This window comes from Puntigrus tetrazona, chromosome 2 (genome assembly GCF_018831695.1).
Source record: "Puntigrus tetrazona isolate hp1 chromosome 2, ASM1883169v1, whole genome shotgun sequence".
NCBI lineage: Eukaryota > Metazoa > Chordata > Actinopteri > Cypriniformes > Cyprinidae > Puntigrus > Puntigrus tetrazona.
The window spans coordinates 13,926,360-14,034,796 of NC_056700.1; the positions used below are offsets into that span (position 1 = coordinate 13,926,360).

General features: G+C 37.4%; 4 protein-coding genes and 1 long non-coding RNA gene across 8 annotated transcripts in view; 2 read left to right on the forward strand and 3 right to left on the reverse strand.

Annotated features, from left to right (window-relative positions):
• Positions 1-2,011, reverse strand: part of c2h10orf67 (chromosome 2 C10orf67 homolog) — a 16,515-nt gene extending 14,504 nt beyond the window's left edge. For both annotated transcript variants that reach the window (XM_043256039.1, XM_043256031.1), the window contains exons 1-5: positions 1,870-2,011; positions 1,605-1,725; positions 784-927; positions 628-702; positions 393-515 (exon numbers count right to left, since the gene is read on the reverse strand). In XM_043256039.1, the coding sequence (XP_043111974.1) occupies positions 393-515; positions 628-702; positions 784-927; positions 1,605-1,725; positions 1,870-1,955 (549 nt within the window). In that variant the 5' untranslated portion in view covers positions 1,956-2,011. The remainder of the gene's footprint in view (positions 1-392; positions 516-627; positions 703-783; positions 928-1,604; positions 1,726-1,869) is intronic.
• A 10,899-nt stretch (positions 2,012-12,910) lies between these two features.
• Positions 12,911-65,965, forward strand: si:ch211-207d6.2 (sickle tail protein homolog). 3 transcript variants are annotated; one of them, XM_043216938.1, is made up of 21 exons: positions 24,974-25,096; positions 37,967-38,247; positions 43,393-43,588; positions 44,272-44,470; positions 45,178-45,271; positions 50,000-50,790; positions 51,256-51,357; positions 51,478-51,518; positions 51,983-52,149; positions 53,135-53,310; positions 55,235-55,371; positions 55,824-55,971; positions 56,053-56,485; positions 56,949-57,162; positions 57,988-58,235; positions 58,566-58,709; positions 59,664-59,834; positions 60,877-60,954; positions 61,072-62,799; positions 63,256-63,381; positions 64,896-65,965. In XM_043216938.1, exons 2-21 carry the CDS (start codon positions 38,134-38,136, stop codon positions 64,923-64,925), a joined length of 5,337 nt encoding a protein of 1,778 aa, XP_043072873.1. In that variant the 5' UTR covers positions 24,974-25,096; positions 37,967-38,133; the 3' UTR covers positions 64,926-65,965. The 3 variants fall into 3 exon arrangements, with proteins under 3 accessions (XP_043072867.1, XP_043072873.1, XP_043072880.1); XM_043216932.1 differs by lacking the exons at positions 24,974-25,096; positions 64,896-65,965 and adding an exon at positions 12,911-13,514 and having other exon boundaries at positions 63,256-64,142; XM_043216945.1 differs by lacking the exons at positions 24,974-25,096; positions 37,967-38,247 and adding an exon at positions 39,438-39,575.
• Positions 65,966-68,428: 2,463 nt separating this feature from the next.
• Positions 68,429-81,538, reverse strand: paxip1 (PAX interacting (with transcription-activation domain) protein 1). Its single transcript, XM_043220931.1, has 22 exons — positions 81,365-81,538; positions 80,605-80,739; positions 80,395-80,438; positions 80,176-80,239; positions 79,963-80,073; positions 77,695-78,327; positions 76,882-77,079; positions 76,178-76,799; positions 75,897-75,991; positions 74,012-74,104; positions 73,691-73,828; positions 73,167-73,288; positions 72,606-72,790; positions 72,449-72,492; positions 72,222-72,289; positions 71,684-71,786; positions 71,220-71,388; positions 70,401-70,501; positions 70,062-70,196; positions 69,122-69,197; positions 68,959-69,019; positions 68,429-68,730 (listed from the first exon to the last, which is right to left on the reverse strand). The coding sequence occupies exons 1-22, from the start codon at positions 81,443-81,445 to the stop codon at positions 68,715-68,717; spliced, it is 3,294 nt and encodes a 1,097-aa protein (XP_043076866.1). The 5' UTR covers positions 81,446-81,538; the 3' UTR covers positions 68,429-68,714.
• A 1,185-nt stretch (positions 81,539-82,723) lies between these two features.
• htr5aa (5-hydroxytryptamine (serotonin) receptor 5A, genome duplicate a) lies at positions 82,724-89,536 on the forward strand. The gene is made up of 3 exons (XM_043220658.1): positions 82,724-82,851; positions 86,532-87,304; positions 88,916-89,536. The coding sequence occupies exons 2-3, from the start codon at positions 86,606-86,608 to the stop codon at positions 89,249-89,251; spliced, it is 1,035 nt and encodes a 344-aa protein (XP_043076593.1). The 5' UTR covers positions 82,724-82,851; positions 86,532-86,605; the 3' UTR covers positions 89,252-89,536.
• Positions 89,537-89,985: 449 nt separating this feature from the next.
• Positions 89,986-103,906, reverse strand: LOC122357571. The gene is made up of 3 exons (XR_006252496.1): positions 103,719-103,906; positions 94,959-94,990; positions 89,986-93,621 (listed from the first exon to the last, which is right to left on the reverse strand). It is a non-coding gene; the product is annotated as an uncharacterized LOC122357571 (long non-coding RNA).
• Positions 103,907-108,437: the final 4,531 nt, after the last annotated feature.

Consider the following 108,437-nt stretch of genomic DNA (forward strand, 5'->3'; position numbering starts at 1 on the left):
TTTTAAATACCAAATTAGAATACTTTCCGAAGGATCATGTGACAGTGACCGGAGCATAATTTCGATATGCCAAAACAAGAATAAATAGTTTTTAAGTTATAAAACTGTTATTTTTATTAAAATTATATTCCACAGTGTTACTGTTTTACTGTATTTTTAATCAATGCTATGGTGAGCAGAAAAAAGGGATTATTACAGACCCAAGCTTTTGAACAGTAATGTATACATTACTTAGCAATTTTTTACTACTTTTGTTTTGTTTTGCTTTTTGGTTACTGATTCTTTCACATTGCCTCATTATGTGAAAACATACATACAGGGCAGTATTTAAAAAAAGTTCAACTGATTATTATACAATAATTCTTCTGTAATGAATGTCACTTTGTCTGTACCTCATATTTCTTTAGCTGTTCAACCATCTGCTCAATCTTCAAGTTCTTCTCCTGAAGCTCATTCAGAAGGTCCTTTACTCTTCCATCAGTAACATCACAAACCACATCCGTCTCTTCTTCATTCTTTTAAAATTTGGGTCATGCAAGATTTCTTTGTAAATATTTACTTTGTAAATAATATCAAATGAAACATACTTTTTGCTATATGTTATATACAAACTGATTAATGGTTTACCTTATAGCTGGCTTTGATCACCTGAATAGCGTCTGAGAGCTGCTGCTGATAGCTTCTCCGAAGAACAGATAATTTCTTAAAAAAAAAAAAACCCAGACATTAATAAAGCAGAAACATGATGTATTACTTATAATAGAAGCATCATTGTATACAAACCTCCTTTTGGCAGTTCTCCAAATTCTTGATTTTATCATTAATACTTGCATAAAGGGCGTCAGATTCGTCCTGCAGTTTGGTCTCATACTGCAAACGTATTACTTTCAATTTCTTCTCAATGTCTTCTTTTAACGTGTTCATTTCCTGAGATGCAGTCAAATCATTTTAAACACATAAAAATTATTAACACGGAATGACACTAGCAACACAAGGTTCTGCTTTATATGATATGGTTTGCAATATGACTGTAAGTTGCTTTGGACAAAAGCATCCGTCAAACAAATAAATTATAAATACAAAATAAACCACTAAGCACTTTTATTTTGTCTTTCTTGCTTTTCCGATTACATTTCCTTCCCAACTGCAAATAAATGACTTTTGTTTGTGAGTTATGGGACTAGAACATGTATTTAGTAGAGCGTGTATTGGCCTGCAAGCCTGCTAATCAATATGTTTAACTCTGCAGGCCGGAGGATTCCTTGTGAAGGCACTGTTCTTCACCACAAAGCCATCATATGCCCTCTCAGCAGGTGACCTAGGCGGCCTGCAGTGAGGCCACTCAAAGCTGAAGTTAGAAGAATCTTGAACTAATAAGATGAAAAGCCAGAAGCATGAATGAATTCACTGAGCATATCTGGTGGAATGCACTGAGTATAGTAGCTTTATGTAGGCCTTTTTAAGGCAAGGCAACCGTGCATTTATACAGATAGCTGCAGATTGATTGATAGCTGACAGACAGGCTGCTTCCTATTTTTGTAGTTAAAGAGATTTCTGTGACTGGGCTATAAAGAACTGTTTATCTAGTGGTAGCAGATACACACCTTCACAAGCTCTGCGGTGCTGGCAGAGAGTGTCTTTATTTTTGGCAGCTCTGACTCGTCAGTTTGGACACAGGCGTCTTGTCCGAAAAACCCTGCCCTCAGCTGGTTTGACAGAGCGTATCTGAAGAGGCAGAAAGGTCGTGTGGTGAAATTAAGCGCATAATCTGCGCTAGCATAGCATAGCAGCAATTAAATCAAGTTGGTCTTGGCTCCGGTGGTCTTCAGCAACTTTAAAGCATGTTTGCAAGAGAGTAAAACTTCTCACCGACGTATTTCCTTAATCTCTTCCGAAATGAGCTCCTCCTCGGTTTCATCCGCAATGCTGTCTATTCTCTTTTCGATAACGTCCATGAATCCGACCTATAGGACATAAACGCTTTCGCACAACGTTTGACTGCAGATTTCGGCTGAGTTAAATGGTTGCCGTAGCAACAGAAACTTAACAGGAAGCCGACGACTCTCGCTGTAACCAGAGTCGTTTTGTGCTGGACTCACGTGAAGGATACAGTCGTTTCACTTAATTAATATTATCAGTCAGATTAATTCAATGCGTTATTAATAATATATTAAAACAGTCGCGCTTAATTAAAATGCTAAAGCGCATACGCACACACAATCAAAAACTAAAAACTCTTAAAACCTATCAAAAACTTTCAAAAACTAGGCCTAAAGCTGAAGTTTCCGAATCATGCATGTATTTAATTTACTGCAACAATGTAAGCTTATTCACTTTTGAATCAGTTGAACATAATGAAATAAAATATTTACTGTCTCCAATCTTTGAATGTTAGTGTGGTCCTATAGCAATTGTTACAAAAAATTTCTATTTTAAATAAATGCTGTTCTTTTTATTATTATTTTTTATTCATCAGAGAGTCCTGAAATGAGTAAATAAATAATACCAAATAAAATAAATATTAAGCAACATAACATTTTCCAACATTGATAAACCAGCATGTTAGAATGATCAGATTTACATCACAGAAATTATATACATTGATATACAAATTAAAATATCAAACTGCTATAATGTAAATATATACTGTATATTTAACATATATTCCATATATTTTTTTTAAATCAAATAAATGCATCCTTGATTAGCATATGGAACAACATATATATATATATATATATATATATATATATATATATATATATATATATATATATATATATATATATATATATACTTACTTTTGTTTCAATTCTTTGGATCCACTTGTTAGCTGAACAAATATTGACAAATGAAATTACAAGTGAATTGGGAAGCTTATTACCCTTGATTAGCTCTAAACAGCTCTCCTAATTCACCATGACAGGGGACAACAAGGTCTCTGTGTTTATTAAGTAATTCTTGTCAATTCATATCTCAGACTGACAGACAACAGACTTCAAATTAACTGGGTTTACCTCCTTAATATATTTTAGGGGGCTTGTTGTGCACTTTCATGTGTCTAATCACAAAGCCCACTCTTCATTTTCAGACAAGGAAAAGTCCATTAAAATAGATTAGTCTGCCATAGTCTGTCTAGATGGCATAATCTCTTTGAGTCTGCTTAAACAACATAATCCCCAATACTGAAATATACTCCCCTGCATGTTGTAAGCCGTGGCCTGAGTGAAGCAGTCACAACAGCAGACTCTAGGTATGTCCCCTTCCCCTCCTAGACAGCGTTGCTTGTACTGTAAGAGTCTGCCCTGGGGCAAGCCAATATGGCCCTTTAATTAATCTGTGTATTCCTCCTTAGTAGAGTTAAGGGCTAATAGTGTTCATTTTTTTGGCTCTATTTTCACTGCATGGAAATTTCTGATTTTCATTTTGCATGTGGTCCAAAGCAGTTTGTTATTTAATGCTGCTCCAATTGAGAGCCCATATGATCAATAACGTATGCATCATTGAGTACCAGTCAGGCGTGAAGTGAGAGCAACCGTCTTGGACATGCTTGTTTAACACACCTCCTACTGAAGAGAAAAGAGACTCAATAAATGTTCCTGATTTTTTTTACATTGTTAAATTGTTATTGCAGTTTTGTCTGGTTGTAATTGTCACCTCAAGATTTAATCAAAATGCTTGTAGTTTGTACACAATTTTACATTTATATGTGCTATGTAAAAACAATGGAATATATGCAGGCAAATATATCATACATGTTGTTTGCCCACCTTGAGCATGATGAGATACTGAACATTCAACAACTTCTATGTAATAAAAATGAACATATGAAAAATGAAAAATAAATAAATAAAATACACCTTTACAACTTTATTTGAAGATTTATTTAAAATTCCAATATAATAAATGTTATAACGGCGACATTGCTTCAGTTCAATCTAATGTATAAAATAACTAAATTTAAGCTGAAATATAAATTCATAAAAATATATTGTTAAAAATACAAAACAAAGAAAAAATACTAAATTTTACCTTATAAATAATTTTTTTTATTATTATTAAACTTAATTAGTTAATTTAGAATATGGTCTAAATAGTTACATAACTTTACAGAAAATGGAGGGTATATTTATGAAGCCAAGTCAAGCAACAAATTCCCTAAGACATGAGCCACCAGCTGACAATGGAAATCAGCCCTAATTCATTTAGTCTGAACCAGCACTTCGCAGAAGCCTTGGGGCCCCAGTGTGAGCCTGAGCAGAGCTACATGCTGAAAGAGGAGCTGTCACACGATGGACTCCATTCATGGGGACCATTCTGAAGAAGAATCAAATCTAATCTAATAGAATGACTGGGAATGGATGCTCCTGGACAGGACAACAAGATCGTTATATCGGTCTATTGACATTAATTTATGCAAATTAATAAAATGCTTCAGGGATGTATTTATATATTGCGCATTTATAGATGTCAACATGACACACGACAACAAAAACACTTAAATGATACAGACTGTCATTAGTTTTCACGCAGGGGTTTCGTTTCACAGGGCTTAGCATTTGCCATGCCAACAATGTAAACAGTCAATTTTAGGTTGATTTCAGCTCATCATCAAGTCTGGAGGCTGATCTGATCATTATTCTGGATCACCCTTACTCAAAGAAGTCGATTTTTGCTGCCCTCCACTGGTTGAAATGCCTCAATCCCCAAATGAGTTATTCCTGCAAATAAGAGAAAGAGATAAGTAAACAATTGCGTGTGTATGTGTATATATGTATGTATGTATATATTTATATTTATTATGGACTCTTCATTTACATACATCAATATATGCACAGAAGTTATCACAGTAATCTCCATATTTACTAAAAACTGTGGAAAATAGGTCAGTGGGCAGTCAGTCCCCTTTTTTTTTTTGTTTGCCCCAGCAGTCAGAAATGGGCAGGCTGCCAATAAATCCCTAGTTATATTATACAATTTTTATTAATTATGGACTGTCATCATTAATTATTATACATAGGCTATTTTAAATCGCTAAATAAATACATTTACAATTATATTATTTAAACATGTCAAAAAGAACATGACAACAAGAACATTGCAAAACGAATGTATACGTATCAATAAATTGTATAGAACAATAAAATAACGTACTAAATGGAATGGAAGTTAAAAATGTTATATTTTTTTAATTCATGTTTAAAGTACATTCATTACTTATTATTATTAGTTAGTTATTATTATTTTTACTTTTTTTTTTTTTTTGCTTTCTTGTAGGACAATCTAATACTGCGTGATTGACCTATGTCATAATTATTGAAAGCCACAACACAGCAGACACACAGTGGAAAAGGGACACAGATTTTGGATGAACCCCATGGGATCTAATCAGGGCCAGATTGGTTAGCAAACCAAAACAAGAGATGCCAGCCCCCAGAGAACACACCGCTGGGAGGGGGAAAACACGATATTAACAAATGGCCTCTGGTGACATAAGCTAAAGCTCCCCTTCTGAATAAACAGAGAAATTAATTAGTTAGAGTTGGCAGCATATGACAGAGGTTCAAAATGGCATATGGCATAAGATTGCTAATGGCTGACGCAGTCTTGCCCTAGAGAAAGTGAGAACAACTAGGCTGACAAGCTGTATAACGAACGCCATGTATTTTTTTTTCTGTGTATGGACATGCTTTGCAGGATCTTAGGCTTCGCTATATCCGCCTGTTTTCTCTAGAGGGCAGTAGCTGACCAGGTGTGGCGTTTAAATCGAGAATAGCGTACGTTGAAATCTGCAAAAGTTATTATATCACGATACTTATATATTCTTTTTGGTTGCGAAAATCGTTATTTAAAAAAAAACAAAAACAAACAAAAACAAAGCATATTCAAGCATTTCTAAAAATATGCTGGGGGTCAAACGCAGGCATTTATACTTAGTAACTATCACTTAAACATCAAGAAACAGCGGTCCTAACCGAATGGAATCTAACGAGACTGAGAATAAATTACTTTGTTTGGTACTTTACAAAACGTCTCTTGATCTGTTAGTATTGGACTACAGTGCACATGTGCACATGTGCTAATACTGTTCTCATCAAATTTCCCCTATTTGAGTGTGATGCCATCAAAGAACAGTTTGTTGTTGTTGTTTTTTTTGGAAAGGCTATTAAAAAGGTTATTCCAATCAGCCCCTACTGGTAAATGCTAAAACTACACCATTCTGAGGAGCAAAATCATTTAAAAGTGTCTGTGTGCTATGCTGGAAGAGAGGTTTTAACTTTTTAGGTTGTAATATATAATTGTGTGTGTGTGTGTGTGTGTGTGTGTGTGTGTGTGTGTGTGTGTGTATATATATATATATATATATATATATATATATATATATATATATATATATAAGATTTTCACTTTTAAGTGGTAATATATATGTAATTATTCTATATATTTTTAATTAATTAAAAATATATATTATATTGATTATATTTTAGATTTAGATTATTAGACTCTTAAAATCTTGTAAAGATCGTCTAAAAGCTTGACGGCCCAGGATCTATAACAGTTTGGTAATCATGTTTTTTGTAGGTATTATTCTACTGTAGCTTTGTGTGTGTGTGTCCCTCTGTGTGTTCTATAAGGTTGCGGTTCTGATATTTGCCAATGAATGCCCGCTGTCCCTCTGGGATTTTTTAATCCTGGTAATGCTCTTAGATCAAACTGTGCCAAGAACCTGCTCAAAGAGCTGATATCTGCTAAAACTAATGGCTTCTGAACACAAAGGAGGTCCTTTGTTCTCTGCCAGTGTCTGATTATGAAAACAATGTGCCAAGAGGTACGTAATTGAAATGTTGCTCACTGATAGACACAAAGCTTGCTAGATGCAGACCATTTCTAAAAGTGGCACAAGAACATCTGTCAACAAACCACAGCTTTGACTTCAGCTGTGAAAGGCTGAAGTTCACTAATGATTCTAATTCATTCACATTAATGCCTAAGCACAATATGAATTAAACTTTTATCTCTAATTCCTACAATTTCAAACCCAATAAATTCCATGACTTTGGTGCAATTTCCAGCGATATACTGTATATAGTGCATATTCACGAAAAAAAAGAAGCGAATCTATTTCATTCTTGTGTCATTTTGCTCCCAGGTTCTAGCTTGAGTCTGACAGAATAGTGTGAGTCACTGTTTTTCTCTGCGTGAGACTGACAAGACATATAAGTCACTATCAGTGCTGGGAAGGTTACACTAGAAATGTAATACAGATTACAGATTTCAAATGAACCTATCTAAAATAAAATAAGTAGCCTAACTATTTTAATTACTTTATTAAAGTGATTACATTTCATTACTTTTCTAATTTTTTTCAAAATCTTTTCTAATAGATTTTACTTGTTTTGAAATCTGATATATAAGCATAACTGACAGAATACACTGGCATATAACAATGTCTTGGAATTATGTATGTGTGTGTGTGCGTGTGTGTGTGTGTGTGTGTGTGTGTGTGTGTGTGTGTGTGTGTGTGTGTGTGTGTGTGTGTGTGTGTGTGTGTGTGTGTAAAAAAAATGCAACTAGTTACTCCCTAACACTAGTCACCATACAACTCTATTCATATGGACTGATTATCTTTGTGCTCTGCACAGTTTTGTTCTCTTTTATAAATATATCCCAGTCTTTTCATGTTAATGATGGGCAGCCAGGTATGAGTCATTTTTGGTGATTAAATTAAAAAGTGTTTTCAACATGATAGAAATAGTTGTTTCTCCATCCCCCACAGTCTGCTCTTACCGTAGCTTGTCTGTGACCACAGGTCTGTGGGAGAGAACATCAGACGCATGGATATTAATGCGGGCTGAGTAGGAGTAGACTTCAAAGGAAGAAACGAGAGTGGGGGAGAATGACCTGGACTTGGTATTAGGGTCCAGTTAATTTAAAATGGACTTCTTCGGCTTCCAAGGCTCAACTCACTGACAGCCCACCTACAAACCAGCTCACTCGCCACTCTCAATATCAATGAGGCAATCATGTAGCTAAAAATCATTTTGGCAATACTTTCAAATTAAAAATATGGCACTACCCTGACTTAAATCTAACGACCAATCAGAGAGTAATAAATGCATATGAATTGCTTAACTGGAATCTTTTTTTCTAATGCTTAACTTAAATATTATACTGTGGAGGCTTTGCGAGTGAAGATTGGATTAGGAGTGACACAGCCCTGCCTACAGCTCGCGACACTTGGGTAAACTCCATTATCTCCACCATCCTACAGAAGTTTGGAAAATGAATGGATCAGTAAGCTTGTGGGATGGATCATTCCTAAAACAATTAACTTGAGCCCACCTTTCTCGATCTGAACTCTGGCTTTGTTAATGGCGCTCTTGGGAACGGAAAACAAGATGACATGATTGTTATTCCATTTGCTGGAAATGCTAAAAAGCGGAAGATATGCAACATTTGCGAGTTATACGTCTTGAACAGAATGCTACAGTCTTGTCTTATAACCTTTTTTCTCCTAACAAGCGGTGTCGCCATAAGCAGCTTGAGGAAAGAGACATCCAGTATATTCAGTGTACACTCTTCCAGTCTTACTCAGGGAAGTCAGGGTGGCCTATTTTTGACCATGACACAGCTACGGCATTTCATCCCCAGAGGAGATAATAAGGGCTCTATTTTATCTTGTCGGTGGGTAAGAAAGTGACATTTATATTACTGTGGCTAATGGAGAAGAAACACAGGAAGGACTGTAGTGACACCGACATCTCCTCCCTGATGAACTCTGCTTGCCACTCTGTTTTTTCTTCTCTCACAGAGATGGACACTAGCTGGACTTTACTCTCTAAGGCTGAGCTTTGTAAAAAAAAAAAAAAAAAGAAAAAATCAATAACCCATAAGCAGATCTGTAGCCCATAGTCACTTACTTTCTTTCACCAACAGTGTGCCCCCTTCCTCTGCACACACACACACACACATACACAATGGAAGTACAAAGATCAGTCAAGTGTGCATATGTGTGTACATACCCTTTGGCTCCTAACAAAGGCAAATGAAATTAAGAGAAGGAAAAATCATTTCCTGATAACTTACTTAGACAATCAGGGATGGAGAACTGCCCGTTCCCTTTGAACAGAGGACAGGGAATGAACTTAGAGTCATCATGGAGAATTGGTTCGGGTTTAAAGACAGGAAATAAGATGTTGTGTAGTTATGCATGTTTGTCTGACATTAAAAAGTTGTAAAATCTGTAATGTGCTTAATAATTGTGATGATACCATTGTGGCTATTTTGTGTTTCTTTTACCGACTCAGAGTTTAACCATCAGTAAACAAACTGCAACGCTGTGTCTTGACCCTTCAGAGCTCCTACTATAACGAAAGATTCTTCTTCTGCACCTGCATACTAATTCATAATAGTACTGACCAAAGATTATACAACCAGTAATGTATAATATAATTTAATGTGATCAGCTTCAACTCCTTCACCATGTGATGTATTCCTCTCTTCAAGCGGAAGGAATTCGATGGATGTTCAAAAGAAGTTCAGCCTGACTTGTGGTGCTGCCTGGAATTAAACCACATGTTGGTTCATTTTGGCAAAGGAGAACTGCATTGTTTCTTGCTTGTTTTTCATCCATTTCTGTCACTAATAAAGTTTGGGTCATATTTTGGTCACCTTTTGGCTTGCTCAGATGAGGATACTTACTATATAATAATATATATATATATATATATATATATATATATATATATATATATATATATATATATATTTGGCAATGTCATCAACTTCATCAACAATGTCAATCTACACAGATATTATTAGATGATGACATCACCGAATCATCAATGGGCTTTAACTCAATTATAATACAACGCAATGCAATGCAGTACAAAACAATACAACGTAATATTGCACAATATAATATAATATATTTTAGACATTAACATTTTATAATTGATTAAAATTATGAGATTACAAGATAAGAACAGGATACTTTACATTTGATGTTACAGCACAATGTATTACACAAAGCAGCATGCAGTAAAGCTTTTCAACAAATGGGTTGGGTGAGTAATTCAGTGACTCAATCATAAAAGTCTTGTGTGAATTAATCTTCTTCACCTATAAAGACTACCTGCTAGTATAACAATGTTACCCATAAAATAAAATAGCTTTCACAGAAAGGCATGTGAACCATAAGAGAAAAATGCAGTGTGGTCAGTGTCTCTCAGTGACCTCCTCCTATCCCACAATATAATAAAACCAGACACCGATTTCTGTTCTCATGTGACATCGCTGACAGTTGAGTTTGTCTGGCAGGACTGCTGAATGTGTGCTTTTGAATAAAATCAACTCCAGATGCCGTAGACAGGCTGACGATTCAAACTGTCATAAGACGAAGATACAGCTAAAGTCTAGGATCCTGTGTTCTTACACGTCTGTTAGCTTTCATTCTTCAGACCTCAGGCCTGCTCTCATGTGAACCGAGGGCGGGCTGAAAATAAACACCTATTAAAGCCATTTTATTGCTGTTCTTCAGAGAACCATGACAGCATGAACTCCCTGGACCATGTGCTTGGGAGATATTTTTGGCACAGATTAGAGCACAGTAACCCATGACAGACACAAAAAAATGCCGGAGGGGGCAGAGAGACATAGGCATCACTTAATTGTTGTGACCACAAGATTCTTCAGTGCATCTGTGAGTCTAGCTACACATGGATGTTTTATGGCTATAACAGATGAGGATGTGGGTTGTCTTGCTTTTAATCTGAGAAACAAGACATCGCGTGGCTGCAGGCCATGTTGGTTGTGAAATGTCCGTGATATGTTGTCATTGCATGTCATATTACTGTTTACTGGAAATGTTTGCTTTTGACCAAAAAGCTAATTTATAAGATGAACTGAATCTTTAAATGTTCATGTTGTTATTAGTTAGACTGAACTGAAAACCATAGTAGGCTATGATGTGTTTCTGTTAGATTCATTTATAATTTTTTTTTTTGTGCTAATACATCTTACTCGACATAAAAGAGGGATTTGTAGCCATTCTTTTTCAGCTGCCTACTGATGATCGTGAAGCCAAAGTTGGCACTAATGTGTGTGTGTATTATACATATAATTAGTGCTGTCAACAAGTTCTACATAGCTTTTCTCTTTCATTGATGTACTATACCCCACAATAGGAAAGAAGAAAACAATTGCAACTTCAATTTCATGCTATCATTAAAAATCACTAATTTGCAATGTTGAAGAAAGAACAGGCAAACAAAAACAATTAAAGAAATCTTTGTATGTGATTTTTTTATTCCTTCAGTGAACAGTGTGATCATTCAAACCACTACTCTGCAAATGAGGTGCACAGATCCCCACTGTTGGTAACTCTATATTTACACAAAGAAAAAAAAACTATTTCATTTTCTCACACTTAAAAATAGTGCTGTTAATGCTTACCCAGAAATATAATGGAAGGTAATGTGACACTGACTCTTTTTTACACCTCTAAATTTGAACTTGAATAGCATCACTCCCTGCATCCGAGATAGAAGGTTCATAATTGATTTTCTCACTCATTTTATATTGACGTAAGTCTGCCATCTGGACTATGTTACTATGAATCAAAAACTGGGGGGAAAATTATTTTAAATCTGCTGTAACGGAGTGACTGTAACACTTTTCAGTAATAATACAGTTATCAGGCTGGCCATTAAACACTTAAAAAAAACCAAAAAAATCTGTACCTACTGAGAAAAAAAGTCAATTACTCAAAACAATGAATGTTGAGGCAAAGAAAGCATTCCTCCTACTAAGGCTATTAGTCTGGCCCATTCCCCTCCGGAGTGACTCTAAACTAAACCAGAACAAGGGATGGAGAAGACTGATGAGATTGCTGATCATGCTGCAAAGCCTGTGAGGAAAGAAAGGATCTCTATCTGCTCTAATGGGAAGTTCAGAACCAATTAATATTCATGAATGATATGTTTAGAGTTATATTGCTTGAGATAGTGAATTAATTTGGGATTACTGCTCAACTGAGATCTGTTACAAGTCATAAATGTTCTGTGCGGTTGAGTATTTTAATTAAAAAAAAATAAAAATAATAATAATAATGCAACAGTTTCATAGTCAGTACTTTTATTCAGCCAAAATGAATGTTGATAATGCAGCACTAGAAGTTAACAGTTATTCAATAATTATTTATGATGAAAATTAATGTAAATTTAATCTGACCCGCAGCTCTTGACATAAGCAGAAAGATTAGTAATTACAGAAATCGTATGACATGAAACAAAAAAGACATATATAAGATAAATTGTGATGAAAGAAATATGTAAAACAGAAGGATTCCACAAAATTAATCAGATTTTTGAACAGCACAATAGGTAGGTAGGTAGGTAGGTAGGTAGATTAGATAGATAGACAGATAGATAGATAGATAGATAGATAGATAGATAGATAGATAGATAGATAGATAGATAGATAGATAGATAGATAGATAGATAGATAGATAGATAGATAGATAGATAGATAGATAGATAGATAGATAGATAGATAGATAGATAGATAGATAGATAGATACTGTGGTTTACCTGTGCTCTGATCATTACAGTGCAGTACAACATGCCTTCACTATATAAGGGATAAGGTGGGGAGGGAGGTTACAAGAGCTCTTAGCCTATCACAACCATGCACATGGGAGTAAATCTCTCTCCTCTCTATCCCTTCTCTCTCTCTCTCTCTCTTTCTCACTGCCCGAGTGTGACTTAGCTGTGGCTCTGGTCTGCATGCATAGCAGTAGGAAGCCAACTGACACACAGTGATCATCTCTGCTGCCTCCCTGGTTAAATCTGCATGGCGACTTAACACAGAGATTACATCTGCATTAAGAGCACTGTGTTTCACCAGCAATTACACAAGTAGATTAGACGCCTGATGCTTGCCTGGTGCTGGATTATTAGAAGGATCATTTCTCCAAAGCGGGAGAAGTGATTAGACATCAGCATGCTGTGCGTTTCTGCATAGCGAGAGTTTAACAACCTCAGCTCTTTCAATGATTCAGTTCTTCAAGCGTTCAGTTGTGTCTTCACTGTGGTGCCTCAAGCTGAGCAGATGGTTTTCTCCAAGGAATCAACTACTTCATGTGGTTTCACTCTCCATCTCACTCTCGTCATGAGCAAGAATGAATATTAACAGAGAAGGACAGCGAATCAATTAGGTGGATGTCAGGTTACCTGCAGAGTTTGGACAGGTGAAGGTGTGTGAAGCTTCAGAAAGAAGGAAGAACTTTGGAAATTAGATCTCTTACCAGCGTGCTTCTGGAGAATCTGGAGAGATGTCCAAACCTTCACGTCTGGTCAAACCTTCCAAGCAGTCCCGAAAGCAACCTCCAGGGAGTCGCTCGCACATGCTGGTCGTCGGGGAGAGGTTGATGAGGGCTGGCAGTGAGGGCAACCTGGTGAGAACCAGACCACCCCAGAAGCCTTCTGACACAAATCTAATGGGTTCCAATCCAGGTATTATGCTTCCTAAATCTGATTAGTGTTTTAGCATTATCTTGATTCTCTGATTAGATATTTGTGTTTCACACTACTACAAAATATTAGACATATGACCACGCACACACATACGGATATGCTCACGGTTCTGGCATGAGTTTAGATCCGCTCATCTGAGGAGCTATTGTACGGTATTCCTGACTGCAGCACATGAGTGCATGCGCTTCTATAGTTTGTTTGGCTGATGCCTTTTCTATATAAGGGGATTAAGACAGGGGCTTGACCCTCACTGTTCACTCTGCTGATTAGTTACATTCCCTCCTCATCGTCAAATTATCTCACATCACTTGATCTCATTGGTGTTAATCAAACCAGCAACTCTCAGCTAGATTCATTAAGAGTTACACATGTGTTTAAGCAGTGACTGGATAGGTAGCTAAACACATGGTTGTATTTGTAATACTGATTTAAGCATAAAATGATTAGAAAAAAATGTATGAGACTTTATCAAGCGATGCTCTTTCTGTTTAATTAACTTTATAATCTCTAAAATGTTATATTTTAAGAAATGATTCATGCCATACTTGTGTGCTTTGTGTAATAGTTAAGGATTTGAAAAGAGAAGAGCAGTGATGCAGCTCTCTCGATTGATGTCAGCCGTTGACTTATAAGTTTTGACAGTGCGGTTAGGCAAAAGTTTTGAAGAACTGTCACCGCTCTAATTAGGTCAGTTTAGAAACCACATGGTAGCTAATGGGTACAGGGACTGAGGCTTCTCAAATCAATTAATATTTTATCAGACACCTTCCACAAAAGACTTTCTTGTGGTTCATTGCTGTAAACACACACATACTCACTGGTATTCCTATCATTATGGGGACATTCGTAAGGGTTTTTATAATATACAAATGTATAATGTATAATGTATCATGCATTTCTATACCCTTGGCCTAACACTAAACTTACCCCTCACACAAAACCTACTGCATTTTTAGATTTTAAAAACATCTATCATACTGTATTATTTATAAGCTTGTTTCCTTATCAAAAATATTTAAAAGAACGTTATCAAGCACTATATTCTTTGTAATACAAGATCCATAATGGTAACACAAATAGCAAACATGCTATGTAAAATCCAGTTCTAGTAGTAATACAATTATAAGCCATTTTGCTCGTTTTTACAGATTAGTAATAATTTACACAAACACAAAGCAAGCTGGGTAATAGGTGGGGCTAATACCCTATAGAATTTTTTGACCCACCTGAACACACGTTTGCTATTATTTAAATAGCTATTGCTATATCAGTAGTGTTTACAATTTGGGGGTAAATAATATTTTAAAGTAATAATACTAATATTTTATTCAGCAAAGATGTATTAAATTAAGCGTTCTAGATTTAACGTGACAATTCTATTTGAAAGAAAAAATGTAATACTGTTCTTTTAAAATCAAAAAATGCTTTAAGATTTACACAAAAATAATAAGCAGCACAGCATTGACAATAATAAGAAATGTTTCTTGAGCACCAAACCACTGATGACTGAATGTCTTATTAAACCCCAATGTTCTGAACAGTAATATAATTTCTATTACTACATGCTTTCCAATGTGTTTTTGAGTATGTGTGATATATGTATGAGTATAGCACTTATTTATGTTATCGGTCTCCAGTGACTTTCAAATGCCAAAATAGTTTTCTTTCACTTCAATGATTTTTACTCACACTGCTTGGAGAGGTATGAGATTGAAGGCATAGCCTTAGAAGCACTGTCCCCTGCTGTCCCCCATTCCCTCGGTCAGGTCTATTAAAACCGAGATTTATCCCAGAGACAGCACCAATCTTGCCACGCCACTGCAGATCCAGTACATGACATTTCCACAGGCACAGAATCCAACACCGTGCGGACTCTTAGAGTTCTTTCTTCCCTCAGAGGCTCCAAATGTGCTGAAAGAGATTCCTCTGAAAAACCTGCAGCTCCAATTGCCTCCATGAACTGACACCTAATTGTAAAGCCTTTTTCTTGCGGCTATATGTGCGCTGAACTGCAGTTCTTGTTTATTAAGAATGCATTTTTTCCTATTCAGCTGAACTCCAAGATGCATTTTTAGCAAAAGGTGCACCTGAGATATCACACCTGTTTTTGCGAAAGCCTAAAGCTTTGTAATGAGCAAAAATAAATAAATAAATAAATAAATAAATAAAATAATAAATAAATAAATAAATAAATTGGGGTGTGGTCTATCCTTTTGTAACCAATCACTTTTACTGTAATAGTGCAACAGTTATTTTTTCCTTAAATAACTTTGTTTAACAATAGAGTTACCCAACAAAACATCAATATCCTTCAAAGACATTTGACTTTTTGACCAATTTTCAAATACTTTTTCAAAAACCTTCCTAATTTTTTCCCTAAATTCATTCTTTCATTCATTACTTCAAGCTTTTAATGGGATTCACCCTGTAGCTGTTTGGTTTGGTTATTGGCTTATAACTCTTAAAACTAATAGGTTTTAATATCCCGGGAAAAAATAATTGAAATTGAATTCTGGAACCAAGGCCACTGAGTGACTGCTTTTATACTCCGTTTGTGGTGGGATGTTGTTAACCTATAAAAAGTGAGACTTTTGTGACACTTTCATATTAGCATAGTTTTTCCAGTAAGTGGGTATTTTTATAGGTACGTATAGCTCAACCAGTTGTTACAGTTTGTAAAATAAGCAAATAATGTAAAATAAACACAATAACCAAACTGGTCCTCTCTCTTTCTCTTTTATCCTAGCAGATTGTTTCATTTAAAACAGTACTCTGTCTCAAATGTGTAGCATTTCATGTAAGGTCCATGTAAGTGTTCACAATTATGTTTTACCAATTCATCTTATATTTTTCACTTGCTTATATAAATTAGGGTGTCTTTGCTGTATTGTACATTTATCTTTTCAAATGACCTGAACTGAGATTTGTTTTATTCAAAACTGTTTTAATGGCAGCAGACTGCTCTGATTAAACAATTACCGTATTTGATTATAATATCCTTCTATATAAAATAGATAAAAACACTATTAAGTAATATCAGCGTAGTTAACTTGTTTGTAGCTGCTTCAAGCTTCAAGCTGCTGTAGCTTGAACTTGCGCTCGTGACCAAATAAGTAGTCTTTGAAATAGTGATTCTTTGATTTTATACTAGCTTAGCGAAAAGAATGAGAAATATGTTTGAAAAGGAAGTGACATTAATCATAATTAGGCTGCAGAGGTGCAGCGGGTGAGGAAATGCTTTGCTAGGTTGGCGATAATTTGGGCCTCTCTCTGCTAAATAGCGTGATTACATTCGCCTACTCTGCAGCTCTATGGGAAAAATCAAAAGTTCTCCAAAAAGCTTTTGGAACAGCAACTTGCTGTTTATGATACACTTAACACTTATCGCAAACCCTAAGAAAAACATGATGCTTTTTTAAAGCAACTCCCTCCCTTCACTTTTGCGACTTTTATCCTACATACAAAATGTGGTCAAGTTTAATCATCAAAGCTTAAAATTTCACTTGATCATCTTACTAAACTGCTTATTGTACACAGAAATTAAAGATGTCTTCATCTCGCTAGTGAACTTAACTTTAATGCTCTGCAGTTATATAACCTCCCTGCATCTGCCACTGAAGCACTAATGTAATGCAGGAATTAGCCAGATCTTCATGTGCCGTTACGTCAGCTTAATCAGCAGGAAGTGATATGGTTTGACATCAGTGTGATCTCACACAGGATGTGCGCCTGTCTCGTCCCATTCCTCTCTGCTGCCCTGTCCAACCTCGTTTTTGTCCCTGCCACCAGCTTAGCTCTATGGCAATCTCACAGCTTCGGACCAAACAGTTCGAAAAAAACATGCAGTACGCAGGGCGCAACAACCTAAAAAAAACAGTGTTGGAAATTACAGAGCTCATTTTTTTTTACCCAAGACTCAGTCCCATGTCCACATTAACATTCCTGTCATTCAGCGGCACGTTCTGCATGGAGGAACCGCAGAAAACTGGTTAATATACTGGCCACTTCTGTGCAATTTTCTGATAATGATTTGGAGTTTAAAGCTGCTGTGAGCATGCGTTCAGTCTAATCTCCAATCAAGTCCGGTTTGTCCGGTTATGTAGTAGCTTAGCCCAGGAATATCAGTGCTCACTGTTGTCAGAGCCACACTACTTCAAAACCAGAGCGGGCCAAGATATACACCACAGGCTGCTTAGCTTGGCCTCTTCAGACGGAGTTATTAAAGATACACATCCCTCCCCCCCACAACGAAAACTGCCTATAATGAGACTTAGAGGTGACTGGAGGGAGAAGACGGCAATAGCTCTTACTCAGGTTGTGCTATCCTTCTTCTTAGAGAATTTATTTCCTACTCATTATAGTCAGGAAAGTCTATTCATTAATGACCATTTGGCAGCTGGAGTTTATCTGTTTAAAATAATAATTCTGTTGAGCTGTTTGTGTTTTATTTTCAGTTAGTCAAGCCACTGAATTATCACATTTTATTAGGATTCTGTTTAAAGCCTGAGTAAAGTCAATCTGGGACATTCAGTCATTCACGATGTTAAAGGCTGAAGTGTTGTAACCGGCAGGAGTGGTGTGTAGTATTAAATGAGAGTGTGTCCTGAGGTTATCCAATACCATAGGTGGAGGTCATGCATTATTTAAAAAATAGCATGATTCGGTTTTTCTTTCTCCATAGCGTATGTTTTTTTTTTTTTTTTTTTTTTGCTCTGCGCACATATAGAGACACGAAAGGAGATACTTTCTCAAAGTATGATTTTGTGGTTTCCTGGCTAGCACCAGATAGCTGGTTTTACTATTTTTAGGGTATTTTCAGGGAGTTACAGTCATGCCAATTTAGCAAAAGTTACAGTGAAAGTACCTACAAAGTTTAAATATGTGACAGGGGACCCAGCATAAGCAGACATGACAAGCATACTAAATGCAAAATTAACATAGCATTTCAAAACTAGCTCTTTCCTGGAAGGTTAAAACTTATGAAAATATTTGAAAAATGTTGTTAAAAAAGGCCTTAATGATGACAAATTGTCACACTCTGGACTTTTGTTATTGTTTTTGTCTCGAGCCACGTGTTGTCTGTGCCCTGCCTTCCCATTGTGTTTAATTGTCTTCAGCCGTGTCTTGTTAATTTAGTTCATTTCCTTGTGTATATAAACCCTGTGTTCTGTGTTCACGGTTGTCGGATTATCAAAGTTACTAAGTTTCAACGTTACTATGTTTCTCTGTTTTGTTCCCGAGCTCTTTTTCGTGGTTTTTGTTTTGGCTTTTGTATATTTATTTTGCTAAAAAAAGAATTAAATCTGTTTAAGTTTTTTGTACTTTCGAGTCTCGAGTCTTTCCCGCGAAAACGTGACAGGATAATCCGACCATAAAAGTAAAGCGGCGTTTTTTCCCCTTTTTGTTTTTGGGTTTGTTTTTCATGGATTCCCCCTACAACGACCAAATTTCCTCATCCTCCTGCTGGAGCAGGAGGATCGCTCTCTCGAGGGCTATACTAAGGACTTCCTCGCCCTCGCGAACTACTCGCGCTTCCCGGACGGCTTTTTGTGCTCGATTCACTTCCGCGGACTGAACACCACCACACGAGCAAAGCTGTCCGGGGACGGCCCTCGAGAGAGCGTCGCCGCGTACATCGAGTGGGTGCTGGTGTCCTGCAACTCGCCGATAACGGTTGCGCTGGAGGACAACGACACCAGCCCCACTCCAGATCCAGAACCCAGCCCATCATCTCCCCGCGTCGCGGAGGCCAGGCCTGTGCCCACGGAGGGCGCAATCGCTGAGCCGGGGACGACCACGGAACCATCGCTGAGGAGAGCGACAGAGCCGTGGAGCGCCACCGGACCCGAGCCGATTGCGACAGACCAGGTGCGTGAGCGGGCATCAGAGCTTGCCGCGGTGGAGACGGCCGACAGCGAAAGCGCGGAGTGGAGCTCCGCCCACTGCACGTCGGCTGAGGATGAGCTGATCATCCACCTGGGGCTGCTGGATCTAAAAGAGGAACTGGATGATATGGACTTAGACTGGGCACCTCCCGTGTATCCTGAGTTGCTGGCCCCGCCCAGCCGTCCTGTTAGCCCGCTGGCCCCGCCCAGCCGTCCTGTTAGCCCGCTGGCCCCGCCCAGCCGTCCTGTTAGCCCGCTGGCCCCGCCCAGCCGTCCTGTTAGCCCGTTGGCCCCGCCCAGCCGTCCTGTTAGCCCGCTGGCCCCGCCCAGCCGTCCTGTTAGCATCCTAGAGACTGTTCCTGTGCGCTCCCCGAGTTCCAGTGCCCGCGCCCAGCGCTCCCGAGTTCCAGTGCCCGCGCCCGAGCGCTCCTCGAGTTCCAGTGCCGCGCGCCCAGCGCCTCCGAGTTCCAGTGCCCGCGCCCGAGCGCCCCGAGTTCCAGTGCCCGCGCCCCAGCGCTCCCCGAGTTCCAGTGCCCGCGCCCGAGCGCCCCGAGTTCCAGTGCCCGCGCCCAGCGCCCCGAGTTCCAGTGCCCGCGCTCGTGGCTTCCAGTTTTCCCACCCTCCCACCCTAGTCACACCATGACGATGGATCCCAGCAGCCCCTGCGCTCATCCTCAGCTCTCCATCACGAGCTCACCACGGGTCTGCCGGTCCCCATCGCCGCCGAGGGTGGACGATCCTCGCCTCACCGTCCCGCCTCCGAGTCCCGGACTCCTCCTCGCCTCGTGAGACCCGTCGGCTCCCCTGGGCTTCTAGCTCCCTCCTCTCCACCGTGGTCCGTCAGTCCACCAGCTCCACCAGGCTCCATCGTCCCTCCGGCTCCGCCTTGGTCTGTCGTCGACCATCCGCCGCCTCGGGATTCTCTCCTCCGGCCGCCTCGTCCCTCCATCCCACCGGCTCTGTCAGGCTCCTCCTTCCCTCGGCTCCACCTCAGTCCTCAGTCGCTCTGGCTCCGCAGCGCCCTTCCTGTCCCCGTCTCGTGTCAGTCGCCGGCCGGCGGCGTCGCTCGACCTCCAGCGCCTCGACGTCACCTTGGCTCTTCGGCTCTCCGCCCGGCCTCAGTCTTCTGCACCACCTGCTCCGCCGTCGGTCGGACCCATGGAGTCGATGGCCGCTCCTCCTCCATGGCTCCTCCTCCTTCGGCGCCACCATGGACCATCATGGCTGGGCTCTGGATCTCCTCCTGCCCGGACTCCTCCTGTGTCCTCCTGGCTCCTCCCTCCTTCTGTGCCCCCCTGGACTCCTGTCTGCTTGCCCCCTCCTGGGGGTCGTCCTCCACCGGAACCTCCTCCCAAGATCCGGTATTCCCAGTTCCGAGTTGTTGTTGTTTTTTGTTTGTTGTTACTTTGGGTGCGAGGACGCACCTTCCGGGAGGGGGGCATTATGTCACACTCTGGACTTTTGTTATTGTTTTTGTCTCGAGCCACGTGTTGTCTGTGCCCTGCCTTCCCATTGTGTTTAATTGTCTTCAGCCGTGTCTTGTTAATTTAGTTCATTTCCTTGTGTATATAAACCCTGTGTTCTGTGTTCACGGTTGTCGGATTATCAAAGTTACTAAGTTTCAACGTTACTATGTTTCAACGTTACTCTGTTTTGTTCCCGAGCTCTTTTCGTGGTTTTTGTTTTGGCTTTTGTATATTTATTTTGCTAAAAGATAATTAAATCTGTTTAAGTTTTTGTACTTTTGAGTCTCGAGTCTTTCCATGAAACGTGACAACAAATAAACTATGCATACTGCACACCAGGTTATGAAGTATATTCATGAATGAATGTATATTTGTAGAAGTAAAAGGCTAAATGTATAATGTACTATGATTTAGTATTTTATGCAATTTCCAATTTTTCATTTATTATTTATTGTCTGTTTTTTTTTTTTTTTTTTTTGCAAGAGGAGATCCTATATGATGTTTATGTGAAAATAATAACAATTTATTACAAAAATATATATATATATATTTGATGCAATTTTAATCCAACTACAGAACTGTGTTGAATTAGAATATGATGAACTGGAGTTTTGGCAGTGACAAATTTCTTAAAGGTGCATAATGAGCCAAGAACAGACTAATGCACATATATTTTTATTACTACTGAGTGCTATGTCATAGCACAGTTTACTATGTGCATTCTCGTTTGAAAATGTACATTTTTTTAATAGCTGTTACTGCGCAGCACTGAACACAGAATACGTCATCTTTATGCTTGACTGAAACTGTCCTTTTGGATAACTCTAACAGATGCAGTCAAATCACGAAAGCATCTTGTAGCTGTCATACAAGGACAACACTAAACTTTCCAATGCTTCAGCTGCTGCCAAACAAGCCAGATCTAACCGATCAAAAGCCCCTGTCTTGAACGCGCCGCACTGTTTCTCTTTGGCTCGACTTCCGCTAATGTTTTGAGTGCTTTTTTATTTTCTCATGTAATTCTCGGTATCTTTGTAACCAACTGAATCGTAGACGTGAATTCCTCCTGTTTTAAAACAGGCCTTAAGGTGAATCCGCTGTATCATAATATACTTTATAATGGGCATTTTCAGTCAGGGATAAATTATGGATTTAGATTAGATTTGTCACTGGTTAATTAATAGACTGCCCGGAACGGCTGGTAATTTGGTGCACTGCCTGGTCCACAAGCCGCTAGCGATGATGTCAAGTTTTGCAACAGCATAAAAAAATGAGATTAGCATCCCCATTCCTTCTCTCTGAACCACCCCACCATGGCTCCCCGTCTCTGTGCCTGTCTTTGCCCATTGAGAAGCTCTAAATAGGAGCAAACAGCGGAGAAGAGATCCTTCTCAGGACCATAATGAAATTCTCCACCTCTCATCTGTGCTGTTTGCGACGTGCGCTGCACATGCTCACTGAGAGTGTAGTGAACCATTGCAGCATGGCAGTCCAGAGGACCCTGCTTCAGGGCACAAGTGAACTAGATCAATCAGCTTGGCTTTGTCAACCTAGGAGCCCTCCACCGCCACCGTTACATCTGTGTCTCTCCATGCACTGAGCTGCTCTTAGGTGTCACATCCTTTTGGCAGCCTTTTTGTTTTAAATCAAAACACCGACGGAGACAGTTCAAATACATCCTTTACGTCTTCTGCAAATCAATGAATGCATAGTTCAAAATAATTGAGATTTTTAATTGTTACAGTAAACAGTGCATTACAGTAAAAACAACAATATTGCGAAATATTATTATGCTAATGCATTTTAAATGTAATTTATTCTTGATGGCAAAGCTGAATTTACAGCGGTTATTACTCCCAGTCGAATGAACTCATTTTAACATGCGCATTTGCCGCTCAAGAAACAATTCTTATAATTGTCCATCTTAAAAACAGTTGCCTAATACTTTTGTGGAAACTGTGATAGACTACCATTTAAAAGGTTAGGGCATAAAATGTTTTTTTTACATAAAAATAATAAATTAATACTTTTATAAAGGCATGTTAAATTGATCAAACGTAAGTGCAAAGACATTTATAACGTTTAAAAACATTTCTATTTTACATAAATGTTGTTCTTAAGAATTTTCTATTCACCACCCTAATGAAAATCACATCAATTGTTCCCACGCTGATTACAACACCCATTATTAATAACTGAGCGGAGAGGATCATGTGCCACTAAAGACGGGAGTAATGACAGTAATGAAAATTCAAGAATTCAATTCAATAATTGAATACATTTTAAAATACATAGAAAAGAGGTCGTAAGGTATAACAATAACAAAAATACAGTTGTTGTTTTTTATCTTACTGACCCCAATCTTTTAGGCGAAAATTTCATTGTATTGTTGATTTGTTATTACCTGCTTTACCTAAGATTGCTTGCAATTTATTTCGACTATTTCAATGTATATAAAACAAAAGCACGCACTGACATTGTACACTGAGTGATGCTGACTTGCAGTCAATTCTTCTTATCCTACTAAAACACAAAGTGAAAGAGTTTGAGGAGAGTGTCTTGTATCCTAGAGACCTGGTGTATTTATACCCTCCTCATGGGTTAGCTTGTAAACAGAATACCATTAGTGAAGAGCTTAGAGGTGTAAACTTGGCTGCAGCAGTGCTTAAGTCTCTCATTGGTTGAATAAAGCTGACCTGCTCAGGGACTTTTATCTGTGTTGTTGGTGTCTGTCTAATGGTGCTGAAAGAGGAATGACTAAAAATATGATGTCCTCTGGGCAGCCCTTCATATAAACGTCAGTTTTGTCCATTGGACTGTATAGTTGGTCGTCTGTTATCACTTTGTTTTCAGTCTTTCTTTTAAATGTTAAAAGTGTCTGGAGAGAGTGGATTTTGACGCGAGAGGAAAGGTATAGGAATGGATATGAAAAAAAGCAGGTTTGAAAAAACATGAGCATTTTGTACACTTGAAAAAAAAAAAAAAAACTGTCCCTGGGTACCTTTTATGTATGTACCACATAAAAGGTACAAATGTGTTCCTGGTGTGCTGTGATAATATTTTACATATTTTTTTCTCACCATCAATTTATTTTTATGGTGAACTTATGAGAAAAAAAAAATATAATAAATACTGACCCAACATAAACATAAAAAAAAAAATATATATATATATGGGCTAAATAAAATATATAATTTTAATTTTAAAAAGTAATTTGTATTTTTAAAGTATATACTGTATCTTTTTTAAATATTAATTTAGAAATTAATTAAATTGTATAATGCAGACCGTATCATCACAAAAATAAATGACTAATTATTAACATAAAAAACATTTATTTTTAACTGCAATATGTTTAAAAAAATTTGTTTGCTGGGTTTTTGATCAAATAAATGTATGGGAGATTGTTTAACAGTACTATACAATAAAATAATGTGTTTAATAAATTATTTCATTATATAGTTTAGCCACTGTTGTTCTGGCTCGATGCCTGGTTGATTATTTTTTTCTCACTCTATCTGCGTATGAACAGGAGGAGAGGGTGGAAATTAGTTATTAAATCTTTTCCAATTCCTGCAAACAATGGGCATGTGTTGGAAACATTACATGAAAAACGATGAGGATTGGAATTTTTTTACCATCTTCTGAGAAACATTTTGCTCTCAGTTCATTAAGGAGGACATAGAGAGAGATGTAACAGAATCTGCCCTACTCATCTGAGCTTTGTTAAAAATGCTGTTGAAACCTCTGTTGTTGTCTGTTCGGGGTCACAGGTAGGGTTTGTTGCTGAAAAACTAAGCCCTTGCTGACAGAATGAGAGCTGTGCTTTGAAACGTGAAGGAAAGCTCTTTGTCTTAAAACTCAGATGCCGCAACCAGTGTCCAAACGCTCTGGAAGCATAAACACAAACACTTCTTCACTAAATGTCTATGACTTTTCCAGGCAGTAATCACTCTGTCACCCCAGTGCTTGCTGAAAGTATGCAAAGGTGAGGTTTCAGGAACAGGAGTGCCATTAGTCTTACAATAGACCCTCCTTTTTGCTGCATTTCCGACTCGCGCACACACTCTAACTTACATAAACTTCAGCTCAGTAGTGCAGAGAGTAGAGCAGTGGGCGAGACACTCGTATATTTAATAGAGGGAGGCAGTGTGAGCCTCAGACCGAACAGGATACACATGCAAACTGACTCGGAGGGCATTTAGAGCTGGTGAGTTTTTTGTAGGACTGAATTACCCCTATAAATGTCAAATCATTTATGGGCACACATTTTATAAACAGTGGTTTGGGATGCTTATGTTTTATGTTTGTGTTGCTTTAGAACTCCTTGCAGATATTGAACTTTGTCATTGAGATTTACGTTGCTTGTTTTAATAACAACTAGAACCAGATTGGGGTGTGTGGAAAATTAAAGTTCTGCAATTATATGGATGTTTTTGCAAAGCGTTTTGTCATTGAACCAATGTAACAGAGATATTTAAGACGTTTTGCAATACATCATTTTTACATGAACAGCATTTTGATGGCGAGTGCATTAGACTTTGTATTATATTTAGCAATCTACCTGGCATATGTATTTAAGGGTAAATCCTTATTTATGCAGCACCAGTGATTAAGTATGAACACGTCATGTTCAGGTTATTAATGTTCAGAAATTGGGCAGTTGTATCAGTCCAGTAGATTAATTTAATAGTATGACCGTGGAATGAAAAATTGCTCTGCCGGTTTATTTCTGAAAAGGTGTCAGCATAAAGCCAAAATTATTGATACTATTTAATCCAGTGTGAAGCAACTATTCATTCCTTAAAATTCAAGAAATGTTTTCTTGTTTATCTCCTCAGGAAATGTTTTAGTCATGCTTTATTTTGGCAAATCACATGTGTGTTTGTACGATTTAATAAGAGGAACAATGTTTCAGCTCCATCTGCTATGCTTTGAGAAGACTGACACTGGTGGATAATGAAAGTGAGAAATGTACAAAGGGGAGTGCTGCTCACCTCATTTGCAGTAAAGATGTTATTTTTGTCATATACTCTCACACATGCAGTCCAATGATCATTTCTTGAATAACAAAGCAGTAGCATCTATTTAATAAAAGGTTTAGTCCTTTAGTAAGATATATAATGTCTGATAACTTTAAAGACTATAAAAAAGCAACGGAACTACCATGTTCAAGACTCAGAAAGGTAGTAAGGAAACAGATTACATAGTTCTCTCTTGAACACATATCAAAGCCTGAAACAGAAGAGAAGAAATTGTTTAAGCTGCTATTTAATTTTTTTTGTGTGTGCAAAAAAAAAATTCTTGCAGTTTGATAAAATTAACTTTCTGGGTAATAGCTTTATAAAATTTACTTTCGGGGTCTTTCTATAAAAAGCAACTTAATTTGTGTTTCAAAGATGAATAAAGATCTTAAATTTTAAAAAAGTAAATAATTAATGAGGGTGAATAATTAATGAATTTTTATTTTAAAATATTCATTTTTGAGTGAACTATACCATTACAAGAGAGTACAAGGGATGACAATACCCTTACAATTATGATAGTTCACACAAAATTTTATATTTGCTGGAAATGTACTCATCCAAGATGTAGATGAGTTTGTAGATTTGGAGAAATTTTGCATTTCTTGCTCACCAATGGATCCTCTGCAGTGAAAGTGTGCCGTCTTATGGAGAGTCTAAACAGCTGATAAACATGACAATAATTCAAAAGTAATGCACTTACTTCAGCTGAACAATTTTAACTTCAAACCATCATTTCCTAGTTAAAATACGAGACATCTATCTAAACACATGCATGTCAATAAATTAGAATGTCGTGGAAAAAGTTCATTTGCTTCAGTAATTTAACATCAAATTAAATAATTAAATAAATTCAATGTACACAGACTGAAGTAGTTTAAGTCTTTGGTTCTTTTAATTGCGATCATTTTTGGCTCACTTTTAACAAAAGCCCACCAATTCACTCTCAACTAATTAGAATTAGACCAATAAAAAATGTACTACCTCAATTCAGAGTAGCATTAAGATGATCAGTTTGTGGCACTGCTGAGGTCGTATGGAAGCCCAGGTTTCATTGACTGTGGCCAGCTCATCTGCATTTTTTTGGTCTCTTGTTTTCTCATTTTCCTCTTGACATTACCTCATAGATTCTCTATGGGGTTCAGGTCTGGTGAGTTTGCTGGGCAGTGAAGCACACCAACACCATGTTCATTTAACCAACTTTTGGCAGTGTGGGCAGGTGGCAGATCCTGCTGGAAAATTAAATCAGCACCTTAAACAAGCAGGTCAGCAGAAGGAAGCTTAAAATGGTCCAGAATTTCTTGGGTGCAGTGATGTTGGTTTTCAAAAAACACAATGGACCAACACCAGCAGATGACATTACACCCCAAATCATCACAGACTGTGAAAACACTGGACCTTAAGTAACTTTATGAGCTTCTCCACCCTTTCTCCAGACTCTAGAACCTTGGCCTCCAAATGAAATACAAAACTTGCTCTCACCTGAACAGAGGACTTTGAACCACTGGGCAACAGTCCAGTTCTTCTTCTCCTTAGCTCAGGTAAGACGCCGCTGACATTATCTGTGGTTCAGGAGTGGCTGAGCAAGAGGAATACGACAGCTGTAGACAAATTCCTGTGTGTGGTGGCTCCTGATGCTTTGACACCAACCTCAGTCCATTCCTTGTGAAGTTCACTCAAATTCTTGAATCGATTTTGCTTTACAGTCCTCATAAGGCTGCGGTTCTTTCAGTTGGTTGTGCATCTTTTTCTTTCACACTTTTTCCTACCACTCAACTTTCTGTTAACATGCTTGGATACAGCACTCTGTGAACAGCCAGCTTCTTTGGCAATGAATGTTTGTGGTTTACCCTCCTTGTGAAGGGTGTCAAGGATTGTCTTCTGGACAACTGAAGATCAGCAGTCTTCCCTTGATTGTGTAGCCTAGTAAAGCAAAGTGAGAGACCTTTTTGAAGGCTCAGGAAAACTAGGTGTTTTGAGTTGATTAGTTGATTGGCTTGTCACCATATTCAAATTTTTTGAGACCGTGAATTGGTGGGTTTTTGTTAAATGTGAGCCAAAATCATCACAATTAATTGATTACTTCAGTCTGTTTCACAATTTCAGTTAAATTACTGAAATAAATTACATTTTCCACAATATTCTAATTCACTGAGATGCACCTGTAGGTTTTGAGGTTTGTTCCTGTGTTGCCACTTTAGCTACTTGTCACTAGATTTAGCTACTTCCCCACCCCTTTTGAGAATTTTTTTAGAGACAAATATAGCAACCTCTTGGACAACCTTATCTATGCCCACTGAACTATTCATCTGTATATAGATCAGTGAATTTGCCATTATAATGCCATCTAGTGACATTTAGCTACCATTTTTAGCTACTCTCCAATGAAAGCAGTTGGCAACACTGATTTGTTCTATTCAACTGTAGTGTTTGAACAGACTGGGAATGGCTCAGAATACTGTAAAAATCACAAAGTATGCTCTTCTGTGTCAGCAGCACCATACGTGGATATGCTGTTTACATTGTTTACACTTAGATCTGAATGTAAACAACATATCCATGTACACAAATATATTGTTTACGTATGTGATGCTTTCCAACATGGCACTATAGTAAATAAAGTTATTTTGGTTTTGGTTTTTTTGCATAGAAAAAGTATTTTCGTAGCTTCGGAAAATTACAGTTGACCCATTGATATCAAATAGACTTCTTACTACGATCTCGTTACTGCGTTTCTGTGCCTTGATCATGTAAAGATCCTTGCTGAAGAGTCAGAGAGCTCTCGGGATTAATTGAAAATATCGTAATTTGTCTTCTGAAGATAAAACGAATGTCTTACGAGTTTGGAACAACAAGAGTGTGAGTAATTAATGACAGAATTTTCATTTTAGCGTGAACTATCCCTTTAACTTATGGCCCTCTTGGGGTTGAAGCATAATACTGCAAGTTACTTGCAGAACAACATTGTTTTAGTAATGTGAGTGGGGCTGTGTTTGTGCTCTTCTGCGTGGATATTTTGAGGTTTAACTGTGTTTTAAAGATGACAATATTATCAGATCGAATGTCATATGTTAGAAGTCTCTCCACGGCCCCTTTCAGTATATATGAACAAATCCAATGGTTATAACTGGAACGTGGGTATTGCTCTCAGAAATAAGCAGACTAAATGCATGTTTGACTGTTTGAGGTCAAAAGCATACATGGATGAATAGTTCACACTACAATCTATGACATGCATTTATAAAACAAATAGGTTAAATGTTCCTTGCAGAGTCTAAAGTCAAAATCTCTTGAGTTGAATCAAATGAGATTTCAATATAAAAACAAAGTATAATGTTTCAAAATAAAAAAGGATGCCATTCCAAATACTCTGCATAGTAGATAGAAAATGAACCAGCAGTTACAGGTACATAAAAAATGGTATTAGTAATGAGTTGGCTATGCCAGAGTAACCCGCAGACAGTATCACAGTACTGAAATCAGGGTTCAGATATTTGTGATACATCAACAGAGATTTGAGTCCTAATGGAGTAGAATGCAGGGCTCTACTGTGGGCCAGCTAAATGGTCTATGAAATAGCACTGGTTGATGAGGCTTAATTGTTGTTGAGGTCTGCTGAAATGCTGATGGCCATGCGTCAGCCCAAATCTTTTGAGCCGAGGCATTTGTGTGAGTGGGCGCTGGATGGGTTGCATTCCACTGCTTTGCTGACTTAGGGATTTGTATTTGACGTGATTGTGCCAGCCCTGAGTTAGAGAGCAGGGACGGCACATTCAGTATTTCCAACAACAGGTGTGGGGTTTATGCAGAGACTGTGGGTGGGTGAAAGCATCAAAATGTGTTTGTGAAAGGCAACTGAAGTCATTTGAATTAGCTGTGTTGCATATGTGTTTGCATAGGTAGTATTTATTTAAAAGTACATTTTTTGTTTCTTTACATACGTGATTATGAGAAAATACGTCACAGTTTAGATTTGTACATGCTGAGAGAAAAAAACAGAGATTGAATCCTGCGTACTATAAAATGGCCTATAATAAACTGTGTATAGAACAATATTAATTTGTTTACATAATTTATGATGTTTACATTGCAATGCCATTACAAACATATATTATTGATGTAGAATTGTAATTTTGTGCATTGCATTTTTTAATTTTACTTAATACATTTGATTGTGGAAAAGACAATTAAACCGTATGGAGTATTTTGGATTAGTTTTCATTTTTTCTTACAAAATGACTTAATAATTCCTGGACCCTCAAATCAAACTCATTTATGTCTAAGATGGCCTGAGGGTCAGTTTTTGCAAAATTTTCATTTTGGGGTAAACAATTTTTTAAAGATTTGCTACTGCAAAACATATGTGGAGGACATCAATAGTACATTCTTGGGTATAGCTTAGCATCCTTAAACAAACAAAAAAAAGAGTTTATGCGCCATTAACTTAATGTTATCGATGGCGAACTCTATCGGTTCAGATGTAAACCAGCTTCTGAATAAGCAATGAAGTAAGGATCACCGAAACCCATGGCATTTATGCAGTGCATCACATGTGTAGACATTGCACTGGCCTGCTCACATTGCTTACACAGTGTGTGATGTACTCTAATGAGCTCTCTCTCTCTGTGTACATGTCCATTTGTATTCTGTCCTGCTCTAGAACCCTGGTTTAACTCAGCTGAAGTTCACATACCATTATTTACACTCCTTTGACAATCTAATGCAAGCTTGGCTCATGAATCATGCATGTCGGAGAACAAGACTGCGATTTGTTCTGAGCCTGCAAGAAACAAGATATAATTTTTTAAACATCACCTTCACTGTCTCTTCAGCGCAGTAGAAGTGCCGGTTAAACGATGAGCTTGCTGGAACGGTCTGAAGTCATCCATGTTGAGTTGCTGAAAATAATCGAGCATTTTCGCCTGCTGTCACTTATCCTGCTTACAAAAATTGGGTTGAAAAACCTTTTAATAATTAAAATAGTTGGTTTGTTCATGCATAGACGATAACTACGACTAAAAAGTCCAAAAAATAGCTATAAAGATAACAATAAAGAGGAACAATATCTAGCAGCCAATCAGAATCCACCCAGAGTAAAATTCTGATTCTCTCAGGAATTGTGTACTAAGACAGACGCAAAATTTACAGTGGCTATTTTCTAGGCTGTTATAACTAGGAACTATGCTCTCTTTTTGGTGTAATAATCAAGGAACTTTGCAATGGTTGCAGCAGGTGGAATGATATTGCTCAGCGCCTGAAATTGCTGGGGACTATTTTCAGGCACTGCTTGATATCATTGAAAGAGTCAAGTTTTAAATAGGAAAAATATAATTCTTTGGTTATTTTTAAGCTTGACGCTAATCAGATTTGATGATCTATGCTAACCTACCCCTAAACCAGCTAAATGAAGTCAAAAATTGTAAAACTCAATGAACTCTAGGGGACTTAAAATGAGCCTATTTTCAAAAACTGCTGTGTTCCTTTAAATTTCCTTTCAAACTCGTAAAATCAACGATAATTTTACAAAGCTACAAGAATATGTTTTGTGTACAAAGAAAACAGTTTATTCCAAAGTGTATTATTTAATATTAATAGATTTTGTGTATTCATAGATTTTTGGATGGGATGCAGATGTTAGCTTTGGCAGTACAGCAAAGAGAAAAGTATAGTGTTGCAGTCATACATCATAGTGCTTTAGTTTTACATGAGGAGAGTTGGTCTGGGTTTATTGTTAGTCTGTGTGAATTACAAGGGGGCAGGAAAAACAGTCAAGGACAAATGAATGGAAAAGTCTATACAAGGGGGATCTGGGCTGGGTGATATTTCCTGCCTGTGTTGATGCTGGTGTCCTGCTAAGTGTAGTGCAGGTTAATGGAAGATTCCTATGCTCTCCACTCATACAATAGCAAAAGGGGGGACTTTATTTATTGATTGATTTATTTGAAGAGACTAGGGTAACTCAACTATATTTTTCTATATTTGAGTCTACTCATACTCCACACACTAAATTTCTAGGCTCATATAAACATCCTTTGGTCTTGTTATAGTCAACTCTTTAATGATATTTTCCAATTATTGATGGAAAGCAGAAGTGAGCAGCCTGAAGTTGAGGTTTTTTTTTTTTTTTGGCTTGCTAAAAAGTTCTGCCTGTTTGAACAGTTTGGTTTAAATATGCTGTTGCTACAGTGAGAGACTGATACTCTTGGCTAATAAAGCACTGCGCAGGTTTCTATGGACACTGCCTACTTTAGACTGTGAGAAGGGCTACCAAAATAATTGCAAGGTCATGGAATACGTTTTACAAAGGAGATGCATTCTTCTCAAAGCTTAAAGACGGCCAAGAAAAACACTCACATTATAGACTTGCCATATTAATACTGTTTTTTGAGTCTGTGGCTCAGCGATAATGAATATTTGTTTAGCTCTGAATACAAATTTTCATGCTACAAATACAAATAATTTTAGTTTCAAACTTTTTTCATATTTGATTTTTCCAGGTTTGACCAATCATATAGCATATCAGAATTGTCAGTTTTATTAAACACTAGATGGCACTCATACATTATATTAAAGACATTCGTAGTAAACCATTTAGTCATCCAATGCCTGATTCCAGGCATTATCTTCTCCATTTGAATATTGTATTGTTGTTTGGAACTTTGTATAACTGAGGATCTGTTCGGACAAGTCAGGAAATCATTCTCAGCAAGTCAGTTGACGGGAATGATGGATGTGATGGTTTTATTTCGTTTACACTGTGTCCCTTCAGTTACGTAACACTTCAGAGCATTTATTACTGGACTATAAATGAATGCCAAACACAGTTTAGGATTTGAAAGATAAAGCAATTCTCCCATAACAGGACAGAGAGGTAAGTATGCAAAGCTGCTTATCATGGTTAGCACAGGCGCCAACACCTATAATGCAAGCGCTGTAGTGAAAACTGATTGAAAGCAAGTCATTAAAAAGTCCCACATTTTATGACTATTCAGTTTTACATAATACTTCAGGATTCTCAACTGAAGACACCACACTGAATACTAATCACAATACACTGCAGTCTAAACAGTCAAGCCATGGCAGATGCTGGCAGACACAAAATACTCTAAGAATGCCAGTTATGTCAAATGCCATAATTAGGACATTCACAATGCCAGCTGATTTGCTGTGAGGAAAGTTTTCCTTGTCACATAAAAAAAAAAACTTTCAGAATCAGAATGGCAAGACAAATAATGGCCTTGCCTGTGTGTCTCATGACTAAGTCTGTTCTGTATTGAAGATGTCAGTTTCACTAACTATTTGTTTACCAACTGACAATTGATATTATTAAATCATATTAATTAATAATAGATACTGTATATAGTATTTTCCAAAAGTCTCTTATGCTCACCAAAGCTGCATTTACTTGATCAAACACTAAGAAAAAAAGTTTATTTATTTATAAGTGTAAGTGTTACATGGACCTTCAGGAATCTAATAAATTATCTAATGAATAAAAAAATGGAAAAAGAAAAAAAAATATTGACATAAATTGAATGCATATTGTAAATATATGAATGTATGCTATCACACTGATCACAGTATTAAGTAGGTGAAGTCTTTGGTAGTTTTGTATTGGTATGTACAGTGGGTACGGGGTAAGTATTCAGGCCCCCTTACATTTTTCACTCTTTGTTATACTGTATTGCAGCCATTTGCTAAATTCATTTAAGTAATTTTTTTTCTTCATTAATGTACACACAGCACCCCATATTGACAGAAAAACACAAAATTGTTGAAATTTTTTTCAGATTTATTAAAAAAGAAAAACTAAAATGTCCTGGATGAACACCTTCGTTCACCTTCCAACAAGACAATGACCCTAAGCACACCGCTAAAATAACGAAGGAGTGGCTTCACAACAAACCTGTGACTGTTCTTGAATGGCCCAGCCAGGGCCCTGACTTAAACCCAATTGAGCATATCTGGAGAGAACTGAAAATGGCTGTCCACCAACGTTTACCATCCAACCGGACAGAACTGGAGAGGATCCCCAAATCCAGGTGTGAAAAGCTTGTTGCATCTTTCCCAAAAAGACTCATGGCTATATTAGATCAAAAGGGTGCTTCTACTATATACTGAGCAAAGGGTCTGGATACTTGGGACCATGTGATTTTCAATTTTTCTTTTTTAATCTGCAAAAATGCCAATTCTGTGTTCTGTCAATATGGGGTGCTGTGTGTACATTGAGGGGAAAAATTAACTTAAATGATTTTAGCAAATGGCTGCAATATAACAAAGAGTGAATAATTAAAGGGGGTCTGAATACTTTCTGTACCCACTGTATGTTGGCCTTATTACACTGGTTATTTTTCATATATGAGAGGAATTTCCTATTTTAGCCGTTATAGCCGTTATGCAGCTATTGCACATTATTCTCTAAGGAAAAGACAATGACTCTTTAATGATCCCATAAATAGTAGATTTCGTGTCTACATTGCATGTGACTGCTATACCGAATTTTCAAGCACACAAATTTTCGCGAAAGAGTCCGTGGAATCAACATTTACCTCATTCTGTGAGGAAAGCAAATACTCATGATGCCAGGACCACAAATCCCAAAACCTCTTGAAATCATCCACGCTTATAGCTTAGTGTGGATGATGAGACATTAGTCAAACACAGTGTGACGTCCTGTGTGTAATGTGTTTAATGTGAAACTTCAGATTAAACGTCAGAGAGAGACTTTCAAATGTGTTTACAAATGGCTAATGCTGTATGGCTGTGCCTCAGCACGTCCAAACCGTAATGCTTAAGTCTTGGAGATACAGGTTTGTCATCCAGTCCCACGTGCATAAACAACATCTGTGAGTGGAGAGAGGATATCCTCTCCATAAAGTGACCTCACATGCTTGGAAAATGACAGACAATGCCTGGATTTTCTCCAGTGGTTGTCTGTTTTACTGAGAAGAGTTTTCCGAGGAAGTGAAAAGGATATAGGGGAAGGTTTTTAATAATCCATACACTTGGAACTGTATAACATTAAAAGACCATTAAGAGGGGAGTTTTACTGGGGGATAAATTGGATGCAAACATAGAAAGTTACCCAGAGGGCTTTGCAAGACCACTGGAGATAATGTTAGCTCATCTTTTGTTCATCTAAAGTAATTAAAAGACAATGAAAACATAATGTAGATGATGAATGGATGGATGAATGGATAGATGGATAGAACTGCTTTAACAATTCTAACAGATTTAATAAACAGCTCACTCTGATACAATTGCCTATAACACAAAATGTAATTTATCGATTGCCTTAGTCTATCTTCTCACAAAGAGCATCACACATTTTTGTTCAAAATATACAATATCATAACGCCCAATCAAAGAATCCTACAAAAAAAATCACAGCTTCCACAGAAAAACTAAGCAGTACAACTATTTTTAACATTTTCAATAACAAGAAATTAATCTTCAGCAACAAATCAGCATATTAAAATATTTTCTGAATGATCATCTGACATTGAAGACTTGCTGTTGAAAATAGTTGTGCCATCAGAGGCATGCATTGCTTTTTAAAATATCATACATTAAAAGAGTAAACTTTTTGTTTTTTATCAAATATTTCACCGTATTACTGTTTTTACTTTATCTTTGATAAAATGTGACTCTGGACCATAACAGAAGTCATAGGCAGCGTGGGGATATTTTTAGCTATAGCCAAAAAAACATTGTATGGGTCAAAATTATTATTATTATTATTATTATTATTTATGCCATGTAAATTAAGTAAAAGTCATGTTCCATGAAGATAATTTGTAAATTTCATATACAGTAAATATATTAAAACATTTTTGATTAGTAATATTCACTGCTAAAGATTTCACATGTACAACTGTAAAGGCGATTTTCTCAATATTTTGATTTATTTGTAATTTTTTAAACGCTCAGATTCCTCAGAATAACTGCAGTAGTATACTGTATCTATCTGTATGTATGATAGCTTTCAGAGGAGTGTGAATGTTTATTTAGTCCAACAAAAAGCAGGCATTCATGCATAATCACAACAGGAACAGCTGGCCATCATCAGTTATCTACAAGCATTCAGCAGCATTAACCGTGGCCTTCCTCTCGGGGGCCATCCAGATGCCTGATGTTGATCACACACACACCAAGCACGTTTTTTCTCAACTGGGTGGTAAAAATATAAGGAACATCGCTTTTCTGGTCAGAAATGAGAAGTGTCTTGCAAAAATGTTTCATTTTTCTTGTAGACTAGTACAGATATCGCTCCATCTCAACATACCTCATTCACAATGTGTGACACTTTCCGCACAAAAATGAGAAAAATGATTTATATTCCCTCATGCAATAGGCTATGTTTTATGGGGAATAAGTGCAAAGACATGCAAACTGGAAACATTTTCATCTTCATCAGTCTGACCCTCTTCAGTCATGCAGACAGTGTCATTTTTCTTTCACAGAGTCTCTGTGAGGAAACAACTCTTTCTGTGTCCATTTTTTTTTAATAAGTGAGCAATGGGAAGATATTTCAGGTCAGGAAAAGTTAAAGGGCTTCAGCAGAACGTTACTAAAGAAAGTTTCACTGAGATGACACCTTAACTGGCCGACAAAGACCAGGCCTGTAGAATAAACCAATATTAAGCACAAATCTCATGACAATTTTTCTGTCTCGGTGCCTGTATTCAGATTTGTACGCTGCAAACTACTGGTCAAAAGAAAGAGCATAAAGTTCCTCTTTTTTTCAGTGAATCTTATCCACAAAGGGAGGACAGCAGAGAATGAATGAGAACATTTCTCCACATACCACAGAATATCTCTTGATGAAAGTTTTCAGATGTCCATATTAAGCATTAAACTTTCCCTAACAAGAAGCCTGAGACTCCAAAATGGCTACCATGAGAAAGGAAATTAAGTGGGATTACTGCCTGTCTCTCATTAGCTTCCCATGATGGAATGTGTCTGTCGTAGCCAATAATGAGGCAATAATTCTTTAAAACTTGTTGGCACAACCCCCCGAACAAAACCTACAGGTTCCACAGATGGAAATTTATTTGCAGAAGTCTTTTTATCTATAGATTTGTTCAGCGGTTGCGATATATCAAGTAGCATGGTACCTTATATTTAACATTATTATAGCTTGTTATGCTGCTATTGTATAAGAATTGTGTTTTATCATATTCGTTTTACGTAGGTCTCTTGAAAAAAATCACTTAAATTTAAAATAATTTAAATATTTATATGTAATCTAATAGTGCCCGTGCAAGCAGTTTTATTTATATACTATTATGCATATTATTTATTAATATATGGAGCTAGAATTTTTTTTTTTACTTTATTTGAAATACCAACATTACTAAATGCATTACCTAACACGAACCATCAATGACCCTTTTAAAGATATATATATTTTTTTTAATATTTGTTCATTTTAGTTAGTAGAAATATAATTATGAACTTTCTTTCATGTTAGTTCACAGTCCGTTAATTAATGTTAACATACACAACTAACAAAAGGAATTCGTGTGTTGAAATGATCATTGACCAATATAAATAAATGAGCGATATTGCTCAATGGTATTAAACATCACTGCTAAGCCTTACCCTTATTTTTAAGTTTTAGTTTTCTCAGTTTGAGTGAACAATAACAACAATGCAAGTGAGTAATAATTCTAAAAGGACACTACAGTATATAAAACTGTGACTCATTGCTTTGTAGAAATGATCCGTGACGCTGTGCAGTGGTTTGACTCCCCACTGGAGGGCCTCAATGGCATGCAGTCAGCCCGGGCTAATAATGAGCCATCACACTGAGTGCCCTGAGACCTCTTTTGGCAAGGTGCAAGCTGTTTATGGGAAACAAATGGCCTGTTTGTAGCTTTGCTTAATAATTGCTCTCTTGGCCAGCAGCTGTCCAACTCTAAACCGGTCATTGCCTTGACTGTGTTGCTTATCACACTAATTAATTGCAGGTCTCAAGCCAAGTACAGCCGCCCACTGAGTGTCCCTATCTAATCTGTATTCCTTTGTATATTTTTTTATGCCTTTAATCAAAGAGCCAGCGAGAAGCAACCAGAGGCTGTGCTCCCATGAGGATGTGGATAGCCACAGCAGAAAACAAAGCAGTGCAGACGAGAGCGAGCAGTCAGACCCCTGGTCCCCTCGCACGGTCCCCAGGAGACACACGGTAGGAGGACCTCGCACTGCTGGGGACGTGATCATCATGCAGTCCTACAACATGGACCACAAGAAAGAGGCCTTTCTTGAGCACCTGAAACAGAAGTATCCCCACCATGCTTCTGTAATTATGGGGCACCAGGAAAGACTCAGAGACCAGGTAAGCTCCGAAATTTTCAAACCATTGTTTGTAAAGACGTTTTCCCCCCGCTTAGGCTAAATTGGGTTTTTAAATATAAGGTCAAATTAAAATTGCAACATCGAAAACAGATGGAAACATAGGCCTATATAACAGCACACAGAAATCGATTGTTTACTATGTAAATTATTATATTTTGTCGTCATAGTCAATTAAACTCCATAACATTTCAGAAAGCCATTGATCCAAACTTTGCAAGAACATCGTTACCTTATTCTGATCTACCCATGTACCAAGTGACTCTTGACAGATTAAGGGACACTGACATTTTTTTATTGCTGCTGGTTTCCGCTTGACATTTTCATTGTATCTTTGTCGGATGGATAAGTTTCAGTGGAGTTAGCTTAGACATAGTTTATTGTATGCTTGAATAAACAAGATGAATTAAAAGCGAAATAAATGTGAATAAATCATTTGACGTAGTCTACACCTAAAATAAATAGCCTAAGTAGGCTAAATTATAGGCTAGGCTATATGTCAGGTAAACATAAAATGTACAGAATGAATGTAATGCCATGCCTACTCCAGATGACTGTGCTCGCGTACGGACAGGCTATCCAAAACGCTAGTATTTCATATACCATAATTAATTACTTTCAAGGGAAGCAGGTGTCTATATAGAAGAACATTCAGCTTAAACGTGTGGCATGGGATGTGAAATAAAGCGCTTTACCTCTGAAGGTTGTTGCGGCGTTACTACCGACAGCGATCTAAAGATTTTAAATGACAGATACGATTATATGTATTTATCACCAATATCATCACCAACAATTGAATACATTCCGATTTCAGTTGAAATATTTTATTTGATCAGTGTACTAGTACTAAAGACAATACTGCAGTTATGAAATAAAGGTTTTCAAAAACTTTCCATTAACTATAGCCTACCTACTGACCAATCGGAGTTCTATATTCAAAAGAGTTGCGTAATATTTTTACATAGACCTGTAAAAATACAACTGTACCTCACCAACTCTTTCAACATTGAATGTCGCTAACTTGTTTTAAGTATTAGTAAACAAGAAGGTGATGGAAAGCCACATTTCGCAAGCACCTGAATTCAATGCGTTTTTGTAGTCCGACGAGTCTTTCAGGTAAGTTCATATAGGTGGGTGTGTCTGTACAGACGCTGATGTCACGGCTGTCGAATATCGCTTCAGTGCAGACAAACTTCTGCAGCGATCCGCATCTACTTTCAGAGACACGCTACGGGATTTGCTATCCACATTTACTGTTTATTTGGAATATGCCTTTAGTGTAAGCAATCAAGGTGGAGGTGTTGCATCAAGGTAGGCTATTGCAAATTCAAATTACAGTTGCTTCGCCAGTCGGTCTGTGTGATCGGTGAGTTTAATTCGTTGAGTAAAGAGAGTTATGTTAAACTAAACGATGAGCTTTTTGGCTAACGAATCAACAAATCCCGCAGTAGCCTAATGAATATGTAAACTGAGGATGTAAACGGAGAAGTCGTCATACTGGTTCTCTTGGATCAAAAAACTTAAAGTTATGCAAATCTGTTTGATATGAGAGTTAGCATATTATGAGATTCTGCTAGAAACAGATTATGAGAAGTTATTGCTTATGGATTTGGATTTCAGTGTTACCATAATACATTGGTTACACTCAAATACATCAATGTAACCAGACAAATACCATGGTATAAGGTACCATGTACCAGCGTCAGATTCTATTGTATGAGATCTGACAGTACTTTGTGTGTGTGTGTGTGCATTTTTCTTCTTCTTTTAACTCAGAATATCACTTGCGCTCCCAATAGCTGGTTTCTTTCAATGCAATGTGTCTGTCTCTTGATTTTTTTTCTTTTCTTCAGCATAGTTTTGGTATGTTTTTTGTGGCTGGGTACAGCCGTGAGTAATATCATATCATGCCCCTGGCACTGAAGAATACTGAAGCCCATCCAGCAGGAGGGAGTGTGTCTTTCATCCTCCTTTCGCCCTTTCGTTCTTTCTTTCTTCAATATTCTCCAGACCCAGAGAGAATGAGGTATGATTTATCTGACCCTGCCAGTGCGTTCAAAGACCTGGCATTAGACCAGCTCAGATGAAGCAAGGTCTGTGGCCATTCATCTGCCTGTGATTAGAGGAGAGTGCAGTGAACCGTGCAAGCTGCTCCCCTCAAGCCCACCCTCATGCTTTAAACTGCTGTTTTCAGGCATCTCTCGATGTCCTGGCTTTCTGCGGGTAACCCTTTCTGACAATGCCCGAGTGTGAGCGTATGTCGGCACTGCTTGCTCATGCATGTGGAATAGGTGTACAATTGATCCCTGGTCTGCAGGGTGCTGTTGGGGCATCTGGATCTAGATAATCAGTTACACTTACAAGTGTTAAGTGCAGCTGCTGTTGACTACTTTTTTTCAGGTTTATTCTTAAGCAATCTTAAAAAATACAATCATTTATTTTGTTTAATCCTCACAATGAAATGTTTAACTTACATTTGCATTATGCATGTCTACAGTGATCCCAGCTGTCATGCCCCATTAATCTGCGCACAGTTTGATGCACTTTTTTTCAAGTGAACATAAAAGCCTATTATTTGCTCTTCCCGCGTCTGTGCACACCGGAGTGATTGTTAGTCGACTCACAATGCAACACCTGTGCAAAGATAACATCTAACTCATATTCATCACCTTCAAGTCTCAGCCTGGACCTTCAGTATGAAAGCTTTTTGGATATGCCTCCTAGTGAATTCCCAGAGCACTGTTTTTTGTCAGTCAGCATAGTTTTTGAGGTTTCTGGTATTGCCTGCATTTTGGGCAAGTGGAGCCACCTCCATTAAAGCCATAGAAAACAATTTGTGCATTCCCTAGGAAGTAATTCAGTGTATGAACGTGAAGATCTGGTGCAAAAAGTGAACCTGAAATCGACCTCTTGTATTCTTAAGGGCCGTTCACACATAATGCATTTTTGCATTCCATTGTGCTGCTTTTCTATTGTTTTTGTATGTAAAGATATTTTAGATAGATGTCTTTGACCACTGGGTTTGTATCTTGTGCCTTTTGTAGTCTCGCTAATGACATGGTGTCCTAAAAGTGCAGTGCCCAAGTTTACAATTCAATTACGTTTCCCAGTGTCTCACATTTTGCATTCCTCAGCACTGCTTTTCATAGCTTTTCTATAAAAACATTCGTTGATGGATGTCTTTGACCGTTCTGTTAATTTTTTTTGCGATGTCTTGTGCATAAAACAGCATTCTAAAAACATGGCTCTCAAGTTGAAATGTCAACTTTTTTATTTTCAAAATTTCATTTTGCATTGTTTTTCTTCAAAAATATGTCAGACGAAAGTGTTTGACAGATTCAGGTACGGTTTACCTGGAACATACTTTTCCATTGTTTTGTATGTAAACATTTGCTAGACAGATGTCTTTGACCGATTCATTTACATATTGCATCTTCTTCTTGCAATTTACGATATCTCCCTCATGACTCAAGTTTTTAACTTTTAAAAAAGTAGTTCAATTTCTCTTTTTTAAGCTCAAAAAACACATTCTGTGTGATTCACCCCTTAGGCTGAACCGGTTATGACCTTCCTCTTTAGTATCAACTTGCATACAGCATGTCATGAAGATTTTTGCATTTTTGCACAGACTACTGTCAGCAAAGATCCTCCCAAAGGTACAACAGTATTTTTTTCAATTTGCATAACATAAGACCTCAGAATCGAAAGTGTCTCCGAGTGAGACTTTGGCTAGCACAATGGAGCATTGTTCGGTCAAAAACACGTTTAGAGCTCAAACTAATCTGTAGGGATACAAACTTTATAAAATGTACGAAATAATGGTTTGATTTAAATATAGTGCTGAAAAGGTGTTTACAGAAATGACTCGAGACGCTTTCGGAAATGCCTGCGTCAAATGTGGAGTCTAAGGTGTAATTGTGTGCTTCTGTCCTGACCTCATAATTGCATTGTCACCAAAACCACAGTGGAAAATGAAGCAGCGCGGTATTGAAGGATTAAGTTCCTTGGGGTCATGCAGGGTGGTAATCTGGCAGGCTAGCATGTCAGAGCAGGTCAGTGTGCGTGCTGCCGTTACAATGAGACGCAGTCTGACTCACTATCTGTGGCATTCTGCATGTCGCTTCTTTCTGTTGCTGAGAATGGAGAAATGACTTCGAGCCTCGGGTTAATGCCCGTCCTCTGAGAACATATACACCATGTATGTCTGCTGTCTGTATAGGCCCTAAAGGTGTTATTGAGAAGACAACCGCGTAGATGCAGTATGGTCTTTGAATATAAATAGGCTACAAAGGATAATGTCTGTGCCAGAGCACACTAATTGGTCTTTGTGCGTTTACTGCTTTTGCGTTACTGGAGATAAATCACTCCATTTTCTTTTTTAATGCGAGCTAAATTATAGGACTGAGCCGTAATTGACTTCAAGACGTGTTGACGATTTTATGTCCACGCGTCTTTAAACAGAAAAGGAGTAAGATGACTACCATACCTTCTTTTTATTTGGTAGTCACCCTTGTCATCAGTAGTTGTGTTTAGTTAATCTATTTTAGGCACATATAAATGAATAATAAATGAAAAAATTTAATGACACATTTTTTGTTTTGTTTTTTTGTTCTTTCGGGTATTGATTGTTTACTGGATAGAGCTGTGTCTGTCTATTTAGTATTTCTCCACAGTTCTTCTCCGACCTTTCTGTGGCCTTTTATTGAGCATTAAAGTTTATGAGGGTACAACACTGTTCGCATCTTGACATTCAGAATGCACCGTTAATAAACGTATAAATCTTTTCCAAATGTTCACCAGTTCAGATGCTCCCTTACTGTGTGTAAGCTAAAACTGAAATCATTAAGTGAAATAGAGATTAAATAAAATAAAATGTAAATATTAAATTAAAAAAAGCAAAAACATTATGAATGTTGACTTGGTGATGCTGCCTTGCCTGTGAAATAAAATAAACAAAAATTAAAATGTAAAATAAATCTTTCAAAATTAAATATTAAATAATAAATACAATAAATAATACTAAAATAGCATAGGGTTGAATTAGACAAAAATATTGTCTTTTGTAAAGTGCTTGACGTTAGATGTACCTCTGAATGATCTTCTTTGATAATTTTGTATTGTCTTGTAGATCAGGAGTTCTGGGCACAGTGTAACCCCTCAGTCTGCTCTAGGGGAGCCAGGGGAGCATCTCTCTTTGGCCTCTCTTGAGTCTTTGGAGGCCATGTCGGAGGGAGAAGCCCCCTCCGCCTTCACCCGAGGCAGCCGCTCCCGAGCGAGCCTCCCCGTGGTCAAGTCAAATAACCAAACCAAGGACAGGTCATTAGGTAAAGTGCCAACTCGCTGTTTTTGAGTGGGTGTGATACTGATTTATTTGTCCTTCCCACTTTATTGTCACTATGTATTTTGAAGTAATATTAATGAGGTTACAAATCAATTTCTTAAAATTAAGGCAAGGTTGATGTTAGTCAGATAAATAGGAGAATGTTTATTGCACATTTAAAGGGATCTATAAATTCTCGTCGATATTTTAAACGCAATATTCAAATATTATAATAGAATTCTAATTAAACAATTTATAGATTTCTTTCTTAGAGTGCTGGGCATTCTTTCACTTTTAATTGGTACGTTTATTAATGTATGTATGCTTAATTTTTAATAAAAGCTCTGTATCTGTTCATACATCTGGATCATGTTTTGCAGCTAGAGCGGAAAATGGTACATTTTGTTCCAAATATCTCAAGTTAAATGGCAAGAAAATGCTTACACTGCATTCCTCCCATGAAGACCCCATTTGGGCTGTCTCAAGAGAATCACTTAATGAAGGGTCTGGGACAGAATGCCGTTGTCACCATTTACCATTGGTACCCTTGTTAGCCTATATGCTGCACTACATGCATTTAAGATATATATTTACACAGCTTTTAGTCATTCCATACTTAATTCACCTCCAAAATACTGCAGAAATCCCTGTGCTAGTATTAATCTCTTTTATGTGCTTTATATTTAGGTGTCCTCTACCTGCAGTATGGAGAAGAGACTAAACAGATTCGAATGCCCAATGAGGTGACGGGTGCAGACACCATCAAGGCTCTGTTTGTCAGTGCCTTCCCTCAGCACCTCACTATGAAGACACTGGAGTCCCCCAGCGTGGCTATTTACATCAAAGATGACATGAGGAATATGTACTACGAGTTGACTGATGTCAGGTGTGTGTCTCCTGTTGTGAATTATATCATGAATTTAAAAATGTAACAAATTACAAAATATTAGATGCTAAATATCGCAAAAAATATCACAGCTTTCCCTTTTACAGTGTGCTTGGATTTAAGTACAGAAAATTGCAGTGATTTTTTTTAAGTGCATTCAAACTGTTGGGTGACTCCCTTTTCCACACCCTACTCTTCGCTGGCCTGCGGCTTCCTAACAAGTCAGCAGGAATAGAAAGAGAGCATGATCAATCTGTGTGTGTGTGTGTGTGTGTTATTCGGCACAGGATGGGTTTGGCTTTTTTAACAAGCGTTATAGTTATGAGGAAGGAGCTTGTGTTGACACGCTTCTAACCTTTGTGTCGCTATGAGCTGCAGCTTATTGTAGTAACGCTCTGTTCTGCCTCATTGAACCTGAATTTTCAAGTTTTATTTACACCACAACACTTTGGACTTCACATCCTGTTTACAAGCAATGTTTCTTGAGAATCAAATCAGCATATTAGAATGATTTCTAAAGGATCAAGTGATACTGAAGATTGGAGTTATGAGTAATGGAGTAATTAATAATATTTTACAATATTCCTCATTTTAGTGTATTTTTGATCAAATTAATGCAACCTTGGCAAATAAATGGGACTTCAAAACTGTTTTAAAAACGTACTTCCCAACAGCCTTTATAAATATAAAATATGTTTTCTTTGCAGGAACATTACGTCACAGTCTTGCCTGAAAGTGTATCACAAAGACCCAGCCCAGGCTTTTAATCACAATGCAAGAGCCAATAATGGAGAAATTAGGGTGAGTGACAAGAGTGTGCCTGCAACATCACTGAACTGTCCCATTATTATAAGCCATGTTCAACTCAAAATCCAACCTGGTCTCCTAAAAATAAGTACCACTGTGCACTCTATGTGCAACACTGTTTTGTATCTGCCTTACTGCATGTTTCACTGCAGTTTCAAAGAGAAATGTCTACTCAGTGCTGCTAAAACACAGGTTCAATATGTGAACCCTGGCACATTTTTATTACATTGATATATGAATGTATTATGGCGGTTGAGAATTGAAATGTCAGTGGATTGTTGCTAAAAGTTAATGCTCTATCATGCTATCTATTATTAATATTAATATTGTTTAGAAGTCATAACCATAAAAGGTACTGGAGTTTTACTGCCTCTAGTGTTCATTTCTTTTGGAAACTAATATATACTTCTTGGAGTCTCGCTAAAAAGTGCACCGAGGTACATTTATGCCATGAGACCAGGTAGCAAAAATCATTAACTGAAAAAGCTCTTTTGCTTTTCAACACTATTTGCAGCTGGTGTTGACAGGTGGCGAGACCCTGAAGCTCTGCGTCCGTCTTTTAAAGCTCAGAATTTGAAGTGAATTCTTGCCACACCTATTCATTTTCAGGCCCACTGATTGGTCTACCCACTGTTGCGCAATTATGCACAATCACCTTTAGCAAAACAGGTTAGCTCAGCTGAGATCTTTAACTGTATGTCTAAGACACAATAGTATTCGCCACTCTACGCTAAAGTAATTTGTCATCAGGAATGTATAATTCAGCATTATGGCAGCGTCTCTGGAGACCAATAAAGCTGAAAATAAATTTTAAAAGCCAAACAATGCCTGTTCCTTATCTCATTATGCAACAAATGGAATCTGATTTGATCAGCAGATTTAATTGGAGCTGAACATCTTGCTTTCTAATCAAACCCATCTGCTTTCCATGAAACCATGCATATGAATGGCTTATGATATTAACCTACAAATGTACAGTAGGATAATGTTATTAATGTTTAATACCACTTTAGCTGCTAGATGCAGTTTTGAAATGCAAAACAGTACATAAAAAAACATTTCAGGCCAGAAATTTACTGACAGCGTACTATCTCTAGCAGGATGAGTTACACATTTAGTAGCTGTTCTGCTGTGGTGTAATTTGCTTTATCTAATTATATAAGCACTTCTGGAGAAGACTGCACTGTCTCCAGCTATCTCATCCATATCTTGAGTTCATTGGGCCATGGAGGATTGGGAAAAGGATAATTCAAAGCCAGGGCTGAAATTCCTGGGCCGGGTGTGGAGATGAACTGAGGTCAAGCTCTCAGGAGAGCACAGCAGCGGATGCGTCTGACCTTGTAGTTCTCAGCTCTAATGAGAGTGCAGAAGGGACCAGCTCCTGTCTGCACCACCACACCACCCACAACGCAAGCCGCCCGCTGTTTAGCTAGGCTTATGTGTTCTTTAACACAACATCTAGAATGAAAAACAGTAACTAGATGATACACAGCACACAATAGAACACTCACGCTTTAAACACAGTGCAACTAACTGGATTTTGTTTTTTTTTAAATGTTTTCTTGAGCATAGTTTGTTCAGAGAAATGAATCTAGACTAGGGTGTGCGAAACTGCATGTTTGCAAAATTGACTAATCAGCTGTTGGTCTAAACAACCAGTCCACTTGTAAGCCATCTATAATTTGGCCGGCTCAAGGTTATGTCCACCTGACTCCATTCGAGTTTATTTTTTAAATATATATAGTTATTAATATCTGTATTGTTAGTGTTACAGAAAATGTCATTAATTAAAACAAAGCTGAAATGAAATATACACATCAGACAGATATCTTTGTAAATTTATAAACTTAAATGAAAATGAGAAATGTTGCCTAATTGCTATTCAAAGTGTGGAAACCCGAGGCATTGCTCGCAGTAGGCGAATTGAAGAAAGAAATTCATTACATTTCATTAATTTGTTTTATGAGTGATGCATTGTTGCCTGGAGCAACAATGGTTTAAAGGAGATGAATTTATAAATTGTTTAACAGAGTTTTAGCGTCATGTTACATTTTGCACATTAAAGCTAAAACAAAAAATTCCAAATTTAGTATATTATAGTATATTAAAACTAAAAAACTAGTCAAACTCACAAATCACTGACTAGTTCCTACACACCTGTTCCATTTTCCTGTTCTTCACAGCTGGAATAACCAACCTGCCACTCCCATTTTATCTCTACACAGTGTGTTTGCATGTCTCAGTTTGAGTTCATTGGACAATAAAATCTGTGCAAAAACACTGCACTCTGCCCACGTGTTGTGGTATTGGGAAACCCTCTTCCACCTAAACCAAATTTTAGATTAGTGGGATGATAGGAACTAGAAAAACAAATGGATGTGTAAAACAAATCCTCTGAGAGCGTGAGAAAGCAAACACGCATGCATAGACACGTTTGTTGATGCGATGCACTTATTTTGAAGGATTGCAAAAATAGACCCATTTTCTGTATTTTTTGGGCCTGATGATATACTGGCCTTTCATTTTAGCTGTTTATCAACGCCGCAAATCTCTTGAACGTTGAAGCTTGTCCTTCATACACGTAATTTACAGAGCCGTGTACAGCGGTGCTCTGCGAATTAGCTTTCTCAGGTGCTTTGGATCACTCCTGACATTTGGCAAACTAAGGTCCCACAGATTTTTTACGTTTAAACAAGCATGTCTGTAGTACATTTGGTTCCTGTGGTTGCATGAGAAATATTAAAACTAATTTAAGGGAGGTCTTTATGTCCCCATTGAAAGAAGACACCTATTTTGAGCTTAGATAATACAATAATGGAACGATGGCTGCACCTGTTTAAACATGTCTGACTCAGTTTGGGTTGTCATTCGTGAGAACCTGGTCTATTACTAAAAGCGAGCTTCTTTAAAGAAATGTTTAAGAAGCAATGACAGACAGACTTAACTCTTAGGTATTTTATTTGAAGCATCTTGCATTGTCTTGTCATTCATTTGATACAGTTTTCAGGATACGCATTCAGCCAAATCATCAACCAAATACATTAAGTGCAATTATAATTTTCTGGGTTTCTCTTATTAATGCGGTCTGAAACTAGACCTGACGATATAAGAACAGGTTTGGAGATTGTTGTTCATCTTTAGGCTAATTCAGAGGGTGTTGCCGTACACACACGCTCTGTCTTTGGGCTTTATTATTGTACACTTATGTATGACCACTGTACAAAGACAGGTTTGGGCAGGGCTGTTGTCTGTGCTTTAGCACTGGTTCCATCTTTTTGTTCATATCTGTGCACTTATCTAAACATAAATCATATCAACACAGCCGTACAATAAAATGTTGTTTTTAGGTTCCTGCTTCGAAAACTTTTCTGTGAAGATTAATCATTTTCCTGACAAATATACAATAAAAAGCTCCTTTTCATTAAATTCAAAGATCTTTTTCATATTCATTGACCTTCATTGAGGGTTGTTTACCGGCTGTTTTTAACTGGTGGGATGGTGTTTTGAATAACATGGTCACGAACAGCCAGAGGAAAGAAAAAATAATGCAATCTAAATAAGAAAATGCAACTGACCAAATAATCTTGCACAAAATGCATAGCTTATCAGCTTTCAAAAGGGAGCGGAAAATGTTTTCTATACGTTTTGTTACTGGCATCAAAGGTTGTGTGAACAGTTAAACTCTACACTATTTTGGTACAAATATATCTGTCGCTTTGTTGAAACAAAAACATGCAAAAAGCCAGTAGTACAAATCTAAAATAAAACAATTGTATAAATAATAAGATAAAAAGCACCAATCATGAATAAGTGCAATGAATAAATATATTAGTCATGCATAAAAATTTTAGAAACAAAAATGTTGGGACTTTCAGTTTCAGCCAAAATATAGTACTTTTAAATATAAGGGCCTTAAAATTTTCCGAGGGCATTTTGAGCATGTCGGTACCTATTTTGTGCTCAAAACATAGATATGCTACAACAAAAAAAACAGGTCATTTCATTTATAAACAGAGAATATGACACCCAGAACAATTAAATTATTTCAGTTTTCAGCTCAATGGAAGTTTGTAATTTGGGTTGTGGTTAAAAAGTTAAAAACAAAGAAATTATCATGAGCTGGGTTTGACTCCTTCCTTCCTTTCTAGCTCTTGTTCTGCTATCTTAGACTCTAGCTGTTCGCTATCACATTCGACTCTCACCGCAGACAATAAATCCTTTGATTGACTTGCCTTTGCCTTTGGGTCCCGTTACTTGTGACATAAGTAAATAGTAATGAAATTTATATTTACTTTTAATAATAGATAATAATGAGTTTTATTGTTTGATTTTTATGGACATTTTTATTGCTGCTTTGTCCGGATGCCACTTGATGTAGCAAAACGAGTTTATAACCATTACTTCACATTTTTTCCTTTTTATCCTCCAAAAACCTGTTTGGTAACATTTTAATTAAATCCTTTATGTATAATGCATTATTAAAATTCTTCTAATGCATTAATTATGAATTATACACTATGCATTTTAAATTTGGTTATAATTATTTGCCACAAGATATAATGTATTACAATGCACATTATAAATAATTACAACGCATTATATTCTTTAATAACCCTTTATAATGCACTATACACAAAGACTTTAAGTAAATTGTTACCACCTTGTTTTATAGCCTAAATTCTCTTTAAAATGCAAAATATGCTTTTTTCGTTCTATCCCTAGATCACAAGAGAGCGGCTCTACAGCGGCAGACAGCAGCCTGGAGGCCAAAGCCCAGTGCACACTCTGCCTCACAGTCCCATACATTCAGTCCAGGGCTCTATGTCTCCTCCTACACCTCGCTCCATGCCCTCATCTCCTTCCAGGATCCCTTTCGGTCACTCTGTTGCCATGCCCGGTGGCGCCACCTTACCCAGGGACCGCATGTCCAACGCGCCCCCAAGTCGTTCCATCACACCGTGCTCCAGTGCCATCCTGGAGCGACGAGACGTGAAACCAGATGAGGATCTGAGCAGCAAGAGCACTCCTTTGTATCCAGAAGCATACGGTTCACCTGAGGCCAGGCTCAGCGTTGCCTCATCGCAAGGCAGCCATACTGGAGACGTCCCGGATGGGGCAGCCTACATCCAGCACCGCTCCACTATCAAGTCTGTAGGTGCGTACACAGATGGCCAGGATCTGCAGCACTCTCTCTACAGACAGAAATCTCGCAAGTACAGTGAGAGTCAGCTCGCCTCCATGGGCTCCAAAACGCCGCCTGCCTCTCCTCACAGGGTCAATGAGGTCAGAATGATCGACATGCTCCCAGGCCAGAACTCCCACATGGCCTCACAAGGTGTGGCAGCGGAAAGAGCGTCACCTGTGAGAAGATCTTTCCGCAAGGACAGTAATGGGGCCGTGGAGGTGGCGACCAGGGTGAGAGGCAATGTGGCCTCCCCTGTTTTTGCCGACCTTCCACCCAGTCACGGAGAGAGGCCTTTTCAAGGACACGTGGCAGCTGGAGATCCTCAGAGGTGAGGCTTTTTAAATTCCCAGAAGCTTGCTTTGTTGTGATACAACACAAAATGTCTTTCAGGCACACGGTGCTAATGTATATATTGTTTTCTGTTATATTAAAACAAGAACACTGCGATAATACCTCATTTCCATTTCTTCTGAAGTTGTTTTTTGTTCAAATAGTGCATAAGTAATTAAGAGCTGATGGGGAAAACAACAAAATAGTCATGTTGTGTAATTGAGAAAAGGGCAAGTGTTCCTCTGGGCAAAGCCCAAAATTTATATGTATACACTGCCAGGCCTTGAATATCAAAGTTCATCACAGTTTTGCCCTCAGGAAAAGAGAAAGGCGATATAATTTGCTGGTTCGCCCTTTAGCATTGTTTAATTCTCCTTTGATTTGATTGAAGTTGAACAGTATGTGTATTAAATTATGAAATTATCTCTTTATTGAAGTGAGTCATGTGACCTTTGTTTTGCAGTGAAAGAATAAAGGCAATGGAGCAGCAGATAGCCAGTCTTACTGGACTCGTTCAACACGCTCTCATGAAAGGGCCAAATACAAGTGCCAAAGAGACTTCCAGGTGGATGTTCACACAAACATTTAATGAGTTTTAAAAATAGCATGAATCGCATTTGTATCAGTATAATGTGAAGATTAAAACAGCATAATGAAATGCAGAATGTTTTGTCTTTCTCTATAGTGAAAAACCAGTAAAGATGGCTTCTCCGTCACAGAATGGTGGTCAGTAAATTTTCAATTATTTATTATAGTCAGAGGTGGAAAGTAACTAATTACAAATACTTTCGTTACAGTACTTGAGTACATTTTACAATTTTTCTACTTTCTTGAGTATAATTAAATCGTGGTACTTTTACTTGAGTAAAACAACACTAAAGCATTCAAGGCTAAATTTATTTGTCACCAAAAGAAAAAAAAAAAGACAAAGGTGCCGATGGAGAACACAGCGAACTGGCGTTTGACAGGCACTGTTCAAACTGCTGGGATGGAGTTCTGTGCTTCAGCCAATAGCAGACAGGTCTGACTTGGATGCAAAACCAATCAAAACTCTTTCCACCACTGATTATAGTAACGCTTGCTTTACCGTAATTTTTTTTTGGTGAATCATGGATCTGAATTAAATCTTAATTTAACCATGTTTTGTTGTTATCAGTGTAATAACATCATAAATTGGTGTTTTTGTGCAGGCGTCTGTACTATAATATCATCTGAAGACCCAGTTGTGCAGACAGACATTATTTCAGCACAGGTTCAGCTTCCTGTCAGAGACCCTGCTATATGCTCAGTCCTCTCTACCTTCAGGAGAAACGTCTCTGACCTCAGACTGCAGCTCCATCAACTCAAACAGATGCAGGTACACATGAAATTCAAACTGAACTGAGGTTCTGTCCAGGACATCTACTCTTTTTAAATGCTTTTCCTAAAAGAAGTGCTGTCAAATGATTAATCGCGATTAATCACATCCAAAATAAATGTTTTGCTTACATAATATATGTATGTGTGCTGTGTATATTTATTATTTATATATAAGCACACACAGATGCATGCATATATTTCAGAAAAAAAATATGTTTATATATTTATTTGTAAAATAAATTTTAAGAATATAACTACAGACATGTAAATACATATAAATATTTTCAAAATATGTAATGCATGTGTGTGTATTTATATATACAATAAGTATACACAGAACACATACATATATTATGCAAACAAAAATTTTGAATGAGATTAATTGCAATTAATAGTTTGACAGCACTACTTAAAATATTATGTTTTATAATTATAGATGTTAGCGCTGTCAGTCAAATAAAAAAATATTTTGCAATAGTTATGCAAGAATTCTTCACATATTTCACTTCTGAATAATACAGTAATGTTCAGACATTTGGGACATTAAGATTTAAAAACAAGAAATTAATACTTTTATTCATAAACAATCCATTAAATTGATCAAAGTAAAGTCATTTATTATTATTGTTGTTGTTGTTAATATTACCAAAAATTCAGAATCCTGAAAAGAATCAGCACTGTTTTCAACATTAAAAAAAAATCTGCATATTAGAATGATTTCTGAAGAATCATGTGACAGTGAAGAAATAAATTGTGTTTAAAATGATTTTTTTTCATGATATTTTAATGAACAGGGTTACTCTTTATAGTATTTTAATAACATTTTCCAAAAAAAAAATTAATGGTAGTATGTAACATAAATTTCAATGGTAGTATATAACCACAAACACATAACATATTCTGATAGAAATGTGATTCAAATGTTATGATATACACATGAGTTGTAATACACATGCTGATAGAGCTTTGCCTTGCAAATACAGCTGGAAAACCAGGATGCCATGAGGCAGATGCTGCTGCAGGTAGAGCAGGAGATCTCAGACAGGCTTTCAGACTCTTTGCCGCACACCGAGGACCCTGTTCATAGACAACGAGTCCAGGTGGAAGAAGAAAGACACAGATATCTGGGCATGGAGGAGACGGTTCTTGTGCAGCTCGGGTAGGACAATAAGTCAGCGTGATTTGTATGTGACTACTGATCTTGTTAAGACCTTGACATTAATTACCCATGAAGAATTCATTACGGACTGGTCATCTGCAGAATGTGAGAGACAGCTGTAGACGAACAGAAACAAATGCTGCGATCTAGAGGGGAAAATCAGCGCCCTGATTAGCTGCTGTCGGCGAGCCAGATTTGATGCTGATTAACTGCTCACGTCTAATCAAAGCTGAATTCTCCCTGATCCCCCGTACTAATTAATTATAATACCACGTCTCCAGTCGATGCTGAACGCACAGTTTAACAAACAAAGATCAGTGTTGGTTTATAATACATGTGGACAGAGAGGGTGTTTACATTGTCAGTTCTGTATTGTATTTTTCTAAAATATATTTGCTGGTGCAAACCTTGATTAAGTAAAACTAGTCATACCTTTATTGGGTGGAGATGTGTGTGCGATTGCGTGAAACAACACAATGAATAATCCACTGTCCCAACCTGTCTCAGAAGAATAAGACTGGTGAAAGTTTCTGTTTCCTGTCACGATAAACATATTCTGAGAGTGAAATATAAGTTAGAGTGCTTCAGAAATTAATCTGTGTTTAGTAACAATGTGCAGGAAACCTGGTTGTTATTAGTGCGCACATACATGTATATATTTTGAAAAATCTATATTTATATAATTTATATTTTCAATAAATATATTTAATATTTAAACATATTTTGTCTGAAATATATACATGCATGTGTGTGTGTGTTTATATATACATAACAAATGTACAGAGCACACATACTTATATTATGTAAACAGAAACGTTTATTTTAGATGCGAGTAATCGTTTGGCAGCACTAGTTTATTCAGTTGTTAACTAAAAGTAAAAAAGCTGTAACATATCACTAAAAATGTATTCTATTAAAAATGTATATGTTAACTGAAAAATATTAGATAAAAAAGTGAACCTAAAAAACTTAAATAAAAATTAAGAATGTTGCTTTAACACCTAACTGAAATTAAATATATGACTAAAACTGAAATAAAGCTAAATAAATATTTAAATAATTGTAATAATGACAGACACAGCTAAAATTACTAAGACTTAATAAAAACAAAATGTCACTTCATTAAGTATACGAAGTATTTTTTTCCAGTGACCAACAGATATCTTTTCACAAAAATACTAAAAACCAAGAAATGTTGTTACTGCCTTATGTTAGATTGAGCTATGGTGAGAAAAATAACAAAAAGCAGGACTTGACATTGTGCATGGGAAAACCCTTAAGACACCCCTCAGGTAAATTACACAAAACACACACCATTTCCCACAGGGATGATGTTAAACTATGATCTCAGAGCATGTGTACTGGCTTGCAGATTCCTGCATGGCTGGCCCTGCTAAAGGCTTTTATGTGCAGGTACAACTCACAGTGACCAGCTTCAACAATTCACACTTCATAGCCACTTTAATACGAATGAAGTCCAAAAATCCGAGAAAGACATGGGTTATGATGATCCTCTGAAAGTATTTGGCTGAGGGCAGGCTTCTATTGCCAAATTTGCTTACGCAGCTAGACTTCTCTGTATGTGAACTGTCAGTCAACAAACAAGACTAAATCACGTTAAACAGGTTTCAGCCTTTAGCCGTCAAGACTGGCAGTCAAGACTTGTTTATTGCACAGTATTAAGTGTCGCTAAATGCTGGATTAAATACGATCGAAATGTATATAAACAGTGGCGTCCAAATGTCTGAGACTGCATCAAAAATATGGGGTTAGTTTTTCAACTAAAAACAAGAAATTGATAGAAAGTTCTTTTTTCTTTCAGTTCAGGTTTTACATTGTAGAGTACATGCAGCTTGAGCAATATTAAAGTGTTAAAAGTGACAGCTGTGCTAATAAACGACACATCCTTGTAACACTGTCACAGAGAGCTGGAGAACTATGTGGAGATGCTCAAGAAAGAATCCACCTGTGCCGTGAGCAACCGACCGGTCACTCTGAAGGATGTGGAGGAAGGGGCGGTCAATTTAAGAAAAGTAGGAGAAGCTTTGGCCACACTCAAAGGTGATTGCATTTGGACTTATATAATCATTTATTAATTATTATACACTACCGTTTAAAAGTTTAGGGTCAGTGATTAAAAGTTACACTAAAGACATCTACAGTGTTTCAAAAAATGATATTTAAAATAAATTCAAGTTTTTTTGAGCTTCTTAATAATAATAAAAAATTGCATCACAGTTTCCACAAAGACATTAAGCAACACAGCCACTTTTAATGTTGATTTAAAGGATTTTTTTCTTGTGCACCATATCAGCATATTAAAATGATTTCTGGGGTATCATGGAACACTGAAAACTGGAGTAATGACTATTTCACAATATGGGCATGTATTTCACAATATACTGTATTTTTTAACAAATAAACCAAGAGGGTTTTTTTTTTTTTTTTTATGTAATCAAAAAAATGGCAGTGTAGACCTTTCTCTTGTATAATAATGAATTGCATCTTTTCAGGAGAGTTCCCAGCCCTGCAGATGAAAATGCGTGCTGTGTTGAGGGTGGAGGTCGAGGCGGTGCGCTTCCTTAAGGAGGAGCCGCACAAAATGGACAGCATGTTAAAAAGAGTCAAAGCCCTGACTGACGCTCTCAGTGGACTGAGAAGGTAAAGCTCATGTACCACCTGAAATATTCAATTCCTTTAGAGCTTTGGCAAATTCATGGTTAGGGTTTCTGTTTGTTGTAGATACACCACTGAAAGCCACAACCATACTCCTGACACAGTCCAAGGCAAGGCGTCACCAGCTGATTCAGTTTCCTATGTGGAAGAGTACAGATCTCCAAAACCGGTTTGTGAGTCCCCCACCCCACAGCCAAGATCACCTGCCAAAGTCAGCTGTTCAGAGCCTGTGCCATCTTCTCCAGTCAATGTGCACCGCATTCAGACGGCTCCCATCAGCACACACCACCCCAGTCCCCCGCTCACACCCACCCATGGCAGGGACTCCCCCACTGTGGCCAAGGTCAGTCCCAGGAGCAGAGAAAACAGCCCTGCCTTGCAAAAGAGAGCAGGTCCGCAGGGACAGGAAGCTGTGCCAGCAACCGAGGCCATCAGCACGACTGGATCCTCCTCAGCAGAGGAGATCTCTGTCAACACGAGCAGGCCCGTGCCTGAAGAGGTGTGCTTCAACTGTGACTTTAAGTTTTGATTGATTACGATTCATGGATTGGCATCAACACAGGAATGTCTTATTTCTGTAACTATTTGCACACTCTTAAAAATAAGTGTTCTTTCTTGGCATTGATGATTTCGTGAAGAACCTTTAATCCATCCATGCAAGCTTTTCATTGCACAAAAGGTTCTTTTTTGTGGAAAAAAGTTTGAAAAATGGTTCTTCTATGGCATCGCTGCAAAAATACTCTTTTTGGAATCTTATATATATATGTGTACACTTTTAAGCATTGTAGCTTTCTGTTTGTTAGCATCAAGTGACAATGTTGACATTTTTTACCCCTACGCGAAACTTCCTTCTGAAATTGCTATTTTAGCAATAACTAATTGAAATTAAGAACATTAGAACACTGGTAAATGTGGCCCAGTAATTGATTCCAGCAAACTAAGCTCTGTCGGCTTTTTCACAGATTTCAAAACAGGCAGCAGTGGAAGACAAGACTCACTCTACTGGGCTAGGAGCAGAAAAGGAAATGGAAAGGATCCTTCAGCAGACCCAGGCCAGCCTTATGAAGGCCATACCTGACCTGGAAGTGAGCAAACAGGTGGACAGCACCCCCTCCCAACCTCCTAGCATCTTGCCGGATGAGGTGGACTCTCCACATCCTGTGTCTCCACTCCCTGGTATGCCTGTCCACATATATCAACCTGCATAGAAACAATTCATTCAGACTGTAGGGATCTGGGTGAATGACATTTTTCAGTGTCCATGACAAAAAGCACACGTTAAAGATGTTTTCTTTGTACTCAAGTTAGTTTCATGTTTTTGCCCACTTGTTTTTGTTTAATTTGTTTTTGTTTTTTTACCAAATCATGCACAAGAAAAGGTGTAATGAATTTGAACAATATATATTTTGTGTGGTTAGTATAGTTTCTCTGCAAAATAATATCTCTATGGTTTAACATTTGAGAGTTAAAGCAGCCATTATTATAATTATTAGCATAATAAATTAATATTATTATTTTTATTAGTACTGGATTTTTATATGCTATAATAATATATTTCCTTATTGGCTTTTTGGCTATACGTTTTGTAATGCAATATGATTGTATAGTCACAATCATGGGTACCCAAAAAAGTTGCAAAGCTTATTATTTTTATTTTTTTTTTTTTGGGTTTAGTGTGTGTTGGGGCCACACTACATCCTACAAGCTGAACTATTATATGATATTGGTATTATAAGAAATTATTGTATTAATATTTCAGCTTTTGACACAGTCATTAAAGGCTGCATGGGTTCTTTCTATCCTTTCTTGTTTTATGTTTTTTTTCTGCATGCTGGTTTGATAACGTTTTGTTTTTTGTCTGACGGAATATATATATATAATTACAGCACCCCTTGTTTTATTAGTAATCCCAGTTCAGCAGGTTCCGATGCGTTTGATTAAAGTTGGACCTAACCTCTGGAGTAATTATTATCGATGCACTCTTTATCTAACTTCAAACAGAAGCCTCACCACGGGATGGACCGAAAGCAGATAAACCAGTCCAGACCAGTTTGGAGAGGCCACAGAAGCCGACCATAGAGAAGCCCCACAGGGCCAGTGTTGACAGAGTACAACCCAGCCCTGAAACGGCCAGCAAATCACCTCCCCCTCCCCCTCCACGCAGATTCTACGCCTCTGGAAGCGGACTCACCACTGGACGTTCAGGAGAGGTGATCTACACCACCCGGAAAGAGTCCACGAGCGCACAGGTGCTTGAGTTACGCTTTTTTAGCTTCCTCTAATTAAGATCACACGCCATCATTCATGCGACTTAGGCCTCGCTGAGCCGCATTCCCAGACAACATGACAAGTTGCCATTACTATTATTTGAAAACAACACATCTTTCTTACCTACTACATCTAGAAATTTCATTGTGCTATTTTTTGCCTGGGTGTGCCGCGCGCTTCATATTGTGTCCTTGTTTTTGAGAATAATAATGACGGGAAGTCACGGTAGAGATTCCAGCTGCTTTTGTTGATTTGAAAGACATAATGGAGGGTGAGGGTCGGTCACACTCGGCTGGTTGTTTTGGCTTTAGGAGGGTGAAGAGGAGGCCCCGAAGCCCAAACCCTTGCGTGTGCCCCCAGAGGTCAAGCCCAAGCCTCGCACCCCTCCTCCTGTCAACACCTCCACCTTACAAGATGAAGAGGATGAAGGAGATAAGATCATGGCTGAGCTACAGGTGAGCAAACCACAATCGTCCTCGCAGGAGACACTCACACAAAGACACGAACGCACACTTATTCTTTTACAAGCACACAGGAAGAGGTGTTAAGGGACAAATATTGAGCCCATACAAACTTCAAAGGGCCACACCAGTGTCAACATTTACACAAAAGCATCTATATGAGGGCGCTATGGCTCTTTCAGAAGTTTGGCTTGTGCTGCCCTCTATTGATGAGAATGGGTAGGATTTACTATAAATCTGAGTCATCATTATTTGATTTTATTTGATTAGGAATAAAATGTAATAAATCAACAACATAAAGTGGCCTCAGAAAGCGTTTGTAAACATCACCCTGAAAAATGTATGAATATCCTTGTATTAGCTAACAAATATTAAAGGAAAACAAGTTCAATTTATTTTAAAGAAAAAACGCACAAAAATCACAGGTCCTTCGAGAAACAATAAAATAAAAATAAAATGCCCTACAAAAATATAATCGGTGCGATCTATTATAATGTTTGCAATAAATTACATTAAAAAGTAAAATATGAATAATATAACATAGAGTATATGTTTTGCAAAAGTACTGAATAGTGATTATATATGAATAAATAATTATACGTTTATATAACATTAAGTTAATATAACTTAATGAACATATGTATATAGGCTTATATTTAAATAAAGTATATATGTTGTTAATGATATTATTACTATTACTATTATTAAGATAAATAAATGTTTTACTGTATTAGATTGTTAAAATGAAAAATTAAGTCCTGAGGAAAGAAACTGCAGGTGCCACTTGTTTCTAATGCAGTGACATATATATTTAAGTATTTTACTTCATATATATTTGCTACTAAGTGTTTAAATAAACTGTAAAAATCTATAATATTATATTGAAGAAATATTTGTACCTTGTCTGGATCAAGGTGTCCACTTATGTTTGATATCTCATAATTGCAGGACAGAAAGCTCACCCGTACACAGCCTAATGACCGTACCCTTACCCATCCTCAGGTGTTTCAGAAGTGCACAAAAAAAGATTTACAGCCCAGATATATTGTTGATCTCACAACCCGTGAGCCCTCAGACAGTGCGATGGAGCCAGGGCTTTCCCTGTCTTACCACACAAAGGTAACGGACGTGATGTGTGCTAACTCCCCATCGCAGTTTAACAACAGTGCTCACAAGAGCAGTCAAGTCCCTTAACCTCCCGCTCAACTGACACTAATACGCAACACCCGTACTGATGTACTGACATACTGATGCACGTCAAAGCCTGGCCGTAGCCCCTCATCAAGAGAGGGCGTAATACGTTTGAATGTGTCTAACACTGGTCTGTCACTCACACTCTCCTGCTGAATGCTAATAGATACAGCTGTAGAAGATGGGGTGGGTCAGAGTGACTGGAGCGTTGGAAAGGCCATTCAGCGATCTGACTTCTGACCTTTTGCTTTTTTAGCATTCAGAGTTCACTTTGAAAAAGCAACAGAATGTCCACCATGAAGACATGTAAAGATATAATATTACTGCTTTGTAAATATAACTAAAATATGCATGTAGATACCAAACATTACATATTTGTTTATGTTTTATAAAAATAAACATTTGTAATATTTAAATAATAATATTTAATACTTTTTTGTTAAACGTTATTTAAAATATGTGATGTTTTGGGCTCTACAAACATGTAAGGTATATATTATATTTTCATCTCTATGCATGTTTTAAGGCAAGTGCAATATATGTGTTTAACTTCAGTGTTTATAATGTTTTTAGTCCTACCTATCAACAGTGTCAGGGTTTTCAAAACAGAAATATTATTTCTAATATTTGTTTTCTGGGTCATTGAGTGTCTGTACAAAAATAGATACAAGTCACTTTCTCCATTAAAATATTTTGTTAAAAAAAACAAAGGAAGCATGTGTTTTCCAGAAACCTCTGCCACTATCAAACATCTTTGCATGGAAAATGCTATGCATATAATTTCACAGCTCCCTCACCATAAATACATTATTTTGACAACATACAGCAGTCTTTTAGTAAACTGTGTAAGCAAAAACTCTAGATGGCGCCATTGATCTCTTTGGTAATGTTTCTCTCTGCATTGTACTCACTAGTTGATTATTAATTTGAGAATGTAAATAAAGGTCTCTGTGCTAACAAACTGTTCTAGCAGACCACCTCTCATCTATCTGAAGAAGGAACACTATCTGAAAGTAAGGAAGATAGTGCAACACCTGGTTCACCTGAGGTAAATATAATTTATTTTACTGTTTCCATTAGTTTTAATGCGTGATATAAAAGCATGTATACATGTTGTATTTGCTTTGTTGTTTGAAGTCCAAAGAATTCTTGATTTCTTTGTCAGGTCATGTATTATATCACTGGAGCAACAAAAACATCAAGGCAGAGCACCTCTAGGCCAGAGGACCTAAAGGAGCCCAAGGAAGCAACTTTTTCTCCTTCAAAGGTTGCACCTGAGAATGCTTCTGACCTTTCCCAGCAGCAAATTTTTTTTAAATCAAATGACTTATCTGTAATTTCACTTCAGCCAAGCCAATCAGTCAAGGAGGCCCAAAGCAAGCTAAATAATATACATAAGGTGCCATCTGGCCCATTTAGCTCTTTAAAGAATGGCACTGAAGCTGAAAAAGGGTCATCACTCATTAATCCCAAAGAGTTCAAGACTGAATCAGTGCTGAAGTCCCTAAAGCAGGTTGTTCCTACACCTTCTGAGAAAGTTTCACCTGTTGAGGAGAAGTTAGAGCCGCAGATACTGCATACATCTCCTGAGCAAGCCGCACCTGTTATGGATAAGTCAATAAAGCATGGACATCGCACAACCACTGTTCAAGTTACACTTGTTAGCAAGATTCCACAAAGTGCTGAACTTCAAGTTCACTCACCAGTCTTTCAGCCAAACACTGATGCCTTATTTTCAACACAACCAAATGACTATAGGAGTGAGCAGGATGTAACAAAGAGATCATCTGAAAATCAGGCCAGATACACTGAGGGGGCCAGTTTAAGTCCAGACCTCCCAGGAGAAGAAGGTCCTCCTCCACCAAATAACATTGCCTTTAGGATCACTAAAACAAAGGTACAGGCTCTATCAACTGGAGAGTACCAACAACTAGTAAACAGTAAAGGCACAGATGTCCAAACTGTTAAAGTGGGCTCAGAACCAACTCTGTCTGCCCCTGAGGACTCTGGAATTGACAAGAAGCCAGTTATCATAATTTTTGACGAGCCTATGGACATCTGCCAGGCCTATAAGCGACTGTCCACCATTTTTGAGTGTGAAGAAGAGCTGGAGAGGGTGCTTTCAGAAGAAAGGATAGAGGAAGAAAACGAGGAGGAAGTGGAAGCCAACTCAGTTCAGGTCGGTCAGATAATGCTTAGAAATAATCTAGATCAGTGCAGAGGTGAGAATAGGGTAAACAATGAGAGAAGTAGTAGCGTTCCAGTGCCTCTACAACAGCAGAGTTCCTTTGAGAGTCCTGCTCCTACTGTTGAGGAAGGAGGCAAAACAGAATCTCCTAAAGATGCGAAAAAGAAATTCAAGTTTAAGTTCCCCAAGAAACAGCTTGTAGCTATTGGCCAGGCTCTTCGTACGGGAACAAAAACTGGCAAAAAGACACTGCAGGTAGTTGTCTACGAAGACGAAGAGGAACCAGATGGAACCGTGACGGAGCTCAAAGAAGCTAAAAGGTTTGAGATCAAGTCCCACACAGACTCTGATTCTACCACCCCTAGGTCTTTATCGCAAAACCAGACTACAACATCCCAGAGCACTAAAGACAGAACTGAGGAACTCCGTAAGACTACTTATCAAACATTAGACAGCCTTGAGCAGACCATTAAACAGTTAGAAAGCACCATAAGTGATATTAGGCCTACATTGGTTTCTGAAGTTTCCCGCAAAGAGGAATCTAAAGCAAAGAGAATGGCCAGTGATGCAGAACCAGAGGAGGGCAGTCCCACAAAAAAGCCAGCACCTCTGCCCAAACCCCACAAGTCATCTCTGCAAAAGAGATCCAAAACACAGTCTCGGTCCTCTTCAAGCACGTCCTCCAGTTCCTCCAGCAGTAAACAGGTCTTTGTCAACTCCTTTGCACCCTTCTGCTGGTGGCTTGGGTTTGCTTTAAAAGCCTGACTTTCTAATCAATGACTTTAATCAACTTTGAATGTGTTTCATAGGTATCTTTGGGTGAACACACCTAGGAAATCACTGTGATTTCAGTGGACATGATTATGGACTTGGTGTTCTTCTCTTTTAAACCACTTTGTCTTCATTCACTTTTCAGACTTTCAGGACTATTCAGAGTCCACAAGCCATTTATTTTCTCTGAGCATCTAGTTCCAATCTATTTTGGGATTAATAAAGTGCATGTACTGTGGTTGGGAAATTGGTGGTACACTTGAGCATGCTGCCTGTATCTTTCTCTCCTCAATCATGTCTACAAATGAGAAAGCTTTGTCCTCATTCTGTCGTGTACTTGTCAATCGCCTCAATCCATCGCTGACATTGTTTCCTTATTGATCTTTTCAGAACTCTGGTGACTCTCTAGCTTCGAGTCGGATTTCCTCACCCAAGTCTCGCCAGCAGCCAGCAGGGAGTGTGGAAAAACCCGGAAAACCTCAAAAGCTCCAGGATTCCCAGAGGCAATTCCGTCAGGTAGTTTTACTGTAGGGCAGTGTAAGGCATGAAGACAGATGGGAAACTAGTTTTATTGTGGACACACAGGGATCTAGTATGATGATCTCTCTATCTCTCTCCACTACAATTCATCATAACCAACTCCTTGTGCATGTTTATCATTTACACATAGACACTTTCAAGATATGCTTTAATTTTTTTACCCACTCTTGCACTCCCTGGGAATCAAACCTACGACCTGGCTGTTGTTAGTTGAACGCTCTATCAATTGAGCTATACAGGAAAACTGCACCACTGTTGTTAACCAACAGTCAATCGTAAGAGAACTACTGCATTGATTGGGGAGTGCTGGTTTATATTTCCCTTTCTTTGGATTATGAAGATATTTTGAAGAACCTGGTGCCCAAATTTCTCCTTTTATTCTTTCTTGCCTCTCTTTACTGCTTAATGTGTGAAATAGACTGTGATAGAAAAGAAACAAAATTATGCATTTTGTTACAAGAGTAATATTTTTGTTGGTGTTGTACTGTAGAATATTTTTATGGACTATAGAGCTCTATATTTTCACGTACGTGTTATCATCCTACTTGACTTTCCATGTCTTCCGGCATCTTTGTTCGCAGGCTAACAGGAGTGCTATGAAAGCTGGTGGGAATAGTAAACATGCTTTCCTTGCTTTGCCTGCTTCTAAGATCCCAGCTTTTTTACCTAGCTCATGGCAGCGTAGCTCAACCCATGCTGCTCGTTCTAGGCTTACTAACCAAACCTCTTCGTCTTCTTCTAAGTCCTCTATCCCTTGTCTCAGCCTGAGCTGGCCCAGCTGTAAACCCGTCTCGCCCTCTCAGCGGCCTGAAGGTCAAAACCTAACTCTCCCTCCACAGACTCAAAATGGCCAGTCATTTTCCTATTCCTACTCATCCTCATCATCCTCTAGTTCATACTCCTCCTCCTCCTCCTCTGTCTCCCCGACCTCTACTTCATCCTCCTCGTCCCCTTCCTCTCCATCCCTCCTGTCTCCCACTGCCATGTGCCGGGGAGGTCGAGCTGTACACATGCCCAGCTTCAGCAGCCGCCAAGCCGCTATCACACCAGCATCCTTTACAGGGAACATGGCATGAGCTGTCCGTTTCTCTCTTTTGCTCATTCTGTTTGCACTCATTCTGGTGGTATTTAAGGTGTAACTGAAATACTGATTAAGTTATGCTGTGTATTTGGGGTGGTGTTATTGTCTTTGTGCACTTCCAATGAAACCCTGGTTCAGAATCTAGAGCCTCATATCATGGATTTTGTTTTGGTATATGTGAGGGATTAAACTTGACAGTGTTGGCTTTTTATTTTATAGAAGTGTGTTTGTTTACTTACATGAACTATATATAATATACATTGCTATTTTTGAGAAAGGAAATTAGATGAATAAATGATAGTACAGAGTGTTTTGTTTTTAGATTAGCTATATATGGTGGGATCCAAAAGTCTGTAGTGATAGAGACAAAACCTTCATAAAATCTTTTTTGTTTTGTTTTTTGTTTTAGGATTCTGCTATTCTTCTTAGAAGCAAATGACTGGGTCAACAAAGCACATTTGTAAATTTGTACATGTTCACGCTTCTGTTGAAGCATAAGGTGCTTTATGGATCATCTCAAATCATGCTGGAGAAAATGATTATTAGCTTTTACACATACTTATATTTTATGTAGAACATGGTGTATTGAGTATTAAAAAATGCTATTTTACCAGGGGCCTCGTTTATAAAACGTGTGTACACACAGATTTCATTAGAGAGTGTGTTAGCTTAAATCCACGCCAAAGCTCGTATTTACAGAAATCATTGTTGACGTGAAAAAGTGCGCACTGTAGTGAGTATTGCAGGTTTTTGAAAATAGTAATGATGTTAATTAGGAGTCGTTTACAAGGCAGACAGATGAAACCATTTATCTGCACAAATTTTCTGTATATTTCTGCATATCTGAGAAATGCGATCTAATTTAGGATCACTTCTGCGCAACATTTTATAAATGAGGCCCCTGGTGTTTCAGACTTTTGGAGCCCACTCTGTGTCTATCAGAAATGGTTTAACTTGTTTGTGGTGATTGATTTGATGGTTTGAAAGAAATTTTAACCAAATGCAATCTGAATTTTTTTTTTTTTTTGCCTTCAGTGCACTGCCAGTTTTAAATATATGCAGTTTGTAGTGTTATGCCATAAAACCAGACAGTTTTGTTTTTCATTTAAAAATAAAGGTGTATATACTGTAGTGTGAGTGGATGATGTGCAACCATCGTAGTGGTTCTGTAGCCTATAGCTTTGTGTTACTTTATACTTGTACTCCTTCAAATAGCTCATGTCGAATTCCAATCAATATAGTGATTTACATTCTAAATTGCTAAATATTATTCTCAAAAATATTGGCTATGAAAATAATGTTTTAAATTGCCAAATGTAACTCCTATGCATGCTTTTCAGATATTTAACCATGGATACTGCAAAGGTAAATGCTGTAAATATTACCTCTGATTTTGTAACACTGTATAAATTGTACAAAAAATAGTTTGGAAGAAAATGCTTGCCAGAGATGTTTATCAAATAAAGGGCTTCCAGTGTATTGTCATTTATTTTTTATTTAAATGCTGTGTAAAAATATCTGACAAATGCAAACATAATATAACACCTGTCTCTCTAGCGCAAAAAAACTTTTTTACCTGTTTTAAGGCCTGATTAAAACAATTAGAAAACTAATGACAGCACTTTGTATTCGACTGCAGAGGGCAGCACTCACTTGCAGGACATTGAAAATGTTTCATTGAAAAGAGACTTTTCAAGAACCTCTTAATATTTATTAACTGTTGATTTCATTTTTGTTATAAACTCTTTTTGGACTTTAGTCTAAAAATATTGACTTGTCTTAAAAAATATGCTCATCACCCAAAAAAAAACAAAAAAAAAACAAGGAAGCTGACAGTATTTTTTTTTAGTAATAACCCTTTTAGTCAGGGGTGTCAAACTCAATTCCTGGAGGGCCGGAGCCCTGCAGAGTTTAGATTCAACCCTGCTAAAACACATATACTATGTATGTCTGAAGTACTTGATTAGCTGGATCAGGTGTGTTTAATTAGGGTTGCATCTAAACTCTGCAGGGCTCCGGCCCTCCAGGAACTGAGTTTGACACCCCTGCTTTTAGTAATATGCCTTACTATGACACGCTTGGACTTGGACGTGATGCTGCCAGAGTAACCCATTACTGTTACAGACCTTTAAGTAACAATTTAAGAAAGGCTATATTGAGATATCAGATAAACTGAAGTGGGGATCTTAAACAAAAGTCTTTAAAAATGGGTTTCATAAGCCATTTTAGAACTGTGCCTATGCCCCTTAGCAGTCATTTCATTATATGAGACATGAAAGCAATTAATACCTGATTGATGTAAGAGTCATATCTATTATGTGGACAGCAATACTCCTCAGAGACAAATGATTGGCACATCTATTAATTTGGACGTCTCCTCCGTGCTTAGATATGCATTACTTTTAATGCCAAGTTCAATACAGTCTTAAAGAATTAATTTAGCATACCTGTTCAGACACATGGTGCCGTTGACCGTCGTCTTAAAATAACTGTTTTATTTTTGCCATTCACATACTAAGAAAATTAATAAAATAAAAATAATCAATTATATAAAATTAATTTTCAGATTTTATCTGTTTTTCCTAATGCATAGAGAGAAACAATCCAACGTCTAATTAGAGATAAAAACACTGCCTGGACAAAGGAACTCTGCTTTTTTTTCCCCTTTCCAGGTCCTCTTCAAATTTGTAATTAGCCAGCTTTAATGAAAGATAATTAGTTCATATGCAAATTTTGGAATGACTGAATCCCTAAGCTTTGCACCATCTAATTAGCATGTAATTTGTATATTATAATACATTTACCATTAAGAAGTGAGGAGTCCAAATGCTACAATGCTATAGAGAGGAGGAGAACAAGAGTAATTAAAGCGCAAGTCCTTTTAGCATTTAAGATTAATTATTGTGTCTCCTGATGTTTTATGGTACAAGAGCATCAACATCATAAATCTTTGAGGACATTAACAAACCAACAAGGAACTTGTGTAAGTTAATCAAAGATCTGGTCACTAATTTGCATTTTTAATTCATCGCAATTAACGAGTGTGTCAATTGAATAGGAAATCAAGAAGGCTGCGATAGCTACTCAAGCTACTGCTGTTTCTTTGTATTCCTGTTTATTGTGCCTCTAAAAAAAAAAAAAAAAAAAAAAAAAAGGACAATCACATTAATGTTTCTGAGTTTTCCGCTATTTACTGTAGCATATCGGGATAACCAAATATTAAAAATACATTTTGTAGTCACAGAATAATGAACGATAAATGCGTTAGGTAAAAAAACGATAGATTTATTCAAGGTTTTTGTTGCTACATAGAGAACCGCCTCCAATGGATTATGTATTAAGCTGTGTACAGTTACAAGCATCCCCTGATGTAGTGTGTTACGCTCTAAAACAAAAGAAACGTGAAGATGCACTCTTAGCGTAGATGTATCGATCAATATTTCCACACCGGAGTGGGTGATCTCAAGCTCCGAGCGAAGCACCTATTGTTTCCCCTGTTGCATTTCTGGCACATGACCTTGGCTGGGTAAGTTTTAATTTATCCCATTTTAGAGGGCATTACTGCCAGCTCCACTCCACAACCCGGCACAGGAGCCATGGGATCACCCCAGGCGAACTGTCTGACAGCACACAATTGCCTTCCACCGGTAAGTACTCCAACACTTCATTAGCATTTAATTGAATTTTGTCTATCAGGAATAATGCTTTTAAGAGAAGAATGCCTCAATGAGAACAGTGTGTACTCCCAAAAGCATCGGTGAGACGACAAGATTGGGAGTCACTGCCAAAAGTGGTTGTATTTTTATTTAAAATCATTTTGGTGCATAAAAGCTGCGTCAATTAGGAAATCGTTATTTGTTCAAAACCTGACATTTACAAACACTAGCCAATGTCTCCGCATCGAGAACAGATTAACGGACAGATTCGTTCTTTAAAACACAATCAAATTCAGATTTTATTGCAAAACCATAAAAGGGGCAAACATTTATCACAGTAAAAACATAGCTTTGCCTTCATTTAAAACAACAATTACAAATAACAGTAATTTATTTAGATTCACTGTTACTTTGTTTACAAAACCGGTAACAAATTATTTATTAAATCAAGTAATAAAATACAAACATTGAAATATAACATGACTGTACACTAAAATTTAATAAGTAACCTTTAGCGTTGATCCAGAAGAGGGCACGAGCAGTCATATAATATTCATGTCCTTACAAGGACATCATGTGAATTTATATGTGAGATCGTTAAGGAGAATAATAAACCATATATACATAAATCAATATATGTATTAAAATGTATTACTAATAAGTTAAAAAAATGTGAAACAACATGCTGTCATATGAACGTCAGTAATGACGAGTTTAACAATGCTTAACTAAACAAAACAATTCTAGCTTTATTTCAGTTGATGTTGATTCAGAAATCATGTTTCATTAAATCTTGCATGCATTTTAAAAGGATATGATTCATAATCCAAGGTTTGAGTCAGCACCCCCGTCAATATGAGCTCAGCAGTGTAAACATCTGAAATGAAGATATCATCAAAAAAAAGGCCTTGACTGATCGAAACGTGTACACGTTACATTTTCGTATTACAGGACATGCCTAAAAGATATGCCCTCTTACCGATGTTCTTTAGGAAGTACTCTCGACACAGATGGGAGTCATTTTCACAGGTTATTAAAATGATCTCTGGTAAATTCTAAAACAAACACGAATGTCAGTTATTATTACACAGACAAACACCTACAGAACAAACTTATGTATAATTTTTGAAACATTTTATAATTGTTCAAATTATTACAATTCGTATTCATGAAAATGAGATCATTTGGTTTTCAATGAACATTATCATTAATGTTGAAAGCAGTTGTGCTGCTTAATATTTCTGTGGAATTCTTTGATGTGTATTTACTTAAAAACTGAATTTTTTCATTACATTGAAATTAAAATAATTCATTACAATTACTTTTATTTTGTGCATATTTATATTATGTTTTATTACTTTTTTTTTTTTAAATGACAGCCTTCAGCTGAAGCATTGTTTAACCACTAGTGCACATTAATAAGGTTAATATGATTCTCGATTGCTTAAATGCCATCAGCTTGCATATATATATTTTTTTTTTTACTATCAGTTGTGCTGCTTACTATTTATACAGGATTCATTGAATAGAAAACAAATTATGTATTTACTGTGACTGTAATTATTAATTGGCTTAATGGGTCACTTTTGAACAATTTATTGTGTACTTGTTGAAAAGTAATTTTTCAAAATTTTAATCCAACCATTTGTACTACAGTGTTCATCCCGTATGTTATCACTAAGCCTACATAACATGCCAATAAAAAAAGTGATGCATTCTTGTTTGTCTACTAGTATTACTCCTTTAAAATGGTACTTTGAATTCACACTGAGGCTCAGATCAGTTACTTAGATCACCAAACAAAAACAAAAAGAACAGCTGTGCTGGTGGTAAAAAGCTGTTCATTAAGTGAGCCGGTCAAATGTGTCATCAACAGAACAGCTCCACACTCCTCTGTCTTAGGGATCTGATTAGGGTACCTTGTTTTGCTTGTGCTCCATAATCTTGCGGTAGGAGGGCTGCTTGGCCAGAACTTTCCCTCCTGCACTCTCCACTATAACTTTCATCGTGCTGAGGCTCGGACAGATTCCTGGAGTTATATAGAAATACTTTCCCTGTAAAAGAAGAAAGAGACAACTTGAAACACTCTTCCTTGTGATGTCCAATTAGGCCGCATGTCAGTGAAGAGATACTTAGTTGTTTGGCCTATGTTCTGCAGAGTCACGTAAACAAGTCTGTTTGAGTGGAAGTACACACACACACACACACTGAAGTGGGAAGCGATAGAGCGGATGGACTCATATCCCAAAGCTCCTAACCTTAAAGAGCGGAGCTGTGTGAGCTCTCTTCAGTGACTCCTCCAGACTGAAACAGAACAGCACCTCTGCCTCTGCATCCCGCAGCATATAACTCTGCTCATCTGCAAACACAAAGAGGAACAAATCAAATTAGCATTATAGATGTGCAACACAGACGTATTTACCGATATGAAGTTCTCAAAGAACATTACTTAAATCACATGACTGTCTTTCCGCAACATGCTGTGCAAAAGAAAGTTTACGACCAATGACTTCAAAATGTATGTCTTCTTAAAAGTTCAATGTAAATTACACGCCATCGTTTTTGGGTGAAATTTACTTTTAAATTACAGAGACCAGTGTGTGAGTGAAACAATACTAGAAGCAGATCAGTATGCTCCATTTATTGTAAATTAGTAATAACGTTCTAGATCGGAGTTTGGCAAAAGAACTTTTCAAACCTTTAAAATCCTTTCAAACCTGCCTGAAATTTTTTAAAACAAACCCAAAATATTTCAGGATGACAGGTTGGTCGTCTTGACATTGGTGTCAAAAAATTGGCAGCACCGGTGAAAATGTCCACACCAGCACATTCCTAATAGGTATAGAAATGACTATCGGAGGTGGGAGGTGGGTTGAGACTGCTCGGCCATTTCTATGGAAACTGCTTGTGAACTCCAGAACCAACTATATTCCAATCCATTTTTCATTACACAACGTTAATATTTAATTTTTTAATCACAAAACATTTCTTGCTGGAATATGAAGAAAGTCTCCTTAGAGTGTCCACGAATCACTAATAATCGATTGAATCACAAATTAGGCTCCACATTGACTCACCCACAAATTTCTGGCTTTTCCAGCTTTCCTCCAGCCATTCTGGAGTGACTATGTGCTTGACTACAGATACGGCAGTGAGGAACTTCACAGTTCTAGTCACTTTGTTAGCGACCAGATGAGTGCACTTCTGAGCGCTGTCAGCCACTTCCCCTCCCAGATCATACAATTTCTGCAGCCAAGGAGGAGAGAGAAAGAGAGATGATAAAAGGATGCAGGGAAGGGCGAGCAGAACACCATGAGGGTTACTTACTGAAGTGCATCTGAATGGAGCAATATATTTCTCAGTGCTCTCAGGAAATGAGCTCATGACCATTTTACAAACATGTTCATTTTCAAAGCTATCCAGCAGCCTTAAGAGCTGCCAGCTAGACACAATGTGACTACAGACATTTTATTACTTCTTAAAACTAGGTCAGTGACGTTCATTTTTACCGCTTACAAAATTTGTGCACGAGTTCAGCTACCTTTATGTATTGCTGTGCCTGCAATGGTTCGAAGCCTGTGAAAAGCACGTAAGGTGTGGACTCGGGTGGAAGCTTTTTAGTAGGTGTCGGCAACTCTTCTAACCTGCAAAGGAAGAAAAAGTGTTATTTATCCAGCGATCTTCCCCTCAAAGTTTTCCATACTTATGTACGTAACACTATGATTGTCTGCTATTTTTATCAGTTTTATCCCATTTAAAGCTAAAGTAGGCATAAGCTAGCGTATGTGCATGAAGCAAATTTAATCTTGACCAGAACATGTGCATACAGGTTTCTCTACCTGCATCCCTTGTACACTCAACTCAAACATGCACCTTCGATGTGTTATAATGCTCTTTTTTATGCTTATACAGCAAGGTATGTTTGTATGTCCTCCAAGAAAATTAATTTTTTTCTTCTAGGCTGTTGCTGAGAGTAAGAACTTGTTCATATAATATTCAGTCTCCCAGTCAAAATAGTTTGGACATTATAAAGGACCTACAACAGAAATTTCTGGGGAACAATCTGGATTTGAACTCACTTGGGCCTCTTGTTGGGTGGCTGCGAGCCGACATCAGCCTGTTTCTGTTTCAGCTGCAGGCGTAAGCTCTGTTTGAGGCGACAAAAAAAAAAGACTGAGTCTCAACACATACACCTCTGCCCAGACATGCTGTTACATGTGTACGCGCTTGGGACTTTGACTGCAAGGCTCAAGCATCACAAACGAGAGCAAGCAATCAGAGTGTGTCCGTGTGAGAGCCCACTCACCGCCAACGCCTCCGGTGAGATCTTAACAGGAATACGCCAAGCACCTGACCACAAAAATGAGAGCATGTTATGTTCTACCTCCTCAACAGCTTAGAAATCTGGCAGCTATAGCACTGCAATAACTCTAAATTGCATTGCTGTTTGGAATAAAGCTTACTCAGAAGGTTGTGCACAAGATGAGGGTTGGGTGCCAGCGGTTCAGGTAAATTGAACTGGGAGTATCTGCTGTGCTGGATTTGCCGCAGAGCTTCAAAGTGCCCCAGTAGGATGTCGCACAGCCATTGTGCGTTCACACACGGGATCCTCCACTCCTTTGCCTTCTCGTATTTCAACCCACTTGGTCTGATGCCATTGAAAGAGGAGGCATTGCATAGATTAATAATAAGTCTGAACATTTTAGAAAGATATTAAACAATTAATGTGATTTGTCGTTTTTAATATATTTGCTCAATTGGTACGGTAAAAACTTTATTAACTGCCTTATAAGAAAATTCAAAACTGTCTTGGGAGAGGCACTGATAAAAAAATAAATAAATAAAATAAAAAATAAATAAATAAAAAAAAGGACCAAAATTATTAACCACTGAAAGAAAAACAAGAGTTTACTATACTTCTATAAACAAAGTGAGGGGAGAAAAAAAACCAAAAAAACAACCCAATCTAGATTTACTGAAACAAACTAAAAACGTCAACTGCTGGAGACTGCACTGGTTCTTACTCTTTACAGACGAGTACAGTGTTGCTACGACAAAGATAGCCTGTGTATCGGGCTCCTGCTAGATAGGCCATGAGCTTCAAATCATCACGATCACTGTCCACGAATCCAGTCACAGAAATGATCTGTAAACACAATATCACATAATGACGTTAAGTTAATGTATGATATGATATCACATGATTGGCACTAATTTCCAATTTTCAAATTTGACTGTGTTTGTATTGATTCAATATCAAGAAGTATAGTTTATGTGAATCTTTATGTCTTAGAATCATCTATAACGTTTGAGTTATTAAAAATACTGTGCTGATTTTAAATAAATCTAAATATATTTAGGTTTAATTTCAACTACAGCAATAATATTACTTTCCACTCATCCTATGACGAGCAGGTATAGATTAAAAGAATATTATAATGGAAATTAATTTTGTACTAATGAAAAATTATCATTTTGTGTTTTTTTTTCACCCAGCCTTAATTTAATATGATGTTGAACTATATGAATCAAAAGGACTGGTTCTTACATGCTGTGAGCAGGGCTTGGCTCCTGGAGGGAAGGTGAAAGGAAGATGAAGGGTCCTGTGAGGGGGAACCATCCTCTTCTTTTTAAGAACAGTGTTAAGCCAGTGAGCCGTCACACAACGTTTTCCCTCTCTCAGAGCCTAGCCCAAGAAAAACAGTTTAATAACAGATCATTAGTAAATGTCACGACTGAGAGTAGTCCAAAAAAAAGCAGATATAACATTTAGGATGTTTTCCCACCAATTAAACCACTACGCATATGAATAGACTGTAAGGATAATGTATAATGTATGGTTGTTTTCAAAACAAGCCTTTATGTTTACCTGGACGTAGGTATTGCTGGCTTGACTCTCACAGAGTAAATGAGTGCAGCGGCTGAGAACAGAGTCTACAGTCCCTCCATTTGCCTGAATGATCTGTGTGTGAAAAAAAAAAAAAAAAAAAAAAAAAAAAGTTACAACCTACCATTTTCTACTGAAGACACAAATTCATTGAATTCATTCCTTTTCCTGATGCTTGACAAAAATCCATTATTTAATTAGCATAATTCCTCTGGAGCTTTCTGTTATTGCTGTGGAGTTTTCCCATTTTCAGAACCACTTTCCAACAGTTTCTAAATAGTGGTGTGAAAAAGTGTTGGCTCCCTTCCTGATTTATTTTTCTTTTTTTTGCATGTTTGTCGCACTTTAATGTTTCATCAAACAAATTTAAATATTAATCAAAGACAAGTAAACAAAACATGCAATTTTTAAATGAATGTTTTTATTATGAAGGGAAAACAAAATCCAAACCCACATGGCCCTGTGTGAAAAAGTGCTTTCCCCCTAACCTAATAACTGGTTGGGCCACCCTTAGCAGCAAAAACTGCAATCTAGTGTTTACCATAACTTGCAATGAATCTGTTACAGCGCTGTGGAGGATTCATGGTTCCATTTATTAGCAAGTCTTCCAGGTCCAGAAACAGCAAAACAGCCCCAGACCATCACACTACCACCACCATATTTTACTGTTGGTATGATGTTCTTTTTTGGATATGGCTTTATTTATAGATTTTTTTTTTTTCGTGAAAAATACTTTTTGCCAGATGTAAAGGCGCACACACACCTTCCAAAAAGTTCAACTTTTGTCTCGCCAGTCCAGAGTATTTTCCCAAAAGTCTTGAAGATCATCAAGATTTTTTCTGGCAAAACTGAGAAGAGCCTTTGTTCTTTTTGCTCAGCAGTGACTTTCGTCTTGGAACTCTGCCATGCAGGCCATTTTTGCCCCGTCTCTTTCTCATGGTGAAGTCATGAACACTGACCTTATCTGAGGCAACATTTTGGATGTTGTTGTGAGGTCTTTTTGACTGATAGAAAGTAATTAAGATCTATCTCATTTGTTCCTAAATTTCTTTGGATCTCAACATGATGTGTAGCTTTTGAGTATCTTTTGGTCTACTGCACTTGTCAGGCAGGTCCTATTTAAGTGATTTCTTGATTGCAAACAGGTGTGGCAGTTATCAGGCCCGTTGCTAGAGATATTGAACTCAGGTGTGATAAAGCACAACTATGTTTTAACAGGCATGGGCAAAAACTTTTTCACATAGGGCCATGTGGGTTTGAATTTTATTTTCCCTTCACAATAAAAACCTTCATTTAAAAACTGCATGTTTACTTCTGTTAGCTTTGATTAATATTTAAATTTAGTTCATATTCTGAAACATTGAAGTGTGACAAACATGCAAACAACAAAAAAAACAGACACAGACACACACACACACACACACACACACACACACATTAAAAAATTTTTTAAAAATTAAAAAAGTGCTTTATAAGCTCATGTTTTTTTCAAAAGAAATTCTGGGTCAGTTTTGATATCGTGACTGGTCGCCACAAATAAATAAATAAATGTATGGGAAACATATTCCACAGCACAACCTGAGACTAACTTCATTACTCATCATTAGCTGCATTTGTAGCCAGCAGCACTAATCAGATCAATAAGGTCCACCAGGTATGTCCTTATATACACAAGGACAATTTTTTTTTACACAGATTATTTAGTTTGATAAGGTTTGATCCTAGCTTATTGCCATCATTGCGGCACTGAAGGTTATCTGTGGGAAAAGGGTACAGTGAACCAGTGTTGCCAGAATCACAATTTTCCCCACTCTAAATTTTAGAGTGATTAATTCAGTATTGTCTGAGGTGCAGTGGAGTCACTTACCCTTTTCCATGTGGCCAGTAATTGTTTATCAGCCATCTGTTCTGGATAGTCTGCAATTGAAAAGATACAGCCAACCAGGAATCCCTCTTCAGGGACTGAAAAAAAAAGGAAAAAAGAATGATGTTAAATTGCATATTGTAAGTCTTAAGTCTACTAAATATTTTTAGTAGAAATCACAGTTTGCGTCAGCTAAAATGAAATTCACACACATCTCAGTAAGAAAAAACTACTTTTTCTATTGTGCCTGTGTGTTATAACAAAGCAGCAGCCGCAGCACTTACTGTCTTGGCCTGGCTCGTGTCCGAACAGTTGGTGTAGCTGTGTAGGCATCACTGGAGGTTGCAGCATGGTCTGGGTCTGATGTTGAGCAACCTGCTGATTCTGATGTTGTAGAGACTGCTGGTTCTGATGTTGTAGAGACTGCTGGTTCTGCAGATGCTGCTGTTGCATTTGCTGTTGTTGATGCAGCTGTTGCATGTGCTGCTGTTGGAGTTGCTGTTGTAAGAAATGTTGCTGCTGCTGCAAATGCTGTTGGTGCATCTGCTGTTGGTTTTGCTGTTGCTGCTGTTGTTGTTGTTGTTGTTGTTGCTGCTGCTGCTGTTGCTGCTGCTGCTGCTGCAACTGTAACTGGAGCCTATGCTGCTGTTGTAACTGCTGCAAATGTTGCTGTTGCAAGGGTGGCCTTGGAAGCTGCTGTGGTCGCATTTGTTGCTGTGGGAATGTATGTTGTAGTTGTTGCTGCTGTTGCTGTTGTTGTGCATACATCTGTTGATGCATCTGCTGTTGCAAGAACTGATGAGACTGCTGAGGCATTTGAGGGAAGCCTTGCTGCTGTGGCGGCTGCTGCTGCTGCTGTTGTTGTTGTTGTTGTTGTTGTTGTTTGTGGTGGTGGTGGTGGTTGCTGTTGCTGCTGCTGCTGCTGCTGCTGCTGATGGTGGTGCATCTGCATGACCTGTGGCAGCATCATAGAATGCTGTTGTGCCATCTGTTGCGGGTGCTGCTGTTGCTGTTGCGGGAGCTGATGTGATGGTTGCTGCTGTATTAACTGCTGCTGTGCTTCAGGTGGTAGTTGCTGCTGGGTCTTAACTGGATTAAACAGAAGCTGGTTGGGAACACCAGGCTGGCCTTGGTTTCCCAGGTGCTCCACCACACCTTTAGAGGATGCTGAAAGACTCTGGAGGATCTGAAATTACAGAATAAATAATAAAAAAAACCCACACACAATTCAGTTTTGACTTACATTTTAAAATATATTAAACAAGAGAAAAAAAAAAAAAAAAAAAAAGTTACTTTAAACTGAAAAAATATTTCACAATATTATAGGTTGTTTTTAATTGTATTTTTGAACAAAAAACAAAAACAAGATTTCAAAATTATATTTCAAATATAAAAAAATACCAATACCAAACTTTTGAACAGTAAAGTACATATCAGAATTTCTACCAGTGCACACATCTCTATTATCACATGCTGAAACTAGTGGAACTATCCCTAAATACCTGACAAATTTAAGAGAATATCAACCTCTATGTATACTACATTCTTGCCAAAAGTACTTCAGTACTATTAGGAACTGATATTTTAAAAATGTTCATTTCCTGTTAAGATTAAGATGCTGTTGAGCAATGTTTGGTCATTGTGTCATATCTGTTGAGCGCATGAATACAATGACTAATCAGTGCTGTTTCCAAATTTGCTCAGCAGCATCTTAATCTTAGCGAGAAATGGACACTTGTGATTTCAGTATCTATTCAGTATGACAATACTACACTACTACATTTAAAACCAAGTTTCTTACATGTGCCACATTGGAGGGTCGCGAGGCCTGTTGCGTGTCTGTGTTGTTAGTAATGTTCCTCAGAGTCCTAGCAGCTGGATTCCAACCACCCATGACATCAGATCTCTCCACCCCTAAAGGCACACCTCCACCTGTGCCGACCATCCGTGCATCTGAAGGCCCAAAACCTCCAGGTACAGGAGGGACATTGGCACAGAGATTGATCAAACCGGTTTCTTTGCCAGGTTGTAGTCGTCGCTTGGCAGGGCCAGGCTGTGGCACCTCAGCTGGGGTCCAGTTCAGGTTACGATCCTCCTTCTCTGGGGATGAGTCATCAGAGTCATCGAACATCAACTCTGATTTGCGTTCATGTTTCGGTGAGGGTGACCGACTGCGCCTGCCTACTGGGGAAGCATCGCGGGATGATGTAGGGCTGGATCGTCGGCTGTGAGGTGAGCGTCTGTCACTGTAACTGCCTTCAGAACGTGAGCTCCTTTCATACTCGCTGCCTTCCTCTTCTGGTGCCTCATATACTGTAAGACGTGGGTGATACAGAGTCTCATCCTTCCTGTTCTTTTCTTTTATAGAGTCCAAAATCCATTCTGGAGTTACTATTTTAATGTTGCTATGCCGCAGAGCACATTCATACTTGGCCTGAAAAAGATAGAAAAACCCTAATCAATTAGACTAATCAAAATAAAGCACTAAACAAAAACTGCAATATTGTCCAGTGTGATTATCAAATCACAAAGGCTGCAATTTAGTAAAATAAATTATATGCGCTGTGGTTCACAAAAAATTGCTGCCCCAAATGAAATCATTTCTGCGTGTGCAGCAAGTTTTGGTTGCTTATAATGTGCATTTGGGAATGCAAAATTTGCCAACCATTTTCCCTACTTGAAGATAAGTTCTTATAAACTGACTGTTGACAACAAAAGTGAAGCTTTAAGGGTTTCAATCTATTCTCTGCAAAAAAAAAAAAAAAAAAAGCTTATACTGAAAGAAATATATATATTTTTTATTATGAGTTACTTTGTTTTACAAATTAATATTAAACATTTTGCCTAATATTAATAATATATAATTTTTTTTGCTATTACTATATAATCAAATACCTACAAAATACTTACTTTTCATCATTGTTAGAAAAACAATTTGTCGTTAATAAGTTACCAATCTAAAACAGGGCTCATTGTGGAGAGCAGGGTCCAGAGAGCTGTATAACTTATGTATTCATTTAATTTAACTTTACTCCAAAAAAATGAACTTAGACTACCGGAAAATACTTTTATCTGTAACATACTCATTTATGTCCAATATTATGTACTTTTGATTTTCACCTTGACTGATTTTTAGACTGATAACTTTCACAACGATGCGGCAAACTTGTATGACTGCTGTATCCAAATATATGAACTTTAAATATTAAAGCCAATTTAAATATTTTTATATTTATCTTAGTTTTTCAGTATGTTTGAAAGTATATTGAATGTTATTGGTGCTTCCAGTCCGAAATAGCCTGTGACAAGTACAGAGTCTCTCTCTTGCCCCCATCCACCCATACATGATAATATTGTGTATTATTATTATTATTATTATTATTAATAATAATAATAACTTAAATCACAAACAACAATAATTATTATAAATTTTTATATTTTTAGCTGCAAAATTAAAGCCTTACATTACAGCATGAGAGAGAAAAAAAAATTGAGAGATAAAAAATTTTTACAGATACAGAAAAAAACAAAACTTCACTGATCACTGCAGGGGTTATTTTTTCCATGATATGAGTTAAATCAGAAAGGCTTCTGGGTGCTTACTAGATAATACCAATGACATTTGTTTGGTTACTAAGAGTAGCCTATAAAAGGCAGGCTTTGAAAATCTAGACGTTTAAGATGGTGGGTTATAAAACTGACCCTTTTTTCAATACAACACTCAGACCTCAAAAACAGACCCAATAAAACAAAGCCAGTAATCCAGTTCCATCCCTCAACTGAACCAATAGCAAACAACCCACAGACATAAACCAAGACTGAGACTCCCAGATAGCAGCTGTTAAAGCCACCCTATTAGTCGTAAACTTTAACTGAGCCGCTGGATCTCAAACACCTCCCCCACTTTACTTTGGAGAGTAGAGCAAAAGACTTTTGATGTATTGATGTACTATGCCTTTCTGCGCACCATGCATTTAATATTAGTAAAAACACAACAGCATAACCTGACTGAAATCTAACTAATATTAGTAAACATTGATTATATGCTTTAAAACAGACATGCGCTTACCCCCTTTGGTTCAGGCACAACCAGATGTGTGCACTTTTTGTTGAAGTGGAGCTGACAGTCACCTCCATAGAACGTCACAAAGGCCCAAAGTGTGTTGAGATCCTCGGACAACTATAAAAATAACAAGATAGGTAAATACTAAAATCAATCCTGCTGCCTGATAATGACAGATGACAATATGTAGATTTGAATGAATATGCAGGCACTACTCACATGGGGCAAACAAGCTGTAACACCAAAGAACACTTGTCCAGACTCTGGGGAAAACCCTGTAACTCTGATTGATTAACAGTCAAGATAAATAAACATCTAAACAGCATGCTATTCATCATCAACTAGTCATCAATTGCATTAAGCTGAAGTATGACATGTCATGTATAAAAACGACACCACAACTGCAGACTTCCAAACCCATTAATCATGGAAGGATACGGTAGCAGGTCTCCACATTTGACAGACAGAATCACCCAGCTCGGCTGAAACAGAAAGCATTGTGAATATTCAAAACTGCAGCACATTAGCAACAGTAAGCGATCACATCTAATACAAGCAGGAGACCAGTCTATACCGTTACCAACTGCAAAGGTCTTTAAAACGTTTTAATGTTATGCATGCATAACCAGTGCAATATTACGCGTTTACCTTCACAACAGGCAAGTCGAAGACCTCTCTGGATTCTCCGACCTCTGGATTGTCCCCGTCTTCTGCTATAATGTGGGTGGCGAGGGCATTGTAAGACACTTCTTTTCCTTTCCCAGCCTTCAGAAGTTGTACAACCTATCAGCAAATGTCAAAAATTGACCGTTAACATATCAGTCAAACAAATCCATTCATAAAACAAAACGTTATCTGTTTGCTGCTAGATCTACCAGGAGCTAAATACAAGTTATCCAAATATGCAAATTAATGATATATATGAAAGCCCCAGTAAGACAACTGAGAGCAAAGGTTCATAATGTAGCCAAAACACACTAGGATACACACAGATGCTAACGTTATTCCATTTGATTGACTTTCTATTTAAAATACAAGCTATCGTTGGCACAAAAAAAACTGTTTACACACGATTAAGGGGTAGGATCAGTCACAGTCGTAAATGAATCGCTAAAACAACTCAAAGATGAGCCCAACGTGAGAAGTGTCGCATTGTTGTCAGTGACAATGGCTAACATACTGTATACAGTTCGCTAACAGCAAATAAAGGCGCAAGGCATACGAAAGGGGGCGACTTGAATAAATAAAGCCTGCTGTAAAAATAACATTAAATACAATCTGTCCACAAGCATCTACTAGGTTTCATCCTATTATGAGAGTTGCAGTGGGTTAGCCTTCATGCTAACACCAGTCTGTATCCAGTATTAGCCAAAAGGCTAAATGAATAGCCTACTACTGTTAAATGTACCTTCTGATCAATGTCTCCCACCACATAGAACTTCACGTCCTTGAAAAGCTCTTCCGGCACTTTTAAGTCTTCTTCCGACATTGTTTAGATTAATTTAATTAATTTTACAGCAGAAAGTAAGCATTATGTTGCTGTCAGATTAGCGTACAACCGGCCTCATAGGAAAAGGGTACAGAAGCGCCAAAGAGGATTCGGCGGGCTCCGGACCCTTGCATGTCTTTCGTGGGGGGAGATCAACATCTTTACGCAATTACGTCTGGTAAATACATAATGAACAAGCACACTATTGTAAACCCTTTTTTAGAGAAATAATTATTCTGTTTTTCATTAATTTACGGACTCGAATTATGCAGTTTTATTAAACGAAATATACTGCTTGTTTCATAACACCCCTATATTTGTGCAATGTGCCACATTTGTGGGCGGCGCTTCATCTTTTACGCGCTTATTTACATCAATTAAAGCGCCAAATATGAAACACTTCTGTCTCTCTGTATGTGTCTGTATCATCTGTATAACCAACACCTTATAATTAGGAAAAAATGCACATTGGAATTTCAATTTAAACGGATCTGTGATTTGGCTGCACGGTTCTACACTTAACTTTATTTTAATTTTAACTTGAAGTAATAAAAATGTATCATCATATAGATCCGTTTAGTTAACTTACCTTCAAGTATCAAACACTTATTATTTAATAAGATCAAAATTATGTAACAGGGTTGACAGTGGCATATAACCTCGTGAAACTTCAAGCCACTACAGCTTCATTAAATACTGTTCTAAAAAAAGTCTTAGTGCACTGGCTGGAAGAAAACAGGCAGAAAACATCTTTATGCATAATATATGTATAAAAATCTAAATTTATGTTGGTATATAAGAAAAATGTGTGTGTGTGTGTGTGTGTGTGTGTGTGTGTGTATATATATATATATATATATATATATATATATATATATATATATATATATATATATATATATTAATTAATCGGCAACAATTATATATACATTTATATAGTATATATATACCACTATATATAGTAATTAATCGGCATTTGCAAAGACAGTTTAGCCTATTTTCTATTGTAGATGCAGAATATATAAGCTTAGATAATCATTTATTAGTGGTCATCAATAATATATATTCAAGTATGCGTTTGTTTTCACATGCTGAAATAGCCGTCTCAGTGAAATGTGCAGAAACAGCAGAAAGCTACAATCAAACGGAAGTAACAGTGTTCGCACATCAACGTTTAACTGTAGGTTACATGAGAGCACAGCTGTCTCACAGGGGCTTGATATTGTAACGCTATGTTCTTAAACTTGAATCCATGTGGTCTGCGCCGAGGTGGCGACTTGAGAAACTGCAGCAGCGCGGTCGGTCAGACCTCGGAGCACAAGAACCGGAGACTGACAGGCGTTTACTCGGGATACCGTTTTCAGCCGAATGGGGTGACACTGAAGCAGAAGTGTTCTTGCCGAAAGGTAAGCGAGAAGGAGAGGAAAACAATAGGCAGCTGTGGTGAGATGCAGGGAATCTGCGCGCGCGTAAATCTCGCAGAGTAACGTTATGTGCCAATGGATGATGCTGTGTGCGCGGAGATATACGATAGTTGAAGTAATGGGAATGTCGAAAGTAGTCTTTTCAGTTCATTAGTGGGCGAATAATATTGCGAATCACAACTATAACTTTACTTAAACACTTTGTGCAACTCAAATGTCACCCAAAAATTTAAGCTGCGTCCAATGTGTGACTATATGTAGCCTATTTATATATATATATATATATATATATATATATATATATATATATATATATATATATATATATATATATATATATATACACACTATGTCTTTACGATAACCCAGCATGACAGGCTAATGTTAGGAATCCTTCCATGAGTCGCGCGATGTGCAGAATTCAGATGTTTTGTTTTTTTTGCATGCGCATGCACTTACATCTCTTTTGCATATGTTAATTGCAGGGCAACAGGACAAGTAACAATGATGCTAGCATATGTAAATCAATTCACGATAAACTGCCTTCACAGAACAGTTCAGTGCACACTGTACCTTTTGATATAGTTTCTTTAAAGCGTACAGGTGCACTCATGTTGCAAATGAACAGTACTTTTGTAAAATATCATTGAAATGTAGATTTGCAGAAAAAGCTGTTTTATTCTAGCAAACCAATGTTGTTCTCTATATGCTTTCGGTCAGTGCTCATTGCTGATGATGTATGAAGAATGAACATAAAACTAAACATTAATTCTAATAATCACAAACATTAACGTACACATCTAGAGAATGGTAGGTTAATTGGGAACTCGGCCATTTTGGCCAGTCATCCTAATAGGACAGTGTCCTAATCTATTGATCGGCATGCGCACAGTCCAGCAGACGGTTCAGACAGAATGAGTACAAGTGTAGATATAAAATGTCCAAACAAACAGTCTCCGCCGGAGTGATTAAACAAACTGTGACAACCAGCAGCTTCCATGTCACAGTTCAAGGGAACATGCCTTTATTCAACGCAAAGGGACCACAGGGAAGAGAACTCACGGCAGTCTGATCACAGTACAGAGCGGCAGCCTGACCGCTTATCAGTGTGAACCTCCAACAACGCAAAAAAATTAATTGGCATTGAATCTAAGGACGTCTGCTATAGATAGCACGGGACAAAAATAGCAAAACAAACATGCATCAACAGCAAAAGGCATCATTAAGTGCAAAACCATACAGGCTCAAAACTCACTAAGTGCACCTTTAAAAGTAAGAACTAATGAAGTGCTTACACAATACGCATACAAAACAAAACATCTGGAGGTTCATGTACTCGCCAGAAACAGTTTGAAGGAGCCTTGTGCCACTGAGCAGGTCTGCAAGTGCACTGAAATGAACCCTTGTCACCTTGCGTTTGAAGGAATCCGCTGTGATGAGTGAAGTGCCAGCGTGATTAGGATGAGCCCTCCGACGCGGCACTGTTTTAACTGTCATTAAAGTAATGATTCAAAGATGAGGGCATTAGCTATGTGAGAGCGGATGACACAGTCTGTTGAATGTCTCATATCTGATTAAAGGAAATTATGTGGTTTATGAAAATACTAACTTCCCACACATGCATTTCATTTCTAAAAGAGCGTCCAAAAGGACAATTTGACACCTGGAGCTGATGTTTGATTTAGGCTGTAGACCAGTAGAACAAAATAGTTTATTGATTTATTGTGTATTCAAGCTGGAGGTGTTATGAATATTTTAATGTTTTACATACGTCGGGCATATATCAACCACTACTTTTTTTCCCCCTGAAAACCTCATACCCTTAAGGCATGGGAGGACGAGAAGGGCTATTTCGGTCAGCAATCTTTCCATATTTCAGCTCTTCTATTTGACATGTTTATTGTTTCTGCTCATGGATTTCCCCAAGCCATACATGAATGCTTAATCAGTTTGGCTGATTTTCACTCAGACGTTGTTAGAAAGCGCAATTACTTTTTCGAACAATTGCATCTCGAACAGAATCCAGTGGCGGATTCATTATGCAGCCACAAAGCATCATGGAACTATAGTGTCATGAAGGAATACATGTCCTAAAATATTGATGTAAGCACCTGTAGTAAAATATGGATTTAAGCTTTTCGCTCACATTAAATATGAATAAATTATCAAAGACTTCATTAGATTTAGCTCCCAGCAAGATGCATATCAAAATGCAAACACTTTGATCATTAAAACAGAGCAGTTGAAGTAAGGATCATTTAACAGTCCAGAATCCAATTTGTGAAGGCGAAGTGTTACACCCAGTGCTATATTTTACATCTAATTATCAGCACAAATGGCTGCAGAAGATAGTATGTTTCTGAAGATTCAGACTTCAGAAGGATGGAGTACATGACACTTCTTACAGGCTGCTAAACCTGGACAGATGGGGAAAAAAATCAATTAGATCATTCTTCATGAGAAAATAACTATTAATAGTTGTAACTCTCTGCCAGCGGGCTGTAACATTTTCGCTCAGCTGAAATGTTACACGGGACATGTCAGGAACGTTGACATGTTTCCAGCCTGAATCTACCCTAGTCTGCCATTTGAAAGTCAGACCTGCCACACCAGAAATGGCAAATGGCATATTTTTCTCTGGCATGTCATTTCAGCTAAAAATGTGTTTTATTACACAATGTCTACTGACAAGAATCTGTGGTAAATGTCTTTTTCACTGGGTTTTTTTTTTGGGTCATCTACATGTGGTAATGCTTGCAGACTGTACAGTGGTCAGATATTTCTTATTGCTGTACATGGGCAAATGAAACAAATTCAACGTTCATGTCTCTTGTATCACCTCAAATAAATAAGTTCCACTTTCCTAGGCTATAATGACTTTTATTTTGTTCACTGGTAGTGCGCCTTTCTTTGATGAAAGGCAGTGGGCTCTGGCCATAGTAGCTCACTGCTTAGGGGCAGTTCCAGCCTGATCCCCGGCAATTCGTACATATTTTACGAGGTGGTAAATTCATGTCAATTCGTACGACCTGACTTATACAAATTCATATGATTTTTGCTAAATACATACGTAGGTTTTCACACACAAATGACAATGTCGATGATCCCACATGGACACAAAAACAATTAAATACGTTGTATCATGCTTGCCAAGATTTGAATTCGTTTAGACGGAACACATAATAAGTATGACATAACCGTTTTCGCAAATTTGCATTTTCACAGTTTCGTAGGCGATAAGTAACATTTTCAAAAACTTGCAATTAAAAACCCGTTTTCAAAAGTTAGCATTTCAGGCTCTCGAAACACAGCTGTTGTGTAAAAACTGCCAAAAAATATTATTTTTTTGCTGAAAACAGTGACATTTAAATACCCCCTAATTAAAGAAGTACAAAAAGGTTTTGTGTTCCATGAGGCTAGCTTTTGAATTATTTCATATTTAATCATGCCCGTCTCTGTGGATTTCAACACTTGAGCACCGGTAAAAGAAGTTCAGGTAAAAGATGATCTCTTTCCATTGCGTTTTCAAAGAATTTGACATTGTGTCTCTGGGTTTTAAAGTGTTTCATTGCAGCCTGGATATCACTATTTTTTTTCCAGCTGACAGAACTGAATATCTGTAGGAGCCGAATTTATAAATGTCCTTTTTCTCATTTTTACAGCTGTTGCAGTCCAGTGAAGATCTTTCTTGTTATTTTGTGAGTGGTGTAAAGCGGACAAAAGAGCACTCGATAACATGGCTGATGCAAGCCAGAACAGCTCCTTTAATCAAAGCTCAGAATATGGAAATGTCTACAGACCACAGACGGTGTTCAGCGTCTTGACTTTCACCCTGCTTGCCATGCTTGTGGTGGCTACATTTTTCTGGAACATGCTCGTCCTAGTCACAATTCTCAGAGTCAGAACGTTCCACCGCGTGCCTCACAATCTGGTGGCCTCCATGGCCATATCCGATGTTATGGTGGCTGCCTTGGTGATGCCTCTCAGTCTGGTCCATGAGCTCAACGGCCGTCGATGGAAGCTGGGCCGAGTTCTTTGCCAAGCCTGGATATCCTTTGACGTCCTGTGCTGTACGGCCAGCATTTGGAACGTGACCGCGATAGCCCTCGACCGTTACTGGTCCATAACTCGCCATCTGGAGTACACGCTGAAAACCCGAAAGAAGATCTCCAACGTGATGATTGGCTTAACCTGGCTGCTGTCGTCTGTTATTTCCCTCTCCCCTCTGTTTGGCTGGGGTGAGACGTATTCAGAGGAGGACATGGAGTGCCAGGTGAGCCAGGAGCCGTCTTACACCATCTTTTCCACATTCGGGGCCTTCTATCTGCCTCTTTGTGTTGTGCTGTTTGTCTACTGGAAGATATACAAAGCTGCTAAGTTCCGTATTGGATCAAAGAGGACCAACACCATCACTCCAGTTGCAGAGGCTGGAGAGGTACAGATAATATGTGGTGATATTGCAACTTTCTTTATCCCTCACATACTGCATTTTAATACTGTACTATGCAATCTGAGTTTTCAAGACTGCTGAATGTAAATTATTGTTTCAGATCAGACCGTTCCTATTTTACCTGTTGTTATTTTACAGAATATTATTAATCGATTGAACCTGAATGTCCCATTATGTTGCTCTCTTACCTTGAACAGCGTGGTATAATCTCTGAGCATGTCACAACACTTTAGCGAATAGTATTCCTGACACATCCCTTAGATAAGTTCTACATTATTTTCCACTCTATTACCATCCTGTTCTACTTCAGCGGGTTTAAGAGGGATTGCCGATGGTTTGACATAGAAACTTTAAAGGTTTAAAAGCTTATGCTTAAATGGCATTTTTCATGATTATTTCAATACTGCAGAAGTTTTATGCATTTTATATTATGTTATCGTAACCCTAGAAAGAAGGTCTCAAAAAAACTGCTTGCATTAGGAGGATCAAAATCTCTGCACTGAATATAGTAGCTTCAGTGTAATGCAATCATCTAAGATTAAATTCCATATAATCTACCATTTAAAAGATCGCTAAGATTTTTTTCAGTACTATGTAAATAAATATTTGTAATCAGTAAGGGTGCATTACATTGATTAAAATGACGTTTAGAAAATATACACAACATTTTTATTTTCAATCAGTACTGTTCTTTCAAATTTTCGATACAACAAATAATCCTGAAATAATATAATCATGTTTTCCACAAACAGTTACTTTTGAGCAGTAACTACTTTCAACACAGATATTAATAACAAATATTTACAGCAGAGCCAAATGAGCATATTATTTTTTTTAATATGTATTTTAAATTTTATAATATTTAACAATATGTGACCCTGAACCAGGTCACACAGGTATATTTGTAGCAATAGCCAACAAAATATTTCAAAACTTAATTTTTAATTTGTAATATGCATTGCTAAGGACTTTATTTAGAAAACTTTAAAGGTATTTTTTTATATTTATATTTTTAGCACCCTCAGAGTACAGATTTTCAAATAGTTATATTTTAGCCAAATATCGTCTAATCCTAACAAACCATACATCAGTGCACAGCTTATTTTTCAATCTCAATTTTGAGAAATTGACAGGGATGCATTTTACTGTAGTTTGGTCAGAGTAAGAGCCTTCTTTCTAAAACACCTCTACTTTTAAAAGGCAAATGTGCATTGCTGAGGCTTACATATAATCCATGAGGAATAAGTGAAATATTGCATAAATAATTTTATTGAAAAAATCTGAATAAAATTACACCCTGTAGGGATATACATTATATATAAAAAAAATAAATCTGTAAAATAAGAGAAAATGTACTGGCACATGACAATCATTCATTAGTTTTACATTTTTGTTAAACCTAAAACAATGCAATGAAGTATAACATTTTAAATACTGGTAAAAAAAAAAGTAAAAAATAAAAAAATTCCTTAAAATTTTACAGTATATTGTGCCCTATTTGAATTTTTTAGAGTGTGCACTACTTATGTACTAAATCTCATGGTTTATTTGACTGATCCACTCACAGCAAAGCTCAAGACACATGTGTTCCCGCAGGTGAAAGAGGCCTCCAGGCAGCAGCCTCAGATGGTGTTCACGGTACGCCATGCCACGGTCACATTCCAGACGGACAGCGAGACGTGGCGAGAGCAGAAAGAGAAACGGGCAGCTCTGATGGTGGGCATCCTCATCGGAGTGTTTGTCCTGTGCTGGATCCCTTTCTTCCTCACTGAGCTCATCACTCCGCTGTGCTCCTGTCACATTCCACCGGTATGGAAGAGCGTCTTCCTCTGGCTGGGCTACTCCAACTCCTTCTTCAACCCACTCATTTACACAGCCTTCAACAAGAACTATAATAACGCTTTCAGAAATCTATTCTCCAGGCAGCGCTGAGAGATATCAGGAATCTTGAACTTGCCACAAATGCCAGTTTAAGCCACCTTAAAGATTTGGGAAAGTGTGGTCATCTTAGTTCTTCACATTTATGAAGACACGCGTCTTATATATGGATGGGATGATGTCTGGGCTTTTACTGTGAGCCAAAGTGATGATTTGATCCAGCTAAAATGTGCATTGAATTAATATAGACCATGTCTGATGTCTGGCTTTTAGCAGTCAGTTTATGAGTTTATATTTACAGTCTATATTTATTTATAATAAATATATATATACAGATAACTCGTGTATATATATATATATAATAATATATATATACAAAATTATCAGAAAAGGATATTTCTGAAAATTGTTCAAAATGGATTTACAAATTTTTATAAAAAATGTAACTATGAAATGTGTAGATAAATATGTATTTATATATATATAAAACACTACTGTTCAAAATGTTTTTAATTGAATGTTTTTATTTGACACGGATGAATATGATGCATCAAAAGTGACAGTAAAATGTGCATTTTCCAAACATTTCTACAAGAACTTTTATTTGAAATAAATGCTGTTCTTTTGAACTGTCCATTCATTAAAGAATGAAAAAGGTATACGTTTATATATTTTATATATGTGTGTGTGTGTGTGTGTAAAGCAATTATAATTTTTTTTCATTTATATTATTATGTATCTTAATTGTTTATTATGTATCTTAATTTTTTTTTTTTATTTTTTTTCCTTGAGCAGAAAATCAGCATATTAGTATGATTTCTTAAGGATTGTATGTATGTCGATCACAAAGTTTTTGTATTTTATGTATATATAAATGTCTGTGAAGAAATACATAGAAAGTTAAAGAGAAAGATTTCAGTGTTTTCATGTTTTTAATTAATGTCATTAACTTAACTTCAGACTTTTGACATGACACATTTTTTCTTCTACTTCTTGGAAGCTTATACAGTATTTTGTCTTATTTAGGCGAGAAAACATCTAAAAAGATCCAGAATTATGTACAGTAGTTGGTATTATGCCTTCGATAAAGATTATTTAGGATTTCTCCTATATCTCTTTTTTAGGATTTGGATACATTTTAATTTACAAACATGTTGTACATTTCGTGCAGGCTGCCTTTTTGCACAGGGTAACCTTTTATTGTTCAGTGTTGGATCATTATTGTTCCTAATATATTGTTCTTTATAGTTTTAAATGAGTGGCAAGGATTATTTGTGTCGTTGTTTGTTAACCTGAACGATACAGCTTGTTATAAAAATAAAATGTGATGTCTCTGTTTTAAGGAGAGTGAATGCGTGTTACATGGGCTTTGATTGTCATAGCTCAGGATTTTAAGGAACGTGCTGATGACCAAGCCAGAACCTTTCCATCCGTGTATTTTAGACTTTTCCTGAAGTCATCCCCTCTTCTGGAAATTGGAAATGATGGAATAACAGCACTTATTTCCCGTATAATGTCAGTGAAAATTACACTGCGCCACTCGACGTTTTAAAAGTGCCTTGATTTTCATTCACTCCCATCTGTGTATGACGCTCTTCTTCAAAATACTAAAGAACAGATTAAGAGCTGTAGGTATACCGCTCAATATTAGAAAATAAATCAGCCGTTGAAAAGATTAAGCTTTATTCAAGTCCAATACTGCATACTCTTGTTGGCTTTCAATGAAGATGCTTTAGACTTCAGGCTTTGTGGATTCATTTTACCATGTCTCTGTGAATCGACTGTACCTTATTCGATTTAGCCGTTCGTTCTATTGCTCTGCACTTAAACACGTTTGCAAAGCCATGAATACACAAGACAAGAGATTGACAGACCAAAGGCTCGGTCGGCTGAAAACGGAGCTCTGCAGAGTGCTTTTGAGTTCACATACACACAGCGACAAAAAAGAGAGACATTTTCAGGGCTAATTGAAGTGAAGTGTCAGGTAAGAAATTTGTTGGTGGAGTGGAGACATGAATAATGGATGTGACACCTGCCTAAATGGCACTTTCCCCTTTAGCGGAGACGGAAAGGGACGGAAAGAGACAGCAAAACATCTGAGTCACTGAGGAAATAAACAGATACATGATCCTTTTTTTTTTTTTTTTTTTGCCATTGCGGGTACTCTCACACAACACGCGATGCAATAAATGATGGCAATGGCCAAACACGAAAGATCACAAGTGAAAGAATTGTTTTTTAGTAGTTTTCAGTGTCTGGCTCAAATACTCGAACGCTTTCATTATTTTGCACCTGGGGGAAAAAAATCCGAGCAGAAGAGCTGTACGTAAGTAATACAAATCTGTTTTTGAAGCAGTAGTGTGGGATAATATTTATTGGCAAATTCCTTTTGCTTCGCCAAGGACAGATGCACCTAAAACATTTGTCTTTTAGATGAGCGACAGAACACAGCATTTTAATATCCTTTTCAGAGCCTTGTTGTGATTTCAGATCAGCGAGCCGGGGACTCGTGGAATTCAGAAATTAACTTTTCATAATGTTCGTATTCTTCACCCTTTAGAAATAAAGAGACAGCACAAAGAGATGGAAGAAAATGCCTTTGTGGATGGTAACCAGGGAAACGGTATCTGCTATAACAAATATAAAGCGTGTTTTATTCAATGATGAGAAAGCGGCGAGGAATCAGATCCATTTATTGAAATATCACATCTGATATTAATTTGCCGCTTTTTCTGTGGCGCTGATGGCTAAAGGCTCTTTGATGAGATCCATAATCTTTATTAAGTGAAAGTCAATAAATTCAGGTCTTGCACAGATTTTCTGTGTTTTGCATTGACTCTCTATTTGATAAATTGACTGAAGTAAGTAAAAATTTTGAAGCAGGCCACAGCTGTTGGGTTTATTGTATTAGAAAGCTATTTAATAAAACAGGTTAACCATAAATACACATTAGATATTTTTGTCATACATACACATTAGATATTTTTAGCCATGCATAGACATTAGATACAGCACACATTTTACATGCAGGGATCCTTTTTGTGATAAATAAACAGTATTAAATAGCTATTGAGGGATAATTTTAGAAGACAGAATGAACTCATGAATCATTCTGTTTCTGACAGAAACTCATATTCTGTGGTGCTCTGAGGGCTGTGGTTAATCTGGATCTGATTTGGATTCATAGTCCCAATAGTTACAGTTGCATCAACTGTGTTTATTTGTTATAACATTTCTGCTCATTTCTGTTCTGTTATTTTCTGATTCGGCAGGGATAGTGTATTGAAACGGCACGAGAAGATACAACCGATGCACAAATAGATCCAAAATGAGACATACATTGCCAGATTTCTTCATTACATTAATTACACGTGTGTGAGACGGAACCTTTCAGAAAGAAACTATCACAAAATAAAAAAGTGTGTTTCAAAACAGCATTCCGGTCAAGAGGACTTCGAAAAAGTTTGCTCTCATTCCAACTGCAATGTCATTAAGTGTTATTTCCCCATAGATATCAAGCAATTAATTTTTCAATTATTATCAAAGCATTCTTTCACAATAATTTTTGATATTATATAGCTTGATTAATGAGAAAGATTCTCTAGGTTTTAAATTTCATTCAAGAACAATGTAATTGATAAGTGTTTGACTCCCATCTATTGCTCAACTGTCACTTGATTGAATTTTTAACTACTCTGCAGAACATTAATAAGTTAATGCGATATAATTGTGTGACAATCACAAAATTGATTCCCAATGATGTACCCATATTATTACAACACGCACAGATTGCCTACCCAGAACTTTGACTGGAACATGGCCATGAATTTGCAATTTAAAGATACATTCTTATATTTAGCTTTTATTATTATTATTAGCTTTGTATTATTATTATTATTATTATTATTATTATATATTAATATAATATTATAATATTTGAAAAGCATTCTTTACAACGTTGTTTAGCTGTTGTCTAATGCAAACCTGCCTCCTGGTGTTCAAACATGGGAAATACATTGCCTGAGGAGTAAAGATTCTCTGTCGGTCAAGAATACAAACAGCACAGCAAGCAAAGTCGATATGTACAATTCAATATACATAATTATATAACGTGAAGGCTCAAAGCTGAAGACAGAAGGCAAGTACACATTAATTACACATTAACACAACCTAATACTACAACAAAGCACTGGAACACTATTAAAACATAATAATTTAAACTATTCCATGTACTTATAAGAATCTTTTAGATGTAGTTATACACTGAATATTTTCTACTTGAAATCATTGTCTATGCTACACGACGTCATGTCATTGTGTGAATGTAATACAAATCAGCCTCTATATTCTGTTTTGTGATGCAGATTAGTTTCCTTCCCATAGTTTATCACCTGTTGTCTCCTTTTTGTCCTGGTGAGGGCAGACTAGACAGCAAAACAGACAGACAGTCCCTCCATCATATCAAACAATCAAGACTTAAACGCATGCTTATAAAATCATGCTGTAAACTTACATATAATACAATTACCAAGAAATGGCGTTAATATTTCGGATACATAAAAGCTGTCACCGGGTCGTTACCTTTTCAAAATGTAATAGCCTATGTATTCGGGTACCAATACATTTACATTTACATTTACATTTAGTCATTTTGCAGACGCTTTTATCCAAAGCGACTTACAATTGAGAGTACAGTAATGTACCTTTAATGTACTAATACGCACCCTTTTGGAGTAAATTGAGGTAAATGGGGTAAATCTGAAAGGGAACCACATCGGTGACAGCTTTTGTACTTCTTTTCCAAAAGCTTAGAGGTGTATTTTCTGTTTTTATCTCTCTGAATCCATATAAAGATCTCTGAATATGAATGGTTATGAATGGTTATACATCACATGGTCAAATACATCAGCATTAAAAGACCTTGACAAACTCTGAAACGCGTCCAATCGCAAGCATAATTAGATCATTTAATTGACAGCTAGATTCAGTGCAGGGATGGGACCTTGTGACCTGAGAGAATTAGGCTTTGACATCCCTTTACCTGACTGTCTGACACAGCGTGACAGGCTGATTAAGACCAATTTTACCTCTGTGGTCACATTTGCCACTCGCTTTTCAGGTGTAGCCATCACATCTGTGTACAAGCTTTGATTTCTGCACTATATGCCGCGTGCTACAATTGGTGTGAAGGTTTTCATTAATTTATAGGCAAACATCCTGAGAAAGATTCAGAATCTTTCATTTTATATCACGAAACGGCCAGTTGATGTCATATTCGACTAAAACGGGATCCTTGGAAAATCTAATCTAGCTCCAGAGCCTCCATCAGCCCAAATTAGTCATGATTAAAGGTTAACAGCTAACGAAGGACAGATCAAATCACTTGGCAACACAGCAGAATATAACACACTATGACATGATGAATTAATTCTGATTCAGATTACTCACAGAGAGGTGTTATGCTGTACATCAACCATTCTGATATTTCAAGCAGAATGGCAGCCTATATGATGAATTCATTACTGCCAAAAGTCATTTGTTTACATCCGCTCGCACTTTCCACGACAGAGATGATCTGCTTTGACTCAGTGCTCCAAAAGATGTTAATTCAATTTCTTCATCGATCAATGAAGACATTCAGATTACAGACTCTGAAGGCACCTTGCTCTACAGCTGATTACGCACTTAAATGTGTAAATGCGTTTATATAGCTTTAGGGACAGTTCACCCAAAAAGGAAAATTCTGTCATTGTTTACTCACCCTCATTCCAAGCCTTTACGAATTTCTTTCTTCTGTTTAACACACACACACACACAAAAAAAGAATTTACAGAACGGAAGTCAATGGCTGTAACAGTTTTGGTCACAAAAACTTCTAAGGAAAATATTGAATATTGAATAAAAAGAAAGTTGCGTGAAAAGGTTCTTCACAGCGATGCCACAGAAGAACCATATGTTGCAAAAGAACCATTCAGTCAAAGAATTATCTGAAGATACCACAAAGAACCGTTTGGCTTTACCTATAGAATTATGAAGCATCTATATAGAGAGAGTAACGTGAGAAAAAGGGGGACATCAGATTATATGGGGAAAATAAGGATTTGGTGTTTTGCTCTCTTAAAGGAGAAAAAATATGGGTGGTCTTGAAATGTTGTAGTAATAGTAAGGCCTACTTAGTTCAACATTTGATTAGTCGCATGTAAATCATGGGTATGGTTACCACTCAAATACCGTCTGATAAGGTACATGTTAAGTGCCTGTACATAGTTTACGTCTATTAAAATGGTTAAGATTTCAATATAAACAGTATTTCAACCGGCAATATAAACATGTATAGACCTAAATTGTGATCATTCAGTTTCGTGCAAATTTATGCAAGTTTCTTTTTTCTAAAAGTTCTATTAGAACAAAAAAAGTTGCTACTGTCCCAAATTACCTGAATATGCTAGATAAATTGGGGCATTCGGCTAAAGTGGGGCGTCTTATTAATTAAAAGATAACACATGGCTCAATTTTTGTGTGTGTCACAAACTGTAGGCAGAAGGAAGGTAAAGAAAACAATAAGAATGGAAATTTGTGAATATTAATTTAAGCATTAGTTAAATTAAGCGTATAAATAAACATGTACCTTATACATATATGCATACGTTGCATATTTATACATGTACCTTAAACATGCATAAATAAACATGCATAAATAAACGTGTACCACATACCTACACATACTACATAAACACACCAATATGAAAGCATGTTACGCACATGCTTAAGCAGTTGGATAAAAACAGGCACATCATTAATGAAATCACATTTTTAAACTACACTGTAAATGTAATTGATTCAATTCTTTGTTTTTGTCCTATTGTTTGGAGTGTTTGCTTACATTAAAATTTACATTCATAAGTATGTTTCTGGGAAAGAGTTTTAATTCAGTAAGTGGTGTTTATGAGCTCACAGTCAACAGCACAATCCATAGCAGGCTATGTCTATTTTTTTGGAAGTTATTCTTTTAAACTCTACTATTGAAAAAAAATGGTACAATGTACTGCTGTAGGTAATATTATTTTGTAAGCATATACAAGATAAAATTGCGTGTCCCACTTTACCAGACAGTAAGAGTTGTGATAAGGTTGGGTCGGTTTAGGCCGTCGTTTTCATTGCGTGATTTAAACTATACCCACAACTTTAGAAATGCGCTCGTTTTGTCGGATATCTCGCGCTCGATATTTCAGCGACATTTGGCCATCTAAAAATTCAATAAGCTTTCTTGTAAATAAGCGATGGATGCTGACAGAGAAATTCACTTTCAAACCAATGAATTATTTCCTGACCAGCGCGGTGAATTTTCGCGCCCAATTTGTAGGCCGCGTGAGCAAAAGCTGCACTGACGAGGTTTTCGCCCTCGCGCGAAACTCACTAACCTTCGATTTTGCGCATTCAATCATGATTGGTCTATCGGGCCAGAGCCGTGTCTCGTGGAAATAGTACGCCAAATAAAAAACTAAAATCTCGTGGTGTTGATACGGAAAATTGACTTTGCGACGCATAGGCCTATGCACGTGCATATGATATGCAGTTTTCGCGTGCATATAATACGCATCTCCCCAAACCCACAGCCCTAAATCCTACCCATTGCGTATATGTCTCTCTCTCTCTCTCTCTCTCTCTCTCTCTCCTTTCATACACAAGCAGCAGTTGTTAAATGTAGCTCAATCTCAGAGTACCTTCTTGTTCCTGTTCCTGTAATATCGCGGGCTCGCAAATAAATTTGTTTCACCATTTATTGATTTGGAGTATATGTTTCACCGTTTCAAAAATATTCTTAAAAGACGATATCCTACACAAAACTAAATCAAAGTATTGTCTTCACAGGTTTTTTAGAAGGACCATATAAAAACTAGCCCTTCACAGCATCTCACCTCATCACTTACATCTTTACAGGCTTATCTTATCAAATTAAATGGGTATGCCTCCTGCAGAAAGGTACCAGCGTATTCAATACACATACATTGTCATTGCTCTTTTCCTTTAAGTTACTCTCTTTCTCGCTCCCTTCTTTTCTCTATCTTGTTAGAGCACAGCAGAGACGCTGGCATGCATCCAGCCCTCTCGGTGTGCCCAGACTGCCGCTGGGATGAGCAGAGTAACCTTCAAGGAAATGTATTCCGGTGTCATTGGCCGGACTCCGTGCCTCTGTTTGCAGACAGAATACAGAGGTGCCCATTCTAGGCATCATGGGAACTCCCACCATCCCTTGCATCTCGCCTCCACCCACCACCAACCAATTATGTACGAAAACAAAAACGGGGGGTGGAAAACAGGCACTGCAGCCTCAGAGGAACGAGTCTCTTCATTTCAATATTAGAGACGGAGGATGAGCGTGTTGGCACATTCATACCAGGAGCCCAGCATTCAGTTTTCCGTCTTCAGTCACTCTGCTGAAAAAAAGCAGTCAGGTTGAAAATCTCAGTCAACCTGATCACTAAATGTTGATTTAAACGCCTGTATGCTGCCATCAGCTTCGTGTCAAAAGTCTGACACATTAAAATTAAATGTTATTATTTGATTTGATCAATTTGGTGCCATTTTGAAGTGACAGCGTTCATCTATCTCTCTCTCTCTCTCTCTCTCTTTCTCTCTCTCTCTCAAGACCTATCATTAACATTTTGGAACCTTTACCAACATCCTGTATTACTTAATTACTTTGCTTTTGGCATCACCAACTGCTAAACAAGAGAGATTTATGATATTCTGACAACATTTAAATCAGAAAGGCATGCAGCAAAATTGGACTTGGAACAGAACCACTTTCATCCCTAAAGCATTTCTGCATCAAATATTCATTTCTTGGCATTCATGTGATATTACTCTGAATAACTAGACACAAAGCAATAAAAACAAGTGGTGTATCATGGGATTTGACAGACAACAATTACATCAAATTGTCTTTAATTAAAAACTGATGAAAATATCATGTGATGCCTACAACCTCTAGTTCAAGTATGTAAGAGCATGCTTGTGCTTTACCATATCTGACCTCAAAAAGAAATAAATATTTTAGAGTACACAAATGATAAATATTCAAATGCCAAAAGGGCCGAAAGTATTTTTTAACTTAACACAATTACTTACTATTCTTATTTCTGCGAACGCCATATATACGTTTTTCCCCAGCGTTTTGCATAACGCTCACATCTGTTCGTTTCATTGTAAAAACAACACGCTTGTCAATACGTTTGAATATATTTTATTCGGAAACTGGCGCTATAGAAATGACATGTGTGTCTGGATGTCATTGCTGTGAAACAGCATCGCCCGCATCCCTCCCGTTCCCCCCGTCCCACCCCTCACAGGCCAGACACTGTTCTATCTATTTGCACACTGTCAGTCTCAAAAGCGAGTGGCCCTCTCCTCTCCTCCTGGGCAAGTCCCTCCCGAGAGGAGGCCGTTCCTGCCTGCTGGGATGCTGACAGTTAACCTTTCGCTCAGAGATTTCTGGGAGCTCTGCCAGATTTTCCCACCCTGAATAGCTTTTTAAGAAAAGCTGCGAACTTAACAGATCGCACATCCCGAGCAGTGTACCACCTCTGTTACATTAGCTTACCTACGGTGATAATAAGCCTGTTAGCAACCTCTGCTGGAGTGAACCAAGCTAATGACCTCCACGTCCTATTTTACTCTTATGTGCGGCGTATTGCTCTTCTTTAAAGTTCTGCGCACCACCAATAACGCCTTCCGTACGTTTGATCTCATCATTGGGAAATCAGAAGCTAGTTGCATGAAACAAAAGATATTATAATAGCGAAAAAGTAGATTCTCTGCTCCTGCTGCTCACCTCCGGCACACAGCATCAGTACAATAGCGTTAGTACGTCAATGGACACATGAATGGATGTCCTGTCATACGTGACACACATCATAAGACATCTCTGAACTTTTGATCCCCTCCAAGTCTTGATAGATCTATTGTTGAACCCAAAGACTTAGGGAACAATGGTGTTTGACGCAGAGAATCTGGGGTACAGTATCGGTGTCTGCCGCCCAATCTGGTAATTAAGTGGGGTTAGAGCCAGGAGGGGCTCAGCGGGGGCGATGCCTGGTAGGGGTGCTTGAGTCACTGCAGGGTATATAGGAGATCACAGAAAGACAGAGACAGACACCCCACCAGGAGACCAGGCTGGCTTCTGACATGCCAGGAGTACGGAGGTGTCACCATTCATGTGTGCAGATTTGAGATTGTCTCTCTAATTCATGAGGCCAAACGAAAAGAGTTCAAGCACTAATATAATATAATATAATATAATAGGAGGTGGTTTTTAAAAAAATACAAATAAATAAATACATAGCTGTGCCAAATTTGGTCTTACCATTGAAAATGTTTAAATATTGTTAAAACAAAGGATAATGGATCTCTACTAATTGCTAACTCTTGCAGACTCAAAGCTGTCTTGACTTTCTCACAATACAGAAACTACAAAGAACAAACCATGAAATAATTAATTCAAATAAATTAAAGAGATTACTTTCCATAGCAATTACGAGCCATTAGATCAGTTTAGCAATGCTGTGTCTTGAATTTTCTCAGTCTACCCTAATGATAACTAGCCAACCATTATTATGTATTTTTTTAAAAATACATTAATTATAATGAGTGGGTCGTAGCCTTTTGCTCTTTCTTTTTAAGTGACACTTAAAAAAATAAATTTAGGTTTGTTTGTCACCATGCAAAGAGCTTATAAAAAAATGGCTAATTAGTTTATTATAAATTGCTTTTCCGCACACACACACACACATAAATTAATCTGATTAGATATGAAAACTTTTTCTTTAAAAAATGAAAAAGAATTTAAACATCACTAGGAAAGACTATACAGGGTCTTGAGGTTCAACAGTTTTTGAAAATTAAATTAAGGGCTTGCTCCCTAAAGAAATTGAGATCATATCATTAGGACTATTATACTTTAATAATATGACATTAATTGAAAACCAGAGAGTGACCTGCTGGAACAGACTTTTTCTTAGCAATGCCTTTAACAAAAATGCCCCTTGGGTTGATTTACAGTAGTACTTACACTGGGAGCTAATAAGTAGAGTTAAATGAAAAAACGGGGCAACGTTTTTAATTAGGGCAGTCATCCCTAAGAACAACATACTTCAAGTTGATGAGTGAGATTATCATACAGAGAGCGCAAGGTATTATGCTGGTTTTGACCTACAAAAATGACTCCATGTAAGGTCAAGGTCAAGAATCATAATGTCCTGCTGAGTGTCAAAATTAGGATTATTTGGAGAAGCCTCACAGAAATCATTGTCAGAGAAGACCATCTGGAGCAACTTGTCCTAATTCGATACACAATTAAAATCAAAAGCTATTTAATCAACCTAAAACTATTTTAAACAGCCTTTTGCTAATTATTATGCATGTAAGCTTTAATTAGTTCATATTAATTGAGTGGCTATGGAATATTTGTTCTTGTTAAAAAAAAAAAAACATTTGCCAATGCAGTATAATTAAAAAAGGAATAAATGAAGATATAAATAAATAAATAAATACTAAAATTGTGAAAAACATAAGCTAAGGGCACTAAGTTGCACTTTCCTTAACACAAATTTGAAAGTCTAGACAATTAATTAATAATAATAATAATAAGTAGCCGCCAGCATATATTAAACAATGCACAAACTCTTTCTGCACAAAAATAATAAGAACAGCCAGCAACATTTTGGAGTTTTTGTCGTCAGTAAAACATTTGCAGAGGGCCATTACCCAAATCCTCAATTGAGAGGGCTCTTAAAGAGCTTAAGGGCCTTACGTCTCATAAGAGAGCAGTCTAAAGAGCGCGTTCAGCTCCGCTGAGCCTTTAATAAGTAAGATACATCCCTGTCCCTCAGTGCACCTCTCCTTAGCTCACATTTCAGCCATGCTTCGAGCGGGTGGCACTCTTTCCTTTGCACGCAGCTGAATCTCAACGCCATTCCAAAACTAATCAAACAAAGTGATACATAGCTGCAGTACAGGTCAGCGATCCCGTGCAAAAAAGACGAATTCGAATGGTTTTTTGCGCGCGATTATTTCACAGCCCACATTTAAATTCGAATTTCAGTTCAAATTTTCAGACCGTTAAAGTCTAGCGTCACATTCCGTACTGACACAAAGACACCGAACGGAACCAATCCAGCAACATTTGTCCGAGTTTGACATTTCCGACACCATATAAATCTAACAGGTGAAGCTGACAGAAATTAATCTGTCTTTATATTTTCCGCGGAATTGACTTTAATTGCGCTATCGCCTATTTTATTTTATTTATTTTTTTTTTCCTGGAGTCAGATTCAGAACACAGCACAATTCGAGAGATGGGGTTTTACAGATGAGAACATCGACCCATATGGTCGTGAACCACCAATGAACATGGCTACATCCCTAAATGCACAATGTCAGTTTAAAACAAAGGAAAACGAAGCCGACGCACCGCTGATGCGTTTCCCTGCAGCTGGCAAATATCATGCTCAAGTCACTGAAGTTACGGTGTCTAATCACGCTAATTAGCTTGAAAAACAAACTTTAAAGCCTCGCTTTTTTGAAACTTTCTATCAAAAGTTAGCATTTGTAAACGTTCGGTAAAAATGCGCGAAAATGTCGAGCGAATGCTGAAACAAAACATTTTTGGAAAAAATGGAAGGGATTGTTTTGTCAAGGATTTTATTTAATAAACGTTGGACCAGAACGGGCTTATTTGATGCCACGTACGAATTAAAAAAAACACTTTCTGATAAAAGCTTGAAATGCATTTGCACGAAGACAAACAAATACGTTCTGGTTCTTTAAGAATTCAATTTTTTCGTAACACTGAAGACAAGAAAAACGTTAAGCAAAACACTTCACATCTCTAAAGAGTCAAAGGCTATCAGGAACTCCAAAAAACTAAATATTAATTTGAAGGAGCAAAATAATAACAAAACCGAAAACCTCAACTTTATAAAGTTTTGTCCTTCATGGATCCCCATGATAAAACCGACATAAGATCTGTGTAGCTGTCGTCTTTTGGATGAATAAATCAGCGATGTGGAACTTTTTGCGACAATGCCTGTCATCGACATTGTTTTACGGGCTTATTTTACATCTGAGTGATAAGTTTAATTTCATTCGCAAGCTTAATATCCAATTTAAATGCATATGGTATTACAAGTGACACCGTTTTGCATACACTTTAAACGTTAGGTGTAATGAGGTTTGGTGATCTCGGAAAATTTGATAAAAGTTTAAATAAAGATTAATCGCGAAGGAGATGAAAACGTATTTTATATCTTATAATTTTGGCACGATGGAGACAGGCAATCAAACGGCTTCATATATTTGAGGAATTATTTAAAGGGAGGACCGGAAGTAATTATTAAACTCACCCAGATAACAAATGTCACGAATATCACAAGGAAAATAATTATTGGTGTGCCGTCGCTTCTTGTTTTGCCTGTTGCTGCTTCGAGAAGCCTTCCCAAGAGATGGCCAGTGGTTTATTTCTTTATTAAAAATTCAACATCAAGAGAGGATAATGTCAGTGCTGCCTTAACGCAGGACTGCAGCTAAATAGCACATTATCTGATTCGTATTATTATTATTATTAATAATAATAATAATAATAACCACTCCTGAATAGTGTATGCTTGTGCGTGTTTGCTCAGACCTTCACTCGTGGCACAAGGGTCCTTCACACCACAGCAGACGTGGTTTATGTCGAAGTTAAAGCATATTTGAGACGGAAATGGCTGGATAGAGCTCCTCCGACCACGCAGCAGTTTTTTTTTAACCACTGGGATAACTTTTAATGGTGGTTTGTGATGTCACAGTGCAACATCCAATTAAAGGACTCGTCCCAAACGACATTCCGACTCTGCCAAAAGCTGCATGGCATCCAATCATGCAAAATGTGGTCAAATATTATTATTTTACCGTTTTATTAAAAAGTTGAATTCACGGTTTAATAAATGGCTGTGCAATCCACGTTATTCGATATAATGATCGCAAGGCGTGGGTTTGACGAGATCGCGCCGCGAGCAAAAGAAGGAAAAACTACCAAACTTTCACGAAGAGCTGAACATCAAAATGTAATTCATAACAAAAAAAAGTCACAAATAGGGAACATTGTGGCACACGTTGAAAGCTGCGCTTCTTTTAAATGTATGTTAATGTTGTTTTGTTAAAGTTGAATTGTTAGGTGAACGGTTCTCTCAGTGGGATGTATCTCTTCTAATGTAATCTACAGTTCAAGTACACTGAGCCCTAAACCATCACCTGTCCCTTTTAAAATAGTTTATCTATAGGGCCTACTGTAACGGACATAAATATGCATTATTATTATTTTTGCTACGTTACATTAATAAGAATATTTATTTATTCCCTCTTTAAAGGCTACGAGTTGCACAAGAGTTGTTTCCACTTTTCTTTTCTTTTTTTGCTTTAGCATTGGATAATTATTAAAAAAAAAAAAAAAACGTTTGTAAAATAAATAAGAAAAACTTACGAACTTGTGAAGCCACTAGGTCGGTTTGTTCTGGTGGTCTCTAGATGAAATCGAAATGTTTGTCAGAGGCTTCGTGTCACAGAATGGCACTGGTGTGATGTTGTATGAATGACATGACCATGTCATTTCCTCCCCATTGAGACTCGCTGAGTCCTTTCACCGATATTATTAGCATCTGGGTCAGTCATTATTGTAGTCTATACAGAACAAAACGAACGAGGGGGGTGAAGGAGACAGAGCATTTCCTCTCCTTGTGAGCTTTTCTGAATATTGATCTGAAATACATTAATATAGATGTTCGAGCCGCAGAAGGAGCCTATAGCATAAGATGCGCACGCAATGGACAGCGGTGGCTTTTGAGATCAAAAGACCGCCGAGACCAACAGCGAAAGTCCGAAAACGTTTGTTGTAACCGAGCTTCGTGTAAATGTCACATTTTTTTTATGACTTTAAACTTGAGTAATAGGGAAGGTGACAAAAACACGGCTTTTGACTGGCTGGTACTTTCTATTTTACGTGCTCACAAAGCGTCGAGGCTATTGTGCGGCAGTCGGTTATGCCTGACCTCAGATTCACAAAGACAAACTTTTACAAAACAATAACGAGAAAGGATTTCGGGGCGCCCAGTTTTACTCTTGCGCTCCTTTCACGCTTCCCTTTCTCTCCGTCGTGCTCTTTATTTCTGCGAAAAAAACATGCACACCATTTTTTTTTTTTTTTTTAAAAAAAAAAAATCGAAATCGAAAAGATTCCGGGGGCAAACAAAGGGCGATACTGGCACGGACCATGGTGAAGTAAAAAAAAAAAAAAAAAAAAACATTTTCAAAAACTACAAAATATTATTTTAAATAGACCTAACGCTAACGTTTTTTTTATTCTCTAGTCCTTTAAAAGACATCGAACTTTAGGAATGGATGAATATATATATATATATATATATATATATATATATATATATATATATATATATATATATATATATATATATAGTATATACTGTGATATACTGTGATATTGTGATACTGTGATATACTTTTCTATGAATGTTTTTCCTATAAACTCCAAAAAACTTAACCTAAAACGATTTAACCATCTCAGTTTTCAATGTTCCCGAGATCTATACGCATTTTTAATTTTCAATAATAATTAAAATGTTTAATGTTCAGTAATATATGTCTTATTGTATATTTACTTTTGTTAAAGCAGATTGCAATCCATGCATGCCCACGATAAAGAAGTTACACAGGGTTATTCGCAGTGTTTTCAATCCATCTTATTTGCGGCATATAGGCGAATCCACAAGAACAGGTGTGTTACAACAAACACACACACAAACACACACACACACACACACACACACACACACACACACACACACACACACACACACAGATTATAATTCATTTTCATGTCCTTTGCTAACGGTCCCAAAATTTCGGCTGAACTGAAATCGGAATCATAACATTTCGTGGCCTTTATATATCTCACTTGGAGGAGGAAGGAAGATTAGCCTACATAGCCTATTATATAGCCAAAATGTGATTATTTAACACAACCAAATTTGTTTGTCAAAAAAAAAGCCTAAATCAAAACAACATATTGAGAATTGTGCGCAAAGAGAGCGTTTTCGACGCTACGGCGATGTAGAGTGAGATTTGGAGAGTTGAACGAGCAGCATCCGATGTGCACCTGTTGCACAGACAAGTCGCTTATATCTGAAGGAGCCTAACAGCTGTCCCCTCCTGTCCCATCCCGCGAGGTTTACAACATCGGAAGTTAACCGAGAATCGACTTGCCTTTCTTTTGGGATTTGTTCTTTAATGTGAGTTGTCTTTGCATCGCTTTGTAAGTCATTGTCGCATTGTCCCTACACTGTGCATTAAGGAACACACGTTACCATTAGTTTATTCATTTATTTATATGTCTGACTGGTTCGGGCCAAATAGTGAAGTTACTTATAACGACATAGACTGGCAGTTCCTTCGATATTCGACGTGCTATTAGGCCAATTAATCATTCACCCGCTGGGAAAAGATCAATAATTCGATTATATTTAAAAATACAACATTATTCGCATGAAAATAACCAATCGCTAGTTTTTAGCTGGAGGTTAATTTGAGTAGATTTTAATTTGAGGGATTTTATACCGTCCTTCACAGACAAGCTACTTTAGTGCCACTTAAGACGCCATAATCTGCATATATATATATATATATATGAATAAGTTGACGTTGTGTGTGTGTATATATATATATATATATATATATATATATATATATATATATATATATATATATATATATACACACACACACACACAACGTCAACTTATTCTGTGGCTATGATGAATTTAAAAGCTTTAAAAGCTTAAAAAACATTTGGAATGGAATATCGCTACATAATGGTTATATGAATATGTATCACTGGCTCAAACAGGAAATGGCCAGTAACCTTTATCCTCATCCTCCGAGTCCCTCAAGGTTTTTCCCCCTATTTCTTCAGTTTGTTTTCAAAAGGGCAACAGGAAGCTGGGGGATCCCGTGTGACCCCAGCATTGTTCTAGGCCCGATATCACATCCATTGACTGGGTCACATCTGTGCTGATCCGAGCTCTATGATCTGTGAGCTGGCAAAAGCTCTCGCACGCATTCACAAATCCCTCTTTGCTTCTGCGCGAGACCTTTTGTAATGGAGAAAACAGAAATGGGAAAAGTTTCGGAAACCCACAAACAGGCTGCGTTCTGAACACACCGAGCTGATCAAGAGCTAATACTACAAGAACCAGAAACTCTGCGGCAGGCCTTGGCTACCGGAACAGAAATACTCGAAAACTAGAACGTGTCTGCTCGACTTTTAATATAGGCCGCGAGCCATTTTTAATTTAGATTATAATGAAGACACGTGTAAAATATAATAAAGATTTGAAGTATGTTTATTAAAAAAAAAGAGTTATCCTGAACTTGAGCCGCTGCAATTACGCGCGCGCTTTTGTTGAACGGGTGATTTTTAGAGGGCTGCCACCACCATAAGGAAGCCAACGTGATCCAAGAGTGTTAATCCTCAAGGATTTCTCTGGGATGAAAATGGTGCATCAAATTACCCCGAGCAGCAATATGACAGGTTTTAAAAGTTTTGTGTTTCTTTGTCGTTTCTTTGTTATGACTGGATTGGGAAAGTGAAAAATGACACATGTGGGCGCACATTTTTAAATTTTTATTTTTGTTTTTTATTTTAGGCTCACGTTATTAATTTACCATTACTTTCTAATTATTACTTAAACTTTATGAATTTTTAGTTTTTTCAGCTTTGCCCTGCCCTGTTTATAAAGCAAACATAAAATGTCATGATATAAACATTATATTAAACTCGCATTTACTAACAGTGAACAAAAAAAAAACGTAATAAACGGTTCAGTCTTACTGTTTTTCTTTTTATATATCAACATTTGGAAATGTTTTGAAACAAGAATTAAAGGTGGCATTGCACTGGCTTGCATTCAGGAACTGGAGAGAGATTATGGCGTTTGATTGCATTAGTTTTATTTATGCCACTTATAACACCCCTGCACATAATGTTATTATCATGACTTTTTTTTTGCCTTTGTAGTTAGATCCTAGTTTAAATGACTCTTTGTGTAGCCTAAAGAATTTATGGCGAGATGGGTAGCATAATTTAAACTACAGCCTATGAGAGCTCTTAACTTAAATCAAAGCCATACTTTGCTACCGCCCTAACACCTTTGCTACAGACTTTAACTGTGCAATAGTTAAAGGAAGTTAATTATGATAGACATGAAATACTCGAGAACACAATAGGCTAATTGGAGAGCTTTTTAGTAGGCTATAGCCATGGACGTGCCCAAACATTACGAGCTTAATTATAAACAGTACGACGGGTCACAGGTACACACAAGTACTCAAAAAACAGAAATGCACTTTGATAAAAAGCTAAAAAAAAAAAAAAAAAAAAAAAAAGTTTTATCCAAAGCCCTGCTCTTTTGTGGCTATTGATGACCTGAAATGATCACCGTGTACGCTGAACATTTAGTCTTGCCACCAGTAATCTCAACAAAACAAGTTGTGGGCTATTCTGTCACTATCCCATCCCAAATCTGAGTAGGTCTGCTGCGAAGCTATTTTCATAACGCGTCTGTTACCACATCAATAGTTGAGTCCTGCAAGTGGCATATGTCTGTCTATTTTAAGCAACGACTACGTTTATGCACACATCGCTTCATCCAAACTTACTGTCATTAAACAAAGCCGAAGATCCCTCGGTAAGGTCGAAAATGAAAACCCAATGTTGACTTTATTATTCCACGGTTTTCCAGGGACGAAAAAAAGTGAGCGCGAGACCGATACGTTAGCTCTGCTAACACTTTGTAGCCAAATACCGCGGGCCACGCGTCCCCTTTTTAGCTACCCCGTCTAATGTGCACCAAGGCCAAAAACCTGTGCTGAAACTTTCTAATAAGCTCACTCCTAAAGTGGTCGTTTGTTTCATTTTGGCGCTCCGGGACGCCATGTACGCTCCACAGATCACTGCTGGTCTGCTTCGCTGGTTTCCTTTAAAGCGCCACAGCCACGTCGCCTACCCCTATTTAAAACTACTGGAGTGAATTGCTTTTCTGCAAATCAGGAAAAGTCTTTGCGAACCGTTACAGCCTAACGACACTATAAAGCGACCGGTTTAACGAATATTTTCGGATACAAATACCCT

Coding starts and splice junctions, on each gene's coding strand:
- htr5aa (XM_043220658.1), top strand. CDS start 86,606: ATGGCTGATGCAAGCCAGAACAGCTCCTTTAATCAAAGCTCAGAATAT. Junction 87,305..88,915: donor CAGTTGCAGAGGCTGGAGAG/GTACAGATAATA, acceptor GTGTTCCCGCAG/GTGAAAGAGGCCTCCAGGCA.
- si:ch211-207d6.2 (XM_043216932.1), top strand. CDS start 13,334: ATGTCCAAACCTTCACGTCTGGTCAAACCTTCCAAGCAGTCCCGAAAG. Junction 51,519..51,982: donor TTCTCCGTCACAGAATGGTG/GTCAGTAAATTT, acceptor GTTTTTGTGCAG/GCGTCTGTACTATAATATCA. Junction 58,236..58,565: donor AAGAGTCCACGAGCGCACAG/GTGCTTGAGTTA, acceptor TTTTGGCTTTAG/GAGGGTGAAGAGGAGGCCCC.
- paxip1 (XM_043220931.1), bottom strand. CDS start 81,445: ATGTCGGAAGAAGACTTAAAAGTGCCGGAAGAGCTTTTCAAGGACGTG. Junction 80,439..80,604: donor TCGACTTGCCTGTTGTGAAG/GTAAACGCGTAA, acceptor TTTCTGTTTCAG/CCGAGCTGGGTGATTCTGTC. Junction 72,290..72,448: donor TCTCACCGGAGGCGTTGGCG/GTGAGTGGGCTC, acceptor CGCCTCAAACAG/AGCTTACGCCTGCAGCTGAA.